The following is a 144,179-nucleotide window of genomic DNA, read 5'->3' as shown; positions in this document are numbered from 1 at the left end:
GAGGATGGCCAGGATGGGGTAGTCGCATCTGCTCGAGATACACATCACCTACATTGACTACCTTATATGCATATTTTACATAATTATTGTGTTTTATTTGTTCTATTTTGCTATGCAGGTGATGCCCAAGTAAGCACAAACCGTTGATGGAGCGGCGGGGAAATTCTCAGGCAAAGGGCGTATTTTAACAGTTAAATATTATAGAAGTAGTCAATTTTGTTGCACACATCTTTTGTTAAAAATTTTCAACATTTTCCAATAAATTTCTAGAAGTTTCCAACATTAAGAATTTACACATATCCAATGTGGGGACTACAAAATTTGTAATATACATATTTTAAATTTTCAATTAATTCACTAATATAAATATTAGGTATATAAAATATGTTAAAGAACCAGATAGTGTGGGCATCTTTTGTTAAAAAATTTCAACATTTTCCTATAAATTTCTAGAATTTTTCAGCATTAAAAATTTACACTTACCCAATGTGGAGACTGCAAAATTAGTAATATACATGTTTTCAACATAGTTAATATTTAATTGTATAATTTCCAACAAAGTGTGGGCATTAATTGTAGAATTTTCAACATTTACCAAAAAGTTTCTTCATTTTATCAGGTATTTAGTGGTGGATAGGTAAACATCTTCCACATACATGCTATAACTTTAATAAAATAATTTCAAGAAAAATATTTTAGATATTCCTTAGTCCCCATAAAAACATATAGGTTACACGCTGCATGATTAAGAATCAAAATAAATTATTTATAGGGGCTTGATGAATAAATTTTGATTTTTGTATAGTTCTCCCACTCAAATTTGGACAATATAAAGTCATAGGGGCATTTCTATAGTAATGTCACATGTAGCATCCGTTTGCGCGTGCAACATTATAGAAGGCTTTATATGAAAAATGGCTGGACCGACTTTAAACCATAAAAATTTTAGAAATCTAACATACAGGATTGCAACGGATTCGGAAAAAAAAAATCTGGATATCAGTTACCGATCTCTGGATATCGAAACTGATATATGGACGTCAAAACCGATATCCGGTATCCAAAATTCGTCTCGTCCCTAGGTCACCGGTATCTGTCCACACATCAAATACGAATATCGACCGATATCCAATATCCGATATCAGGCACCGTCCCGTTTTTATTCCTGATATCCGATATCGGTTGTCTGATATCAAATATCGGATGGATATCTGTTAGGCGAACACTAGACTCACCGGCGAAGAAGGAAGTTGCCTTCGCCAAAGATCCATCGGACTACTTTGTGGAAGAAAAAACCGTAGTTCTTTTTTCTCCCTAGTGTGGATGCCATCTGTCTCCCACATGGAGATCAAGATCTGTACGTGGTAACATATAAGAGTGAAAACTATTTCACCATTTCACCATCATTCGCTCAAATCGTCATTGGGAAAATTGGGCTAGTGTTCCCGTCCATCGAAGGGTGGAATCCTCTTCATTGGCATTACATCTTGTTTTGCTATTTCACAAACGATTCCGTTGCGTGTTGCTTTTGAGGCTTGTCTGTCATCACCGATAAATGTATTAGTCGACTTTGGAATATGGTGGGGACCACAACAGCCATGATCTCTCTGCTGGCGGAAACTGGTCGGGACACTCACCTGCGACGACCAGTGCAAAAGGACCCCCAGTCTATTTATTTTTGAAATATGTCCCTGTGTAATGGACTTATCACCCTCTTCCTTCCGCCAATCGCTCATCCCTTCTATTTGAACACTTGGAGCCTTTTTTTTTAGAATTACAATAAAGTTTTAGTTTATGTTCTTGGTGTTCTTCCCCTCATCCTCTACTTGGCTATCCTCCACCTCCTTCTACTTGGGTTAACATCCCTGAGAACCTCTTCTTCCCCTCGTGCTCTCGCAAGCTCCAGCATCGTCCACCTTGGCCTCTTCTTACTCGTCGGGCCTATATATGTAAAAGAGAATGATGCCCACTCGAGTACAAGTGTACGAACATCAGAAAGCCTTAACTCCAACATGACGCGCAAGCTTCCAGAAGATCGTACGAATGCCATCAGCAACGTTAAAGCACTCTCATGTCAGCCGCTGACACTACGCTCCTCAGGAGCTATCGCAGTGTCCCAAGATGACAGAAGGCAACGACGTTGACCTGGCGGCTGTACTGACACAGGTCATCATAACAGACAGCATGGCCTCTGGCGCAGTGACTGATGCAACATTTAATGTACTACCGCCAACAACTGCCTATAAATACTTGGACACTCCGTTCATTTGTTTTATGGGATTTTCTCCTTATCCCTTTCTTCTTCTCTCTTGACTTTCTCTCTCTCTTTGCAAGTCCTTCTACTTTCAACATGGTATCAGAGCTTCAAGATGTCGCGAGTGCTTCCTCTGATGATCTTCCAAGGCCCTTGGCTATGCCAGTTCCTCCTTCGCCTCCTACTGCAGGCGATCTTCAAGCTCGGGTTCCCATTGTCTCCACGGCACCTACTGCTACGCTCAAGCTCACAAAAATGAACTATCTGCTATGGAAGATTCAGATTGTGCCTATTATAAGGGCACAGGGGCTTGGGAAACATCTCACTCATCCTATGCCACCCTAGGAGGAGGATACTGACGATGAAAATACTCCGTGGAAGCACAGCGACCAACAGATATTGTCTAGGATTATCTCCTCTTTGTCTACGGAGCTTCTCCCCATTGTCTCTGGCTGTCTCACGGCACGAGCTGCATGGGAGAAGCTTGCCACCGAACTTTCTTCCACATCAGAGTCGCGGATAATGGAGTTGACCTCACGATTTCACTCCATTAAAAAGAGCACCAAGTCCCTTGATGAGTATATCTCCGAGTTTCACCATCTTTTGGCCGAAATAATCAATGCCGACAAATTTGTTGCTGATAGAACGGTGAAATTTGTGTTTCTCTGTGGACTTGGATCTAAGTTTCGATCCTTCTGCACCGGAGTCACCACTCGCAATGAGAATCTCTCCTTTGATGATCTACTTGCCTCTCTTCGAGCGGAGGTCTCCCTGGACAACTTCGAAAGCGATGATGAAGCCTTCGAGACTCCGATTGCACCAATGGCAAATCAAATACAAGTGCATCACTCTCAACAAGCTAGCTCACAACACGACAAGAATCCACGTAATGGCCAAAGAAGTGGCGACAACCGTGGTCGAGGAGAGCGTAATGGCAGATTCATTCCAAGATGTCAACTATGTTTAAAACAAGGCCATCGAGCTCCAGACTGCTGGTCTCTCAGGAGCCATCCACCTCCTACAATGGCGATTCAACCAGCTCCAACGTTTGGACGACTTCCACAGGCGTACACTGTTTCATATGCTGGATCAACGGCCCCATCACGACCACACCCATACCAACAAACATGGTACCCGGATAGTGGAGCTACTCATCATGTTATGACACACACTCACAACCTGACCAATGTCGTCCCCCACGTCGGATCAGAACAACTCTACGTGGGCGACGGATCAGGTTTGTCAATCAAATCTCTCAGACATTCTTACTTATCTTCAGCACATGACTATCGCCCACTACTTCTCAAGAACTGCCTTCATGTCCCACAAATCTCAAAAAATCTCTTATCCATCCATAAATTAACTACTGACAATCATGTTTTTGTTGAATTTCATCCCAATGCCTGCGATGTAAAGGATCGAACGACGAGGGAGCTGCTCCTCACTAGCACAGTGTGTGATGGGCTCTAGTGCATTACCCCTTTACAAGTAGCAGCATTTTTGGGCAAGAAACAACCACCAGATATTTGGCATTTACACCTTGGTCATCCGGCCTTTAATGTTTTGAAACAGACTATCTCACGTTTTGGGTTACCATTGTCTCAAACAATTTCGTCATTTATATGTTCTTCTTGTTGCATAGCTAAATCTCACGGGTTGCCATTTCAAGCGACCACATCCAGGGCGACACTCCCTCTCCAAGTTGTACATTCTGATCTGTGGTGTCTGGCTCTGGAAAAATCCCTTCTTGGTTATTCTTACTATGTAACCTTTATTGATGAATATAGCAGGTACACTTGGCTGTACCCACTGAAGGCTAAGAGCGACGTCCAGTCTACGTTCATCCATTTTCAACGGATGGTTGAAAACCAATTCTCCACAAAAATTCAGCACTTTCAATCTGACTGGGGAGGTGAGTATCAATCATTATCTAAACACTTTCTAACTTGTGGAATAAAACATCAGGTCTCCTATCCTCACACTCCGGAGCATAATGGAACTGCTGAACGCAAGCATCGTCACATAGTGGAAAAGCTCTCAGCATGCTCTACCAAGCCTCGCTTCCACTTAAGTACTGGGATGAAGCTGTGGTCATGGCATCCTATTTGATCAACCGAATGATCTCACCAGTACTGAAGAATAAGTCTCCCTATGAACTCTTATTTTCAAAAATACCTGATTATTCCTTCTTAAAGGCTTTTGGTTGTCTATGTTTTCCCAATCTACGTCCTTATAGTAAAAATAAATTCTCACCTCGATCGGAATGGTGTATCTTCCTCAGTTACTCTTCTCTACATAAAGGATATCGCTGCTTAGCCTTATCCACCAATCGACTATATATCTCTCGTGATGTAATCTTTAACGAAATTGTCTTCCCTTTTTCTGCATCATTTAGTCAACAACCATCCACTGATGGAATCCTAGGAGCAGGACCTCCAGATGAGGTAAGTTATCATGTTATCTCACCATCCTATTTGGCAGACACTGCTCCCAAATCAGCAAGCATCGAACAATCAAGACCTCTACCATTGGATGATGACTAGACACCAGAACAACATATAGACACCACACAAGAAACCACTCAGAGTACAGAACATCATACAGACATTTCACCCACTCTGACCAAGACACCTGGTACACTCTCCTCCACTCCACCTATTCGAACTCGCCGAATTTATAATCTCCTTAATCTTCCTCACTCCTCAAATGAACGAGCACAAATTGTTCGTAAAGCCAACGCTCTCCAAGTCCAGGTACACCCGAGAACGACACCATCTAACTCTTCATTTACTGAACCTAAAACTATCACTCAGGCACTCTCCTCACCACTCTGGAAGCAGGCCATGGAAGCAGAAATGTCTGCTCTCCATTTAAATAACACCTGGACACTTGTTACACCTCCTCTTGGAATCAATATTATTGGTTCCAAGTGGATTTTTAAACGCAAGCTACGAGCGGATGGGTCCTTAGAAAGATATAAGGCCCGATTGGTAGCCCAAGGATTCAACCAAATGGAGGGCATTGACTATCAAGAGATCTTTAGCCCGGTAGTCAAAATGACCACTATTCGGCTTCTTTTAAGCATTGCACTTAACCATAACTGGATCATCAAGCAACTTGACATATCCAATGCTTTTTTGCATGGTGATCTGAATGAAACCATTTATATGCGTCAACCACCTAGATTTGTGAATCCTTCTTACCCAAATCATGTATGTCTGCTCAAGAAGTCACTGTATGGACTTAAACTAGCTCCACGAATGTGGCATAAAAGACTCTCTGATTTTCTCACTCTTCAGGGTTTTAACAGCTCCAAAACAAACACCTCCTTATTCTTTAAAAACACTTCTTCCTCTAAATTATTTCTCCTTGTTTATATCGATGATATTCTTGTTATTGGTTCTAATACCTCTATTGTTACAGACACAATTGCCACTCTTCAAAACACTTTCCCTGTTCAGGACCTTGGCCCTGCTAAGTACTTCTTGCGCATTGAACTTGTTCCGCACTCTCACGGTATCTCTCTCTCTCAGTCCAGATATTTGGCCAAAATTTTGCAAACGGCCAACATGGGTGCATGTAAACCCACGAGTACGCCGTGTACTGTTTCTGAACATTCATCAGTAAAATCGGATGAACGTCCAGATCCCACAATTTATCGCAAAATTGTTGGGAGTCTGCAATATTTAACTATTACACGGCCAGATATTGCCTATGTTGTAAATAAAGCATGCCAACATATACATGATCCACATGCCAAACATAGGGTTGCTGTAAATACTTGGACACTCCGTTCATTTGTTTTATGGGATTTTCTCCTTATCCCTTTCTTCTTCTCTCTTGACTTTCTCTCTCTCTTCGCAAGTCCTTCAACTTTCAACAATATACATTACTAAGCCAGAGCCCACTACGAAGTCTTCGCAAGCTGCAGAGAATTTGCCCTGGTCTGCCCTCGTCGTCGTCTTCGCAAGCTGCATTTTGGGACCTCTCACCGGACACCCCTTGTCGCTGCCGCTCCTCCCAGGTCTGTCTCCTCTCCTCTACTCCTGGCACTTAAATACTTTATTTAATATGCTCACTTTTGCCATTGCCACGGGGAATTTCAATTGTTTGGTGTATTAGAGTAGTGGATTGTGCAATTCGTGCCCAAGTTAAACCTGGGCACGAATTTGGTCGGGGAGCTACTCAAGTTAAACCTGCCCAATACAACATTGATAGACGGAGGTTGGGGCCCTCCGCATCGCTAAATTACAAAAGTTCCACAATTTTCTTGATACACAATCTGCTCCCTTTAGTAACTCGTCTCTCGTATAGTAGTCCTGCATCAGAATATCTCCTCTTCAACAACGATTGGTAACTGCCATTAACCGTGGAGGCTACTCCTCTGTGGTGATATTGTCGTCGTATTTTGGTGAATCCTGCGACTGCGCCACAGACGACTGAAGAATCAACACCGTCCACCTCTTGGATTAGATTGTTTTGGTTGTCGTGCTGCTGGACAACCGCAAATTTTCAACTTCGAGCGGTGACTGCTCTTCTGCTTCGCCCTGGGATCTCCATTGGACACACCGCTGGTTGATCGCAGATTACCGACCGTCCTCCTCAATCCAGGGATCTAGATCGAAATACCTGACTGTGGGCTCCTTCCGCACGAAGCCACGCCACCTGGTTACTGATACCTCTTCTGGGGTTCTGCGATTAGTTTCATACTGATTGGGATTTCGGTGCCTCCTAGAGTCGACTGAAGGGGATTTTGGACGTCCGCATCTACACAGTCGGCAGTGTCGTGAGTCCCAACTTCTGTGTCCTGTTGAACTCATTGTGGTCCGGCCTTGGACCACGAGGCTTCTTCTTCGATCGAACGATACCATCATCAGCGACTTGCTCACATCCATGTCTTCGCTTACAGGTCACATCGTCCTTGTGACCCCTTTTAAATTAAAGCTTACTTACATATTTCACTGCCAAATTCAACGTTCCTCCACCGTCTAGATTATTAGGATTATCCACCACGATTGTTGAGAGTAGGGGATTATTCATTCTTGGTGTTGGATTAGAGTCGTCGTTATCGACGAAGGCTGGAACACTTTCGGACAGTGATTGCATACCCTTCTTCGTTGGTATTCGCGCAGATCCATCGGGTCATCGGGAGCTTTGTCCGGACTCAGACTTCTCGTGTCACCCTTCTGACCATAGTCCTAAATGGGCAAGAATTGAACTATCTTTTGTTATTTAAAACTTGCGTCATTCAATCCCGACATCACATTCATCTATTTACTGTGTTGCAAAACCAATTCGACGACACCGTCGCATTGTTTTACAACACCCAGTCTTGTGCTGCTAAAAGTCAGCTCTTGCCCCCACATCTCCCTGTACACCAGTGATCCCTGCTGACTTACTTCATTCCTTGACCTATTCAAATCATCATCTCACTGAAGCAAGATTAACCATCCAACACCGTGCACTCTCCCCCCTGGTGATCTGTATTAGTTCGTCAGTATTTTCCAGAATATTTTTCCTTTGCTGTTGGACTTAGTAAAAATGGTTAGTGAGATAGCTTGGCGTGTTCTCTTGATTGTCCAATCTTGATTTTGAACTTTGAGCTTTATTTTCACCGCCGCGGTTCTAAGTTAGTAGTCTTGAGTCATTCGACAACCGGCGACGAGAGTTTATTCTACTACGATGATAACCTCAGGTATTGTTTCGGCGTTTAGAAAGGTTCAGGTGTTCTTTGAGCGAGGGGAGATGCGGCAGCGGAGGGGGTTTTTCATGACGACGGTGAACTCGGGCTTCTCGGACAGGTCGACGGGGCGATGGTCGACGGGCTCCCAGACGAACTCGCGGACGAGGTTGGCGACGAAGAACTCGAGATGGAGCAGGGCGAGGGCCATGCCGGGGCATATCCTCCGCCCCGCGCCGAACGGCATCATGTCGATCTTCCTGTTCCCCGTGATATCCGCGTCGTGGCCGTCGCCCCCGGGAAGAAACCTCTCCGGCCTAAACTCCAGCGGGTCGGCCCACACCCCCGCGTCGCGCCCCATCTTCCCCACGGCGAAGTTGATGGCCGCGCCCTTGGGAATGGCGTACCCCCCTCGCACGACAACCTCCTCCGTGACTGCGTGCGGCAGCACGAAGTGCCCCGGCGGGTGCCGTCTCAGCCCTCCAAGATCACCGCTTTCAGATACGGCTTTCTCTCGAGCTCCTCCTCCGACGCGCCGCTCCCCTCTCCCCCCACTTCCCCGGCGACCCTCTCCTGCACGTCCGGGTTCGCGGCGATGTTGGCCATGATCCACTCCAGCGCCGTGGAGGTCGTGTCCGTCCCGGCGTTCAGGAACTCGGAGCAGAGGGAGAGGATCTCCTCGTCGTCGAGCTTTCTCCCTCTTGTTTTCGTTGCTGCTCCGCCGTCCCGCTCGGGCATCTCGAGGTCGAGGACGGAGTCCAAGTAGCAGAAGTCGAGGCTCTTCTTCTCTTCTTCTTCTTCTTCGGCGGAATTCCCGGCGCTCTTCTTCTTCTGTCGCCGCGACCTGATCAGAGGCAGAAAAATCTCCCTCTGGCGCTGCCGGAGCTGGAGAAGACGCCTCCACCGCCCCCAGAACAGGTACCTGAGAATGAATGAAGCGAGCAGCCGGATTATGTTATAAATAACCGGAGAAGATTTAAACTATAAGAAGGGGTGCCTTGCCTGGTTATTCTCGGGGCGTATTCGAAGACGGCGAGCTTCTGGAAGAAGAGGAGCAGGTCCCGCTGGGCCTTCTCGATGGCCCTCACCGTTTTCTCGTCCAGCCTCTCCCCGAAGCACAAGAAGACCAGCAAGCAGAACATGGCGTACTGAATGGCCTCCTTGGGAGCCACCACCGCCCCGGCCGAGCCGCGGAGCTCGTCCAGGAGCGCGCCGAGGGCCCAGCCGCGGGCGCCCGCGCTCTGCCTGGCGCGAGCCATCTCCGACACGAGGTTGCGCCGGAGAAGCCGCCACCGCGGCCCGTACTCGGCGGCGGAGACCTGGCAGCGGTCCGCGGTGAGGAGCCGCAAGGCCGGCGACTGGGGCGGCCGGTCGGCGAAGACGGCGCCATTCTGGACGAGCATCTCGTGGGCCACGTCGCGGTCGGCCACGACGATGGTGGGAAGCGCGCGCCGATAGACGGAGATAATCGGACCGTACTCGGAGAAGAGCTTCTCCAGCACCGACGCGAAGTCGCCGCCCGAGCGGAGGAAGAGGAGGAGGTTGCCGATGACCGGCAGCGGCGGCGGCCCCGGCGGCAGGCGCCGGGGCCGTGCCGCCCGCCGGCGGAGGAGGAACGACGCAGAAACGAAGCAGAGCAACGCCGAGACGACGGCCACCGCCCACGCCTCCATCTCTCAACGGACGGATGAGCGAGAGAAGCCGTGACGATAAATCTCAACGTGACTCGTCGTCGCTTCAAAATTATCGATTGGTGAAAGAGATGGATAACCAGAAAATAATTCTTTTTTAAGATGCCGTCTCCATCGGGTTTATGGACATAGACGGGGAGCCGAACCAAAAGTTAATAAGACATGCAAGAAAATATTACAATATATGTTAGGACCCCAGTAAAAGAAAATAATTATGGAAATAGAGAGAATTTGGTTGGTCTGAACTGCTCCATCTTGTTTATGGAGAGAAGGTAGGCAGCCGAACCACAAGAAAATAAGTCATGCAAGAAAATATTACAATCCATGTTAGGATCCAGAAAAAGGAAATAATTATCGAAATAGAGAGAATTTGGTTGGTCTGAATTGCTCTGACGTCAACCCTTCTGAGATCAATCCCCGGATGCAGGCTGGCTTGTGGCTCATTTGATTTTTTTCGCACAGTTCACTTGGTGAACGGGGGAATTAATAGATATTTAGATACATGAATCGTCGGAAAGGGACAGGTTCAGACTACTTCAGCTTGAGGTATGTAGGGTTGGTTGAAGGGTCGGGGTCTTAAGAAATTAATACCCCGTTGACCAAAAATGCAGGAAAGGATGTTGAGTGAGAGAGGCATGTTTAACGTATTACGGCGATTCTGCTTGTTTCCTTGGCCCATTTGTATTCAAACGTTAAACATTCTTTAATTATAATCGAATGAGATTTAACTGGCGTCACTTGTTATGTCAAATGGTAATCGTAAATGCCTTTTTTAATGAATCCATCACATTCCATTTGTGTTGATTGCACATTGTTGATTTTTTTATGAATTACATTTACTTTTCGATAGCATCGGCTCTCGATTATTTTATTTTATACGCAATTCGTACATTTTTGGAATCAGATCGAGAGTGAAGGAGAATGATAGATAGATCGATAGATAGATACACATAGAGAGAGAGAGGGAGATTCATTGATAGATAGACAGAGAGATAGAGATTCATAGATAGAGAGAGAGAGAGAGAGAGATTCATAGATAGATAGACACAGAGAGAGGGAGATTCATAGATAGATAGAGAGAGGGAGATTCATAGATAGATAGACACAGAGAGAGGGAGATTCATAGATAGATAGAGAGAGAGGGAGATTCATAGATAGATAGACAGAGAGACAGATTCATAGATAGATAGACAGAGAGGGAGATTCATAGATAGATAGACAGAGAGACAGATTCATAGATAGATATACAGAGAGAGAGATTCGTAGATAGAGAGAGAGGGAGATTCATAGATAGATAGACAGAAAGGGAGAGAGGGAGAAGCATAGACAGATAGAGAGGGAGAATGATAGACAGATATATAGAGAGAGAGAATGATAGACAGATATTTAGAGAGAGAGAATGATAGACAGATAGAGAGAAAGAGAGAGGGAGAAGCATAGACAGATAGTGAGGGAGAATGATAGACAGATATATATAGAGCGAGAATGATAGACAGATAGAGAGAGAATGATAGGGAGCATGATAGCTAGATAGATAGAGAGAGAGAGAGAGATGGAGAGGAGAATCCTAGAGAGAGAGAAAGAGGGAGATTGATAGACAGATAAGAGAGAGCGAAAGAGAAAAACGATACTTGGCACGGCACCTCTCTCAGAGATCGAGAGACAGAGAGCAAGAGTAGGGGAAAGGAGATGAACCAAATCTTCGTTAGAGAGAGAGAGAGTCTGTGGTAAACGACAGGGAAATCTACACAAGGACGCGATGCGAGAGAAAGAAAGGGGATTTAATCTTTGGCAAAGTATCTGTCCTCGCGTCCATTGTAAACTCCCTGAGCCAGTGGTTGTGGAAGCGCTCGTCGTTGTCGGTGGGAGAATAGTCCACGTAATTATAACGATTATTCGAAGTTATTCATGGAGGAAATTTCCCAAAAATGGTGAAGTTAGGAAATTAAAATAACGGTAATAGATAGATTCATGATGATCAAAATTTTCTGGGAAAAGAGGCATGCTTGAAGAATAGTATAGCGAATGATGTGCAATCCATCCGTGGCTATGCAAGGCGCATATGCCTGTAAAGATTGAACATCTTGAAGGAAGAAGAAGAAATAATAGAGAGGAGGGAGAAGGTAGAGACAGGCAAGAAGAGCAGTTGAATTAGGTCATAGTCGAACAATCGGGTTATTACATGTAGATTCTATAAACATTAATATATATAGCTCTGATATCATGTAAAGGTCGAAGATCCTGAAGGAAGATTAAGAAAGAACAGGTAGAGAGAGGAGACACGCTGCATTTGATCGTATCTACGTTCCAATCCTAGCCATCTATCTTTGATCCTAACTGGCGGCTAATCTCTAACGAGTATAAGGGTACATGTTCAATTACTACTAGCTACTCTTAAATTATATCATATTGGCTGAGAGTGTTGCTGACACGGCTGCCAAGTCAGCAACACTCTACATGATTTTGTCCTGGCATGAAATATCCGAGTAGTTCCAAGGTGGTAGCTCTGATATTATCACACCAGAGTATTGGAGCTAACTTGAAGTTCATGGAGAAGAGATTTAACCCATATGACATATGAGTTCAGACACGGTAGTCACCCATGCCTTTTATTCGGTACCAGATCATGCCACAGACGGCTGTTTCTTTGAACTTCATGAGATAGGGTTCTTACCAAGGTATACAGGTGAAACAAAAATTAGGGTTAAATATGTCATTTAAGGCTTCTGGGTGATGCAATAATTTTTCTAGCTTTTCTTACAAGCACACTACAAGCATGGGTTGGATCCACATCGACCAAGTAGCGAATTAGTGAATTTTAGCTTTAAAATCTATTTTTTGCATTTTTATATTTATTTCAGGAATTAAGTCTAATTTAATAAAATCAAACTAGTCAAAACTTATTAAAAAGAGTATTAAATTAGTGATATAATATTTATCCTAATGACCTAGTTCATTCGAATTTGAAAGATTAACTTTGGAATTTTAATAGAAGTTTATAATTAATTCTAATTAAAATACCCAATGCGCTTCAGCGGCACTAGGTGATGGTTGAGTGAGGTGGACATGAGTGCAGTGGAGCATATGAAAGAGATTAAACTTCTGATTGTGACAGAAATGATGCCAGATATGTGTTAATGAGCAGTGGACCAGAGCGACTACAGACAACTTTGCCATCACCTCATTGACAAAGATGGAGTTGGATACATATCGATGAATGGCACAGTTGGTAGTGGTGGTCTTGTTAGTGGAAACTTAGGTATCGGTGACGATAACCTAGGAAAAAGGGTGAACATATGAATAAAAAAATGTCAAAAATTGCATTTACAGTGTGGTCATGTGCCCAACAAGCGGATTAGTATTGTTCCTTCAGGAGTCTTGATCGGACGTCACTCCTTCACTCCTTCAGTTGTGCAATTTAAGAACATACCCGAATGATATTTTTAATGATCAAAGTAATCAGCTAATCATAATTAGGAACAAGATCCAAGGGTATCTTTTTACAAGAATGGGCTGCTCTATTTATAGATACAAGATGGTAGATGGGGATAAGAAGTAAAGATGTAGCTGCCCTCAAAATCTCAGCTCGAAACTCCTCCTAGATTATTGTTTGAAATTGGAGCACTCTTGAGTCATCCAATTTTGTCTCTCCTCTGGTTTGTGTGAGAAATTGAAAGTGTCGCATGCAATTAGAGGAGTATAAAATTTAACAAAATCATTTAAAATATTTAACTTGATTCAAAATTATATTTTCTTATTTATAAAAGTCCACAAAATACCAGAAAATCCAGAAAAACCATAATATCATTCTAAAAATATAACAAGGCCCTAACATATTTAATATAATATAAATAAAAACTTTCTGAATTTTATAATTATTTTTTCACCAAATTAATGTCGTAAATTATGTTAAATACCATAAAAATCAATAACAATCAGAAATTCATTCTAAAGTGCAATAAACCATTGATTGAGAAATGTGAATAAAAAAAATTAAAAAACCATGATTGGATCTATGCTTTCTAATTGGCATAATTGGATATATGCTTCTTTATGTTTCTTATGGATGGCAAAGTCTATGCCGGGTTGAGATAGTGTGACATACTAAAGAGATCCCACAATGCTTCTAAATTTTGTTTCAGTAATTAGTTCACTGATTTTGGTCAATCATTGAGCCGAGTGGGCACGGAACAGCTTGCTATGTTGCATTTTTGTGCGTTTTAACATGGAAGATATGTGTTTAGACTGTGATAGAGTATAAATATTAGCTTCGGGAATCAGCTCAAGATCTAAGAAATATCAATGTTGAATATCAATGTTCTACTTTAGATGGTGTGACAGATGCTCAACATAATTATTTTGAGAAATAAATATGATATAAGGAACATAGATAAATTAGAAAACAGGTTATCAAAATGTGGCTTAAATGAATGAAGACATGTCTGTTTTGGATCCAATGAAGCGAATTTGTTGTATGTATCTCGTAAATTTTTGAAACCAGACATTGGGAGTTTTTTTTAGCCAAAAATTGATTTCTTTACATAACATGCATGGGCAAGAAAAGTCAGACTGTTGAGACCAAGGGGTTGCTCCATGATATGTTTTCAGTAATATTTCCATGGAGAAATGCATTGGAAACATCTAGTTGATGGAATTTTCATCTAGCACTAAGGGAATTTGTAGAAGCAATCAAAGTGTTTTATGTTCAAATACAGGGCTAAAGGTTTCTTAGAACTCAAAAAAAGGGAACACACAAAACATAGCAAAAATATGAACTGGATTTTAAAACAAAAATCCAATTTTAAAACCTGACATATAATGTATGCCATGTGTAGAGTCTCAAATATGGTTAATGATGGAAATATATGTTGCCAGCAAGCCAACACATTCTATATCTCATTCCATGTTCGTTCATATAGTGTATTCATCATAGTGCATGTGTGATGCTCATTATGAAGCCCATTAAAACATGATCAGAGTCAACAAATTACAAGGATAGAGTAATAATCACTAGTCTTTAAACATATGTTCAAAACATTCCTTTTTTAAGGATACTCAAAAAGGACATCGAGGTATCCATATAGAAAAGCACTATCTAGCGTCACTTATATGATGATTATTGTGAGTTTGGTAGTCACTCGTCTTGACATAATAAGGATAGATCGTGGTGCTCTTTAGTGGAAAGAATTCATTAAATTGATTCATACAAATTCCCTGAATGGTATTCCACCAAAATGTTAATCATGATTGATTTACGTCATAGTTGTGTAAGTGGTTCTTAGACTTGGGACACCAAACACATCTTGTGGATGGATGGTTATACTTTTACTATGACCTATGAGTTTCTAATCATAGAATATAAACAATATTATGAATTTTATGAAGATGATTGAGTATTCAAGCATAAAGCGTAAGGCAAATTTTATGGATGAGGGACTATACGTACACGATAACCGATGGTTGACATGTTCCAAGAGTGACTGGATACATACTCCTTTGTATCTTCTAGAGCACAAGATGTAGCTTGGCAGCCACATGCTGGAGACTCAACCTATTAATTGGGTTAAATTGATATGGCATTAATTAATCTATATAATGATATTTTAATTAATTTGGAAGGCCAATAAAGGTTATTGGGCAACTAGAGTCAATAACTAGATTAATACATGGGCCTATAAGGTCATGCACAGTTAGTCTTTTGGACGTCGTAATATATACTTAAAAGTTTGAGGTTTTATGATAAGTACTCACTTATTGTAAATAGGGTAATGCTCCAAAAAAAATTCACCCAGGCAAGAGTTGTAATAGCCTTCTCCTTCTTTTCCCTTCTCTCCACAGCTCATCTCCATTCCCAATGTGATCGGAATGGTGTAACGACGATGATGGAGTGTGAACGGAGTTCATTTAGGTGAAGGAAGAGATTCAACATGACTAGGATTGTGTGAGTATGTCTAGAGGCTGCACATATGAATAGTAGGACACGAATGACTAGAGGATCGAAGAAATCATAGATGTGTTTCGTTCCTAGATGATTATATTCAATGTTTTTAATGATGTTATTATGACTTCATTTTAAGCCTTCTGTTGTGGATTGTTCTAAGATTTTATCTATATCAAGGCCTTAGAATCCAAAAGTTAAAGTAAACATCCATCTAAAATAAAACGAGTAAACATGCAACTCTATACAACACCTCATATGGTGATTTATTCTAAAGGGTAGGGGTTATCATTCGAGTTGCTTCGACATTGAATCAATCATACGACACTTAATAAGCTACCAATAAAATAATGGACACATTACCTGAATGATACTTCAAAATTTATAAAATCTCCCATTAAATGTGGACATGTAGGCAAAAAAATAAAGTGAGAATCTCACAAGAAATCGTTATGACAAGGGGCTGAACAAATCCATCTATAAATAATTATTCAACTATACAAATCTTGAGTGCTTTTTGAACATGATCGGCTCTTCTATCTTTTATGTAAATTATTTTTTCATCTCTACATCTATTATTCTATATCCACAATTTTAAGCCTCATCTAGAATGGTGACGTATTCACTTATTGCGAACCACTTTCAAATCTCCCCCACATGATATGCCAACATTGGTGCCTTTTCTGCCTCAACCTTTATTCCCAAATGACAATGCCATGCAATGCACCAATGCCCGCAGCTGGGCCTGTTTGTCATTTTCAACAACCTTTGCACTTTGAAGACTAGCTAAAGTGATGGACTTTTTGTACTGAGGAAGCCATTCAGTAATCCATGGTATGCTTTATTATCTACCTTTGCTTTGATGTCTTCCATGTTACATCAAAGAAATAACTAGGTAAACACTATTTATTTATTTATAAATTATTTATTTATTTCATATTTTTGCAGTTTTAATTTTTATTTAAACTATTTTTATAGTTTAATTTTTTATTTTTCATTCTTTTATATTTTATTATATTATTTTTTATTATTATTATTTAAAGTGATTTTTATTATTTATTTATTTGTTTCTTTTTCCAATTGTTAGATTTTATTTTTATTCTTTCTTCTATTTAATTATCATTTGATTTTATTTTTATTCTTTCTTCTATTCAATTATCATTTGATTTTTATTTTTATTATTTCTTCTATTCAATCATTATTTTTTGTTTTATATTAATTTAACGTCTTATATTATTTTTTATTTTTATATAAAATTTTACTTATTATGCATTTTTATTGCTTTTTTAGCTAGGTATTGTTCTGCCAGCACTTAAGTTATCTTGTATGGTTTGGATGGATGAAAAGAGAGATCTATCTACCTCTCTTCAGGTGTCACACAGTCAAATCCTGAGCTAACAACAATGCTCAGATTGAAGCTCACTGGCCTCAATGCATGGGCATGGAAGTCTCTTTGGAATGATTGAGATTTCTTTGAGACTAAGGAGGTAGGGCTAGGTATTTAACAGAACACTAGGACATTTTATTACCGCATGAGGAAAGATACATTGGTGGTCATAGTTATTACATGAGGTAAAATGCCTAGTTATTTGGTAGTGGTGTGCCAATGCCTAGTTGCTAGAAACCTCTCATGCACACCTGCAAGCACTGCAATTCCAAGCATGCCCCCCGGCCCACAACCCTGCATTCATGCCTACGAGCATTGCTCCTCCAGCAAGTGTTCAAACTTCCATAAGTCAGAGGAACGCTCTGACATATCAAATATTCATGCATGTATTTTTTAATTTTTTAGGTAAAATCGTGCCTAAAAAGTTGAATCATGATGCATATATCTTTGTGTTTAAATGATAATTCATTTTCATGCATTGATTCACATTTTATAAATGCTTTCATATTGTTTTGGATTTGGCATGATTTGAGCAAAAATAAGACAAGAAATACAACCTAGACATTTTAAGTACATTTCAATGTTTGAACTTTCCTTGCAATAACAAAAAAAATATTTTCCATATTATGAGAACATGCTAAGTAGAAGATGCTGCCACAAGTGAATGAAGATCCCTACTGGCCGCAGTCGCACACATAGGCATTAATGTAGGTCTATAGGCTGCCTCAACCAAGGGCGGTAGAGGAGCATTGCCAGGCTGCTGCCACCAAAGGAGAGATACAATGCATGCCAGGCCAAGGTGAATATTAAAAGCTAACCAAGGACCATGGGCTACCTTGTGAACAAACCCACAAAGAAATTGAATGGGCTTATCATTAACACGGCTTGAAGCTCATGTCAAAATGAGATTTAATTAAAATATGTGTTTTAAGAGTGACTGTCAATCATCTTAAAGATTATTAAACTGTAAATATCAATCCTGCCATTAACTATGTTTTTTCATTGTTCAAGGATGTGAATGGCCCACAGGATACTTATTGTTCTATGCTGAAGTGGGTAGAGGATCACTGCCACTTATGAGGGTCCATGGCTGTGATTTAGACAACTGTTAAACCCTTCTAAATTTAAATCTGATGACCAAGGGAAATCTCATATATTTTCATTCTTGGGTATCACCTTTGTTGCTAGCAAACAATTTTCGATGATGGAGATGGACGAAACAGGTGCCTGGATGTTGGAAAACCACAGGGAATGAATCCATAATGCTCTTTTACAATCCAATAACATTCTTGCCCCTTAAAATTTGATTGGTGCACCCCAAGGAGATAGTGATGTCACGCCCATAGATAGTAGACCACATCAGTCATCTCCTTGTTGTGCACAAAGTATTGCTTCTCCATGTACTTAAGGTTACAAGGGCATTTTTGGTCATTTTGAAAATATGTAAAATGATTATAGGAAGACGATTTTAGGTGAGAGATGAGAGATTGTGGAAAGAAGAGAGAATGTAAGATAATATGGAGATCGAACTATTATATAACTAGGTATAACAGGTTGGGTTTTAAGGGTTTTTGGAGTGAGTTTGGTTATAGAAATGAGGAATCAAGTTTGAACCATTGGGAGAAGAGATATGAGAGTCACTGTTGGATTTTTTGTTATAAGATGATTAAATTGAACTAAACCAAAAGGAAATAAAATCTAATTCAATAATAGAATCGATTACAAGAATGGAATAGTGTTTGACTCCTCACATATATCATATCACATGCCCGTCCTAGGCCGGGTGATGCTAGACTAGCTATGACCACGTTCCTCGTTTGAATCTTGCTTCCCCGTCACTCCGAAGCATCAAAAAATGGTGGGAATAGGCCTTTGAACTCTCCTTTATCTTTCGGTGGCCTCATCTTTCAAGATGGAGCATTTTGGGTTGTTTGATCATATTTTGAAGTAACGGGTGATAATTGCCTCTTTCTTTGAACCAATGGGGTGCACTCTATTATCCATTGGACAATTCCATATACCTTGCATGCTTTGTTGTGCTCTCTATTATTCATTGGATAATGCCATATACCTTCTGATGGTGCACACAACCTTGCACTATCATCGAACGTGACACTACTACCGTACAAGACGTCCCGTGTCATGACACGTCTCTAACGTCAACTTCAGAACAGGAGTCCGAGCGTTGTTTAAAATTAGATTTGAATTTTATTTATAGTTATTTCATGTTTTCTCTTTCCTCCAAGGCCTATACATAGGCCGATGCTGTAATGGACTACTTGGTGAATTTTCTTTTGGAATTGAAGTTTTCTTCTAAGAGAATTTTGCCCTAGTCTCCTCTCTGCTGCCGACTTCGCCGCTACTAGTCGCCACTGTCACTACCGTTGTCGAGAGGAGGCCTTCCTACCAGTATCGTCAGCGCACACATAACCACCGAGCACAGCCGCCCGTCCATGCGACCATCATGTCGTGCGCAGCTGCCCCCCACGCCGCGGCAGCGCACAGCCACCTGCCCACGCAGCCACCATGCACAGTCGCCTGCCCACGCGGCCCCCGCATTCTGTATCCAAAGGCTTCAGACCCTCATTTTGCAAGTGCACGCCCCATGTACCGTTTAGGTTTTGCGGCGCTGCCCCAAACCCCACAAGGGGGCGACTTCCCCCTTGACCCCCCCCCCCCAACTGACCGCACAATTGGATCCGCGACACCCTGATGAAGTGGACGTCACTCGCCCTGCCAACAATGCGTCAAGAATTTCCTAGATTGCCTCTTCGCATTACTCTTGTGCCAAAGGTCCATTCTTCCCTCTTTGGTGTCGGTGTTTCTTGTCTGGTGTTTCTCGTCTATTTTTCCACCACCGTTGAACTTAGTTGAATAGGTTTGAATCTTCTCATGATCGACCATTCGAGATATTGGATTTGGAGCTTTAGTTTCACCGTGGTGGTTGTAAGAAAGTCCTCCTACCCTTGATCAAGGAAAGGGGCTGCACCATCAACATTTCATCGTATTTAAATGTTCAAAGTCAATCGTGTTGATTTGTGGTCTGTTTTATCCATCCCTACTTGAGTTAGCATTTTCTACCCATGTCAGTCCTAATCATTCTGCATCACCTTCCATATCTTGTGGCGCACTCTATTATCCATTAGATAATGCCATGTGCCTTCCATACTTTGTGTTGTATTCTATTATCCATTATATAATGCAATGTACCATCTGTTCATGTAAATTTTGCTATAAAAATTTGGAAAATTGCATAAAATCCCATGAAAAACTAAATATTCATATCCCTCACATTTCAAGTCCTTTGACTCCAAATTTGCTTCATTAGAGTAAGAATTCAATCATCTATACTCCTAAAACCCCAAATATCTAAAGCTATGAAGAGAAATAGCGGCTTAAACAGGTTGAACCCAACCTATACACGGAGTAGACTTAGATATTGGCGCAATTCCTAAATGCATGTATCATCCTAAATAGAGACCGATGATACTTTATCTTTGGCTCTTGCCCTTGTCATGATGATAAGCCTATAAATGGTGTGATTAAATGCAAGTTTACGTGTGTCGTTTGGATTTAAGCTTATGCTATAAATTTATTAATTTCCTTTTTCAAAATATAGAAAGTATAGAATGAGAAAGGGGTTGATCCACAAGGAGGCAACTGTCCTTAAAATCTGAATCTATTTTATGGTTCTAGGAGCTAGAAATTGTATGAACTAATAGAATGCCTAATAATTAGAGAGATGATGCTAAATGAGAGAAGGGGATCAAGGTATTTGAACCTTGTCATGAAGATTTAGATCACCTGAATGAATGGTGAGAATGATTGTAGTGTTTAGGGGTTGATCCTCTTGAGAGGATCAATACCTAAGTGAAGAAATGGATGGAAAGAAATCCTACCCCTTCTTGATATTGATTCTCCCGTGAGGGAATCAAGATCTTGGAGGGAAACTGAATATAAGTACTAAACAATATATAATTACTAATAGATTCAATCTAAATTAGATCCTTGATATGGTAGATGACATATCTAATTTGTTTTTGATTTTAGATTTCACTCTTAAACTAAGGTGATGCTCTCCCCTCAATAACTCCTCCTAAAGCATGAATATTTTGTCCATGGTTGGTGTTTTGGCAACAAACAAGAGGAAGAAAAGAGGGAAAAATAAACTCACCAGATTAACTCAAGAACTGCAGAAAAATTTGACTCCAAAAGCTTGTTGTGTCCTTCTTGGCCAACTAGGTTAGGGCAAGTTCAAAGTGGGTTTTCCCTCCCAACATTGTTTTACAGAAATCCCTCCAGTATATTGAAAGAACATGAAAAAAAACAACCCTCAAAATTTCATGTTGATCTGACAGTCGAATCTCAAGATATCAAGGTTTCAATTTTCTTGAATCATGACAAATGAATTCTCTCTCCTCTAGCTGTCGCCATCTCATCTTGCCTTCCACGTGAAGGATGGAATCTCTCTGCAAATATTTAAAAAATGTGAGAAAATATGGGAAAAAGTCTAGAAATATTAAGAAACATCATTAGCAATTATAAATTTGCCATCTAAAATTAATTTCTTTATGAATCTAAAGTCAAATAAATCTGTACAAATTCCAGAATATTTTGAAAATTCATAAATTCACATTAAAGGTAATTTTAATCAGTTTAAAGCATGTTAAAATTAGAATATGGACATTTAGATGCAGGTATTTATGATTATGCATGATATTTATACAATAGTTTGCACGTTATCAAATGGCTCTTGTTGTACGACTTAACCTTTCTCTTCAGACCAAGGGATGGCTGAGCCCAAAGATCATTCACTATGCTCAGGGTTTCCACCGCCCCATTTCTCCAACTTCTCCTTTCATTTCTCAGTATTATTGGTGTAGAGGTCAATGAGGCCCTCCATAACCTTGTAGGTAAACTGCAATTTTTGGTAGTGCCTCCTCTCCATCTCAGTCTGGGCATAGAGGGGGAGTCCCCTAACGAAGTGATAGAGCTTGTCCTCATTCGGCATGCCAGTGATCCTCAGGAGTAGAGAGGAAAATCTCCTCACATAATCCCTTAGAACTCCCATCATCTTGACGTTGTTCAGCTCATCTCAAAGATCAAGAAGAGTTGAACATCCTGAAAATCTCCTTAAGATCTTGTGCGAACTCCTCAAATGTGGTCAGATGCTGGTCTTCGTCTATCAAACATTGGCACTAGCAGATCTTGGCATCTCAACTAAGTAAGAAGCTGGTCATCAAGACCTTCCTCTCCTCCGAGGTGCCCATCAGTTCAAAATGTCCTTGCAAATCACAAAGGAAGTCAGAAACATCCTCCTACCTCTAAGCGGTACTGAATGGTTTTGGGGGTGGAACAGCCCACCGGTCCTCTCCACCATGGGGGCTTGCGGTGGGTGCCTCTGTCCTCCATTGATTTGCCATCTCCATCTTCAAATACAACATGATCTTTGTGATTTCTATTATAACGTAGTGCAAGCGGTGAGTTGCATGTTTGGTTCTCTTGAGTCTAGTCTCTAGTTAAGACATCCTCAAGCTCACCTCTTCCGCTTCTTCCATTCTGGCCTTGATATCATGCTGGTCAAAGCCAATTGCACCTAGTTCTTGCTTCAAGTGCAGCCCTTTGGCATTTCCTTTATCATAGCAGATCTAAGTCTCCTCCAAACTCTATTTTCTCTTTCAAAGAAATTGGTACAATAGTGTTGGAAGAGGATTCCAACCTAGCTCTGATACCAATTGCCGTGTGGTCAAATTTAGAACTAAAAACAATGCTCAGATTGGATGTGCATCGACAGTAACACGTGGACATGAAAATTGAATAGCCTTCCCTTTGGCATCTTAAGTCTCTTTGGAATGCTTGAAATTTCTTTAGGTATGAGGTATGTATAGGCCCTTAGCAGAATATCAGGCGTTTTGTTAGCACAAGAGTATATATACATCGGTGGTCGTAGACATTACATTAGGCACAAGGCCCACACAGGAATGTAGAGACAAGGCTTAGTATGCACTGTTGGGTAGTGGCAACCTAGTGCCTTGAGGCCCACACCTGTGCACGTGCACATGTGGGCATTGCCACTCCAAGCATCCCTAGAGCTGGGCATTGTATGCCCATGGGCTGCGACCCTTGGACCATCCCTTGGTCAATTGTACCACATATCTTGTCTTATGTTTATAACACTGCTGTGCTCGAAGCCCAGATTTGCTCTCTAATAAATATCATGTAGACGTAAAGCAAAATCACACCACCATGTTTTATTTAAATTCATTGAATAAAATATTAAAATAATTTTATTAAAGTGTGAAGTTTATAATGAAATCAATGAATATGTGCAATGACCTAGTGAATTATGATGAGATCATAATAGAATGATTGTTAGTCTTTAAACATGTATTTTGAATATACCTATTCAATGGATAGTGAAGAGGGACTTCAAGTTATTCTAATAGAACACCATTATATGATCCTACTTATACAATAAATATGATTGATCCTATGGCTATTAGTGTGGAAACACTAATGATAGATAGTGGGTGCTCTTTGGAGACACAGTTCACTAAATTGATCAAAAAAATCCCCGAATCGTATTATACCTAAATGTCAATTATGTTGTGTCATGGCACGGTTGTACAAGTGATCCTTTGACCTGAGACACTAAAGTCTCTAACCACAAGATTCAAACAATTTATAGCTCAAATGTAGGAAGAAGTCCATGAAGATGATTGAGCGGTCAAAGCGGGATCACATTATAAGAGGAGATTGACTCAAGGAAGACAATGCAGCTAAATTCCTTACAAGGATTGTGAAGATATTGGAGAAAGTATTTCAATGATCCCCTTTACACCTCAGTACTAATCGAATGACAGATTAGTGTTTGACGATTAACATTACACTAAGTCATTTGAGAGACTAACATATATGAAGGATTATACATATACGGACACAAAGTCTGGAAAAGTATCTATAACTTCTCCCCCCAACCGACAATGGTAAAGGTTCCACATGAGATTTCAAACACTACTCGATATCTTCTATAGCATTAGGTGTAGCTTGGCACCCCACGGGCTAGAAACTTAACCTACTGATTGGGTTAAAATGATCCTTTGTCAAATAATCTATAAGTTGATTTAGTTAATTATTAAGGTTGCCTAATAATTGTTATTGGGCCATTAAGGTTATTAACTATAATGATACATAAACCTAGAGAGTGTTGGCTTCTAGTGGCCTTGACATGGATGAACAAATCAAAACATTCCGCTGCGGAAGACTTGAACATAATCAAATGACATTATTAAAACCATTAAATGAAGTACCTTTACACATATCACATCCATGATTTCTTGGATCCTGAAGTGAGACGATTCAAGCTGCTCAAGTGTGCAGCCAGTAGACATATCCATGCAATCATCGGCATGTTGAATCTCCTCCTTCTCATTGACGAGTCCCATTTTACCTCCATCATCGTCGTTATGCCGTTCCGATCGCACCAGGCATGGAGAGGGGTATTAGGAGAGGGAAGAAGAAGGGAAAGGCCGCTAAACAATTCTGGCCTGGGTGAATCTCATTCAAGGCCTTCCCCTATTTATGTTAAGTGGGTATTTTTCTAACGTCCAAAAGACCATTTGTGTGTGACCCTCTAGGCCCATGTATCAATAAAATTAATGACTCCAGCAGCCCAATAACCTTTATTGGCCTTCCAAATTAATTAACTACATCATCATCTAAATTAATTAATGTCAGATCGATTTAACCCAATCGATAAGTCGAGTCTCCAACACGTGGGGGGCCAAGCTACACCTCGTGTTCTAGAAGATACAAATGAGTGTGTATTGACTCACTTCATGGAACCTGTTCATCATCGGTTACCATGTAAGTATAGTCCCTCATCCACTTGATGCTCCTTGGACGACTTAGTGTATGATCAACTGTTAAACCCTAATAGGTCATCCGAGTTAGTACTGATGCATTTGGAAATCATCGGAGAACTCTTCTCTGATATTTCACTTCCTTGGCCAAAGACTTCATCGCATTGTCATCCTTGAGCTGTCATCTCTAATACCGAGGGTGGACGATCCCATCTTGACCACTCAATCCTCGTCGTAAACTTCTTGATGTGCCCGAACTAAGACCGTTTAGAATCTCATGATTAGAGACCCGTTGGCCATAGTCAAAGTACAGCTGTCGATCCATAAGACGTCTTTAGTGTCTCAGGTCTAAGGACCACTTACACAATTGACCTGATTGACAGTTCAGTATAATACCATTCAGGGATTTGTACAGATCAATTCAGTGAACTATTTCCACTAAAGAGCATCCACTGTCTAACCTTAGTGACTCCACACTAATGGCTACGACACCTGCCATACTCATCATATGAGTGAGGCTAAATAATGTTATTCTATCCAGATACTTTAATGTCCTTCTCGTGTATCCTTCAAATAGGAATGTTTAGAACACATGCTTAAAGGCTAGTGATCTACGTATTACAATCTCATCGTAATTAACTAAGTCTGTTCATGTATTCATGGACTTCATTATAAGCATCACACGTGCACTATAATGAATATGTTCTATTAATGAACATGGGACGAGATGTGGAACGTGTGCTAAGGTTATTAAATATAATGATACGTAAACCTAGAGGGTCACACACATAAGATCATAAGAGTATTGGTGAATATATGTAAAATAGAAATAGGGGAAGGGGCACCCATTTTAGGCACCCATGCCAGCAAGATCTTGGCACCCCACTTGTATTCATTGTCATCAATTATCCACTCAACCAAGGAGAGAGTCTTCATGGTGAGAAGATCTTCAAGATTTTCAAGAAGAGTCGGAGAAGTGATGTAACACAATGGCCGGGATCGAGCTACTCGTGTCACACCAAAAGGGGCAGATGAAGAAGCGTGATGCAACGAATCCAAATGATGCATATAATTTAGTAGAAGTATCGAGGAGTACAAGACTCTACAGTGTTTTGGACATAAGCACAATAGACGACACAAGAGGGGTTATCACACGATCATACTCCCAATGATCCACGTGATCAGCTCAAGGGTCGACGAAGAGGGGGACATTCTTAGTCCAAGAGTGTCTGCACCGTCGACGTGGATGATCAGATTCGACATCGTCAAGGAACTTTCCTAACACCTGACGATGACTAATCCTATAACACGAATAAATTCTCTCAGAGCATAGGAGCAGTCGAAGAAGTTCAGCATTGAAGGACACAATTAAACTACAATATAAAGGAGGAGATGTGGAAGGAGGAGCAGAACCTATGGGCCTACATGACCAGGGCTCGATCTGACCGGATTTGTGTCATTGTAGTCTCCATACATCAACCCAATGAACTGGTCTAAACAGTCGATAGCGGAAAACAGCGTACAACAGCCAATGCTGACAATACCGGATTTGAGCAGGCTTGATCAGGACACCTTGTTGGCATTATGGGAGATGAATAGGGTGGGAGAATCTTATTCAAAGTCTTGGCTAAACCACCGGGAAGGGCGTGGCATCTCCACTAACGAAGAAGAAATTCACACAATGGCACAACACGTGGCCACAGTCATGTCGGTGAGACTTCTCCAGCGCTGGCGACTGTCCACTGGATTTTTAATTGTCTCACGAGACAGCAAGGGGGATCGTGTCGCAAGACGCTTCGTCAAATGTTACAGTTGCCGGCTCAATCGACTAGCAACTTCCACGGGCGGTGATTGAACATCTCTTCAAGTTCTCTATGGCATGAAGATCCAAAAGAAAAATTCGATCGTCAAACAATCCAAAAGGGTTCGGTTGCCGGTATTGGCTTCGTGGACCGTCAAATAAAATATGAATGTCTTGAGAGAATAGGGGTTTGCAATCGGGAACTCAATGAATGATTGCCTTCGCGGACCTTCAAAAAAACTTTGGTCATTCCGTTAAGTAGAAGAAAACACAAATACATCGCCGTTAGGCCAGATGATCGATGGACCTTCCAGAGAAGAAACTGCCAATGATCACGATAGATGATCTCAGATCGAGCGAAAAATGGACGGGTTGAAAGAGTGTCGATTCGATGGAGTGATGAAGAATTTTAACGTTGATGAAATTTTGACCAATAATTTCACACAAAAGACAATCCGCAATCCAAATACCCGGGGATGAGAATAACCAGAGTCCTGAGTCAACCATAGTGACTGAATCTTTGATGCAAACAAGTTTATTGGTCATGGGGTCATCAAGAAGAACCAGGCAGGCTGATCGCGACCGGTGGACTAGAAAGGATACTCCACCAAGACAATGATGAAGACTCCTTTTCTCTTTCAGAACAAAAACTCCCAACACGATTTTCAGATGTGGTTTCAAGACAACAAAACATGCCTCCAAGTTCATCCCCCTCCATTCTTCTTATAGGAAGAAGGGGGCAGTCTAACACGGACTTCCCCCTCCATAAAGAGTCAAACTAAACATTATGCAAACATGACATACAAAAAGGGGAGGGGTGGGCGGTACTCACGCAGGAGGGGCCTCCCGACAATCCAAAGACGATGAAAGAAAGAAAAGAACACAAAGATGATACAACATGCTCCAAGACGATGTGAATGTTGCTTCTCAAACCTGATAGTGGAAATGTGGGTTCTTCACGTTGGCATGGGCTCCGCTAAGGGGTTGGTGACGAGTCTGGACGTGATTAATTGGATGGTCCTCCATTAAGAAGAAGTGGATATCCAAGACCAACGTAATCATATGGATACTTCTAAAGGTCAGCCACATGAACAGCTTCAGAACAATCTCAACGTGAGCAAGTCAAGGGTGGAACAAGTTCCCCATAAGGTACATGTGATGTACTTATTTCGAAGATTGATTCTCAATAGATGAATCACTTCCATTGCATATAAAACCTATGTTTATGATAGAACCAAGTCAGTAGAACCCAACACTCTCCATGTGCCTCTAGCACCTGTGGGGACACCTCTACTTCTTTGGAACAAATTACTGCAAATGTGCTCGGCCCCCCAAGCCTTGCACTTGCATGTCGCAGCACCAACTGTAGGGACATGCCAAGTTCCACACAACCGCCTAAGTGTTTCGACCACCGTGGCTATCAACTGCGATGTTTGCATGTCGTATCCCATTAGACAACTGCGACTTATCAACTGTGACGTACGCCCTGCCCCCTAGGGGAGTACCCACAGATCATGACACAAGCATCGGTGGCCCTTGCGTTTGGCCTACCCAAATCCACCATGTATGTGTGCGAACATGCACGAGCACTATTTGGGCATTGACTTTTAATATCAGGGATGAGTGTCACCGCGCATGGTGCGTGTGTGGTGTCCACGTGATGAACTTGGCTTCCTATCTTGAGTCCAAGTATGTGGGTTTCCCCTCGACCATGTGTGCCAGCACACTCTAAACAAGAGTATCACATACTTTGGGGGGCTTACATCAGGTTATAGTGACATAAAATTAGGTTTAAGAATTCTGAAAGGAAAAGCCTCATATTCCACTTCTTAGGCTCATACTTAGACCCCATATATGCTAAGATAATTCTCAATAATGCGGAGGTCCTTTCTCCCCTATAAAGAGATTGAGAGAGGGAGAGAGTATGACTTTGAGAGTGAGGGAGTGTGAGTGTGAGAGAGTGAGAATAATGGACTGCGATAAAATGAGAAAGCTAGAGAGAAAGAAATAAAGTAAGAAGAGCGAGAACATATGAGAGGGACAAAGTGTGATAATGAGAGAGGGAGAGAGAGAGAGAGAGTGAAAGTAGGAGAGAGAGAAGGAATGAAAGAGTGCGCGAGGGAGAGAGAAAGTGAGAGAGGGAGAGATAAATAGATTGTTATAGAATGAGAGAAAGATGCACAGCCAGAGAAAGGAAAGGATAAAGAGACATAAATTGATATAGAGAGAGGAGGACAGAGGGAGAAGCGGCATAGTTTGATATAGAGAGAGGGGGAAGACAGATCATAAAGGAGAGTAAGGAGGGAGAAAAAGAGATAGATCAACAAAGATAGGCAGACATGGGAAGAAAGAAAGACAAATCAACATAGAGATAGAGAGAGAGAGAGAAGACTGAGGAAAAGGAGAGAGATGTTGACAGAATGAGATAATTTGGATTGTGGGGCTATGGTTTTGTTTCTTGAAACTTATTTTCAGCAGCAAAAGCATTAGATCCTTTCATAAATGATCTCTGAAACATGTAATGCATTAAGTCCCTTATGGGGAAATTTTTCCACCCTTGACTTACTTCCTAGGAGAGCTTCTTCAAGCTGATCAATTGCTGAAACTCTAATGATATCCACACGACAAGAAGGTTGTTGGATCTCCTCACCTTGTTCACCACTCCTTCAAGATCTTGTGATTCTTCTCACCATCAAAATGACTTTTGGATGAGTGGATAAGGTAGATAACGAAGAAAGGGGGCACTCAGATCTTGCTTGTTTGGGCACCTAAAATGGGTGCTCCAATTTATTTATACTCATTGAGGACTTTTCACAAAAATCCTCAAAATTATAATTCTAATGTTCTTTTAATCTTGTGTGTGTGACTCTATAAGCCCATATATCATTCTAGTTAATAACTTTAAGTTCCAATCATATTTATTTACAACTTTATTAATTAACTATATCAACATATAGATTAATTAATCGAAGATTAATTTAACCCAATTTATAGGTTACATTTCCAACCTATGAGGTGTCAAGCTATGCCTCGTGCTCCATAAAATATAGATTAGTATTTAAACTCTTTTATAGAACCTTGTCCATCATTTGTTATCGTATATGTATAATCTTATGTCTACATGATACTCCCATATGACTTAGGGTATGGTTAACCATCAAATCCTAATCCATTATTTGGTTAGTACTGATGCATGACGAGAAGCATTGGAGAACATCTTCTCCAATATCCTCATCATCCTAATCAGGGATTTGTATGCATCATCTTCCTTGATTCAATCTCCTCTTATGATGAGGTAGATGATCCTGTCTTGACCATACAATCGTCTCTGTGGACTTCTTACTGTATCTGAGCTAAAACTTGGTTGAATCCCATGGTTAGAAACTCGTAAGCCATAGCCAAAATATAGTTATCCATCTACGAGAAGCCCTTGGTATCTCAGTTCAATTGATCACTTATACAACCATGACTTGAATCAACCTGATTGATGTTTAGGTATAATACCATTCAGGGTTCATACATATCAATTCGATGAACTCTTTCACCAAAGAGCACCCACCATTTGTCCTTAGAGTCTCCACACTAATGGCCACATGATCAACATACTTATCCTATAAGTAGGATAAAATAGTATTATTCTATCTGGATAATTAAATATCCATCTTGACTATCCATTGAATAGAAATACTTAGAATACATGTTTGTAGACTAGAAATCATTTGATTATGATCTCATTATAATTCACCCCTTCAATGCACATATTCATGGACTTCATTATAAACATCACACAAGAATAATGTGTCAATATTGTATTCAGTGAACTTAAATAAAACATCGTTGTTTGATTTAGTTTGACGGCTACCCATTGTATTGGTCTGGTCAATAACTCTAATACCCAATAACCTTTAATAAAAATATGGTGGTCTGATTTGGTTTCAGGCACACATAATATCAATCGAGAGAGGGGAAGATGGAGGGTGAAGGAGAGACAAATGAAAGGAGAGAGAGGAAGACAAAGGGACAAAGGGAGATAGGTCAACCTATGGAGACATCAGAAATTGAAGAGAAAAAGGGAGATAGATCAACAGATGGAGAGGAAAATGGAGGGAGAAAGAGAGATAGGTCAACAACAGGAGAAAAGAAGATGAAGGGAGAAAGAGGGATAGATCAATAGAACGAGTAAGTGATGGGGACTATCTAGCATAGAAGACCCAGTGTCTACCAGCACGAGGAGCCAGCGCGGAGATGAAAGACCCAACCTTCAAGTATTCGGCCAAGTCAACAGGCCCCGGATGTTGATTTTATCCTAGTTCACCTTTTCAGCATGTCTTTTCATCTTGGGGGCCTTCGTGTTCCGGTCCATGCCTTATGTCAGGACTTGGGGAGGTGGATCCCAAGCATGGGCCCTTTAAAGGCCCCTTATCGCCTCTATTAGAGAGAATAAAGAGAAAAAAGACTACTTAATTTAATTTTGGATTGAAATTTTTGTTTTCCATTTATTTACAATTTTGCCACTCTGAATTTGAAAATCTTGGAAAATCCTAATTCGACCATCGGCATTGTCGCCACCGTCGCCGCCGCTGTTGCCCGCTTGCCAACCCAGCCGCCTGCTTGGCCACCTAGGCAACCTGCCCGATCACCCAAGTGACCTGTTAATTGGAGTTTTATTTGAAGTACAGGACTTAAGGTGAATTAAATAGTGAATTTTGGACGCACACAGTGGGAAAATAGAAGCCCAATCCACTTTGTGGATCAGAACAAGAAACTCATTCCATGTCTAAGATCATAAAAAGAGGCCCAATACTTAAAGAACTTCATTCTTCAAGCCCATTTAAGCCATTTGTAAGAACTGGGCCAAATAAAGGCAGGAAATGGTGGAACAAACAAAAAATTGATATTTGAAATTATTATTTTAAAATATGGGATGAAAGGCAAGTGGATCAAGTATATAAATCAATAAATATTAGCCCTCCAAAGCCTAAGAATTAAATCGTAATGCTGAGAGTTAGGAGACTTCTATTTAAACTCTTCACCCCTCGCTTTGTATCTTATATTGAATTTCTTCTCCTAACTTGTTTTTTTGGCAGCCTAGATCATCATAATGTTTATTTGATACATTTTTTATTATACACGAGTGCTAGAGATAGGCTTCAAGTTAGGTAGAGATTCTTGGAGAAAATGCATCAATTAGCCTTTGAAGGAAAGTGACAACAATGTTTGTGAGATAGGCATAATTTAATTTTCTCAACCCACTAGATGATATGCTAGTGGATATCATAGACTAAAACTTTCTCATGCATTAAACCACGTTAAAAAGTTCCTCTTCTAGCAAAAGTTGCAAAAAGAAATTTATACTACCTACTAGTGCAACCACCTGTAAAATTCAGCTCAGGAGCGCTCACGGAAGGTATTTGAACTTATTTGAATGATTTTTAACGGTTAAAATCCCCCAAAGGTATTTAAAATTTTATGAACTTAGCGTTAGTTATTATAAATAAATTAAATATTTATTTCATGTATTTAAAATCCAAAAATACTAAAACACCTCTAAAAATATTTTAAATATATGTATGTATTATATATTGGCAGTAATTTATTCTTTCATAAGCTTCTCCTTGTGGATTCGACCCTTACTTACCTTGTGATAATTAATGAAAATTTTATAATTATAGAGAGAAGAAGAAGAAGAAGAAGAGAGGGAAATAGGCCCAAGATGGACTGGAGCGTAGAGGGATGGGGGGGGAGAGGAATGACAAGGGACTTTGATGAGTTCTTTCTATAATAATATTAAGCATCAATAATACCAACAGTAATATTAATTATTTGTATTATCATCTGTCCTCGGTCCGGTTTGACATGCGAATTAAAAACAGGTAGCACGTTTCTCTCTCTCTCTCTCTCTCTCTCTCTCTCTCTCTCTCTCTCTCTCTCTCTCTCTCTCTCTCTCTCTCTCTCTCTCTCTCTCTCTCTCTCTCTCTCTCTCTCTCTCTCTCTCTCTCTCTCTCTCTCTCTCTCTCTCTCTCTCTCTCCCTCTCTCTCTCTCTCTCTCTCTCTCTCTCTCTCTCTCTCTCTCTCTCTCTCTCTCTCTCTCTCTCTCTCTCTCTCTCTCTCTCTCTCTCTCTCTCTCTCTCTCTCTCTCTCTCTCATCCCCTTCATACAATTCGAACAAATTTATATTTCTCTCTTAACGTGGTGCAAATATTCATGCGTTATTGCTAGGCAAGAGGTCTATAATTGAAGCGGACGGATTCATATGAGACCCAACAAAAAAACATGGTAGTGGGAAAACGACTTGACCGAAGAGTCAACGCGGGATGGTTGATCACGAGCAGCAGAGATGACGGGAAGAAGATTTCTGACCAACCGACTCTATATTTCTACTACCCTCTTCTAATCTCTTCTCATCCTTCTCCTCCGAGAACTCCTCTCTCTCTCTTCCTTCTTCGCCCGCAAGAACACCTTTTTCTCTCTCTTCTCCTGCAAGAACACCTCTCTCTCTCTTCCTTCTTCACCGGCAAGAACACCTCTTTCTCTCTCTTCTCTTGCAAGAACACCTCTCTCTCTCTTCCTTCTTCACCGGCAAGAACAACTCCTTCTCTCTCTTCTCCTGCAAGAACACCTCTCTCTCTCTTCTCCGGCAAGAACACCTCTCTCTCTCTCCCTTCTCTCCTGCAAGAACACCTCTCTCTCTCTCTCTCTTCTCCGGCAAGAACACCTGTCTCTCTCTCTTCTCCGGCAAGAGCATCTCTCGCGCTATCTCTTCTCCGGTAAGAACATCTCTCTCTCACTCATCCCTCATCTCCGGTAAGAACATCTCTCTCTCTCTTATACCTCTTCTCCGGCGAGAACATCTATCTCTATCCCTCTTCTCCGGTAAGAGTATTTCTCTCTCTTTCATCCCATTTCTCCGGCAAGCCCATCTCTCTCTCTCTCTCATCACTCTTCACCGGTAAGAACATCTCTCTCTCTCCCTTTCATCTCTCTTCTCGGCAAGAACATCTCTCTTTCTCTCTCATCCCTCTTCTCCGGCAAGAACACCTCTCTCTCTCTCATCCCGCTACGGCAAGAATACCACTCTCTCATCCCACTACTCTGGCAATAACAGTTCTCTCTCTATCATCCATTTCTCTCTCATCACACTTCTCCGGCAATTGCACCTCTCCCTCATCCATCTCTCTGTCATCTCGTTTCTCCGGCAATAACACCTCTCTCTCTCTCATCACACTTCTCCGGCAATTACACCTCTGTATCGTTCATCTATCTCTCATCCCACTTCTCCGGCAATAACACCTCTCTCTCTCTCTAGTCTCTAGCATCCATCTCTCTCTCATCCCACCTCCAGCAACAACAGCTCTCTCACTCTCATCCATCTCTCCCTCATCCTACTTCTCCGGCAATAACTCCTCTCTCTCTCTCTAGCATCCATCTCTCTCTCTTTATCTATCTATCTATCTATCTTTCTATCTATCTGTCTATCTTTCTATATATCTATTTATCTCTCTATCTATCTATATATCTATCTATCTATCTCTCTATCGATAGCATGAGGTGCATCTTCGGGTTTATAAGGAAGAAGAAGATTCGAGAGATGGGGTCGCCGGGGCCGACCGGTCATCTCTCCGATCTGTACGAGTTGAAGGCCGGCAATCTCCGCGCCTTCGATCTCGCCGATCTCCGCCACGCCACCAACGATTTCAGCCGCCTTCTCAAGATCGGCGAAGGCGGATTCGGCGCGGTCTATAAAGCCTTCCTCCGCCCCGCCGGCGAATCCCGACGAATCACCGTCGCCGTCAAGCGCCTCAACTCCACCAGCCTTCAGGTATTCGATTTCGCTTTTTTATGTTTTGAACATCAGATGATTTCTGATTTCGTGCCAAAACAGATGGCGAATGACGATCGTTTAAGAATTTTCTGGCAAACCGACTTCTTGTGCAGTAGTGTGCTAAATTTTAGGCCTAATCAGATTATTTTAGGTTGTTGTTGTTGAGCTAGCTAGCATTGTTCCGATGGAATGATTTTCGCTAAAATTTTGAGAGCAAACTGATTACTCGTGCAAGAGTAGTGTACAAAACTTTAGGCCGAATCAGATGATTTTAGATTGTTGTTGTGCTAGCTAAGATTGATCCGATGGGATGATTTTCTCTTTATTTTTTAGAGCAAACTGATTACTCGTGCAAGAGTAGTGTACAAAACTTTAGCCCGAATGAGATGATTTTAGATTGTTGTTGTGCTTACTAAGATTGATCCGACGGGATGATTTTCGTAAAGCTTTTAGAGCAACTGTTTACTCGTGCAAGAGTATTGTACACAATTTCAGGCCGAATCAGATGATTTTAGATTGTTGTTGAGCTAGCTAGAATGGTGTACAAATTTTCAGGTCGAATCAGAAGAATACAGATGTTTGTTGATCGAGCAAAGAATGATCCAATAGGATGATTTTCGCGAAAATTTTAGAGCAAACTAATTACTCATGGAGTGGTGTACAAAATTTCAGGCCGAACCAGATGATTACAGATTTTTGTTGAGCTCGCTAAGATAGATCCAATGTGAAATTTTTCGCTAAAAAATTTTAGGGCAAACTAATTACTCATACACGAGTAGTGTATAAAATTCAAGGCCGAATCAGATTATTTTAGATTATTGTTGAGCTCCCCAAGTTAGATCCGATGGGAAGTTTTCGTAAAATTGTTAGGGCAAACTGATTTCTCAAACACGAGTAGTGTACAAAAATTTATGCTGAATCAGATGATTTTTTAATATTGTTGAGGTCGCTAAGATTGACCCAGTGGGATGATTTTTGTATGATTTGGATTAGGGGCACAAGCAATGGCTGACGGAGGTGTTGTGTCTCGGCGTGGTGGATCATCCCAATTTGGTGAAGCTCATCGGCTACTGCGCCGTGGACGGCCATGATGATATCCAGAGGCTGCTCGTCTACGAGTTCATGCCGAACAAGAGCCTCGAGGAGCATCTCTTTAATATCGCCTTCCCCGCCCTTTCGTGGGAGAGGAGGTTGAAGATTGCCAGAGGCGTGGCCGAGGGGCTCAGATACTTGCATGAAGGCCTCGAAGTCCAGGTCTTCATCATCATCATCATCACCATCGTCGTCGTCGTCGTCGTCGTCATCATCATCATCATTATCCTCATCATAGTCATCATCATCATCTTCGTCTCTTTCTCCAATTTATCCGTTCATCATCCTAAGAACACTGTCGAAATTGTTTCCAAAGTTGGTGATTTACAAAGATTTCAAGACGCCAAAATTATTCTTCTAGGCAGAGATTTCAACGCCAAACTTTCTGATTTTCAATTCATCTCCATCTCATCATCCCAAGAACAATGTCAAAATTGTTTCCGAAGTTGGCGATTTACAGAGATTTCAAGACGCCAAGTTCTTTTGGGCAAAGATTTCAACGCCAAGTTTTCTGATTTCCAATTCATCTTCATCTCTATCTCCAATTCACCATTTCCCCATCTCAAGAACATTGTCAAAATTGTTTCCCAAGCAGGTGATTTACAGAGATTTCAAGCCATCCAACATCCTTCTGGACAAAGATTTCAACCCTAAGCTCTCTGATTTTGGGCTGGCCAGGCAGGGGCCTCTCGACGGGCGCAGCCACGTCACCACAGCGGTAATAACCAAATTCTTAAAAATCCTTCCACAAATTCAACAAACAGAATTCCAACTCCTTGTTCTTCTTCTCCTTCTTCCTCTTCAGATCGTGGGGACGAGAGGGTACGCGGCCCCAGATTACATCAGATCAGGGCATCTGACGGTGAAGAGCGATGTTTGGAGCTTCGGGGTGGTTTTGTATGAAATTCTCACTGGGAGAAGAGCAATGGAGAAGAAGAGGGAGAAATCAGAGCAGAAACTTCTGGATTGGGTGAAGAAATTTCCGTTGGAGAGCTCCAAATTTCGGGCGATTATGGATCCAAGGTTGGGAGATCAGTTCCCAATTTCTGGGGCGAGATTGATCGCGACATTGGCCAATAGTTGCTTATCCAAGAACCCAAGAGATCGACCCAGTATGTGTGAAGTAGTTGAAGCTCTGGATCAAGCCATTCTTGTCTCAGCAGAAGATGGTTATTCTCTGAGGTAGACACAAGTTTGCTTCTATTTTTTTCCTTGGAAATGTCTAATTCGGTCGTCCATGAATGTGCACATCTTGCAAATTTATACCACATAATATTTGTGATTGGAAACGCCTGATACTTATTCTTTCTAATTTGGAGGTATGAATTTTATCAGGGTTTTGTAAAAGGATTTTCTTCCGAAGATGAGGAAAAACTAGAGATCAATGTGCCGCTTTTTTCTTTTTCTGGTTTAAGAGACTGGAAAAATAAATTAGGGCTTGAGATAGGAGATCAATTTTTCTCTAAGATCAGGTGTATAAGAAAATCATATCCGTACTTTGGTTTACTTAAGACAACTAAGAGTTATGATATATGAGACAGACGCTCTTCAAAGAACAAAAACAAAGACTTTTAAGTCATATTGAATTGGATAAGAACAGGTTTCTGAGAAAGGAGACATTCCCTTATCTACTAAATCCTAAGTTTAATAGGCATCTTAGCTACTAATTGAATTGGATATTGAACTCTTTTGCATATTTAGGATATCGCCTAGTCCTGACCTGGGTTCTCTTTTTCTATAGGAGCCACGCTCAAATCAAAATGTTTGGGCCATATATGACTTTGGATATGATAATAGACAAATTTGACACAAATTTAACATTGAAAACAACATTCATTATTGACAAATTTGACACAAAGTAAACGACACAAACTGAATTGAATAGGTTTATAGTTTTCTTGAAGTAATTATTGAATTTCATTATAATTGTTGAGATTTGTAGAGCAAATGATTGTCATTGACTTGCGGTAAGCTACTAGAACTATCGTCTGGCTATGAATGGCCTGATGCATAAAAGTAAAAAAAGGATCAACGAAGTATATCTTAAGTTCAGTAAAAAAAAAAAAACTTAACTCAGGAGATTTGCGCCACGGCGAAGGAGCCAGGACTCGACGACCTATCTTGACAGATGGAGTCTATGGTGATATAAACCAAAGCTTCAAGGAACAAGCAGATTCTCTGATCTGGCACAAATGGCTCAGCATTGAGAAAAGAATATCTGGCCCAGTTCAATATATTGAGAGTAGCAGCATCCAAGCATAATGGCAATTGACTGAGCCTCTCCTCCCACATCACCACCCTCTCAGCCAGCCCTTGCCTGCACAACTGAGACAGAAGAGTATTAACTGTGACTACATTGGGGAAGAAGGGCATCTTAATAAGCTTTCCAGTGATTATCAGCACACGATCCTGGATAAGTTTACAGTGCCAGATCTCTGTGCAAATCCCATTTATCAAAGTATTGTAGGTGACTGTGTTAGGAGAAATGCCCTTTGAAACAAGATCATCGACCACTCTCAATGCTTGGTTCATCTTAAAAGTGGTAGAAAGCCCATGGATCCATATATTGTATGTTGTGATATCTGGGTCACAACCTTCTAATGTCATGTTGGAGATGATATTTATCGCGCAGCTCAGGTCTTGTTCTTTGAAGTACGCGCCTGCCAGCGTATTGTAGGTGACGACGTCGGGCGCCGGGCCGATGGCGTTCATGCTGAGGAACACATCATTAGCTTTTTCCATTCTCTTCTCTGTGCAAAATCCCTTGATGATGATGTTCTTTGTGAAGACATCGGGTGTAAGCCCACATTCAATCATCTTCTTCTCCAGATTCCACACATTTGTCCAGTTCCCATCTCTCACAAACCCATTCATGAGGGAGTTGTAAACAAAGTTATTGGGCACGAGTTTGATACTGTGCATATCAAGGAAAGCTTCATAAGCGTCGTCTGTGAAGCCTGCTAGACAGAGGCCGTTTATATAGGCAGAGAAGGCAATGACATCAGGAAATACCCTTAAAGCCCTCATGCTGGCCCATACCCTGCTTGCTCCTTCAACATCCCCAATTCTGAAATAACCGTCCAGAAGAAGAGTAAAAGTGGATTTATTAATCCGGAATCCCTTCTCCACCATCCTCTCAAGCAGCTGTCCAGCTTCTTTAACTCTTCCACTGTCGCACAAACACATGATCAGAGAGTTGCAGGTGAATGCTGAAGGTGCAAGGCCGAATTTCCTCATGAGTTGGTAGAAATTAAAGGCTTCTTTTTCATGACCCGCCTTGCTGTAAGCCGCAAGGATGGCGTTGAAAGCCATAATCGTAGGCATAATGCCCTCCTCTAACGCATTATTAAGAAGCTCCCTGGCCTTGTTTATCTCCCCATCCCAGCAGAACTTAGAAATCATGATATCTAACATAGAATCCGGGGGAAAGTTCTCGACCTTCAATACCCGGCTGATCATTCCATCTCTTTCTCCAGCGTTGAATTTAAGTTCACCGGCGGTGAGTATGTTAAAAGTGTAGCAGTCAGGAGACAAACCTGCTTGCAGCATCTGCTCATAGACTGCGAAAGCCCTCTCTAATTTCCCAGCCTTGACATACCCATCCATCAAAACGTTGAAGGTTATCCTGCTACAGCCGCAGCCAAGCGTAATCATTTCGTCGAACAGCCGCTGAGCATCAGACGTTCTTCCTTCTCTAGACAAGGCATTGATCAGGATGTTGAAGGTGACGACATCGGGAGAACGCCGAGTCTCGCGCATCTCTCTGAGAAGTAGAAACCCATCCGAAGATCTGCCGAACATGCAATGAGCCTTGATCACAGTGTTGAAGCAACGGACGGTGGGATGAACATGGAACTTCGGCATGATCATCAGAAGGCTCTCGGCGATGCGGATATCTCCCCTTCGGCAAAACCCCAGCAAAATCTCGTTGAAGAATCGAATGCTTGGTCTTGGCCCGAGCCGTAGCGTCCCCTTGAACACCTTCCAAACGTCCACGATAAGGCATTTTTGAAACAAAATCTTGATGAAAGAGCTCAAAGCGCCGAGACTGGGGCGATGGCCTTTGCCTCGGATCTTCCCCATCGTCTCCACTGCTTCAACAGCCATGCCGGCCTTCACAAACGCCCTGAGGAACAGATCGAGAATAGAGTACTCTGGGAAGGCCTGCGCGTCATCCGCCAACGCGAGATCCATCAACGGAACGTGATGAACGGTCCCGATCGCGCAGGAGAGAACCTCGTCGGCGAGCTGCTTCTGGCCATTGTCGGCGAGGAGGATCCGGACGAGAGACCAGCAAGCATCTGCGGTGCAGGAATTCTTGTTGCGTAACGTGTAGCTGAAGAAGGCTACAGCGGAGTCGCGATCGTCGAAGGAGCTCAAGATCCTTGCAAGATGGAAAGGATGAAAGCCGCAATTGAAGCTGTCTAGCGCAGGAATCAGATCTTTGGACGTCTTCAGAGATTTTCCGAGACCGAAGAGGAGATTTCGCCGCTGGTGATTCGAAATCCGCGGCTGATCTGCAAGTTCTTCGGATGAATGGACGAATTGGTCGAGGAGGGGATCGAAATTCCATGATTTGGGGGTTTTTTGGTCGCCGATTGACCTCCGAAACTGTAGATTGTGAGGAATTGCAGGGAGAAGACGATTGAAGGAAAAAGATTGGCGCATTGAAGGCCGCTGCCGTCGGCATTGGCGTCGCTCAAGAGCACTTCTCCTCCGCCATGCTCGCTTCGTTCTTCTAGGGCTTGGCGGGGAAGCGTTTGAGCAGGGATTATATAGGGGAGTTTCGTAAGTGGAATATATTTGTATAATTGTATTTTTTATGAGAATGAAGAGTTCTTTATGTATTGGAATTTTAATGAGAGTGGAATGATTTTTTGTATTAAATAAGATTATTAACCATTTATAAAATGCATAACAGGAGAAAAATGAGGTTTATGAATTAGAATTTTGAAGAGAGCGGAGAGATTTTGTATTAAAGCAAATTATATTTATTTATAAAATGTTAAGCAGGAGAAATTGGAGTTTTCTGATAATGAAGAGGTTTTATGTATTCCAAGAGAATAGAGAGGTTTTTTGTATTATAGAAGTTTATAGGCATTTACCAAATGCTTAGTCAGAGAACTTTGGATTTTTATGAGAATGAAGAGTTTTATGTATTCCAATTTTCAAGTGAGTGGAGAGATTTTCGCATTAAGGTAGTACTCATTTATAAAATGCATTGCAGGAGGATGGGATTTTAAGAGGATGAAGAGTTTTTATGTATAATAAGAGCGGAGAGATTTTTTGTATTAAAGAATATTATAGTCAAGCATAAAAAATCACAGCAGGAGAATAATTGGGTTTTTTTTAGAACAAAGAGTTCTTTTATGTATACTATTTTTCAAAATAGTGGAGATATTTTTGTACTAAAGAAGATTATACTCATTTATAAAATTCTAGGCAGGAGAAAACTTTGATTTTTATGAGAATGAAAGAGTTTTTTTCTATTAAGCAATGGGGCATGCACCTCCTCTTTGAACTGTATTGGAATTTTCTAAAGGGTGGATAGTTTTTTTTGTATTAAAGAAGTTTATAGGCATTTGCAAAATTCTTAGAGCAAGAAATTTTGTGTTTTTATGAGAATGAGGAGTTTTATTGATGTAGCCCAGAAGCCTATTTTTTGAGGCCCATTGGAAACTTGTGGCCCAAGAAGGCAATTCTTCTAGAACTGACAAGATATGTAGAAAATTACCTAAAGCCCCTCAAAATTATACGATAGGATTTTCTCCGACAAGATCTTATGATAGGATTTTCTCTGATAAGATCTTCTGACAAGATTTTCTCTAACAATATCTTCTGACAGGATTTTCTCTAACAAGATCTTCTGACAGGATTTTCTTTGATAAGATCTTCTAACAGGATTTTCTCTAGCAGGATCTTCTGACAAAATCCTCCAACAGATATTTTTCTCCCAAGATCTCTGCTCTAACTTGTCATAGCTGCATTTATTCTGTTTTGTCCCATCACGATCTTCTTGAGCCACACAAATATCTCCTGACAGCTTGTACACGCTCCAGAATTTACATGATATCTCTGTTCAGGCCTGTCATGCTGCTTATCCCCTGTTTTAACTTGTCAGAATTATTTTTCTCAATGTTTTGACTTGTCTTGTCATGGACGATGCTTCACTTGTTGTTGCTTATATAAGGTCCCCACGTACCCCTAAATGATTATTATTGAAATCAATTGTCTTGTTGAAACTGTTGTTTCTCCCCTCTGAGTGTTCTCTTTGCTAGAGAATGCTTAGCTGCTTGTGGATTCAGGAAAACCCCTTATGGACTCAAGTGTTGGAGAAGCTAGTTTTGTGGATTCAGGACTTGGCTCCTTCCAGTAGTGCAAGGCTTGTGGATTCAGATCCTGTTCCTACACCGTTCATGTACTAAGGCTACGTCATTTATCTTTCAAGCCAAGGGAGCTGGAACTCATCTTTGGACTGTATTATAATTTTCAAGGGAGTAAAGAGTTCTTTTGTATTTAAGAAGTTTATAGTCATTTATCAAATGGTTAGCAAGAGAAAAATCGACTTGCCTGGCCTGCAATCTGGGCGATATAGGTTATAGAAAGTTGAATATGTTTTTTTTAACTAAAGGGTAGTTTTGGTGTATTAAGAGGCTAAATTTTAATGGTAAAATATTTACAAGATGAAAACTGGAGGACCAGGCCCCTAATCTGAGCTTGGCTTTCACTGATATAAAATGCGGAGCATATTCTATACTAGTGAGAGAACGAGGAATATTTTATACCTTTTGTTTCATAGGAGAAAATTGTAGGGCTGGGATCCCAAATTTGAGCTTTATCCAACATAGAATATGAAGTACACCTGAAGTATCGAGACAATGGATACTTTTTAGACATTAAAGAAGGTTACTTTCTTTACAAAACTCTATGTAGGAGAAAACTGAAGGGCATGGGCTCCCAATTTGGGGTTCAAAGCATGAGGTATATCTGACATAGTCTGTAGTGTATGGCAGAAAAAATAGCATATTTTAAAGAAAAAGAGGGTTTTTTAATTTAAAGAAACTTGTTTCCAACATAGAATACGGAGGGCTGGGATCCCAAATTTGAGCTTTATCCAACATAGAATATGAAGTACACCTGAAGTATCGAGACAATGGATACTTTTTAGACATTAAAGAAGGCTACTTTCTTTACAAAACTCTATGTAGGAGAAAACTGAAGGGCATGGGCTCCCAATTTGGGGTTCAAAGCATGAGGTATATCTGACATAGTCTGTAGTGTATGGCAGAAAAAATAGCATATTTTAAAGAAAAAGAGGGTTTTTTAATTTAAAGAAACTTGTTTCCAACATAGAATACGGAGGGCTGGGATCCCAAATTTGAGCTTTATCCAACATAGAATATGAAGTACACCTGAAGTATCGAGACAATGGATACTTTTAGACATTAAAGAAGGCTACTTTCTTTACAAAACTCTATGTAGGAGAAAACTGAAGGGCATGGGCTCCCAATTTGGGGTTCAAAGCATGAGGTATATCTGACATAGTCTGTAGTGTATGGCAGAAAAATAGCATATTTTAAAGAAAAGAGGGTTTTTTAATTTAAAGAAACTTGTTTCCAACATAGAATACGGAGGGCTGGGATCCCAAATTTGAGCTTTATCCAACATAGAATATGAAGTACACCTGAAGTATCGAGACAATGGATACTTTTTAGACATTAAAGAAGGCTACTTTCTTTACAAAACTCTATGTAGGAGAAAACTGAAGGGCATGGGCTCCCAATTTGGGGTTCAAAGCATGAGGTATATCTGACATAGTCTGTAGTGTATGGCAGAAAAAATAGCATATTTTAAAGAAAAAGAGGGGTTTTTAATTTAAAGAAACTTGTTTCCAACATAGAATACGGAGGGCTGGGATCCCAAATTTGAGCTTTATCCAACATAGAATATGAAGTACACCTGAAGTATCGAGACAATGGATACTTTTAGACATTAAAGAAGGCTACTTTCTTTACAAAACTCTATGTAGGAGAAAACTGAAGGGCATGGGCTCCCAATTTGGGGTTCAAAGCATGAGGTATATCTGACATAGTCTGTAGTGTATGGCAGAAAAAATAGCATATTTTAAAGAAAAAGAGGGTTTTTTAATTTAAAGAAACTTGTTTCCAACATAGAATACGGAGGGCTGGGATCCCAAATTTGAGCTTTATCCAACATAGAATATGAAGTACACCTGAAGTATCGAGACAATGGATACTTTTTAGACATTAAAGAAGGCTACTTTCTTTACAAAACTCTATGTAGGAGAAAACTGAAGGGCATGGGCTCCCAATTTGGGGTTCAAAGCATGAGGTATATCTGACATAGTCTGTAGTGTATGGCAGAAAAATAGCATATTTTAAAGAAAAAGAGGGTTTTTAATTTAAAGAAACTTGTTTCCAACATAGAATACGGAGGGCTGGGATCCCAAATTTGAGCTTTATCCAACATAGAATATGAAGTACACCTGAAGTATCGAGACAATGGATACTTTTTAGACATTAAAGAAGGCTACTTTCTTTACAAAACTCTATGTAGGAGAAAACTGAAGGGCATGGGCTCCCAATTTGGGGTTCAAAGCATGAGGTATATCTGACATAGTCTGTAGTGTATGGCAGAAAAAATAGCATATTTTAAAGAAAAAGAGGGTTTTTTAATTTAAAGAAACTTGTTTCCAACATAGAATACGGAGGGCTGGGATCCCAAATTTGAGCTTTATCCAACATAGAATATGAAGTACACCTGAAGTATCGAGACAATGGATACTTTTTAGACATTAAAGAAGGCTACTTTCTTTACAAAACTCTATGTAGGAGAAAACTGAAGGGCATGGGCTCCCAATTTGGGGTTCAAAGCATGAGGTATATCTGACATAGTCTGTAGTGTATGGCAGAAAAATAGCATATTTTAAAGAAAAGAGGGTTTTTTAATTTAAAGAAACTTGTTTCCAACATAGAATACGGAGGGCTGGGATCCCAAATTTGAGCTTTATCCAACATAGAATATGAAGTACACCTGAAGTATCGAGACAATGGATACTTTTTAGACATTAAAGAAGGCTACTTTCTTTACAAAACTCTATGTAGGAGAAAACTGAAGGGCATGGGCTCCCAATTTGGGGTTCAAAGCATGAGGTATATCTGACATAGTCTGTAGTGTATGGCAGAAAAAATAGCATATTTTAAAGAAAAAGAGGGTTTTTTAATTTAAAGAAACTTGTTTCCAACATAGAATACGGAGGGCTGGGATCCCAAATTTGAGCTTTATCCAACATAGAATATGAAGTACACCTGAAGTATCGAGACAATGGATACTTTTTAGACATTAAAGAAGGCTACTTTCTTTACAAAACTCTATGTAGGAGAAAACTGAAGGGCATGGGCTCCCAATTTGGGGTTCAAAGCATGAGGTATATCTGACATAGTCTGTAGTGTATGGCAGAAAAAATAGCATATTTTAAAGAAAAGAGGGTTTTTAATTTAAAGAAACTTGTTTCCAACATAGAATACGGAGGGCTGGGATCCCAAATTTGAGCTTTATCCAACATAGAATATGAAGTACACCTGAAGTATCGAGACAATGGATACTTTTAGACATTAAAGAAGGCTACTTTCTTTACAAAACTCTATGTAGGAGAAAACTGAAGGGCATGGGCTCCCCATTTGGTTCAAAGCAAGCATATATATATGACATAGTATGTAAAATGTATGAAAAAAAAAATTTAAAGAAAAAGAAAGTTTTTTTTTTTTATAAAACTGTTTTCCAACATAGAATACGGAGGAGGGGGGATAAATTTGAATTTTTATATCCAACAGATATGAAAGTACACCTGAAGTATCGAGACAACTATGTAGGAGAAAACTGAAGGGCATGGGCTCCCAATTTGGGGTTCAAAGCATGAGGTATATCTGACATAGTCTGTAGTGTATGGCAGAAAAATAGCATATTTTAAAGAAAAAGAGGGTTTTTTAATTTAAAGAAACTTGTTTCCAACATAGAATACGGAGGGCTGGGATCCCAAATTTGAGCTTTATCCAACATAGAATATGAAGTACACCTGAAGTATCGAGACAATGGATACTTTTTAGACATTAAAGAAGGCTACTTTCTTTACAAAACTCTATGTAGGAGAAAACTGAAGGGCATGGGCTCCCAATTTGGGGTTCAAAGCATGAGGTATATCTGACATAGTCTGTAGTGTATGGCAGAAAAATAGCATATTTTAAAGAAAAGAGGGTTTTTAATTTAAAGAAACTTGTTTCCAACATAGAATACGGAGGGCTGGGATCCCAAATTTGAGCTTTATCCAACATAGAATATGAAGTACACCTGAAGTATCGAGACAATGGATACTTTTAGACATTAAAGAAGGCTACTTTCTTTACAAAACTCTATGTAGGAGAAAACTGAAGGGCATGGGCTCCCAATTTGGGGTTCAAAGCATGAGGTATATCTGACATAGTCTGTAGTGTATGGCAGAAAAATAGCATATTTTAAAGAAAAAGAGGGTTTTTAATTTAAAGAAACTTGTTTCCAACATAGAATACGGAGGCTGGGATCCCAAATTTGAGCTTTATCCAACATAGAATATGAAGTACACCTGAAGTATCGAGACAATGGATACTTTTAGACATTAAAGAAGGCTACTTTCTTTACAAAACTCTATGTAGGAGAAAACTGAAGGGCATGGGCTCCCAATTTGGGGTTCAAAGCATGAGGTATATCTGACATAGTCTGTAGTGTATGGCAGAAAAATAGCATATTTTAAAGAAAAAGAGGGTTTTTAATTTAAAGAAACTTGTTTCCAACATAGAATACGGGCTGGGATCCCAAATTTGAGCTTTATCCAATGGATACTTTTAGACATTAAAGAGGGGTTCAAGCATGAGGTATATCTGACATATAGTGCAGTGTATGGCAGAAAAAATAGCATATTGAGGGTTTTTAATTTAAAGAAACTTGTTTCCAACATAGAATACGGAGGGCTGGGATCCCAAATTTGAGCTTTATCCAACATAGAATATGAAGTACACCTGAAGTATCGAGACAATGGATACTTTTAGACATTAAAGAAGGTTACTTTCTTTACAAAACTCTATGTAGGAGAAAACTGAAGGGCATGGGCTCCCAATTTGGGGTTCAAAGCATGAGGTATATCTGACATAGTCTGTAGTGTATGGCAGAAAAAATAGCATATTTTAAAGAAAAAGAGGGTTTTTTAATTTAAAGAAACTTGTTTCCAACATAGAATACGGAGGGCTGGGATCCCAAATTTGAGCTTTATCCAACATAGAATATGAAGTACACCTGAAGTATCGAGACAATGGATACTTTTTAGACATTAAAGAAGGTTACTTTCTTTACAAAACTCTATGTAGGAGAAAACTGAAGGGCATGGGCTCCCAATTTGGGGTTCAAAGCATGAGGTATATCTGACATAGTCTGTAGTGTATGGCAGAAAAAATAGCATATTTTAAAGAAAAAGAGGGTTTTTTAATTTAAAGAAACTTGTTTCTAGTTATTAAACAATAAGTAGAAGAAACATGGAGGCTTGGACTCCCCAATTTGAGCTTTATCTGACATATAATGTGTGCTATTGAGAGAATTTAGAGTTTTTTATGCACCAAAGAATTTTATTTTAATTCATAAAAGACTTAGTTGGAGTAAAAGGTAGGGAGGGAGGAGGCTTTATAGGACACAAAAGTACTTCAAAGATGTAAAGAGAATAAGTTATTTTAATGAATTAAATTAGCTTAGGTTAATCATAAAACACTAAGCAGGAGAATATTAGAGGGCCAGGAACCCAGTTCTAGCATTATTCTGTCATGCTATTTTATATTCTCAAGAATACGAGGAATATGTATATATTAAAGAAAACATACTTTCATTAGTAAAATTAGAGTGCCCAGGCCCCAAATTTGAGCTTTATCTAACATAGAATCTGGGCCAGCCCAAAACGAATCCGGGCCCATTAACTGATTTCGTACTATATAACTACGGAGGCCCGCTTCATTTAGACAGAGGAAGAAGATGGAGAAGAAGCTGACATTGTTGCAGACTGTGTTCACTGCGGGGGTCTTCTCGGCCGTTTCTTGCTGGTCGAGTCCGTAAACCATCCCATCTCCGGCGATTTCTGAAGATTTTTATGCTCAGATCTGTTCGTAATCGCGCTCACTCGCTCGGAGTTGCGTTGCAGGTACGGATTCATGTTCGGAAGAGAGTCTGCTCGTAAAGAATTGGAAGGATTGATTGAGGAGCTTCGTCGTGATGGAAACCCCAGTGGGATTGAAAGGGATCCTCATTCTGAACGCTGATCCTGTTCCTGATGGCGAGGTGTGTGCGAAAATGCTGTGGATTTAGTTTTCGCTGTGAATTTTTTTACAGATTTGCTAATCGAGGGTTTCGTGGTGTGGAAATCACCCGGATAATTAACGTAAATAGTTATCGTTGGACATGGTACGCGGAATTCGGGTTTCATTTCGTCGACAATGCAGTTCTTTTAGTTGAAGTGGGGAAGAATATAATCGTTCAGTTTTCTTAAATGGTGTTATACTGTGCATCAAGTCCTTAATATGGGTTCTTACTGTGCATCAAGTCCTTTAGATGGGTTCTTAATATAATGAATTATGCTTTCTAATTTGAGTTTGTTGACCCAGAGCATAACTTTTTTATTTCAAAGCTCACCCCAAGATCCAAAAACTTCTTAAAACATGTCAGAATCAGTCGGACAAGAATTGGCCAACTACCTTACATGAACATTGTAATCGAAAATTACAGGATTGGGGAATTAACAATAAAACTCCCCCACGATCATATTCATCTGCTTGGTTTGCCAGATTGGATATCAGGAGAAGGGAACGCCAAAGTTAAGCATGCTGCAGTAGGCGCCATCTGGGATGATGGAAGGACAAGAAGCTACTCCAAGATCAAGGCATATTTGCTGGGGGCCTCATCAGCTACAATGTAAGCATTGGCTTGGCACTCAACTGAGCACTTAGGAGGAGACCCAAAGCATGACACTGCAAGGGGCAGGGTTCATTACAACTATTAATCAAATGCCAGATTAAAGAGGGGGGATGGGGGGTAACACACTTAATCATCCTGTCCATCTTGTATGTATTAAGCATGCTGCCAGCGTTCATCCTGAGCCAGGATCGAACTCTACATAAGATTCATAGTTTTATTTCTTGTAGCTTCTTTGTTCAAAGCTGATTTGGAATTACTTCTCATTCCAAGGCATAACTTGTATCCATGCGCTTCATATTAGCCTGGAGTTTGCTCCCAGCAATATAGCTATCACTACCTTATCACGTCAATCCCACAATCCTGATTCTCGTTGATTCTAATTGATATTGCAGGTTATAATTCGCCGATCCCTAAAAACATTCTAGCAAAAAATGGTGCCACAGCACCCTTGGATGCAGACTTCTTCTTTCATTGTTGACAAGAGAACTATTTCAGAAAAAAATGTTAACTAGAGAACTTTTATCCTTTCAAGCTTAGTGAAACGAGTGTAGTCTGTCATTGACGATGGACATGGATTCTGGTACTGTGATCTATAAAATAAGATATTCTATTGACCCATGGTTAGTTGACTAGTACAATTGAAATGAAGCTGACATCTTTCATTAGTTCCAACATTGTTATTACTGAAGAATTCATTGTGTATGAAATCTGAGTATATGAGTATTACTTAGGGATCATCGTTTTCAGCTTTAGCCTTTTTTAAGAAACCTAAATCCTAAACCTAAGACCATACCCTGCCCATCTTCAAACGTAGACCCTGATCTTGGGTCCTATAAATATGGTCCCCGGGACGAAAAAACCGTCCCGTCCAAGGGTTTAGACGAATTTCTGGACGAAAATTCGTCCCGGGGACCATCGGACAGGATGGTTTTCGTCCCGTGGGACAAAAGAACCGTCCGTCCGGAGGTCTCAGACGATGGACGGACGAATCTGGACGAAAAACTGGCGGATTCACATCTGACAGGTTGAGATGTAGCCATGTGGCCTCGCTATGACAATTTGCATCAAAGTTCCTATATTTTTATGCGCGTGCAAACTGATGCCGCACAGAAATAATTGTACATATGTCCCTTTGGATTCTCTCTCCTCCATATTTCCTTAAAAACTTATAAAAATATATATTAATATATTAAAAATATAAAACGGGTTTTTTTTCATCCGGGACGAGGGACGAGACATTTTTTCCCTGGACGGGACGACAATGCGTCCCGTGAGGACTGGATGGGATGATTTTCGTACCGTCAGACGAAAAATTTGTCCCGTCCTTCATCCCTGCACTGAATCCAGACGCTGGACGGGACGAATTTTCTAAATATTTGCAAGCTCAGGTCCAGGACGATCCGGAACTATAATACCAAGCTCTCCCCCCCCAACCCCATGAAGGGGATCTTTTTTGTGGGGGGAGGGGAGGGGAGGGTAATGTCTATATATTCTATTTTCCTGTTTTTGGAACTGCTGCATTTTTGTATTTGAAACAAGGAATCCACATTTTATTTTTTTATTGTATATTTTGTTATTTAGTTTTATGAATTTGTCTCCATATTCCTAAAATTCAACAAATTTGCTATTCTTTCACTATGTGTTGCTAAAGTTGTTCCTTTTTGGAATGGACAATCTTGATTTATTGAGTTTCAAGACTTCAAGACTTCAAGACTGTATTGATTGTTTACAAAATCATACTATTTTAGGAAGTAGAAACATTTTCATTTCTATTTTACTAAACGCCTTCCTATTCTTCTTTACAAAAGTAAAAACTTACTTTTCCTACAAAATGAAACATAATGAAAAGTAAAGTATAAGTTCAAACCAAAAACATACAAAACTAAACATAATGAAACGCAGAGTAAAAGTTCGAGCCAACAACCTAACTAATGAAACATAATGAGAAGCTTGATCATTAGTAAACTTTATTGACAAGTAAGTCAATAAATATTAACCTTACTTTTCCTCTTAATTTTATACATGAATATTGGTTCCATATCATCTTCTAGAGACCTACAGTTAAAATATCATCAGAGTCATAATCATTTCAGGATTTGGTCCTGCCTTCTTGTAGGTGATAAACCCTCTTTGGGTAGAAAACAGGTGCTTTAAGAAGCATGTGTCTCATACGTCTTGGCAGTTTTGTTAACACAGTAAGAAAGGGGTTTTTACCATCTCCAATTTTGTGCTGCACATTCAATTGTATCAATTTTACCAATATTGACAACGGATTCATCTACCTGTGAAATTTTATTCATCTTCAATAAGTCTTGGGGTTTAGAAAGTACATATTTCATTCTAGAGGTTTTTTTTTTCATTGAACTTGAGGTAGATAAGGTACGGTTTTTTTCATGATTTAGGCTTATGTAAGATGGTATTGCGCCCATAAACTTAAGCACTCATTAAATACAAAACATTATCAACAAAAGGTATGCCACTTGATCAGAATTTTGGGGTTCAATTTTGATCACAAAATGGGTTTTTTTTCACGGATTACTTACAGTTTATGTAACTTCTCCGATATTTCCACTACTGTGGCCAGGGATTTTTTTATATTTCCTTTCTTGACTTGATCTCCTCTAATATCTAGAGTAGATAATACCATATTGATCACACAATCACCTTCATGGGCTTTTCGCTGCATCCAAGCTTGGATGGTTTGGATTCACATGAATAGAGACTCATAGGTCATTATTTGAAGGATACTTGAGATGCATATTAAAATATTTTGATATAATAATACTAACTAGTCTCACTCATATCAATGCGTACAGATAATAAGTGTGTTATCAAACCAGGTACCCCCTCGTATCATAGGTAGGTAAGAACAGTTATGTAAGAACAGTTATGTAAGAACAAAACAGCCCATAGAACCATGATTTTAGACATACTGATAACGACTATCTAAAATCAGCTATTTATACGAAGAAATTAGCCTTTTATTCTAAAATGGTGTATAGGAGTTAGAGTTACAGGTAATAAGTTTAAATATATTATATTAGAAAAGTTTAAATTATAAATGAGAGAGCAAGGATTGGCAGTGAGGCTTCGCCGATTGAGAAATCCTAAGCTCAGTGCTTAGAGGCTTCGCCGATTGAGAACTCCTCAGCTCAGTCCAAGGAGGCTTCGCCGATTGAGAACACCTGAGGCAACAGGCAATGGAGGTTTCGCCGATTGAGAACACCTTAGAGGCTTCACCGATTGAGAACACCTAGAGGCATCGCCGATTGAGATCACCTTAGGCTTTAGAGGCTTTGTCGATTGAGAACACCTCGTCTACTCGTTACAAGGGCAAGTTTCGGACGTTTACTCATGGTTAAGCAAAACCCTGATTCATGTCACAATAATATAAGTAGTCCTTATACATGAGATACTAAAGACATATTGTGGATGGATGACTATATTTTGACTACTACTTACGAGTTCCTAATTATAGGGTTGAAGTAAGTCTTAACTTGTATATAGAAATAAGTGCTCGAAGGTGATTGAGGGATCAAGATAGGATTATTCACCCTCAATATAGGACAAGATTGACTCTAGGGATAAGATGAATTAAATCCTTGGATAAGGAGGTGGAAATATCAGAGAAGGTGTTCTCTAATGATTTTTTTCACGCATCATTACAACCTAGAATGACTGATTAAGTTTGATGGTAAACTATACCCTAAATCATTTGGATGTCTCGTAAGAATGAATGATTATACATACACGATAACCGTTTACGATTACGTATTTTTAAAGCACATGATGTAGCTTGACACCCCACACAACATAAACTTAACCCATCAATTAGGTTAAACCAAACCTTGATTGATTAGTATATGTGTAGATATACTTAATTAATAAGGTTGCCAATTAATATTATTAACTCATTAAAAGTTATTAAATAGACGTATACATGGGCCCAGAGGGTCATACACAAAAGATCTATGAGCCATGGTGGATATACTTAAACTTTTAAGGACTCTTATGAAAATATCTAGAATAAATATAAATAAGGGACACCCGTTTTAGGTGCCATGCGAGGCAGACCTGGGTACTCTTTGTCATATTTCCTTAGTGGATCATGGCGGTGAGAAGATATACAATATCTTGAAGGATAATTGACGAAGGAAAAGAGGAGATCCATCATCATACTAACTGCATGCATAATTCTAGAGGTGGGGCACATAAGGGCTGACAAAAATTATTCTAGGGAGCAAGTCAAGAGGGAAAACATCATCACATAAAGCGTCTATGTATTCCAATATTTTACAGATCAATTATGAATTCATCTCCATCTATTTCTGCATGAAATCTGATTTTAAGAAATCAATCAAAGCCATAAAACCCAACAACCCTGAGGGAAGTGTCCTAATACGTGGGGTAAGGGCACATCTGAGACCCGAGGGCTATCATTTTGAAAGAATTTGAAAATAATACTAAATTAGTATATAAAATATGACACAAATATACATATTTTAATAATTTTATCTTCAAAATAATATTCTTTCAAATTTGACATCACATGTATGTTCAAAACATTATTTGAGCTTTCAGATATATGCATCATCTAATATTTTTTAAAGATCACTTGTATCATTTTATTAGAAACTAGATTTTAATATACTTCCTATTTTAACAGAATATTCAAATTTTATGAGAAACACTGACAAACAGATGAAATGATATTCTGACTGTTTTCCCTGGAGATAACAGGTTTATCTCTTTCCCGATATTGTTTTTAAAGCTTAAGGTTTGAAAAATGATTTAATAAAAAAAATTTGTTTGGTATAATGGGAAATAACCTAATTCGGGATAAAATTTGAATTCAATATTGTTAGATTGTGGATCATCAATCTGACCCAAACACAACCATGTTTGCATCCTGCTCCCAAGTTCCATATGGACCAATCACCTACCTATCCCCATACAGAGTGGCCATTCCAAACATGATTCCAATTCAAGACGGCAATCACAACAAATAATATGCACACCTTTTTTTTTGCTTTTTTTCCACGAGGAACCGTGTTTCTACAACACGAAATCCAATATCCCGATATCAACATCTGATATCAGGATAATTGATCTCGGTACAGGTATCGGATTCCAATATCCAGATATTTGATTCCAAATATCTAATATCCATCTGATATCCAATTTCGCCACCTCAAACTTATTTTATTTTCCCAGATGTCGATATCAAGATGTATATACAAAGGCAAACACTACCATGAACATGACTATGCAGATCACTGGATTAGGCCTCGCCACATTGTCTGGGACTGTCATGGCCCCTAACTTGGAGACGTCTCACCTACACACCAGTTGAAGAGGAAAGAGACAGTGGTAAACTCTTCAGGAATTTACATAAGTACATGTGAGAAAAAGGGGGGTCAATCTTGGGAAAAGTATCTCTCCTCGGCGTCAAGGTTGGACTCCCTGAGCCAATGGTCATCGAGACGCTCGTCGTTGTCGATGCGGGAATAGTCAAGATACTCGCCATCCTCCCCGGCCAAGAACTTGTGCTGCATAATCTGCGTGAACTGCTCCATCTGCTCCCTCAGCTCCACTGCCGGAACATCACTCCTCGCCTCCTGCATTTAATCCCGACCCGCCATTCAGAAAATCAAAATACTGCACAAATTTAAGCAATTCATGGACCCGCCAAAGCAGATTAAAGGGGAACATTGGAGGTTATACAAGAATGAAATTATATAATTGAGAAGAATTGATGATAATCGCCATGTCCGCAAGCTTGAATGATAATGGCAGATACAATCACCCCCACCAGGCAAAGGACTGATAAAATCTTCAACATCTCTACATAAGAGGATAGCGGTGACGATCCGACCGGCAAATAATGACAAACTCCTCCTTGTTTCTTCATTCCTCTTAGTGAGATTAACAAAGGGACAATGGGCAATTTTGTGCTGTCATCGTCGCCCTGTCGATGATGAGTTTATCACCGTCATCATCCCACAGACAAATGACGATGACAAACTTGCCATTTGTCTGCAGGAGGATGTAAATTTTCATCCAAAAGACAAACGTATCATTTGTCAGCCTGTTGAGGGCAAAAAACGATGAGAAGTTCACCATCATCAGCCTGGAGGACAGGGATGATGACCATTTTTCTTCGTCATCAGTGACAACAAACACGATAAGACTGTACCTCAGATTCTCCCTCCATCTCTGTTGTGCTCACACACACTTCTTCTTTGTCCTCCTCTTCCTCTTCTTCCTCTTCCTCTTCGGTCTCAACCTCTTCTTCCTGATACTCATTGCCGACCCAGTCCTTCCTGGCGACGCCAAGCCTCTGCTGCTCAGCCCTGATCTTGGCCATGATAATCGTCTCTTCTGAGCGCCGCATGAGCGTCTCCGACCACCGCTTACCCGGCCGCGACGTCTCCCTCCCACCCAGATCTTGAAACCTTCCAATGTACTCATGGTGCAAGTATGGCTCCCTCTCCCTCATCGCCTCCTCCGAGAAGTACACCCCGCCTTTGACAAGCCGCTCGAGGTACGCCCGCCGCCGATTCTTCACCGCCGTGGATCGGGTACGAAGCTCCTCGTCCGTAGGCCTCCGCATTGCCCGGATCTGATTCAGGTGCCAGCTCACCTCATAGTCCTGCTTCAGCACCTCAAATTTGGCCAATTCCTCCTCTGAGAGCTCTCCACCGTAGCGTTCTTCAACCAGAAAGGGTCGTTGTTGGATCAAGCACGGTTCGGATAATGGTCAGCAGTTGGGCCGGACAGAACGGGGCCGAACGGAATTCCGTTCAGTCATCCATCACAGGATTTGGCATTTCGTTCCGTCCCGTCCAAGGGGTTGACGGAAGGGACGGGCATGAAGGCTTTCATTCCATTTCTGTTCCAAGTGAATGACTGAACGGATGACGGTTCGTCATCCATCCACAAGCCTTAGGAGACAAGTACGGGAAAGACGACGGACGACGATTTGTGACGGATTTTCATGCCTTCCGTACAGTCATCCGTCACAGGGTCTGGCAATTCGACCCGTTTTTGTCTGAGGGGTTGACGCAAGGGACGGGCGACAATTGTAAATCTAGAGTAAATATGGGCGTTGACGGATGACGGTAATCAACGTAACGTGACGGGAGGTATAAAGCCTTTCGTTCCATTTCCGTCCCAAGTCAGGGACTGAACGGACACCGTATCGTCATCCGTTCACGATGACGACTGATGACGATTTGGGGACTACGGAAAGGCACTGAACGGCGTTCCGTTCCCGCCCATACGGATGACGGACTACGACGGACGGAACGGGACGTGATGGCACTTGAGTCAGTCACCGTCACAGAGTCCGCAGACCGCAGTCCCGTTCCGTATCCGTCCGAGGAGCTGAACGGAACGGCTCGTAACGGAACGGAAGGCACGAAGGCTTTCGTTCCGTCTTCCATTGCAGTCTGATGGCGGAACGGGACGTAAAGAGGAAACGGGAATCCGTTCCCTTCCCGATCCCGCTCCCGCTCCGTTCAGCAAGTCATCCTTCCACGGGGCTCCGTAGAAGGAGAGGAAGCTCTGGCTATGGCGGATTGGAAGAGGAAGAGTTAGGGTATTGTTACCGAGGAAGAGAGGGGCGTCGCGGGAGAGGAGATCAAGGAGAGCGGATTTCCTTGCGGAGACGGGGATCGGAGCTTCGTCGAGGAAGGCGGAGCGGGGGAAGTAGAGATCTTCCACTGTGGAGAGACGCTCGCTGATCACCTCCATGGCTCCTCGCTCCATCGCCACGCTCTTCGTTCAACTCAGCCGAGAAGACGACGATTTGGGGGTTTTTATTTATTTATAGGAATCAGGAAGGCGGCAACGGTTTTATTTATTTATAGGAATTATCCAATAATAATAATAAGTGCAGCAGTGTTTAGTTATTTGAGGTTTAGAAAAAAAAATTTTAAAGCAAAAAATGTGGGGTACCTTTTTATATTAGGGGTGGTGGGGTTTGAATTGGACTGCGCTGTTTGGTTTTTGATTGGATGATTTCTTCAATCAGAAGTTAGTTCGATCCTTGAGTTACTAACAATATCCGTATCCGATGTCCGTTATCTGGAAAAGTCCAAAATGTGCCCGATAACGATAACGGATGTCGATCATGGATGCCATTCCTGAAAATACTGTCGTCTAAATTCTCATTGGGAGTATCTATGCTAAATATGTGACTGATATTTTTAACATTTCATACACGTCTTCTTTTGTTACAAGGTGTATAAAGAACTTAACAAGATCATTATGGGCATCACTAAGGGACTAGAAATGATTAAGCTAGGGGGTATTTCATAATCAAATATAACATGCTAATTTTGATACTAATTTCATGTATTTTTGTATTTATTTTTAATGAAATGATCATAAGTATATGTTATCAGGGTTTAAAATAATTGATTACATTTTAGGATTAACTTCAGGTGTTTCTCAATTTTGTGCCACTTTAACAGAATTTTATTATATTAATCTCATATATAAAATATTTTATCATTCATAAAATATTTATCTAGATGAATTAAATATTTGTAAGTGTTTTTTATCCTTTCATCATCTCGATTTTCTCAAATATCTATCATTTTAATAATATTTTTATTTTAAATTCATAAATAATCTTAAGCGTTAGAAAAAATATATTTATATTTATTTAAAAACATTTTAGGGGTTTATTATATTTTTAGAATTTACATTTTTATTTCTTTATTTTATCGCATTTTATGGAATTTTATAAAAATTAATTTTTAGAAGTCATAAACTATTAAGGAGTTTTTCACTTTCTTTGGTCTGTCTAAATTTCATGCAACAATCCACCACAGATAGAGAAAATATGTGGATAGAGAAATAGAGGGGATATATTTGGATGGTTCAAATGGTTCCAACTTCAAATGAAGATATCCAACGATCAAGACAATGTTTTCAGCTGAAATTTCAAGTGAAGTTCTATCTTTAACTCTTCTATTTGTCTAACTTGATGCAAACTATGTGGCCATCAACCCAATCACACCACTATGTTTCATTTAAGTTCATTGAAGTACATTTTTATTCATTATTATTCTCTTTTATGTTCATAATCAGTACCATGTGATAACATGCAAATAGGAGCTAAATAAGTGCTAATTTCATCATATTTTTGGGCTTTTAATGTATAAAAACATGGATTTTTAACGCATGTTATCATCATTTTAGGTTAAAATAATAAATTCCTTGAATTTCAAGTTAAATAATAGTTTTAATCAATATTGTGGTCAAATTTTACACTTTGAATGTTTTTAAAATGAATTTTAAATGAAATTAAATTATTAATTGACCTATTTCTATAAATAAAAATAAAATAAAAAAATTAAACGAATTCTAGAAATTAATAAAATCATTTTAGGCATTAGTAAACATTTTTTTTAGGATTTATTCCAGTTATTTTATAGTACAAAACATTTTTTTATTTAAACTGGTCCTTATTGGGCCAGTTTTGGCGCTCACGCGGGTGCTACATCGCGCAGGGCGTACGAGACCACCGTGGACCAATCAACGTGCGGATTGGTGTCTTCGGTGCACGACACGCACATACGCAGCTCCGTGCGTGTCGCGCACCACAGGCGACCGCATGCTGACCAATCGCATGCGGCTTAACTTGCTGCGTGCGACGCAGCGAGTTAAGCGCATGTGCAGCGCTGGGCGGGTACTCTACTGCAAAGCACGTGCACCTACTGCGGTGCGTATGGAGAAAAACCGGTACACGGAACCAGAACGGCGGATGGCGATGTGTTGTACGCATGGCGGAAAACGCGAAAAACAGAGAAAAATAACGGAATCGGAAGAACTTGGTCTTCCGATACCGCGGCGATAGAAGGAAAAAAATTGAAAGATTAAGGGGAGTTCTTGATCTGAAAAAGTGAGAGGAGAAGTCCCGAGCCCCCTCTCTGACTCAAGAACAGCCTGGAGTGCTTTTGGAGTTAAATTGGGCCAAGAATTTCGTCGATCCGGGGCCGCATTCTCCTGCAAAATAGAGCATCTAATTGGTGGAAATCGGACAGCTCGTTGCGCAAAATTCATCCCAATCGACTGGAAATCATCCCTGGCACTTCTCGGTCTAATTTGAATTCAATCTGCAATTACTTTCGTGTTCAAATCTTCAAAAACCATAGTTCATTTCCGTTCGCCGTTTTTCCTTAATTTCCGATTTTAGTCGTCTTAATTTGTAGATTTTAGTTCGTTTTAAAATCATTTAGTATTAATTGATTATAAATTCCTATTTCGAATCCTATATGTCCCTTGAATCAAATAAAAATCGTGAATCATATTCACGATTTCATACTTCTTAAATTAGCAAATCGTGAATCATATTCACGATTTGCTCTTATAGGGCATTTTACAATTTCGAATTAATTGGGATAAAACAAAAATATAAAAAAATTCTCTTAAAATTAGCATAAAAATTAGTTTTCTGATTCTGTAAAAATGGTAAACCATCCTCTGATAAATAAAACAATTTAAATAAATAAAAAAGAAACTTAGAGTTAAATCCATTTTATAAATAGATTTCAAATCCATTAAAAAGAACGTGACAAGAAATATATTTAATTCAAAAAAATTAAAGATTTTAAATCAAATAAAAAGATAAATTTAAGTGATTTTATATCTCTGTTATTAAATAACAGAGAATCATTAAAGTCATTTAAGTTCAAAAGGATAGAATGTTAGTTGAATTTACAAGTATTAGCATTTAAATAAGTAATTAAAACATCATTTCATTTAGGTTTCGAATTCTAAATCCTAATTAGAGAGAAAGTGAATATTTCCTATCGCCTCCCTAGGGTTCGACCCCTTACTCAAGCATTAAGGGATATATAAATCTAGTGATTAAGTTCGAAAAACCCCCTAAATAACGACATATAAACACGTATTTTCGAGCTTATCACCATGAATACTAGTCTTCAAACATGTATTCCAAGAATTCCTATTCAACAGATTGTTGAGAATGACATCAAAATTTTCTGATGGAATAACACTATCTAATCCTACTAATACAATAAGTATGGATGATTCTTTGGCCATTAGTGACAGAGTTTTCAACCCATCAATCAAAGCACCAAACCCAACATAGCTCAGATATATAAATAGAAAGCCATCCTTGCGAAAAGGGCCCCTTAGATTTTGTTCATAATTGGGATAGCAGAATGATTTTCTCATTCAAGGTCTCATTTTGGTCAAGACACGTGAAGCAGCACCATTGGGCTTGTTGGGCACTTGATGTCGAGCTTAGGGTGATCTGTCTTTTTTTGAACTTGTCTTTGTCCTTTTCACTATGTTACGGCTGTGGATATCCTAGGTTTTCTCCATGGACATGCTACAACCAACTTCGTCCCTTGTTGGAATGAATCCACCTCAACTCCATTCCACCGGTGATAATAAATCTTCTTGATTTATCTCCACTTTTCCGCTTGCCACTGCATATCTCTAACCATCCATGTCACAACCAGCATATATATGTTATTCATCTGCTCCACTCCATTTGCACTACCACTATCAACCATAACCCAGTGTTGCGAAGTTCCATCTAAGTATATTATTAGACCCAATAGTATTTCTTATTATTTTTCCAAAAAATATTCTCAAAATAAATAGGTTAACTAGGAAAAAATTTTCAGTGCTTTTTAGAATTGTATTGAATTAATTTTACGATTTTGTTTTCATTAAATATTATTTAATTCCTAAACTATATAAAAATCATAAAATAAAACTTAAGATAAAAATTCACTCATTCAATACTTGCTCCTTGTGGATTCGACTGTTACTCACTCTACAATTTCAAGAACATAATTAATATCTTTGCATAAATCAAAAGCTTAAATGACATTATTTAACCCCAAGTTCTAATAATCGTACACGGAACTGGGCCTATATCAGCCAAAGTCTGTCTGTCCCTAGTGCAACGCTTCTAAGTATAGAATCAGACCCGTCTCAGCCAACGGCCCACTTCTTGTGCAAAAATAAATAAGAATCATAAAAATAAAAAAATCATTTATTCAATACTCACTCCTTGTGGATTTGACCACAACAATATAATTTTGAGGAAATTGACAAAATTATTGCATAAATAAAAAACTTTAATGGCATTCTTTAACCCCAATTTATAGTTAATCATCCATAATTGCACGTGGGTCGATGACTGAGATGGGTCTTTTTCTATGTGTGGAAGCATAGTGGTAGGGCAAGACATTGGCTGAGATAGGCCCAGCTTCAAGGAGGCCCCATCTATTGGGCTTTGTGCTGCAGGCTGCTAGTTGTGAAATATTTTTCCCATTAAGTTTGTAAAGTGTGACAAGTAGCCGTCTTTAGAGGCAGTTCAACCTTTTTTTACTCTTCTTCTTCTTTTTTATTATTATTCTTCTTCTTTATGCTCTAGCATGTAATAACTGAAACATTAAACATACTGTACATTTGGTTCTACATGTTCTTTGCAACTCAAAATTTTTAAAAAAGCTACTAATACACGTGACCAGAAAAGTCAAGTATATGATGGAAACAAAAATAAAAGAATAATTCATGGATGAGGATTCTTGCACAATTATTTGTGTGATGTCTTAAATTGACATCTAAGGCCGTAAAATAAACATAAATGCATGCATAGAATAGAGTTGGTCAGAGAGATAGATAAAGCAATTTCACAGTGTCTTTTGGGACTATGATTTGACCTCTGTGGAGTCTAATAATGACAGATGAAAAAGGTCTTTCAAAAGGAGATTTCTTGACTTTTGCAAAGAGCATATACTTTGCGGTGAAAGAAAGAAAATTGAGAGAGTTTATAATTTAAAAGATAATCAAAGCTAATCGAAATATCATATTAGTATGTGTATACGTCGGGCGGTTACCGATCTTTTCAGGTGACTATCTTTTTGTTTTTTTTAAAAATTATATTAGTACATGTGAACTGCAAGTAGGACCTCGAATAACTGAAACATCATCATTAAAGCCAGAACCATAAAACACGAATCATATCTAGATTTTCTTTGCACATGTGAACTATAATAATGAGTCATCATAGTGAGCAGCCCATCAGCAACTCCAAGTGTCGTATGGACCAATAGGATTTAAAATCAAGATTAGCTGGTAAAAATTAACATGTACCCCTATACTTGTTATGTACCCCTATACTTGTACTTGGAGACTTTGCCGACTGAGAACTCCTCACCTCAGTCCTTGGAGGCTTCGTCGATTGAGAACACCTTGGAGGCTTCGCCGATTGAGAACACCTTAGTCCTTAGAGGCTTAGCGGATTGAGACTTCAGAACCTTCTCGAGCTTCTCTTTCTTCCGTTAAGGAAGAATTGGGAAAAGATGAAATAGGAAGACGTGTTTCCAGAACGAACAAGATATGGGTTGAGAAGGGGGAGTTAGCAAAGTGCAGCTAGGATTCAATACAAATTTAAAGAGAGTAAATATCCAAGATAGACAGCGAGAATTACATTTAGACCGGAGATAATACAATGGCTCGGATTATTTCTTGATATAGCCATTATAATTACTTATAACTGCTAGGATTAAGTTACAGAACGACAACTATATACTAATATAAAGACAAGTCAATGTTATGAAAATTACGTGTGGGAAATACAACGATCCTTCTAACCTTCAAACCGTCTCTTCTCTCTCTCCCTCTCCTCTCATCTCTTCTTGATCTTGAGCGAGACCGATTCTTTACAAACTACGCAACAAAAACGTCGACGTCTGCCCTCGTCGTAGATGAAGCTCTAGTTATTTCAGACGCTTCTCTCGCTCATCCGTCCGTTGAGAGATGGAGGCGTGGGCGGTGGCCGTCGTCTCGGCGTTGCTCTGCTTCGTTTCTGCGTCGTTCCTCCTCCGCCGGCGGGCGGCACGGCCCCGGCGCCTGCCGCCGGGGCCGCCGCCGCTGCCGGTCATCGGCAACCTCCTCCTCTTCCTCCGCTCGGGCGGCGACTTCGCGTCGGTGCTGGAGAAGCTCTTCTCCGAGTACGGTCCGATTATCTCCGTCTATCGGCGCGCGCTTCCCACCATCGTCGTGGCCGACCGCGACGTGGCCCACGAGATGCTCGTCCAGAATGGCGCCGTCTTCGCCGACCGGCCGCCCCAGTCGCCGGCCTTGCGGCTCCTCACCGCGGACCGCTGCCAGGTCTCCGCCGCCGAGTACGGGCCGCGGTGGCGGCTTCTCCGGCGCAACCTCGTGTCGGAGATGGCTCGCGCCAGGCAGAGCGCGGGCGCCCGCGGCTGGGCCCTCGGCGCGCTCCTGGACGAGCTCCGCGGCTCGGCCGGGGCGGTGGTGGCTCCCAAGGAGGCCATTCAGTACGCCATGTTCTGCTTGCTGGTCTTCTTGTGCTTCGGGGAGAGGCTGGACGAGAAAACGGTGAGGGCCATCGAGAAGGCCCAGCGGGACCTGCTCCTCTTCTTCCAGAAGCTCGCCGTCTTCGAATACGCCCCGAGAATAACCAGGCAAGGCACCCCTTCTTATAGTTTAAATCTTCTCCGGTTATTTATAACATAATCCGGCTGCTCGCTTCATTCATCCTCAGGTACTTGTTCTGGGGGCGGTGGAGGCGCCTTCTCCGGCCCCGGCAGCGCCAGAGGGAGATTTTTCTGCCTCTGATCAGGTCGCGGCGACAGAAGAAGAAGAGCGCCGGGAATTCCGCCGAAGAAGAAGAAGAAGAGAAGAAGAGCCTCGACTTCTGCTACTTGGACTCCGTCCTCGACCTCGAGATGCCCGAGCGGGACGGCGGAGCAGCAACGAAAACAAGAGGGAGAAAGCTCGACGACGAGGAGATCCTCTCCCTCTGCTCCGAGTTCCTGAACGCCGGGACGGACACGACCTCCACGGCGCTGGAGTGGATCATGGCCAACATCGCCGCGAACCCGGACGTGCAGGAGAGGGTCGCCGGGGAAGTGGGGGGAGAGGGGAGCGGCGCGTCGGAGGAGGAGCTCGAGAGAAAGCCGTATCTGAAAGCGGTGATCTTGGAGGGGCTGAGACGGCACCCGCCGGGGCACTTCGTGCTGCCGCACGCAGTCACGGAGGAGGTTGTCGTGCGAGGGGGGTACGCCATTCCCAAGGGCGCGGCCATCAACTTCGCCGTGGGGAAGATGGGGCGCGACGCGGGGGTGTGGGCCGACCCGCTGGAGTTTAGGCCGGAGAGGTTTCTTCCCGGGGGCGACGGCCACGACGCGGATATCACGGGGAACAGGAAGATCGACATGATGCCGTTCGGCGCGGGGCGGAGGATATGCCCCGGCATGGCCCTCGCCCTGCTCCATCTCGAGTTCTTCGTCGCCAACCTCGTCCGCGAGTTCGTCTGGGAGCCCGTCGACCATCGCCCCGTCGACCTGTCCGAGAAGCCCGAGTTCACCGTCGTCATGAAAAACCCCCTCCGCTGCCGCATCTCCCCTCGCTCAAAGAACACCTGAACCTTTCTACACGTTCTCTCTACTGCGCTCACTCAAACAGTACCTGATCGAAACAATACCTCTCTGTTGCTCGCCAGTTACCACCTCTTATCGTAGGAGAATAAACTGTGGCACGAATTTTGGGTGCTTGCACTGATAGCAAAGCATGCATGTTTCGATTAAAAAGGAAATGGAGCAGGAAAAAAAATCGCAGAATATCATTTTAGGTGATGGAAAGGTTCAGTCGTACTGATTATTTTGCTTAAGCATTTTAATTTTCTGTCGAGCATAAACTTTGGTGTTGTTCGTTACGTTGTTTCGGCACTGCGTCTGTATGAGCACTGGATAAGTTTTGACAAAAAGGTTTCCATGAAGACTGTGAGAGAATAAATGATGAAGAGTTGTAGGAAATGGTGAAGGGACGAGAATATCAGTACGGATTGATATTTATTTAATAATAAGAATATATATAGCGTTTTTTGGTTAGACCATGGTGAATGATTAATAGATGATGCGATGTAATGAAATATATGTAGATGAGATGGATAAAATGGATCTGGACGTATGAGATGGATGGATCTTATTGAATGGGTGTGTGTTTAGAAGAGTATACATATATAACAGTAACGGACTCACCTTAGATCCTTATATTCTACCAGAGTTAAGGCAATTTGCTACTGCAGGATCAGCTTCTTTACTTTTCCTTTGTCTTCTAATTTAAATCATTGATTTACACCAAGAAACTTGACGAAAATCAACCTCAGTTTGTTTTTACTGGGAATACGAATGTAGGAAAAAAATAAATATGATTTTCAGAAATTTTGGGGCATTCCCTTATACATTAGACGGCATGATTAGTTTCTAAATTAGATCATTTCTTTCCAGCTCCCACGTCACCCTGGCTCTACAACCAAGGAGATTTTTAGTCCATCATTGGCCTATTATGGCATCATGAACACTGATCTGCACAAATTAGGCCCAATTATTTGTCTAGATCTGTGTGAATCAAATTGTGACACTTGGCGGGCCAGATCTTCTCAATATTAAGTCTCATAAAATTCATAAAAGCCTTCAAATAATTCCCAAGTAAGATATATTCTGAGATAGAAAATTAATATGTCAGTGAATCCAATGGTAAAAAAAACCACAAAATACCCCAAAATCCATGAAACTAGAGTGTCATTTAAAAATGTATTCAGTTATTGTAAGTCTGATAATGTTCATCAAACATCATTATAGTGCAAATGAATAGGTGAAATTAATGATATCATACTAATAAATAGCATGCCTTTAGTTGGGATAAAGAGCTAGATGTGACTTGACCATATAGAGGATTTAGTGATATTTACATGCTTGTAAATGAACTATTGAAGATAAATCGAATGATACAACCAATTTAGACTAGATTTAGGGCACCAATCAAGGAGAAGATGACACCAACCAAGCAGTGGCACCCAAGCCAACTGGGAAAATCTGTAATCAAGGATGAGGGCACCCACATTTGAAAATGTACAGGGATTTTTAGTTATATTTTTGGCATCCATGTCCAATAATCTATCATCCTCATACAAGTTCTCCATCAATGGGTGACATACTAAAACCTTAAGTCTTGTTTGATCTTAAAATTTGAAGGGAATTTTTTTATATTCTCAGTTTCTTGAAAGACATTTTTTTAACCCAGTAGTGGGCTATATAGTCCTACGTTTACCACATTGACTTAAAGTTGAGGATTATATATCTTATTCATTTGATCTTATCTTAAATAAAACATATAGGTTCAGCTAGTACTTAGTGTTTGTCATTAATGAATTCCCACCATCCATACTCCATATGTATCAGTATCAAAATAAAATATAGGCTATTTTTGGTTTATCTTCTCTTCTACCTAAATATATTGATTCCATAATCTCTATCTACATCCTCCTTTTCTTCATCCCAGATCCAAATAATCTAAACCATTCCTCGAGGATTGACCTGTCTCATTGAATATAATAAATTCTCAACGACCAAAGAAAGTTATATTATTTTTACGGAGACACATTACACCATGTCTTGATTAGTAAAAATGCAATTTTATCTTAAAACATTTTTTTTCCACAATAAATTTGAATTACTTATGTCTTCAACTTAAAATATTCAAGTATAGTAAGTAATATTTTTTAGGCTGAACTGTTATTGAGTTGATATCCAAAGATATGGACAAGGATTTTATTCAAATTCTTTTTGGTATTTGGGAATCCATTATCAATGCTAGACATCCATTATTGGATAATTTGCATTTGCTGTAACTCACGATCGGGTCCATAATCCATCAGTGCTTCATATTTTGATTGTTTTTCGTGTTTTGGTATCTGATCAGAAATGGATATCAAAAAAATATAATTTTCAGTCCGTTAATATTGGATATTTTCTCAATTCTTTATACATTTTTTATGTCAAATCAACATTCAATATATTAAGAAATGAAATCGAGCTACTTTGTATTAATGTATCCTAGCCCTAGGTTAAAAACAACAGTAGGAGTGATCTGGTGGCAGCAACATTGTCCCCGCAGCATGAGGTGAGTGACAATGATGCAAATCATGTAGCAAGATCTGAGCACGTGGAACATCATGAGTCAAGTAGAAAAAAATCAATTTTGAGGAGAAACATGTGGCAAGATCTAAGCCAGGCGAAGGATGGAGCGAGTGACGAGCAGTGTAAGGAAAGAGGAATATGCTTGAGTCAAGCACTGAGTGGTCAATAGAAGAGGTTTTCCTTGCGAAATGGAATCTATTTCCTCATTCTTTGTATAGTACCATATCGATAGGAATTTTTAATTCATTTTGAGTCTGAAAATGTTTATGAGAAAACACAGATACAAATGGCACATTATGTATACACACTCTTTGGAAATGGTTTGCAAACACACAATCCATTTGCAAACAAGATTCAGGAGCTTGTAAATTATTTCTCCTTTTCTAATTTTTCTTGTAACCTGTTTTTTCCACTTTTTTACTCCCTTACCATTCTCTTCTTTTCTATGTTTGACTTTAATCCTTTTTTTGTTTGTCCTCTTTCTCTGCACTCTCTCCCTTTCATCTCTCTATTTTCTTGTTATCTTGAATCTTTCTCTTCTCTTTGATCTCCTCTGATTTATATCACAACAAAATCATAGATATATTAAAATACTCACTTTTATGTTGAGAGAAAATTATTATTTAAATACACTTTTTAACCGTTTTTACTATTCATGTTGTGCCATGTACATTATCATTTACTCAAAATTTTGTTCTAAAAAGCAGCTATGATGTGTAATTTTCTTCTTTGGAAATTGAGTGATGATTGATATTTTGATGGCATTAGATAAAGCCTTTTTATTCCATGATGTGTGTTCCATGCTATTTCTGTATTTGTACACTTATCCTCTAACATATTTAAGTTTCAATTATTTACAGTTGCGGGATTTTTGATAATTATAAGTAGAGTTTGTTCATGACTCTACAGATTTTCATATATATCATGGAGAGCACAATAGACCAATTATTGGATCAGTTAATAGATGAGGAATTGATAGGACATGTTGTTGGTGACATGTTGGAGCTGCATGGACAAGCCAAATAGTCCTAGACACTAAATTACTTGCACTTGTCATAGATTTTTCATATGAATGTGATAATTTTCAGGCCATGAATTAACAAATACCATCTAAAATAAGTGACCAGTAGAAAATTAATACCCGCATCTTTTGGTGCCGCTTCAAATTTGTTCATCCTTAACAACATGATGAATAGAAGGGCACATTAGTTGGGAGTGCTCTATGGATGATGGGAGCACTAGTTGGCTGCCCAAGTTAGAAGCACTAGTTGACCTTAGTAAGGTGTCTTTGGTGGAAGCTAAAACTTGAAGGGTAAATGAAAAACATCATTAGCCTACTTGTTTGCCACACTAACTTGTCATAGCATTGGGTTGACATTCATGCATGGAAGAAAACCTGGTAATATGACACACATACTGAGGTGGAACCTCCTAGTGAATGGGGTAATCAAGACTTGGATGATGACATTGTTAGACAGGATGAAGGTGGAGATCAAGCTGATAATAACCAATGTTGAGAGAGTATCCAAAATAAGAGACACATGGAGAATACAAAGGGTTGTGACAAATTTGACATAACAGTGCACTAGATCAATGTGTGTTGGATGTATCATGAGCATATCCTTACCAATTTTGTAGCTCTAAGGAAAGCAGAGCGAAGAATTGATGAATGGGATCCTTGTAACGTGATGGAGGAATTAGAGTGGAGGTTAAGGGTTAATATTTTGCTTGTTTGTAATGTAATTGTCACTTGATTTAAACATATTTAACATGATTTCCAAACCATGTTAAATGATTAAGAAACAAAAAAATGATGTCCATAGATGGAAGAAAATTACTTGACAAAAACATGAGATCTAGCTCTAGGTGATGCATTTAATCATTTCCACAAATAATTAAGTTTTCATCCTAGTGGCATTGAAGAGTTTTCTATCCTTCCTATGGCACCCATAGCAGAGGAAAAGGACAATGTCATGATAACTGCCACCCTTTATGAGAGTGAATCTCAGCTGGAGAAAGGATTGAAAAACATTTACGCTAGTTCTCTAGGCAGTGCGCTAGTTCTCTAGGCAAGGCAGAGACTTAAGTCAGAACATTTGTTTGATACATTAGATGATTAATAAGAACATAGCTTTATTATGTAGATCTGTGTAGGACGCATAAATAAACATTGAAATGACTTTAGCTTGGCTATCTAATGCAGTAAAAGAGACATGACCCTGATAAGATCCCAAATGTATGCTTGTGTTGGGGAGGAGAAAAGATGAGAGGGAGAAGAAGTTCCCAGGGTAGAGAGGAAAAATGGGAAGGATTTGAGGAACAGTCGAATAGATGAGGCAGGGATCGACTGGGGATGAGCCATTTGACGATGTGCTGAGGTAGATACAATCATGAGGACGGGGATCGTAGAGGGAGACGGAGCTTGCACATAAGAGGTGAGGAGGGAAACAAGTAGTCACATAATATCACTTCTAGTTTGCCCTCCTAAAATGAGGGCTGAGCTATTTAAATGAAACATGGGAGGGGAGGGGCCTGGATGGCCTTAATGGTCAAAAGATGAGACTGCCCCCAACGATAGCCAGGGATCCTATCAGCCCCCTTTCTTTAACCAAAATAGAAAATCATAATGCAAGAAATCACTCAAGGAGTACACAAAAAACCATGTGACCAATTAATAGAGTCCCTCGTAGGAGATGTCCTCCTTGTGCAGGCACTAATGCACCATGTGGATGATGTCATGATGCATCCCGTTGAATCCACATTTCATAAGGAGGAGGCTGCCTCAAGATGCGCAAGCATCCTTGATGCCTGCTTGCATCACCTTGAAAAAGGTAGTGCTTTTGTTCTATTGGTGCAAAACTTGAACAATATGTGAGGTATCGCTCAAATTTCGAACCACACATCAAACACTCTGCAGGGAAACAACACCACACATCACACAACAGATAGTGTAGAAGTTCCCTTTTCTCTTATCATTACATCTGGCATCTCAAATCTGTAGAAGTTCCCTTTACTCTTATCATTACCTCCCTCACCATTGGCTAAGCAGCCACACATCTTCTTCCTCACCCTCTTAAGTCTTCACCTCCGTCAAAGGCTTTGTAGTAATATCACTTGCATTATTAATATATTAGTTTTTACCTCAAGATTTATCTCAATTACCATGTGACAATGTATGACTAAACCCATCACCTTGGTTGAATCGGCTGATCTATTGGTTATTGATCAAATTGGCGGTCTCAATCTGAGTTATTGATCAAAGACATTTGATGGATTGACATTCTCCATATAATCTTGATCCAACATATTTCATTGGATAGTTTTGGAGAAGAAAAATATGGTGGTAGAGAGGACAGAGCTCCATCCGTATTTCACCAGAGGACGTTGAGACTTCCCTGCAACTACCAAGTCTCATTCATCTACATATTTTATTTGGATTCATTAAATTCACTCACAAATTTTATGTCATTTTTTCCTTCTCTGATATACCTTTTACGATACCTTCATCCACACTTTTGACTTCTCATTTTTCTCATGTCTTCTCCTGTTTTCAAGCCACGTTGTTTTTTATATTTATTTCCAGAATTCCAAATTTTCAAAGTTGACAATGGGTAAAATTATTTCATTTTCACTATCTCCCTCCTCTCTCTAACAGACATACAATCACCTTCTATGTTCTCTCTCTTTCTCTTTCCCTCTAACTTCTCTTTAAATCTCTTATCCCTTGACTCTCACTAACCCTTTCTTTTATTTCTCAATAAAGTCATCCCTTGTTGTTCCTCACCTGAATGATGAGAATGATTTTGCTTTGCCATCATCATCATCTCTTTATTAACATTGGTCTGATGGATTCTGGTTGAGACTTTTTTCATCATGTGCAAAACACTAGTTCCCCCTAGTCAGGCATTACATGCCACAGGATGAATTAAAAAAATTACTCAAAAAAACACTACAAAGTTTATCCTTGTGGAATGTAAATCCCTTTGTGTTCCGAAATTGTAAATCTAAATTAGAAAATTCTATGGAAGCTAAAATTTTTCTCTTCAATTTCCTGTTTCTTGTTTATTTTATAAAAAAATGACAAATTAACTGGATGGTGAAAATATCATTCTGCTAAGAAAATATTCATTAGCGGTACTCTTGTATTGGTATAAGGTACTTCATCAAAACTTTGTTGAATGTAACTGATCAAAAAGTTTTTCATTCATTTCTTGGAAGTCCACTTCAGTTATTTAATTTTAAAAATCAATCACCATCTTTAAAAAAAATCATTGGAGTTCTCATTTATTTCACATATCAGAAGTCTTAAAAAACATAAACTGACCCTAGTTTATAGTTTGTAGTAATCCATTATCATTTATGTTATAAATATGATACTCATTATGATTATCCCCTAAATGATTGTCCTGTTCACTATAATTATGATGCATCTCATGTCAGTTATCTACCTAAAAAACATTATATGATATCATTTTTTTATCTGATGTAAATATCAGATCTGATACCAGCAACGTCCTTTTTCTTAGGATAGCAGATATCACAATATGCAAGATTTATATGAGATAAATGTAATCTTAGTAGCACCCTAATTTCACAAATTCTAACTTAATAAATTTTAAATATTTTCCACTTTCATACCATGGTGTATAAATGTAACCAAAGTGACATTAAAAATATAATATATAATGTTAAAGTTCTGAGCTTCTACAAAATGGTGACTTTCTAAAGAGCTTATTTACATCACATGTAATTAAAAATGAGGGGAATCTATTGAATTATTTAATTTATTGAGCTTATTTGCATCATATATGTATTGGGCTATAGGTAATTTTATTTGTACACCATAAATCAATGAATTTATTAATTAAATCATTAAAACTCATCTAAAAATCACTTCATAACTATACTAGTTCAATTAATTTTAGTTTTTTCAAATCAATGATTTATAACTGAAAGCTTTTATTTTCAAGCATGATTTTTTAAAAATTTCAATTTGATTAAAATAACCCATTCATTGATCGTCAGCACACCCAAGACAAGGCTTTGAACAGAAATATATAATTATAAAGGCTTCTTAACTGATATTACAGTACTACATGTGATATTTTTAATCAATGCAAATATTCAAATCATCATCATCATCATATATTTATAGATGCTTTAAAGGTCTCTTCATGTCTCATGGATATTAATTACATATAATGTGCTTGTTGTAGAGGTATGTGTAAGAGGCATAAATTCCAATCTCAAAACTTGTAGAGTGAAAAAAAATCTTGAAGGTCCAATATTTATTATTGTAATTCAAGTTTTAAATGACAGGTATTAAAAAACAAATATGTCTAGAATTTGAAAAAAAATTCTAAGCAATTCTTAATCAATGAGGTTTGATGAGTTAGAAAATATCTTAGCATTGATGCCTTCTAATATTATTCATTTATTACGATTTTTTACTTAATAAGGTCAAACAAGAAGTATGAAACAACTATAAATAAGATAACGGAAACTGGTGTGATTTTAGCAAATTCCAATTTCAAATCATAGACTTTTGATATGATCTAAGAGATTTGATTTTTGGGTGCCTATAAAAATTTTCAGTCCTTAAGATTCTTAACTTGAGAAAATCAAATTTTGAAAAAAACAATACTAAACATTATAGTATTGTTTTGTGTTGTTTACAATCATATAGTGAATATAAATGTACTGAAAAATATTTTGAATTCATGGAGATTAGTTTACTTCAAAATCAAGTCTCACTAATTCCAGTGTTTTTATTTTATTTTTGGAAAAACAATTCCTCCCTTTGTGCCACATATGTCACTAACCTCCGATATATAACATGGTTTCAATGAAGAAACTTATCAATAATTTTTTAAAATAAATAAAGTATGCATGTGATGATAAGCATGAATAATATCAAAAGAAATGTATTTTAGTTTAAATTTATAGGAGTTACTTTAAATTCTAGACAAAACCAATGTATTTTACTTCGTTAAGCAGTTAGTTAAAATATTTTATCGGCACACGTTTAAATAAAGAAGTAATGTTTTATGATTATACAATAAATATCAAATATCAGTGAGATGTATAAACATGGGTAGCTCAGGTGAAAGAATTTAAAATTTATAGTACACATTTTTTACACTACACATAGACACTCTAATGTATTTAAAAACACATAATTTTGAGGATCATTAAACAATACATGATTTTGTGTCTAGTTTCAGAGAAAAAAATGGTTTGGCATAGAACTAATGAGTCATATATTCTATCATATGCATCGAAAAACAATTTTTCATATATACTGCGGCATAGAATCTATGATACGGTGATGTTTATGCCAAACAACACAGTTTTTCTATATAGTGTGTAAGTATAAGACTTGATGATTCCTATATTTTACAATGCTACTGTAGATCCTGAAATGTACCTCAGTCAAACAAAAAAAGGTAGAGTTTTAGACGAATAAAATTTCAACCACAACTTGAAAGGTCAACAAAATACTTTTACAGTTTTTTAACTTGAGAAGGTAGAGCCAAGATTCTCTGCTATCAACATCAATACAAAAAATTTAGTATTTGTGACCAAAGTTAGATGGAATCAGTATAGTAGCTCAAAGACTGGTATGAATATTTTCAATTTTTTTTGTGGATGTGTTCCAGAAATATCAAGTAGAAGTTAATGCCTTTATGAAACCTTAAAAAATTCAAAAACTTTAGAATACCATTATGAGTTGTTAGGAGATTAAATTCTTAATGATCTTGTAGAGAATTTTGAGGGATTTCTGAGATGATGATCCACATGCGTAGAGATTTTGGTTCTCCAAAATGGGCAATATGCATTAAAGAAGTTCTTTCATGGTAGTAAACTCCCTCTCTTACTGAGCCCTTCAGAAGATGGAGATGGTTCAGATAGTCCTTCATAATTAAGATATTACATGAAATTCCAAATAAAAATTAATATATGAAGTAAACCTTTCAAAGGACAATAAATTTCTGATAATTTGTGAAACTCAAACAATGTTACACGAATATAGTGTTTTTATACTAAAACAAATATAGATTGATCCAGTAAGTGAAATAACTAAACAAGAGCTGTCTCAAAGACATAGGTGATCAGTACTAGTTTCTCCCATGGCATCAGTCAGATAGTTTGTGTGCCATAAGGTGATGAGTTGCTCCACTATCTGTAAACCAGGTAGTTGGCTGCTGCCATTACATTGTAGACTTTAGGCTGGACTTGTTCAAGTTGAGCTTAATTATTTTGATGCCTATAAGCATAGATTCAGTAAGCTCATGGCTATGATACCAAAATTTCAAGCAGATTTAGGAACACAATGATTTCAGACATCAACATTCTTATTCACGACCAAATTATTTTACAACCTTGACAAACTGGTTGTGGAGAAAATTGCTGATTGATATGAAATTGTTTAAATTTTTATTAGGTCAACAATAGGTGTTACCTCAACTTTATCTTGTTTTAGATGATTTCTTTGGACAAATTTTACATACAAGTTAGTGTAGGGTTAGCTTTGTCTTAATGAAATGCATGAATGGCTTCATTCACAGAGAGATGTTTTATTACATCTTAAAACACAATCCTGTCCTTATAAGCGGTCATATTGTAGGATTTATTTGTGATCAGCAAGTTGCTAATCAATGGATTATTATCTGAATTTCCTATATTTTTTTGCACTACAATGATTATATGTGTGTGTCATCAAGCCTAAAATGATTTAATATACTCTTTTGACATCATATTCATGAAGAAAATAATGTTCTAAAATGGAATATATTGTCTACGGGTGAATAATTTTAGATGAAGTGAACAGATTAAAATATTTGACATACTTTTTACAGCAAATGACCCTCATACATAGAGCTGCATCCTCAGGATCTGATCCAACCGTCTCTTTATAACATTAATCGAGGAAACAGACACCTAGAATCAAAGGATACTGATGCTTATTTAGCTTTACAATTAAATAGTATATCTGTATACTTAACCCTAAACACTTTGTGGAGGGGAATATAAAAGACAAAAAGTTAGTCAATGTTGATTCTATATAATTGCTTATAACCCAACTTATGTCCACCATCTTGAACATTTCTTTTGTTCCAAAAAAGAAGCCCAGATGACTGGATGGAACAGATCACTTCAATGCTTTGTCAGGTCTTTTTTTAATTCACTGGGTGACACTTTATAATTTTCATGGCGCTACAAGTCCAATATCACTTAAATAATGCAATTAATCTACATTAGCTTATGAAGCGAATAACATCTGATTTATGCTCAAATATGATAGCATACAAAAAACACCGAGATTGAAATAATTTATGTGAATGGCTAAATCTTCTAATAATGTATTCTTTAACTTGTAATAAACAAACACACTGCTGGAAATATATCAAGCTTAAGAAATTCAAATATTCATCTTCAAGACTTTTCGTTCAAATTGGACCAAAGTGATGCACAAGTAACACAAATATGGCTTAAATCGTGTGTCTAATAATACCCAAACCAATGTGAAAAAAGTATCACAGAAGGAAAAATACAGTGTCAACTAATACCTAAATTTTATGTAACATTTCCAAATTATTAACCTTAATCGATGCACAAGATAGGTGACCACGTTAATAATGTCAATCCTCCATTTCATGTTAATCAATTGCTTAAATTTTGGGAAGAATTTACCTCATAGTCTCCTAGTAGATCCCGAGAAAAAACTCAAGTGTTGTCTCCTATCCAGCAGATGAGATTTATTTTGCTTCGTACTTACTGAAAATGATCAATCTTTTATGATCGAGAGGACTCTCCAAGCCAGCTTTTCATCCTCCTTTGTCCAGCTGCAGCAAAAGTAAGCTCTAGGTTCTTCTGGGTCAGCAAGCTTTCCAACTCTATGACAGCATTTGTCCTTCAAACAACGATAAATCTTGAAAGAACCTATACTCAGATGATCTGAACCCATGACCACACTAGTGGAATGGATATTTTCTTTCAGTTTCATAAATAATAAGACTAGCCACTGCTCATCTAGTTCCATTCCAGCCAACGTACCAGCAGATAATTCCTTTGTTGCCATCTGCTCCAAGCTTTGAACCTTTACAGGACAACAATAGGCAAAATGAACCTTGTTCTCCTCCAAAGATAAACTTGCCAAAAGCTCATCTTTGTGAACAGCCTTGGCCTTTTTGCCTTTCTCCATCATAATAAAACCTTCAACCACTGTTTCCCCTTGTGTAGGTAATAACATGTTTTGGGTAGAAAAGTCATGGAGATTTGAATTATTATGGCTGTTAAGTAAAGCATTAGATGCTTCGATTTTGACCCACTGGGCCGTTGGAATGATAACTGTTTCTCCATTTGCAGGGAACCAGCAAGGGATACTCAGTTCTGACTCAATCCTTCCTTTTAAGGCAGCCATCTTGGGCTTCTCTCCATGCACAAGGATTACATGCTTAGGTGAGAGGTACCCAACCATATCCATTATTCCTTTGGCGTCTGTGTGAGGGCTGAAGGACAGTTGATGAATCTATCGGAAAACACAATTACAAAGAGGAAAAAAAACTTATACGATGACATACGAAAAATAATGGCAATGTAAATCAATGATAAGATTAAAGCAAAAATAACACAATTATGCATCAGATGTTAGAAGAGAAATATGAGTCCGCTGTCCTAATTAATTTAATACAGTGACTCCAATATGTTTAGAATATTAAGGGGGGGTTGTTGCAGGCAACATGATTTGTCCCATGGTTTCAAATGTACACATCAGAAACCCTCTAAGTAGCATGTCTATGATTATTTTTTAATGATTTCTTACTAAATGATCAGATATTGACTACAATAAAACTCTTCCTATTGTGGTTCAAGTACTGAGTGTAAGAACAATTATACAAGTTTTGAAGGCGAGAAGAAATTTGTTTTCCACGAAAATATCAATAATAAGTCTGCATCTGGAACTAGATCTGTCATTAATCCTTCAGAATAAAGCAGTGAACTGTGAACAATTAATGTTCCTTGATAGCTTATTAGAAGACAGTGAGGTCCCTAGGGATGGTTACAATGAGACAGAAAATTGATGATGATCGTTGTAGCTGTTTCCCATGGTGGACCGATCTTCTTTGATGACACGGGAGAAAACCATCTGATGTTGGGAAGTTTTTGAAAAAGGAATTTATTCTTCATTTACGAAGCTTGACATAATATGTAGGGTTTGAAAATTTTCCCTCTCGTATGGTTATTACATGGAAACCATACAGGGTTATATGTCTAATTCTAGGAAAGATAAGGATAGAAAATAAAAGGCATGAAAAGTAACATGTCGAGGTTGACACCTCCTCAGGTTGGTAGGCATATGCTCTGGCACCCCAACTTGTCTCTTATGAAATGTTAGTTGATCTCCACATGTTTCGTCTGGTCAAGTTGCACAGGGTTGTGCAAAATATCTTTTGCACATCTATTTCCCCATTATATAGTCGCTGGACAATCTGGTACAATTTTGAGCTCTTTTAGTATTCCCCAGATCCACAGAAATTCACATATCCCTCTAGCCACTGCCCTGAACTCAGCTTCTGCAGTTGATCTCACCATCACTTTTTGTTTCTTGCTCTGCCATGCAACAAATGTTTCCCCCAAGGAGTGAACATAATCCAATTGTTGAACATCGCTCAACTACTGAAGCACCATAGTCTGTATCAGGGTATATAGCTCTAGCCCAATGATGTGGCCCCTTTTGAACAATAATCCATGGCCTACCATACCCGTGAGACAAGCTAGCACCTTGTATAATGATTGCATGTGCCATGACCTGGGGCTGTGCATAAACTGACTCAGCAGCCAAACTTTAAATGTGATATCTGACCTTGTGTGACACAAATAGGTGAGGCCCGTCACCAGTTGCTGATTCTGCTATTTATTCATAAGTTCTGCATACTTGCACATCCCAAATTAAATCGGGATCCACTGGAGTCATAGATGGTTTGAAATCTGCCATTCCAGTCTCCTAGAATAAATCCAAGATGTACTTATCATGGGATATAAAATGTATTGCCTTCTATATGCAATTTCAAGGCCCAGGTAAAGATCAACACAAAGAGATGTGATTTTAAATTCAGTAGATAGTTGGTTACCCAATCCTTGGACTTTCTGCCTCATCATCTCCTGTTATAATAATATCATCAGTTTAGAACCAGAATTGATCACTCACTAAGTGTAGCACATTTGATGAGACAGTGCATGATTTCTACTACATTGCTTGTATCCCATAGTTTTCATGGTTTGAAAGAACTTCCCAAACCATGCATATGAATACTATTTAGCCCGTAAAGTGCCTTCTTAAACTTTCATGCATATAAATATCATCTACCAAGTCTCAATGGAGATGAATATTCTTGACATCATTTTTTAAAATCACTATTTGTATGGTATTCAGTTTTCACTTAGGGAAAAGGTATCCTCATAGTCTAACCCTATGACTTGGTACAGTCTTTGACATCAGCTTTGCCTTCTACCTCTCCAGGCTTTCATCAGAACCGTACTTCAATTTATAGACTCATCTACATCTCACTGCTTTCTTTACTGGGGCAAGCCTACAAGATCTCAAGTCTTGTTTCTTGTAAGGACAACCATTTCTATGTCAATTCCCTGTTTCCAGGAAATATTTCCCAGAGTATCTTCTACTGTCTACGGGTTCTCCATGATGCCTAGCTCTGTCATAAAATCCTGAAAATCTGGAGCCAAGTTTTTATAGGTAACCAAGTTAGACATTACATACCTAAGGTTCTGCATGGATGCATGTTTCCCTTACGCAGGAAATTGGTCACCGAGAGGAAATGTCTTCGGGAAATATGACTAATTCAGCAGTTGGGACAACTGGTGCATCTATGCCTTGAACACTCTGATCTCTGTGACCAAGGTGTGTCCTTCTGGTGTGGTTCAAGTCACCAAGATTTCATCAGAGAATCCAGCATCAGGTCAACAGCAGGCCCTGAACGATTTGGAGACAATATCAACCATTAAGGGGTCTGATTGTCTGTTGCATGAGGCACTCTATCTGTCAGCAGACTTCCAATGTCTTCATAGAGATTCCATCTATCATGGAAAGTCACATCTGTCGAAATAAAGAAGTTCCATATCTCAGAATGATAATATGTGTACCATTTCTTTGTGATGGAGTAACCCACAAATGCACATTTAATCACCTTAGCCTCCTGCTTGTCCTTTGGATGTTGCACATGGACATGTTGTGCACCTGAATACTCTAGAAACTAACCTTGTTCTTAGATGTGCTCCTGGGAAAATTGAGACAATAGGCTGAGTGGACAATCATACCCAAGAGATTTGGATGGAAGCCAGCTGATTATGTGCACAGCTGTCAACATGGACTTCCCCCGAAAAATATTTGGGCATACTTCTGTGCAGTATCATGGTACTGGTGATCTCCACCACGTGTTCAATCTATATCTCAGCTACCTTTTTTGTTGAGGGGTATTGACACATGAAGATTCTAGGAATTCCTTATTTTTAAAAATATGTGGTCAGACGACAGTTAAGTAATCTCATTCATCATCTAACCTTAGTGGTCTGATTTTGACCCCAAACTCCTTTTGAATCATACTACAAAAATCTCAAATTATCTTAGTTATCTCTGATTTTCTCTAGAGTAGGTAGGTCCATGTCATCCTGGTACAATCATTAATTAGAACCATACACCAGAATCTGATCAACAAGTTGACTGGGCAAGGGCCCCATATGTCACTATAAATGAGCATAAATGGGCTTTTTGATAAGAGGACCTTGAGGACCGTGATATGCTCTCAACCAAATCAAGAACAGAATTCTTGGAAAATAAATACTCACAAAGGAATTCATAGCAATGCTGATCTCTAGACAGAAGTAGAATTCCAGGTCCAAACATGACCCTCTAAGCCCTTCGGCCAAATGCAGCCACCAGCTCCTCAGACTCCTCCCGGATGGCAACTCCAGCCAAATGTCAATGCCCCTTTTTCCAGCTGGGAGCCTCCCCATATAGAATCAAGAAGTCTTGGGATCATGAGAGACCGATTGTGCTTTCCAAGTTGACAAACATTCCAAACTAACTCAGACATATTAATGTTCCTTGTAATGTTTGGAAACAACTTTGCCAAAATATCAAATGTCGACGTCCAAGACGAGAGTGAAGTAATGTTGCAAGGTCTCCAGCCTGGGCTTGGTCACCTCCTTCACAACAGGTACGAGTCACTATCAGTTCTGTACCACCAGCATCTTCAAGATACAACAAGCTGTTCTGCTCCTTAAGGAGACCAATTCTCTGCTCTAGGGCCTTGTTCTACACAAAGCAGACAGTGAAGTCCAGAATTATGGCACAGTAAATATCTATCACCAGTTTTGAGGAGACATCAGTAGGCTTCAGAAATATCTTTCTAATAATTCCCACTCATTAAATTCAACGTGCCAATACCAGTGAGGGGAGAATTTATTTTCTTGCCTTTGACACATTTCTGCTGCCAACATATGATGCATAAGTATAAATTTTGGATCTGTGTGGAGCCATGTGGTCCATGTCCCTCAAATCCACTATCCAGTCTGTCTGCAGGTGAGATAGATAGGTCCAAAGATATCTAGAAGACTCCCTCACTTTGGCCATAGCTGTGTTTCTCACCTGGACTTCAGCTTCTCCACTTCCTCCCTGAAGGAATTGTGATGGCGCAGAGCAGCCCGAGCCCCAAGGGACGTCTTCAGAGACGCCGTCACCATCAACAACATCACCGCCGGCTCGTGTTCAGCCCGACCGGCAAGCCAAGGCGACCGCACGGACACCCGGATTCAGGTATTCTGGGTGAAGGTGCACCGTATTCGTTTTCCCGTCGTTTTTGTCCGTGTCTCTTGAATTCGTGTTTTTGCCCGCGTTTCTTTCATTTTCCCGTTGTCAAAGTCCGTCAGTGACGCGGAGAGAAACTTTGAAATTTGCCTCCTCTTTCTCTTCCCCTCCTGCCCCTCACATCCCATTCTCTCCTTTCCTTTTCTTTTTTCCCTTTTCCTTGCGTTGTAATGGGGGGAAGTCCTTATAGAATGGACTTCCATGGGCCTTAATCCCCCTCACGCCCCTGTTATGGTACTGCTAGGGGCCCATTCACGTCTCCCTTACAAGGGAAAGGATGGGCGCCCTAGCCCACTTGGACTTGCTTCATTCTGAAATTTGCATTGTTGAAGAAGAGTGCAAGTCCCACCATCAAGAAGAAGAAGAAGGGAAGATTGAGGGAAGATTGAGGGAAGGTTTGCTTGTGGAAGAGAGAGCTCTTAGGAGGGGAAGGAAGGCCACGATGGCCCCGATCCACCGATTTCTCCTCCCGACGGTCCTTCCCCAGTGGGTGCATCGCGGTGCGATTCCCCCCCCCCCCCCCTCAGGCATCGGGCATGGGATAGCTCCTGGAATGGGCATGCGATAGCTCCTGGAAGCGTCCCTCACCAGATATGTGGGTCCCCTGCCGATTCGAGCGGGGTTAATCTTCTCTCGAGCCACGACCGAGCTCTTGTCCCTGCCGGTACTCTCCCTCGGCCGTGGTTGAGGAATCCGGTCGAGCATCACCGACCGTGTCCGTTAATGGGTCAAAGTCCCTCCGATTGCGGACGAGACGACTGACCCCGATCGACACTGTCGGCTTGGAGCGTTGACCTGTCGCCGCCCATTCGACTCCACGACGTCGGGCGCCTGTTCAACCAGGCCTTTCCCCCGCTGACCGACCAGACAAGCCCGGCAACGCTTTGACATGGCACCCGACCGATTCCCCACTCCCTGGACGCTGGAGCAACCCCTCCGCTCGCATCCTGGGAGTCCTCGGTTCCCGTCTACCCGGCTGGCCAGTGCTGAAACCGACATAGGGCCGTCCATCCCGGTGCTGCTCTGGAGATTTTCCCTTGGACGATCCCCCTCGCTGCTGGCCAAACCATTGGAGCCTGCAGCAGGCCTCACTCATCAGTTCTATCTTGCTCGGTCTTCCAGCACGGACTATTTGGTCCCTCAGGTGCCAACCAAAGCACCTCGGACCCTCGGTGTGCTACCTTACCGCTGACCCTCCCTCAGTTGATACCTGACTGTTCGCTCCAGCCAAGGCTGTCATACCTCGCCGGGTCCTTCTCCGGCAACTCCCATCATTGCCATCGCTTCTCGACCGTGCGCCCCCCCCGCCCGGACGCATAAGTGCAGAAGAATCCTGGCACATAGACACCGCCAAGGTACGTCATCTTGCTGCCCGCCCGTCTCTTATTTTCTGCAGTATATTTTCTGATTGCCTCCACCGCGCTCGGATTAGATATAGGTGAGAGAGAGGTTGAGCGTGACTATCTTGAGCGTTTCACTGGTACGAGTTGGGCCTGCCCGTCACGTGTGGCGCCGTAGTCGTCCTCATCCCTTCCGACGAGACTCAAGGGGTCACCCTTTCCATTACTGGGAGACTCCGTTGGATTCAGAATTTGGCCCCCTCTTGTTCGTCGGCACTTGCACGTACGAAATCTAGTCGCATCTCGCCTTGCATCGTAGTTACATTAACCACTTAAGGTTTCATCTTCGGACGACGACACTGTCGACGTTCGATACCATCATCTCTTATCGGTACCGAGCCATCATACTCGGTGCCGACCGGATGACGTCCTAGACGAAGTCCTACATCAAATTGAAGTCTTTTTAGGGACCAGATGACGATCTTGTTCCCCTGTCCCTTTATGATCAGCCTCCTGGGTACTAGCTACATGACTTGAACAGATTGTCTCCTATGTAAGAATCAGCACTTCTCCATAGTACTATTTATCCTCTTGCAGTTAGCACGATACTGGTTGGCTTTGGATTGGAATTCTCCACCTTTGTGGACTTCTGTTCATTTTTCCACGCAGCTTGTTTCCCTGTCCTCGTAGCTGCTACTGGGATCAACTTATGTCATCTTTCCTCCTTTTCAACAATTTATACAGTTTGTTCAAGGTCTGGAACCTTCTCATGGTTCAGGATCTGGCTTCTCAAAGCTCCATACTCTATCCTGAGTCCCATAAGGAGTGTGTAGAATCTATCTTTCATGGCCTACCGTTGCCACTCTTTGGAGTTAGGTATCAGCCTGTAATGATCCAGCTAACTCCATATTACTTGAAGATCACTAGCATAATCCATCACAGCTTTCTCGCCTTGGGGCAAATCTCTCTCCCTGGCAACCAGGTCAAAGGTGTTGCACTCATTGTTCTTCTCAGAACAGCTCTTGTGCACTTTATCCCAGATTCCTTTCGCTGTCTTGAGGCCTGTATTCATTTTGAACCAGTCACCAGCAGTGCTGCCAAGTCATCTTGTTTCCACTTGTATTTCACGTGTTGGGTTGATCACCTTAGAGAAGTGTTCTTTTAAGTCCTCGTCCTTCCAAGATCGGCTCCACATATTTGCTCCAGTGTTTGAGGTTGTTTCAGTCATACCTGAGAGACTCTGGTACAGATGGAAACAATGAATGTGCTAAGTATCTCCTTATCTTGAGGCCATCTTAAATGCTACCTCAAGAGGTCGACCACATCATGTTGCTCCCATGTCATGAACAGGTGAGTCTTGATCACTGTTTGATGTCAGCTCTGCTCCAAGTAAGCTAGCCGAGTTTTTGTTTTCCTTGTCGTGATTACTCGACTGGTATGGGACTTTGAAAAAACACTTTGAACTCAGGAAATCATGAGGAATGCACAAGCATAGAAAGATCCTCTATGGATCTGATACTATGATGATGATATTCATAGCTTTTCCTTTGGCTCACAGATATTATTTGACGACCCTAGAGAAATCCAGTCGTTCGCGGGAAGTTTTTGAAAAAGAAATCGATTCTTCATTTAGGTCACTTGACCAAGTATATAGGGATTTACATTTTTTCCTCTGATTCAAGGAAACATAAGGACAGAAAACAAAAAGGCATGAAAAAAAACAAGTCTAAGCTGACAAAAATATACACAGACGGAAACAAAAAAGGGACAGAGTATTGGCCTGGGCCCCAATAATCTGGTCCCATCAACTGAATTAGTAAAACTACTAACTCTTTGTAGAGAAAAATATTGGCCTCAGGAGACCATATTTTTACCCAAACATGCATATAATGACAAAAAGAAAGGCAGAAGGATAACTTTGAATGGAGCTGATGAAACAACTTTTTGATTGCTCATCATTAAACAAACATCAAAAGTATCATATCATCAGAACATAACTATTCTAACATCCATATGTTCCAAAAAAAGGAAATCATTAATATCAATTCATCAAAATGAGCTGTAAAAAGGCACCTGACATCGCACGTCTATCCGGGTGTCCTTATCCAAGTCAACGGTAGTAGCTTTCCCAGACATTAATTTGTGGCCCAGTGTTCCAGCAAGACAGTAACTAAAAAAAGTAATTATTTCATGAAATCAGGATTTCACTAGTGCCTTTGCATTAGAATGCTTGAACATATTAACACAATTATTCTTTACAACATAACAACACCGCAAGGCTAAGGACATAAATGCCCAAAAAATTCAAGATGATCTTTAGGGCGGGGGTGTTGGAAGGGCTTTTGGTAATACCATAGATCCGAACCTTGAGTTTATATTCCTTAGATGCATGTTCTATGGGAAAAAAACATGAGTGTGCACAAAATGAGAAGAACCATTTAGAGAGGGAAAATTCTGACGTTGACTAAGTGAAGAAGAATATGAAGTGTAGTTTTTACCTTAATTTTGTGTCAAAAAGAAGGATTCAAGTATGAAACCACGTTGAGTAAGTGAAGAAGAACATAGTTTTATAGAAACAGACAGTCCTGCAAAAAAAATTTCTTACCTGAATTTTAAAGGATAATTAAGATTCATTATTTCAAATGCTTGTCTGAAATGATGAGAAACTAAACAGAGCTGATGGTTTTGTATTTTGATTAAAAGAAGCTTTAGTAAGAAAGGATTTAATATTTTTTTCAAGTTTTTAAGAGAAATCGATAGAATTTGTTAGAGACCATTTTTATTTAAGACAGTCAATATAAGAATAATTAGGCATTTCTGCAGATAAAAAAATACTTTCACCAGGTGAAAAATCTCACCCAGGTAACGTGACAAGGTTCTTTTCAGATGGAGCCCAATGTTTGAACACTTCAACAGAAAAGCCACCGGTGAGCATTCCAGGAGTGGCAAAAAGAACACATGGACCAGGATCATGAATCATCGACGGCTTGAATGAGCATACTGGTAACATCATATCAAATACTTCTTTCAGAAAAAAATCATATCAAACAGTTTGGATATGAAGTAAACGAGGATCTTTTGACATTATTGCATTACTTCAATCTGATACTTAACATTTATTCCAACCACAATGAAGAGAGTAAAGAGCATGTGAACAGCTGTGTTATGTGTTGAACTCCATGGACCCGTTGTTTTATATGTTAACGGGTATACTTGTTTTGGAATAGAAAACAAAATAGCACTTTTCCGAAATAGCGTCTTATTTACAACAATGGGCCCTACCCCTTTTTATAGGGTTTTGGTATCCCGAAATTACATGAGGGTTCTAGAATTAGAACATTCTAGATAATGGGCTTAACTCGTACAGGCCCACTATAGATTAACAATAGAAAGAAATATAAGAGAGAGAGAGAGAGAGACGTCAGCTGACACCCCCCCTCAAACTGGTGCATGAAGATTCTGAATGCCCAGTTTGTTGCTGAGTCTTCGTAATGTTGCTCCTGTGACTTCTTTAGTCAGCATATCAGCTCTCTGCTCTGAAGATGGTACATAGTCCAGACTGATAATTTTCTTATCTATTTTCTTTCTGATGTAGTGTCGATTAATTCCCAAGTGTTTTGTCCCATCATGATGAATAGGATTCAGACATATAGCAATGGCTGACTTGCTATCACACTTCATCTCGGCAGGTTCTGCACTTGGAAATCCAATCTCTATCAATAAGTTTCTCAACCATACTGCCTCACAAATTCCCTTCAATAGAGCTCTGAATTCTGCTTCTGCACTGGATAGGGCGACGTCTGACTGCTTCTTACTTTTCCATGTCACCAGGTTTCCTCCCAGGAATGAACAATAAGCCGAGGTTGAACTTCTGTCCACCATTGATCCTCCGAAGTCTGCATCAGTAAATACTTCTAGCTTTAGTCCATTTCTCCTAAACAGTAACCCATGTCCAAGAGTGCCCTTCAAATATGCTAACACTCTATATGCTGCTTGCCAGTGGGACTCTCTTGGATCCTTCATGAATTGACTGAGGATTCCAACCACATATGCAATATCTTGCCTGGTGGATTCAAATATATCAGTTTCCCCATGAGTTTTTGATAATAACCTTTGTCCACAGGTGAGTTTTTCTCATCTATCTTAAGTTTGGAGTTTGGGTCGACTGGAACTACTGATGGCTTACAGTCACTCATGCCCGTTTCCTTCAAAAGGTCCATTATATATTTATGTTGTGAGATAAATATGCCTGTCTTGGAGTAGGCTACCTCAATTCCCAAGAAGTATCTCAACCTTCCTAATGATTTAACCTCAAATAGCTGAGCCAACTTTCGACTTAAATGCAGATTCACTTCCTTGTCATCTCCTGTAATAATGATGTCATCTACATATACCAGAAGAATTGATGCCTTCCCTGAAGATCCCCTTTTTATAAACAGAGCATGATCATTGTAGCACTGATAGTATCCCAGATTCCTCAAGCTTCCAGAGAATTTGTCAAACCATGCCTTCGGAGACTGCTTCAGTCCATAAATAGATTTCTTCATCTTACACACATTCATATCTTCATCTTTGTAATATCCTGGTGGTAGCTTCATATACACTTCTTCTTCCAAATCCCCATTCAGAAATGCATTTTTCACATCACATTGTAAATCTCCCAATTAAAGTTGGCTGCTAAAGCAATTAATACCCCGACAGTGTTCATTTTAGCTACTGGTGCAAACGTTTCTTCACAATCAATCCCATACTCTTGTGTATATCCTTTTGCAACGAGTCGTGCTTTCTATCTCTCTCCTGATCCATTTGATTTATACTTTGCCATGAAAACCCATTTGCACCCTACTGGCTTCTTGTCCTTTGGGAGTGTCACAATTTCGCACGTACCGTTTTTGAGTAAAGCATCCATTTCTTCATCCATTGCTTTTTTCCATTTCTCATCCTGTATCGCCCGTTGCCATGTTCTCGGAACATCTACCATCTCAATGGACATTAAGAATGCTTTGTAATCCTTACTGACACCTTGATAGTTTACATAATTCGACAATGAGTATTCCCTTTTCTGAGTACACGTATGTTCCCTTTCCTTAGAGCAACGGGCCAACCAAGATCATTGTTGTTTTGCGTTCTTGAATCTGTCAGTTCGTTTCTTCCTTCTTGAGGGATATTTTCCTGATCCATTTCCAGCTCCTGTGGTTCCTCATTTTCTTCCTGCCTGCATGTGCTGTCCACTTCTATTCCTTGGTTTTCTTCTCCTTCGGCTCCCCCCCTTAACTCATCACTCTCTTGTTATTGTTCTTCTTCTTCTGGTTCTATCAAGTCTTCTTCAATTGGCTCCATGTCATATACGCTTCCCCAATTATCTTCTACAGGTGCATGTCTCTTTTCACTTCCTTGGCTTGAGACTCCTGCATGCGCCTCTTCCATGAAATATACTTCATCCTCATGAAAGGTAACACTTGCTGAAACAAAAAAATTTCGGCTAGGAGGATGGTAACATCTATAGCCTTTTTGAGTTGAGGAATATCCAACAAACACACACTTCACCGCCCGAGGACTAAATTTATCTTTTGGGTTGTCCTCATGAACAAAGGCTGTACATCCAAAGATTGTTGGTGTAAGTCCTAATTTTAGAGGTAAGGATGGAAATTTCTCACACATTAAATCCAAGGGGCTCTTGTTCTATAGCACCTTTGAGGGTATTAGATGCACTGCTGTAAGTACTGCTTCACTCCATAAGTAGCTCGGAACCTTGGTGTGAATCATTAAAGCTCTAGCCATCTGAACTACATATCCAATCTTCCTTTCTGCCACACCATTTTGTTCTGGTGTATTTACACACGATGACTGATGAATTACACCCTTTGTTTTGAAGAATGCAGATAATGTCTCGTTGAAAAAATCCCTTGCATTATCAGATCTACAACATTTAATTCTGGTATCAAATTATTTTTCAACCATTTGGAAAAATTCTTTCACTTTATAGGATACTTCTCCTTTGGTCTTCAAGGGATAGACCCAGGTTGCCCTGGTGCAATCATCTACAAGGATTAAGAACCATCTGTCTCCGGTAATCGAAGGGTTTTTAGAGGGTCCCCATATGTCCCTGCGTATTAATTGAAAGGGGTTTTCTTTCATTCCACTTACTCCACTAAAGGATGCTCTTTTATGCTTTGCAAGTTGACATGTTTCACATTTGAACTGGTTTCTCAAGGTTTCAGAATTGAAGTTTGGAAACAGTTTTGTCAGAAACTCAAACGACGGGTGACCCAGCCTACAATGCCATCTTCAAAGTTCTTCAGATCTTCTACCTTTTTCCATTGATGTGTCCCATACTCCTGCAGTCATAGCACTTCTGTCTTCGTCTTCCAGATACAGCAGCCCACCTCTTTCTTCAGAAGCCAAAATCTTCTGTCTCGTTCCCTTTTCAACCAAACAACACCCTTTGTCAGTTATATTAACATCTATATCTAGATCCTTAACCAATTTTTGGGGAGAGATTAGCTGGCACATTAAACTTGGAACATGAAGAACATTCTTCATAAATCCCAGATTTCTAAACTTGATAGTACCAATTCCAGCCACAGGAAGAATTTCCCCCCCTGCAGTGAATACCCTTTTTCTTCCCGGGCATGGGACATATTTCTCAAATTTCTTGCGATTCAGAGTCATGTGGTCTGTAGCCCCAGTATCCACAACCCAATCACTCCTAACAAAAGAAAGATAAGCAGAAGACTCACCTGAAGCGGCCAAGGACGAGAAACTGATTTGGCCTCTTAGTTCATCCAGGATTTCTTTCTTGAGAGCTTTAATTATGTGGCTGTTTCCCTTCTCTTTTTCCTCTCCTTCTTCCTTCTTGGACTTTCAACCTTCTTCCTGGCAGTTGTCGGCTTGCACATTGTATACTTTGTCTCCCTTCTCAGGCTTGCCATGCTTTGCCCAGCAAGAGTCTTCTACATGCCCCCTTTTTCTACAATAATTACATTCTATATTAGGTCTTCTTGGTCCTCTCCAATCGCTTCTGTCACCTTGTCCCTGGTTTTTCTTGTAGGCAAATCCTTTTTCTCTTTGATTTCGATCCTTCAGTCCCCTTGACCTAGTTAAGAGACGGGCTCCTTCCTCTGTTTTCCCTTCGGGATTAAGACCTCTAAGAAACTCTTCATCAAGCACAATATAGAGAGCTTCCTCCAGGCTAGGAACCTTCTCCCGATTCAAAACTTGGCTTCTAAGTGTATTGTACTCCCGCTTCAGACCCAAGAGAAACTTAAACAATCTATCTTTGTTGTATTCCCACACATTCTCATCTTTCACTGGCCTTAGATGATCCAACTCTGCCCACAAAGCTTTAAGTTCCTCATAGTATTCAGATACTGGTCTTTCTCCTTGTTGAGTAGTCCAGATCCGATGCATTAATCCACAACTCCTATATGTTGTGCTCTTCTTGGGAGCACTCTTCTTTAAATAGGACCAGACTTGACAAGCAGTCTTCATGTATTTCACCTTGGGAAGTTGGTCATTTTTCATGCTTGTCTTCATGTAAATTAGGGCAAGCATGTCGTCCTTCTTCCACTTTTGATATCCAGGACCTGAGGAATTCATTTCCTTCTCTAAATGATCCTCCAGGCCCTTTAAGCTGAGGGCCAACTCCACAATTTGACCCCATTCTTCAAAGTTTCTTCCATTCAACTTGAGGGATTCCGGTACAGGATGAATCATTGAGGAATTGACATAGGATTACTCACTGCTTTCATTTGTGCTTTTAACCCCCTTCATACTCAATATCTCCCTTTCAACAGACATAGTTTTAGTTAAGGAGCAAACACACCTGGATTCTCCAGCAGCAAATCAACCTCTTCGCCGATGCCCCTGACCGACGGTATTTCCTCTCGCCGACAATGCCTCTGCTCGCCGACGGTAGGTCTGATTTCTCGCCAGCGATGTTTTCTCCTCGTCACCGACAATGCCTTCCAACTTGAACTCCAACTTAAATGATTCTTGAAATCACAAACTTAAGCTAGGGTTTTCTCTAACCCGAGCTCTGATACCATGTTTTACAACAATGGGCCCTACCCCTTTTTATAAGGTTTTGGTATCACGAAATTACATGAGGGTTCTAGAATTAGAACTTTCTAGATAATGGGCTTAACTCGTACAGGCCCACTATAGATTAACAATAGAGAGAAATATAAGAAAAAGAGAGAGAGAGAGAGAGAGACGTCAGCTGACAGTACTATGTGGTACATAGCTCTACGCAGAGACTAGCCGTTATGTAGCTGTTGTATTATCTCTAGCCCCTAAACATTGTATATAGCCTTAATCCTACATGAAATACTTCCAGTTTTTTTGTTTGTCTTGATTCCTCTTTCTTTACTCCATATTCACCCACAGAGAAAATCTCACAGGGTATCAGAGCTCTCAAAGGATCTGCAAGGAGGAAGAACTACCGATACTGTAGGCTGAGGAGATTTGACGGAGCTTAATTTCTGTCGTTGACTATTGTGACTATTTCCTACTCACATCTGAGAACGCCTGCAACACCATCGGTGTATGACAACACTGACGCTGCTTCCACTCGACTCTGAGAATGCAGACACTGCTTCAGCTTGATGCTCTCTTCCTGTAGCTCAAGTTCCAGCTTGGTTGGTCGTTGGAAACTTAGATGAAGCCTGTGGTCGTTGGTCTCTCAGCTGATATCATTTGCCCCTATTCCAAGTCTATTTATTATGTACAACTGTTTTCCCAAATAAATGGGATTTGATATGGAGGCTAACTTCTACATTGCTTTATACATATGTGATCATTCCAAATTTCTTTAGTCTACATCTCATAACTACCTCTATGATTTTCTATTCCTTATGGCTAAAAACGAGAATACATCTGCCCCTGATAGCGATGTTAGCCTTCCAACTTTGGGTGAAAAATGGTACGTGAAACTTCCTCAAGTTGCTACATGACAGTAGTTCACTGGTCACAATCTGAACTGGTGGACTAAATTCAGTCAGTGGACGCTGAGATCCAGAGGGCAACTTCACCACTTGACTGAGTAACCACCTCAGCCAAGTGACTCGACATGCCTCGTGCAGTGATGCAAAGAGGATGTCCTCTTGATAAGATCCCACTTGGGATGTATCGTCTCCAATGTAATTTGACGAGAAAGAGAGTTCCCAGGATGAAGAGGAGACGGGAATGGTCGAGAAGAGGCCAAGCAGAGGGATAGGGATCGGCCGAGGATGAGCCGCCTGAAGACACAGCGAAGAAGAAAACAGTTATGAAGGACGGGGATCACAGGGGGAGGGATGATGTTCAAACGTAGAGGGGAGGAAGGAAGGATACTTCCAATAGCAAACACTTCTCTAGCTGCCGTCCTACAGGGAGGGCACCCTATTTGAAGGGAAACATGCACAAGGGAAAAGATATGACTGCCCCTACGAGGGATTAGGATATTTGGGATATGTTTCCAGAAATCAGTGAATCCTACAATGACTATGATATGATCCCAAAGCCCATAACCCCCTCTTGTGGGGTAACCGTATCTTTTAACTTATGCATGTTTCCCTTTAAATAGGATGCCCTCCCTTTAGGAGGGCAGGCAGAAACGTATTTGCAATTAGCAGTACCTGTCCTTTCTCCCCTCTGCATCCAAGGTTTTCCTCTTCCCCACCGATCCCCTTACCTCATGATTGTTCTCCTCTTCACTGCGCCTTCAGGCGGCTCATCCTCGGCCGATCCCTACACATCTGATCGGTCTCTTCCCCAACATTCCTGGTCTCTTCTTCATCCCAGGAACTCTCTTTATCATCAAAAGAGATATCTTATCCAACGATGTGATTCCATGCAGGCGGATGAATCCAACATAGCCAACCTTGTTGACCATTCAGTGGCGCGACTTCAAGAAAATCACACTGCACTGGAATATGCCAATGAGTTCTGAGCTATATGGAAGGAAACAGATTTTTATCATTCTCCTTCTGCGGACTATGTTGATAGACAGTATGTCCTTCGTGACAGGGTTTATAGGTACCTTAAAGGACTCCAGCCCAAATTCAAAATCGTCAGAGCACAACTGTTGAACCGTGTAAGTTCACTTTGAAGAGACTTTTCTACAAGGTAGGAAGGAGGAAACTCGTCTCGGGTTTTTAGTTGATCACTCTGCTATAAACATGATTCAAAATTTGGCATTCATTGTCCACGTTCCGCAAACTACTAGAATTTCTCGTCCTACTACACTAACTCCTCAACATCAACCTCCTTCTGCAAAACAAGGGCCAAAGAAGACAACCAAAGGGACCTCTTGGTGATAACAAAGACCAACTGTGGTGTAGCCACCTCTGGAAATACCGGCACACTAAAGACTCGTGCTGAAAAATTCATGGATGACCTGCAAGTCGTCTATGAAGTAGGTCATGTATTATAAGTGGAAAATGTATATTGTTTCATGTATAGTAAGTGGGTCACATCCTTTAAGTCATTTATTCTGTGTGGAATTAAGGACTTAGGTGGCCTACATGACTTTTCACATGGAGAATAAGCGACTTAAACTTAGCGGAACTTAACCCATTAGACTGTGTAATGGTAGTATGTAAACCGGCCCTAGCTCAAAATCAGTTAGTGTGATGTTATTTTTCAAACCCTAATCATCCTTAGTGGTGTAGTGGCACTGGAAAATGACTCTTCACCACCACCTAGGGTGGTTCCTGACATGGTAACTCGAGCAAGCTCTTGTGGCTTGACCTGCTAGGTGTTTTTCTCCTTTTCCATAAATGGACATCATTTATCCCATGATTCTGTGGAAGATATCATCTGCATAGAGTAAGAGGAGCCCATGGAGCACAATATGAGGGTTCAGTAGGAATTACCAGTCACTGAGAGCTTAAAGAACCATGAGAGGGTCACCATTGCCCTCCCTAGTATTAAGATCAAGTTTGATGGCATGAATGGCTATCAGTGCTGTAAGTTAGTGGAGCTATCATTGGATGTCTGGAGTGTAATAGATCACTTTGTGGAGAAACCTCCATTGCTAGGGTATTCATACTATAGTATCTAGACGCCTAATAAATCAATGATTCACCAATGTATCCTTGGGACCATGGTGCCTGAAATGGTGGATACCTTTCGTTGTGTGGACTAAATCAGACACATGCATAAGGAGAGCACCAAGAACTGTACAGAGTAACAAAATGAAAGGGGCATATGAGAGTTGAAAGCAAATTGAAGCTATTTTTATTTCCTTGTCAGGTGGTCCAAGCCAGGCAAAGTGAAGCTGCTGTTATGGCCTTCTCAGGCAAGTTGAAAGCAATTTGGAGAGAGATTGACTATTACTGGCCAATGGAGAATCCTAACTCCAAGGAGAGGCTGTATACTCTGAAGCAGAGGTTGTTTACCTCACACATGGGTTTAAACCCTGAAGACAAGAACCTGAGTCGTCCAATTCTCCACATAGATAAACTGCCTGATCTGGATGAAGCTATTGGAATGGTGGTGGAGGAGGAGAAAATAATGGAATTGTTCCAGAAGCATCCAAAGGAAATGTTGCCACAAGAAGACAGCCAGCTCCAAATCAGTCTGGGGTGAGATCACACTGTGTGACAAGATGGTTGTGCCAGTAGACAAATTCAGTATTGTCCTGAAGAATGAGCAAAGAAGTGTGCATCTTGTTATGATCCTGGTAGGATTTATGGTTAAACAATAAGTGGAACCAAGAGCTACTGGATCAGAACGCCCTTTGTGCAATGCCGAGAGGGTCTCCTGCTGTCACCCAGTGAAGTCACATCCTTTTCTGACCAAGAAATAACTTGATGTAGAGGTCACAGGATAGGCATAAAAATAGTAAATAGTGTAGTTAAAAAATCGATAAACATTACCATGTTTGAAGTCAAAAGCATTTTTAATGGCAGAACTGTCCTTTATCTTCTGGCTGGTCCATCCGATGAAGGTCTTATAATACATATTTGATTGAATAGTCAAACCTGAGAAATACAACACAGGAGCGATCGTGAAACTCAAAAATCAAAAAAACGGAGGGAATCAGAACTGGTGGTAAACTGTTTGAACACCGTATAATAAGGAGGTACGTAGTGGAAGGAAGAGAAAGAAAGAGAGATAAAAAGGTAGGTAGAGAAAAGAACAAGGTGCCAGGAGGAATCCTACTGCTCTGGAAGTCGGGCAGTCTGATAAAGATAAAACCAAACTTCATTAACTGGAGTGTTTCCTATGTTTATATAGCCATAGTGTAAGAACAGGGAAGACATGCAGTCATATTGACACATTGTTTATCTGCAATTAGAAGGTTTTCTCTTTCTTTCTACCCTATCCCAGGAGGGCACGTGGTGCGGCAGGAGAGGGAAGGCGATTATCATTTAACAAATATGAATAGCAATAAAGAGAAACTAAAAAAATAAACCCACTTCTTACATCTAGGGATCGCCCGTCCCGATACCAGTATCGGATTATGGTATCGTGACGGACGCTGTACGGGGTACCGAAAATCAAATTTTCCGTATCCGTTTTTTCTGATATCTCGATATCGTACAACACTATTGGATATCCGTTGCTACAGTACCAATATCCGATATCAGTATCTGTCTCGATGTCGTCATCCGCCTCCGTCTCTCGGGGAGGATGCCGATATAGGATATCGGAGTTGGATATCGGATTTCGATATCCAACTTAGAATGTTGTATAAAAATATAATTAAATCATAGTGCCCCGGTTGGAGAAGGTTCGCGTGGGCCAGCAGGTAAGCAGAGAGCTTTCTAATTTATAATATGGCTTGTTTAATATATACAATGCAAACTTCTTTTTTCTTCCATATGGGATTACAGGATTCGGAGTTTAACATTAAACGCCGAATCCTTCTGTCCCATATGGAAGAAATTAGAAATTTTGAACTGTATTTATTGAATGAGTAAACTATAGGTTAAATATATATATTTAATAAAATATATTACGCATATTACTGGATAATAATAAATTAATTATTTATTATAATATTATTAGATCATTTAACATATATCCTACTTCGTTTAACATATACAGCTCACAATTTCTGTTTTCTTCCATATGGGACAATAGGATTCGGAGTTAATGTTAAACTCCGAATGCTGTTATCCCATATGAAAAAAAATCAAAAGTTTAAGCTCTATATATTAAACGAGGTACAATACATGTTAAAAATACATGACGAAGTTAGCATAAAGTATCTAAAATGATGATAGATATTGATTTTTCTGTTGATACCGGATATCGATCCAGATACCGGTTCCGATATCCATCTCGTCCCTACCCATTCGATATCCATCTCCGATATCCGTCTTCACCTATTGGATGGATATCGTCCGATAACCAATATCCGATATCAGACACCGTCCCGTTTTTTTCCGGATGTCGGATATCCAATGTCCGATACCGGATATCTGACGGACAATCCCTACTTACATCATCGTATATGAAATTAATTAAAACTACAGAAATAATAAGTATTCTGGTCCCTAAGAAATTAATTAACATAGGAGTTGTCAGATATGCATGAAATGCTTTTGATAGTATAAAATGATGACACTACCAGCAGAAAAGTATATTGGAACCTTCAGGTTCATGCGCTCCCAATAATCATCCAATAAGATGCAAAGTTCCTAGCTCAAGAAAGAAAATCACAAACATTAAACACAAGTCAATCAGAACATGATTATAATCAATACACTCAAATAAAAGAGCAATATCTACTCGGAAACAATTCTTAGGAACCCACAGAAGGTGATCGGATCTTCAAAAAAGAATAAATTCTACACCATACGAATCAAAATATGGCTAGAAGGATTATTTTTAGAAAAAAAAGATATCTTTTATTAACTTACTAACTTCGGGGCCGAAAAATAAAAATTGAAGTTTTCACAATTGAAATATCCTGTTAAGTAGAAAAAGGCCCTGCATATTTGGTGTCCACGTACAGCTTAATAAATTCAATATCACCATCCTTCAATAAATGATATATTATCTTTTATTTTTCCTTTACCTTTTTGAAGAATATGGGAATGAACCATGATTGGTTTTGTCATAAGCTATCTGTAGCTTTGACTTTGAGGAAAGTGGAAAAGCCTTGTGGAAAAGTCTGAGTATGTCACGTGATGGTTGGGTGTGGCAGGAGACATCTTTTTCGGTAAAGGATATCGATATGAAGATCAGAGGGGAAGTGAAGGAGGATTCGACAATCAGTACCACATGCTTCATGTTGATGAAAGAAAAAGCCCCTCTCAAGGTGAGGCTCTTCAGCTGGTTGTTGAGGCGGCAATGACTGGTTACACAAGTCTTCCACAAAAGATGAGTCCCAACAGCTTCCACATAGTGTCCTATGTGCGCCAGGGATGATGAAGACTGCTCCCACTTCTTCACATATCACTTTGCCCTTGAATATGGACATCGCAGCAGATGTCAGGGGTGAATGTGTCCTCTGACGAGGCATTTTGGGTCTCAGTTAGTGATGGTAGTTTCAAGAGCAAGCTGGACTGGGGGAGACTCCTCACAGTGCTCTGAGCGATATGGCTGCATCGTAACGAGGTGGTATTCAAGGGGAGAACAGTTTCCGTGGAGAATGTCATTCAAGACATTCAAGCACTAATATTTTTTTGGTTTGGAGGAAGGTGAACGGAAGACCCTTTTGGACATTTTGTAAATGGATTGTACGCGTCTTAATATTTTAATAGCATTAGGCGACTGATACGGTCCCCATAACAACATATTAAAGGAGAAAGAGGAATGGGCAGAAAGTTAGTGGGCCAGCTGGCACTGAGCTGGCCAACTAACTAACTGTTTCTTGAAAGTTAGCTTAGAAAGGAATAAAGGGAAGGGGGTTATAAATAAAGATGAAGAGGATGGGGAAGGACACAGAGGTTTTTGAGCTTGTCTGGAGCAGGTATTCTGGGGGAAGCTGGGAGCTGCATTCGACTAGGGTTTCTTCCCAGGGTCGTGGCTGGAGGGAAGCTTGGAGACGACGTCGGTTGTTCGTGCAAGGCGAGGAGCATAAGCAAGGACCGTGGTAAGTTAATTTACCAATTTCTTGTACCAATTCCATATAGAACATATCAGCAACCACCGTTCCAGGTGGTCTTCCTTATTTTCTTAAAACAAATCATCCAATTTCTTGTACCAATTCCAATAAAAGTAGTAAATAAAGTGGGCTAGAAACTGACTCCAAATTTAAATCAGGGTAATTCAATTTTTTTTACCTGGGCACGGCCTAAAGCAAATGCTGGTATGAGGACCTTCCCCCCACGATAAATACATTTATGAACCTGAAAATCAGTTATGATTACAATGGTTTTGGACTAAAATAATTATTGAAAAAGAACAAGCAGAGACGTTATGCACATTAAGGAAGCATACAACAAGAATATTCACTTTTATCCAAGGAGTAATATGAGGCATGGTATTCAAAGGACGTTCCCACATATTTTGACTAAGTATGATGCTATGAAGCAAAGTGAAAATCAAGGAAATGTGTTAGACAGCAGAATTTCGATTTTTATGTTTTAAACCATACAAGCCATGCAGTTGTTTCTATATCCACTATAATGGTTTTTTTACAGTTGTAACTGGTTTCGGAAATTACTATCGGAACCTGCTAAGTTTGTATAAAGGCTGTTTGCCCTAACGAGTAAGTGAGAAGGATTTTTTCCACGTTTTGACATTTTTCTCTGGTTACTTCTCCTCTCTGCTCTCAGTGCCCTGGCGCAGCTTCATGTTGGATGTGCTGGAGCTGACCAAGAGCTGGTGTTTAGAAACTCCATCACAATGATATGGTAATTTTGAGAAAAATGATATTTCCAGTTTGCATTATACAGTGTGGAAATTTTTTTACGAAAAATAAATAAGTCACCTGTCCTGACAGTACAATGCAAACTAGAAACACCAATCCAGACATATTATTAGGGAATTTATTTGACATTTTCCCTGCCTTATTATCACTTTTCTTATTCCTTTAATTATTTTACCATACCCTTGCTTCCATAACAAATAATACAGAAAAAAATTTAACCAGATATGACAACTTTGTCAAGAGATCTTTTCCTAAATAAACCGAAGTTCATATATACGGACGAGCTCCTTCAAAATATTATTTTCGATGGTAAGACCATACAACTTTCAAGAACTCCCTCTCTCGGGCATATTTTGAATCTCGTACTGTTGTTGCATATGTTGATCTACAAAACGAAAGTCAAGACACTTGAAGTCAGTTATTTTTTCATGTCAGAACCTAAATCCTTATAAAATAAGTATTAGGGGTCCGCATGAATGGAAAAAATAAACACAATTTGAAAATTACTGTCAGAAACACAATTTAGGGTTAATAAAAATTTGAAATTTTCATTGAATGTTTTCTTAGAAGCAAGAGCCTTCAGATTAATTTCATCACAATTTTCTGAATTCAAATACTAATCCTTCAATGCCTCCAAAATTGCAACGAATTTTGAATAAAAACTTCTTAGTCGTGCAATAATTTATCACACATCTCTAGTTTAGACCTGTTCATAATTCCCATTAATTGTGACGCATTGGTGTAACATTCCTTTTCAGGGTCTAGTAACTGTATATAAAAAAGTGGGAACCAAGTTTTGTGACACAATGATTTTTCAAGAATAGTACATTATTCTTGATTTATTATCTCATTCAGTATGTGCCTAAAGTCAATGTAGTTAGGCTTTAAACGTTGACACATAGCTGAAAATTTTCAATAAAATGAGATAAGGCAGAATAGGAACTCCATCTTCCTAAATCTTAGTAGACTAAAATGTGACCAGGTGACTAAATTTTCACAGAGGAAAGTCCGGCAGTTATTAGTTGACCTTCAGACAACAGGTGAACCTGCATAATTACAATAGGCATAAATTTCAATAACAATGTATTACTGTTGAAAAATCATTAACACGTCCATACTGAGCTTACCTTGCCACTGAAAGATCAAATCAACTAAATTTTAAAAAAAAAAATAGGGAAGATCACATGAGAATGGTGATCGACCTGGTACTATTGAAAAATATGGACATGCGTTTTTGGCACTAAACAGCACTTAAATCAGAGAGATCACCTGAGAATGCTGATCACAGAGAAATCAAGATGGCTTTGATATTGAATCAAAAGTAAAAACCTGAGTAATTTACCCTCACAGAATAATGGCATCTTACTCAGTTATGAGGAGGTCAAGGGCTAAATGGTTAATCTGAGCAGCACCCAGGTGTCTGTCAGGAGTCATGTTATAATCTCCAGTATAGACCATTGAGGCATCCCCCACTTTCACATGAAACATTGCTGCACCAAGAACCTGTCAACAATGAAAAATGCCATAATAGCTGCACATAACCTCTAACTGGAGGATACAATCCACAAGCTGATTAAGAACTATTCTAACATCATAAATTTCAGAAAGAAATTATTAGTTTCAGTACCCATTTTAGTACATAACCTGGCTTCAAATTTGTCAAGTATCACACAGATATCTAAACAGCACTAGAAGAACAGAAAAATGAAGGCAAAACAAAGAGTTATATTGATATAAAAAGACCATAGCAATAATGTGAATCAAAATCAAACAGGCCAGCCGAAGAAGGAACAGGGCCACAAGGAGAGGATCGCATAGAGATCACATAGTGCAAAGTAAACCCTTTATGTGGAAGAAACATAAAAGAGCATCATTGGCATCGGGGCGTCGGAGGAGGATCGTCGGAGGAAACCCTAGGTCGTCGGAGGAGAGCTCGTAGGCGCTCCTGCGCTGTGGAGATCGCGCAGAAGAGGGTGGTGCAGAGCCCGCAGGGAACCCTAGTTCTGCGCAAGGAAGATTTCGCAATGCAAGATAGACATGCCGGGGCAAGAGAAGGGGTGGACGGTGGTGAGGAAGCGCGGGGGAAGACTGTCAGGATGGGAGGAGCATGGAGGTGGCCATGGATAGCCATGGCGAAGGAGGAATGAGGCAGTGGAGGAGGGGAGACGAGAGACGAGGAATGAATGCTTCAGGTGTCTGGGGTGGGGGCATCATGCACGTGATTGTCGAAATTCGCTCATTTGCAGGCGTTGTCGGGGGTGGGTCATCAACAAGCGCGATGTCCAGACGCAGCCTCCGACCATAGAAAGGCAAAGGATTTACTGATTGCGAGGAGAGTAAGTCTTACCCAGGCCGCGTGCATTGTTGGGGAGATCGAAGCAGGTGAAGTGAGAGAGGAGGAAGTACAAGAGGCATTGGTGAGGAAATTCCCGGAGCTGGGGGTTCGGAGGTGAAGAGACTGGAGACGGAGAGGTTTTGGTGCGACAAGTTCCTGCGACTGAATGCATCGCAGTGTGTGGGTGGTGGCAAGTGATTGGTGAAGCAAGAATTAAATGGCAGCGCATCATCTGGACCGATAAGGTCAGGGATAGAGTGATGAGGCCGGTTAATATTGAAGTCAGGGGGGTACCAGCCGTGTATCGATCCACCCGGAACATGGAGGCATTAGTCCGATCTTTTGGGAGGTTGCAAGGGGTCGTTACGTCGGGCCTAGAGTCGGGTGACCCAGATCTGTCAGTGTTGGATGTGGAGATGAAGAAGGACGCGGTGGCATCGTCACGGTCCTGCTTCAGGGTCGTAAGGGCACGTATACTGTACGAGTAATGGAGCGCCAACCACCAGCCCCACCAGCTGCAGAAGATCATGAGCCCCTTATTGAGACTTTCGGAGGCGGGAGGCGAGAGAGGTTGCCTGCAAGGGAAGGGGAGGCGGCGCTGGATGCGAAGATCAGTGGAGGTGTGGTGGAAGAGACGGAGGCAGGGACCAGGACGGTGGCGGCAAAAGGGACTAATGAAGAGGAGAGCTCGCGGGTATCAGAGGATGTGAATGCAACTGATGGCATGATGGAATCACATAGCTAGGGAGCGACCGAGCAGAAAGGGGCCAGGAGAAAGGGCACCCTGCGGTTGCCAAGAGGGAGGCGATTATTTAAGGGAGACTTATTGGGTCATTGTATTGGTTATGAGAGGCAGCAACTCTATATCAAGAATGTCGACGGAGTGAAGATATGGTTGGAGGTTGGGAAAGGAGGGAGGATGCATTTCCCCCGTGACTGGATGGTAGTAAGAGTAGGAAAGACAAGGCGCGACAAGACAGAGAGGAAATCAAACAAATCAAGAAGCAGGACAAGGGAGGAGATAGAGAAGGAGGATTCACTCGAGCCGGAGAGGGAGGCGGTGGCGAATGAGGATGACGATGCGACACGAGACACAATCATGGGTGTGCTCGGAGGCTTCGCGGAGACTCAAAAGGACGGGAGGGGGTTGTGCCAGGTTCCATGAGATGCATATCATGGAATGTGCGGGGGCTCCGGGATGCCAAGCGGAGAGGGATCGTGGGCAAATACTTGCGGGAGTGGGGTGCCACGGTGGTGTGTTTACAGGAGATGATGTTGGAGGAATGTGGAGTAGGGGACTGGCATGTGGTTGGAGGGAAGTTTGCTGGAGGGTTTTATTTCGGTGAACGCAAATGGGCTGTCAGGAGGGGTGTTGATTGCTTGGAACGAGGCGATCTTTAGGAAGGAGGAGGCATGGCGTGGTCAATTTTCGGCGGCAGTGAGGTTGACAAGGAGTGATGGTCTGGGGGTGGTCGTATCTTCAGTTTATGGACCCGTGAACGCCAGCCTGAGGGAGGGGCTATGGTTGGAGCTGGCGGAACTTGTGGATAAGTTTCGAGGGATGCCATTGTTGTTTGGTGGGGATTTGATATGATACCGGGCCGTTGTTATGCCAGACGGGGGCCCGGTAAGTCATCCAAGCCATTCTTCCGGCCCAATTAGGCCCAAACCGTTGGGCCTCCTCCCGGTATGTATATATACATACGGGAAAAAAAGAAAGAAGGCATCAAGAAAATTCCATCGTAAGCCACTCTCTTTCCCTGAGTTCTCTCTTACCTTTTTCTCCCTGCTCTCTCTCGTTCTGACCCTACCTCTTCTTGTTTTCCATCCTCTCACATCTCTCCCATCGCATCGCAGTTCTGTCCCGCGGAATCAAAGCAGATACGTCAAAGGGAAGGCGATCAACCACGCCAGAGTTGCGAGCTCTTATCTCTCTCTCATCCCATCTTTCAATCCTATCATATCGAACATTTCTTGGAGGCAGTTACATTTTCAAGAAGTGTCAAAGAAACGTTCAAGAACAATCTTTCATTTGGTTAACTTGCATAGATACGTTCAAGAACGTATCAAGATTTCAATGTGACGTTGGAGACCAATGATAGGCCCAATGGAGCGGGGGGGCGTGATCAGAGGTCGGAGGAGTTCTGGGCTTTCTTGGCGTCAGCGGGTTGCACGAGATGGGGCCCAATGACTGTTGCTACACATGGCGAAGTTCGGAGAGAGCGGCTTATAAGTCGCGGCTGGATAGGTTCTTATGCTCAATGGAGTTGATGGAGAGGTCCCCGGGGGCAGATGTGCGCGCGCTGTCCAGACCGATATCGGACCATACCCCGATCATTTGGCAGACTCATGAGGGCCATGGGCGGACTACGTATTTAAAATTGACAAGTCATGGCTACGAGAAGGGGGGTTCAGAGAGGAGGTAAAGGATATACGGCGGACACAATCGGAGCAGGTGTCAGGGGCTAATAGAATGGCAAATCGCATAGATGGGCTGAGAGAACATTTGAAGAGCTACAGGAGGATAAGGGAGGCGAATTGTAGAGTGAGGATCGAGACCCTCACAAAGATTAGAGAACTGGACGTTGTGAAGGACTGGTTGGTGAGACTCAGGAACGAAAGAGGTGGAGAAGTGTAGTGGCAGAGGAAGATAGGAAGGAGGATATGGATTGGAGACAAAGGTCCAGGCAGCTCTGGCTAAAGGAGGGTGACGCCAACACGAGGTTTTTCCACCTTGTAGCAAATGGACGACGGAGAGTGAATCAGATTCTATCATTGAAGGTCGGATCATAGAGGTATACCGGCACGCAGGCATTGGGTCGAGCAATGGCGGAGCATTTTCGTTCGATGCCACGGCGGGGGGCCCCGAACAGATGGCGGTGGACAGGCCAGTGGGCGCCACAATTAACCCAAGACCAGAGAGATGATCTAGCGCGGCCTTTTGATATGGGGGATGTTCTGGCAGCTATGGCAGGATTGAATGGCGAAGGCGCCCCAGGACCGGGCGGCATACCAGTGTTTTTCTATATGGAGTTCTGGAATGAGGTCAAAGAGGATGTGATGGCCACAATGGGGGAGCTGAGAAACCCTCAAGCAAACATGGAAAAGATTAATAAATCTTTCCTATTTTTACTACCAAAGCGGCAAAGGGCAAAAAGTGTAGGCGACTACCTGCCCATATCGCTATCCAACTCCATATATCTTATAGTTGCAAAGGTATTGGCCAATCGACTACAAGGGGTGCTTGGGGATTTGGTTGGTCCATTTCAATCTGCCTATGTTCCGGGTAGACAGCTAGTCGAAAGTGCCATCTTGGAGGGGGAGATTATTGCTTCGTGGAAGGATAATGGGACCACGGGGTTCATGTGGAAGGTAGATTTTGCGAAGGCATATGACTCTTTGGATTGGCCATTCTTATGGGCATCCTTACGAAGGAGGGGTTTCCCAGAGGAATGGATCAAATGGGTGAAGCGATGCGTGACCTCTCAGTCCTTTGCGGTGCTGGTAAATGGATGCCCAGAAGGGGGGTGGATTACACCGCAGAGAGGGATTAGGCAAGGGTGTCCTTTAACACCAATGCTTTTTGTTCTGGCAGCTGATGTCTTAGCCATCAGTATATCCTTGGTATGTGGGAGGGACTGTATTAGAGGGTTCCAGACGCCGAGCCATCCCTTGGGCATCCCTTTGTTACAATATGCCGATGATACACTGTTCTTCGTCGAGGGATCGGTGGAGGAGGCCAAGAATTTGACGGCACTCCTTCGGGTGTTCACAGATTGCTCGGGACTGCACATCAATAGAGGAAAATCAGAATTTGTGGGCTTTGGTCTATCGCCGAAGGAGGAGACCCAGTGTTCTAGTGCGCTTAGAACACCAGTGGGATCATTGCCTATGCGATACCTGGGGCTACCCCTATCCGCCGGTAAATTACATAATGCAGATTGGCAACCCATGGTGGAGAAGGTGGAGAGACGCTTGGAGGGATGGAGACAGAGAGTTTTATCGCGAGGGGGGAGACTAGTGCTATTGCGGTCAGTACTATCAGCAATACCAACCTTTTATTTATACATGTTTAAACTTCCGGTGGGTGTTGAGAAACGCCTAAGCGGGCTCATGCAGAGATTCTTTTGGAAGGGGTTCAATGCAGGGGAGGGGCGTGGCATGGCGTTGGTTTCATGGGAAGACATTTGCACGCCAACTAAACAGGGTGGACTTGGAGTATCTCACCTAGATACACTGAATATGGCTCTACTGACGAAATGGGTTAGACGGATCGTGGGACCGGAGGATGACCTGATTAATGATGTCTTGAGGGACAGATACAGCTCTAATTTGGACTGGGAGAATTTGATGGATAAGGTGAAGGGGGAAGTCGGCCTTTTGGAGAGGGATGAGGAAGGTGTTCCCCTTGGTTAGGGAATTCGTCCGGGCTCAAGTGGGGAATGGCGCCGGCTTTAGGTTTTGGATGGACGATTGGACATCGTGTGGACGCTTTCGAGACCTTTTCCCTCGCATGTATGCCCTAGCCCGTCATCAGCAAGCATTGGTGGAAGAGTGTTGGGATGGTGTGTGGTGTCCAACTTTTGCGGCCATCTTGTCTAATCAGCGGGTGGAGGATTTCTTAAGCCTTCATCAAACACTGGGCAACTAGCGGCCAATGGAGGGGATGGTAGATGGGTGGATATGGGCATTGGACCCGTTCTCCAGTCGAGGAGTATACCAGAGGTTGAGAACACACCACAATGAGGACCCGATCATCTTATGGGCATGTCGCTCAATTTGGAGGCAAAAGATACCTCTGAAAGTTATGGTGTTTGCCTGGATGCTCGCCAGAAAGCGAACAATGACCCACGTGAGACGTCGAAGGTTTTTCCCGGCAGAATCATCATTGTGCCTTCTGTGTACAGAGGAGGAAGAGGAGTGCGAGCATCTTTTTTTCCAATGTCGGCTTGCCCGTGCGATATGGGCGAGCCAGGGGCTAGCAGAGATTACGTCGAGTTCGGTCTTATGGGCCACACTGCCGCGGCGTCAACGTGGGTTTGAGAAGGAGCGGGGGCTGAGATTCGCGGTGCTTTGGGCGATATGGTCCCACCGCAACGAGGTCTTATTCAAGGGGAAGGCAATGTCGGTGGATAGGGCTATAAATGAAATGGAGAGACTTGTGTTTTGTTGGCTTGGTCCTGGCTGAGGTGGAGGGTATGGGGGGCACGATGGGCCATTGTATTGGCCTAGATACCCCCCCCTGTCCACGTGTACGAAGGTTCACCAAACTGGGTGATCTTCTTTATTGTTAAAAAAAAAAAACCTTTGTGTGTGCCGGTAAAAGGAGAGAGAAAATAAATGGGAAGTAAATAGAAGTAAAAGAACTAAAATGGGACAGAGCCAATTCTGCAGTTCAACACTCCCCCTCAAGCTGGTGAACAGATATTCTCTAATCTCAGCGCGAAACACAAAATATGAGAATTCAAAAGTGGAGGCCTTGATGTGAAGTCCTGCACCTAGTGAAGTTACTGCAGGAAGATCTGTACCAAGCACCAAAAAGTGACCGATACATTTTTCCTCCCCCGTCTCATCTAATGTCTATACCAATAGAAAGGCGCAATTTGAAAGAAGGATAATATGATGGCAAGAGAAATTTGAAGAATTTCGGTGATCTCAAGAATCAGAGATATAAATAATACCCAAAACGTGATCAGAAAGCAATACTTCTTGGTTGTGAAGGAAACAGAATCATAACCACGAGAGAAACAAAAATAAGTGAAGGAAACATAAGCTAGGGATTCTACGAATGAACAAGATGCACCCTCAGTATTTATACTAAAGTTCTATATTGGAATGAGCCCATAAACACATGTAGTGAAATATAAAATAAGCATAATCAATATGATAGAACTCAATCATTGATGGAAGATGAGAATTCACAAATATGAGAATTGTGATAATGGAGAAAAGAGAAAACAGTAAAAGGCTGGAAATCCTAAGAAGGAATGGCATGACCGTGGACTAAAAAAAAATTCATGATCTGAAAAATAACACGATCACAAGAAAGCATAGATGAGGATTATAAGGCACTAAGTCTGATTGTGAAGACCAAAAATAGATAGGAAGGAAAATAATTATCATGAATGAAAGGAAAGAAGCTCATGAAACAGCGAAAAGAGATTGTGTAGGAAGAGGTTCTTAAACTTGAAGAGAGAGAGGAAAGACAATCGTGGAAACACAAAGTAGAATCAATTTCCTTGAAAGTTTGGTCTTCAGAGAGATCGTGAAGGGAATATGAGATTCATAGAAGTGATTGAAATCATGATTGCGAAAGAAGAGAACCAAGATCAGGTGTGCACTCAAGCTGAACTGTATCGTGGGATAAAATATCACATTTTTTGTCGTAGAGAAGCCAAATCTCTAATACAATCCCGATCGGGATCATATCAAGAATGTGGTTAACCCTGGCGGGATGGACGAAGCCGAGGGAACAAGAGCGGGGAGGAAGCTGCGGAGTGGTGTCGCCGGAGTGGTGGGCTTGATGGAGTGGAAGTCGTCCAGAGAGGAGAGACTACTGGAAGGGAAATAACAACTAACAACTCATGTCCTGCCCTCCAACGAGGAGGGCTACATATTTGAAGGGAAACGCCAGGGAAATGCAAAAGACGATAATGCCCCTAGTGGGCTTAATGGATCGTAACAATCTCATAGATCCATAGACTTTGCACGTTCATGTATATATATATATTGAACAATATATTGAAACTCTCCTTCAGCAACAAAGTGAATGGTTGGCCGATGGAATGATTAGAAGAGACTTTCTTCTCATTTTATCATATAGAATATTGTACGTACCTCATGTACCAATGAATATGACCACAAGTTTGTGCATAAGAGTACCCTGTATCTTCATTATTCTATTATATGGAAGAATTCATGGAGACTAAGGTCATACAGAAGATTTCCCAACGGCCCTTACTTTTGGTCTTGTTCAATGAAATCATCAGGACGTATGATCAAGAAATTCAAATCTATATTGCATCAATGTCTAGGCTATGTTTCTCGTTTCAATGAAAACCTACCGCTTTAATCAACGAGATTGCACTTCAACCTCTCTCAGCCATAATTGGTGGCACTGCAGTTGGTCACTCATGGATGCTGATGAAGATGAAGCACGTACTGTAGTTCTATCAAAATTCTTTCATGGTGCTTAAGTCGCAGTAGACTCAGATTGTCTTCTCTCTAAGGTAACCAGTTGACTGAGAGGTGGTTCTCTAAAAAGAACAGATGACAGGATCAGAAATCACCAAGCCTTCAAGGGCAGACAAATTAATGTGACTTCAAAACAAATTTCCAGTTTAAGCCCCTTCCGATATGCGTTTTCCACGATATCTGTGAATAAATCTGATGCATAGGCTGATAATCATTTGACTTCTTTCCAATAATCCACCATGGATCGAACTTGTTGCCAATATATTAGTTTCTGGTAAAGATTATCAGGCAGAAATAATCCAAACCTCATGAAACTGTTTCCAGAAATCAGGAACAATCAAAAGATGGAAATATGAACTATAAGTACAAGAACCAAAGTACAGCAGGAGGACAAAGCATTTGTAAGGGCCATGTTCTTGCTCCAGCCTTGCCTCCCTGTGAAAATAATTTTTCTGTAATCCTAGAATTTCTATATTATACTTCTCATGGTAGAATCTTCACTGCATGAACTGCCTGATTTTGACGGAAGTTCCTCCAGTTTTGAAGAAATCAATCAAGAACTTCCAAATGCAATAAGTATCATCTTCTTGTCCACCCAGATACATTTCCCAGTATCTTAAGTTCATGGCCCACTTATTACAAAGAGAGGGTATTTATACCCTTACAATTTTAAGAAACATCCTTGATGAGATTATCTTATACTAACCATATACCCAAAGCCATGTAATGTGTAATAGATTAACCTAGGGGAATAATAAAATTACTAACTCCTATAGTAGACTGCAAATGGACCCTCTGCATCCAACGGTTATTTTTATAACCGTTGGACTGGCCCTCCAACGGTCCCTTTTAAAAAGAGGACCGTTGGAAGCCTACTTGTAAAACAAGTAAGCTTACTTGTTTTACAAGTAAGCCCCCTAACTTTACTTTCTGAAGGACTTTTTTGATAAAAAAAATATATGTATAAAAAGGGGAACTCTGGTGAAGTAAAGATGATCCTTTTGGCCCCAATCTTGTGTACTCTCTCTCTCTCTACTTTCTCTCTCTACTTTCTCTCTCCTCCGAATTTCCACAGTTCTACATGGTATCAGAGCAGGTCTTCTAGCCTGTCTTTGGTGCATTTTTTCCTGGAAGCTAAAGGGCATCCCAAGGGAGGCTCCTGCAAGCATCCAGGCTTGTTCCTGCTACATTCAGTGCATTCTTTGTTGACTATTTCTGCTGTTTATTTCTGCCATTATTTCTGCTGTTTCTGCTGCTCATCCTACGGGAGGGATTTCTTGCTTGCTGATTGTGGCCTTCCCTTCAAGTTTTTTGTTCCCTTCAAGATTCTTCGAGCTTCCGCAAATTACTGACTGATCAATGGCAGCTAGCACCACTGCAGCCTCAAGCAATACTTCCGGCACCGAAGTGCCTGGCATTCAAGGGCAACCAGAGGGACGATCTTCCATCATCTCTATGGATCGATGGTTGACGTCCTTGCCTATTCTGCCCAAGGCTTGTCTGTTTAATGGGCATAACGTCATCCTTTGGTCTCAAAGGATTGAGACTGCCCTAACACCAAGAGGGCTCCTCCCGCATCTCACTGAGGATGGACCACCTCCGACATCGCCTAAATACCCAATATGGGTCATGGAAGAAGAACTGGTGTTCGGCTGGTTGCTGGACAGCTTACTTGGTGACCAATGCACCAAGTACCAGACCTATAAGACGGCTCGCAAGCTCTGGGAGGCTGTCCACCGAACGCACTCCAAGCAAGGTGACAAAGCCATCATTGTTGATCTCTTGCAGCGGTCTTTTTCAGTCCGACAGGGAGACAGGACAATCGAAGCCGTCTCCGACGAACTCCGGAACATTCACGTCGAGCTGGACCACATCTGGCCTCCGCCCACCAACCCCGTTGAGAAGGCTCGGTGGGACACTCTTCGCCTCTGCCAGCTGTTGTTCAGCGTCAACCATGACTTTGAGGTCGTCCGGAGTCAGTTCTACAACCAAGATGTAGAGCCCACCTTCGACGAAGCCGTTGCCCGGCTACTGCGAGAGGAGAGTCGCATTCTCCAGGAACGGGAGAAGGCGGCCTCCGGCATCACAAGCTCCTATGTTTTCCGGAGCTACAAGCCCCCAAATCCTGCTCAGGGGCAACCTCAGCGGTCTGCACCGGGCAGAACCGACTCTGGAAAAACACCCAGAGAAGACTGGGTGTGTACCTACTGCAAGAAGACGGGGCACCTCCGGGACAAATGCTGGAAGCTTCACTGGAAGCTCCACACCTTGCCCGGGCACACATGGCCTCCGGTGCATCAGATGACGGAAATTCTCAACAAGGGAGAGCATCTGCCTCCACTCTGCAGACGATGAAGGATTCCCAACTCGCCATGCAGCCGGAGATCCAGAACCTGAAGGCCCTCCTCAGCAACTCCAGCACCGTCATCGGATCGACATCTATGGCCAATGGTGGTAAAAACGATCCTCTCTCATTTTTTTCTTCTAATACCTGCATAGATCCTGTCTGGATATTAGATTCCGGTGCAACGGATCATATGACCAATCAGAGAACTCTGTTTTCGTCATATGAACCCATTGCCTCCGGAAAACATATCCAGACAGCCGACGGGACATTACTTCCCGTTCTTGGCTTTGGTTCACTAGACATCCAGCCCATTGGATTTGTTTCCAATGTTCTGCATGTTCCTAAGCTTCTCGTTAATCTCATTTCTGTTCAAAAACTTGCCAAAATTCAGCACTTTACCATACTCTTTGATGACATTGATGCCTATCTTTGTCACAAGGTCCACAGGTCGAGGATTGGTCTAGCTAGAGTCAAGGAGGGACTCTACTATCTTCCCGGCCAAGCTTCTACTTCTCCATCGAAGGGACTTGCAGTGACAGTCACTCAGGTGCCATCCATGGAGAAAATCATGGAAATGCATCAATGGATGGGTCATACTTCCTTCCACCTTCTCAAACATGTGTACCCCTATTTGTTTAAGGATCATAATCTTGACTTATTCATCTGTCCAGCTAGTCAATTGGGTAAGTTTAAACGGTCTACTTACCCTTTAAGTAATAATAGAGCTAAAACACTCTTCTCCCTAATCCACTGTGATCTCTGGGGGCCATCTCCACATACAGATCTATTGGGACACCGTTATTTTTTGATCTGTACAGACGATCACAGTCGGTTTAGTTGGGTATTCCTCCTTAAAAACAAATCTGAGACGACTGGTTGTATCAAGAACCTTTGTGCATTAATCGCACGTCAATTCGGAACCGCTGTTCAGGGGTTTCGAACTGACAACGCCAAGGACTTCCTCAACAACGAGTTGACGGAATTCCTTTCCTCCAGTGGAATTCGACACGAGACCTCTTGCCCCTATACTCCACAGCAAAACGGGCTTGCTGAGAGGAAGATTGGGGATGTTGTCGACAAAGCCCGAACACTCCTAATCCAGGCCTATGCCCCGAAGAATCTGTGGGGCTTCGCTGTACTTACAGCCACCCACCTTATTAACCGACTACCCTCACGGACATTGAGTTATCAAAATCCCCTGGACATCCTTGAAACTCAATATCCGACTGTACGCCTTAAGACTGGCCTACCGGTAAAAATCTTTGGATGTACCGCTTATGTACATAATCTCGTACATAAGCAAGATAAGTGGACACCTAAGGGACTGAAGTGTGTCTTCTTAGGGTATTCCACCACCCAGAAAGGTTATAAGGTATATCATCCCGTCACTCGACGGTACCTTGTATCCAAGGATGTCGTCTTTGACGAACATAGCTTTTACTACCAAACTAAACAACATGCCACACTAAGGGATCTTGAGTACCTTTCCCAGGTGGAAGAATCGCTTCCACCTGTGACAGATTCGGATCTGCCCCAGCGTCCATCCCCACTTCCGCTCCTCTTCCCTGCAGAGAACGCTTCGGATGTTCCTGCAGCATCCTCTCTGTCGGAGCCGGCAGAAGACTATGTCTCTCGGCCAGTCACTGACGTCACAGATTCCACAGTGGAATCTGCGTCTTCTGATCTAGTTCCCACCTTAGTTCCTGAAGGAACTGATGTTTCACAGCACAGAGAATTACCTACACCTGTGCTCGAACCAACGCCACCCGCACCTACTGGGGAATGGTCTATTGCCCTTCGAAAGGGCAAGAGAGCATGTGTCAAGGCCAGACCCTATGACACTGCACATCTCTCTGTCCAACATCAAATCTTCCTTACCCATATCACAGATCAGCATGTTCCCACCACGGCTCATGAGGCTCTAAAAATCCCAAAGTGGAAAGAAACCATGGATGAGGAGATGAGGGCATTATTACTCAACCAGACTTGGAATATTGTGGATTTTCCACAAGGGAAAAAACCTGTGAGTTGTCGGTGGGTATTTACGATTAAGTGTACACCGGAAATTCCCTATAAGGCCAAGGCACGGCTGGTGGCCAAAGGGTTCACTCAAACCTAAGGAATAGACTACCAAGAAACCTTTGCCCCCGTTGCCAAAATGAACACAATTCGGATCTTAATCTCCCTCGCAGTTCATTTTGATTGGCCTCTCTATCAATATGATATTAAAAATGCTTTCCTTCATGGTGATCTTAAGGAAGAAATCTATATGACTCTTCCGCCCGGCTACGGTGACTCTCTGACCGGTAAGGTCTGTCAGCTGAAGAAGGCTTTATACGGCCTAAAACAGTCCCCGAGGGCATGGTTTGGGCGCTTCTCCCAAGCCATGAAAGCTCTGGGCTATCGACAGTGTAACGGCGAACACACCCTCTTCTATAAGTGTTCTTCCTCCACCCTTCTCACCCTTCTGGTTGTGTACGTTGATGATATTATCATCACCGGCAGTGACATTGACGAAATTTGTGCCCTGGAGAATCATCTCAGTCATGAACTTCAAGTCAAGCACCTCGGACCTCTCAAATTCTTCCTTGGCATTGAATTTGCTCGATCCACCGATGGGATTCTTCTTTCACAGCAGAAATATGTTCTTGAACTCCTTGCTGAAACTGGACATACTCACTGCCGCACTAATGATACACCAATTGAATCGAATCATCGCCTCATGCTCACTGAAACCGATCCTCAGGTTGAGATAACCTCCTATCAAAAACTAATTGGTAAATTACTCTATTTGTCACACACTAGACCCGACATCTGTTATACTGTTAATTTTCTCAGTCAATTTATGCATTCGCCTCGTAATTCTCACCTTCAAGCTGCCCATAGAGTTCTCAGGTATCTCCGCGGGACAGCCGGCCTTGGCATCACCTATCGGCGCTCAGGTACTTTGGATTTAATCCTCTATACAGATTCTGACTTTGCAGGTTCCCGGGTAGACTATCGGTCCACGTCCGGCTACTGCACCTTCCTTGGCGGCAACTTGGTCACCTGGCGCAGCAAGAAGCAGAGCGTCGTGTCCAAGTCTAGCACGGAAGCTGAATTCCACGCTATGTCTAAGGGCATTGATGAAGTCATGTGGATTCGCAACACTCTTGAAGAGCTGCAAATCCCCTACCTTCGACCCATTACCATCCGCTGCGATAACAAGTCCGCCATCAGCATCGCGCATGACCCGGTCTATCATGATCGGATGAAGCACGTGAACATTGACCGTTTCTACATTCAGGATCACCTGGAAAACGGTATCCTGAAGACGGAACATGTTGTTTCCGAAGACCAGTGCGCCGACATCTTCACCAAAGGCCTTCCGGTTCAGGCTCAGCGCCGGTTTGTGTCCAAGCTTGGCGTGGTGGAACTCCATTCTAGCGCTTGAGGGGGAGTGATGAGATTATCTTATACTAACCATGGACCCAAAGCCATGTAATGTGTAATAGATTAACCTAGGGGAATAATAAAATTACTAACTCCTATAGTAGACTGCAAATGGACCCTCTGCATCCAACGGTTATTTTTATAACCGTTGGACTGGCCCTCCAACGGTCCCTTTTAAAAAGAGGACCGTTGGAAGCCTACTTGTAAAACAAGTAAGCTTACTTGTTTTACAAGTAAGCCCCCTAACTTTACTTTCTGAAGGACTTTTTTGATAAAAAAAATATATGTATAAAAAGGGGAACTCTGGTGAAGTAAAGATGATCCTTTTGGCCCCAATCTTGTGCACTCTCTCTTTCTCTACTTTCTCTCTCTACTTTCTCTCTCCTCCGAATTTCCACAGTTCTACAATCCTTAACTGATTACCATCATTAAGGCATAGGAAGGCCTTTCATCTTTCAATACAGATAGGTCATGAATGAGACCCTATCATCCACCTTCAAAAAAAACAATTACTATCATAGAACATCAACCCTCTTTTGATCTGACATAATCAGCACCAATGGTGGAAATTCAAATTTAATGCCTTGGAATAAGAACAATGGGGCCAAATTAATACTGCCTTCGAGATAATGAAATATGGAACCCACAACAAAGAAAACGAGGCATACAAGAATTATATAAGCTCGGATTCAGTAGCCCAACAGCATAATAGATATCTAAGCAAGAGTGATTGAAATACGATTAAAATTAGGCACCAATGTGCTCCAATATCACTAGATTCAGCCTCTTCTGCAGTAGAACAATGAGGATTACTTTCTCTAAGCAAGACGACAGTTCTTTCATGACAAGCGCCGCCACACTTCGGGCTTTGTGGAGAGAATCGTCCATTAACTCAATGAGATCAGTATAAATACAGGTTATGATTGATAGTGGGCCTGGCCCATTAGGGGGAATGCTTAAAATACGCCTGCTTAAAGAAATATGAAATAAAAAAGGTTTAAACAAATGTTACAGCAAAAGAGGGGAAGAAAAAAGAGAATGATGTCAAACACCTTCAATAGTACAATCTGGTTCACAATCTGATGCGATTTTGATATTGTCCTTCATGTGATGGAGAAGACCCACATCAAATGAACACAAGGTCAAGTCACACTGTGGGCAAGTCACATGAATGTGTTATTGTCATTCATGTGAAGAGAAATATAGAACACTTGTCATTCCATAACTTATGTCATCCTCAGGCAGTTACAATGGAATAAAGGGGAAGAAGTGGAAAAGGGGATTGGGAGACAACTCTTGAGGCAAATTCGGACATACGGCGACCGTTGGATTCAGCGAGGCTAACTGAGATTGGCCAAAATGGAACTCAAGGTCCACTATTGTGTTTAGGGATAGCAGGATACTGTCCTGGCATCACTCATCGCATGCAACCATGGTAGAGCCTAACACCGTGTCATACCATCATCATTAGGCAGCTCTCCAAAACATGCCACGACCTTTTTTCTTCATAACAAGCCCGGAGAATAGAATTAATAGGCTCCAGACTGAGGGATGTTAAGTACACGTAAGTGCATGTATGTAACTATAATTCATTGGATTTGTATTTTTAAAGAACATAAGTCAGCCATTAAAAAAAAGTCTCTAGTATCATTCCATCCTCATAGCACACTACCAAAAAACTCATTCCGGAAATTCCTTAAATCAGAAGCCAAATTTGAGCAAATCCCACAGTAGAACATCTAACTTTGTCAACATTTCACACACAAAATATTTGATAAAAGCATGAAAAGAAGGAAAGAAATAACTCAGTATAGAAACTCACATGGCCAGCATAGTATGCACAAATTTGGATATCCTCACCCACATGCACAGTTTGCTTTATATCCACTGTTGTAACTGTGGTACACCACAGAACGTGGCAAACGTATTAGCTATGAATCATTCACATTTCACAAATAAATTGGATCAAAAGATAAATGATGGCACAAAGCAAAGTGAAGGCATCCCATTACAAATGAGACTCAAATGAGACTCAAACGAGACTCAAATGAGACTCAAATGAGACTCAACTCGCAGCCCCAGCAACATCCCCATTCAGGAGAGATCAAAGCGTCAGCCCTGGTCTCTATCAGTTATCCTTAACATCATTTTTTTCTGTGCAAGAAGAGAGTGCTGAAGAGGAGGCATCTGTTACGGATCTCCCACGCTTCTACAAGAAATGCCCAAGGAAAGTATAACAGACAAGCTTAACTTTGGGCGGGAAAAGCGCCTATATAAATAAATGTCTTCAAAGAGAAGAGGCAGAAAAGATCTTTGGGAGAGTGGCTGGCGGGAGATTCTCCACCAGGAGCGGGAGGGAGGCCGATGCGGTTGAAGTTCCACCCTTTCATCTATTCTTTCCTTTCTCAGATCTTCTCTATCATCTCATGAATCTCTCCTGTCTTTTGTACTCCTATGGGAGACGCTTGGAATTGGTCATCAATACAATTTCTTCTTGGGTTTTCTTGACGAATTCTCTGAGATCTATATCAGCATCCCAATACAAGAAAGCCAATGAGATCAAGAGAAGAGGAAGCATGACAGAATATGTAGGAGAGAAGACCCATCAAAAGGTAGCATCCTTACTGACATAGAATCTACGGTTAGAAGTCTGATATTTATGGCATTTTTGACAAGATGAGTAACCAGAAAACAGACAACGAAGTGCAATGCAATAGAGTTTATCTTGACAAGGATAATGGTTGGCTCTGTAACAGACACCAAATTTACGATTAAGATTAGTCTTCAGGGGAACTTACGGACAGTATTAAGGGGAAATAGAGCTGATGTGATGAAGGGCAAAAGTGAAAGTGACTGATAATGTGGACTGCAATAATAGTGGCCTCACACAAAAAAATACTTGGGCGTAGTCATGTGAAGCGGGAGACTCCCTGCGGTATCAAAGATGAAATGAAATTTGCACTCAGCAACGCCATTTTGTGGAGGTATGTAAGACAGATGCATTCCACTTCCTCTTTTATTAATTTATTTCTATTTGTGCCCGTACGTTGTATTGGGGCATGAGTGAATAGGCCTATACCTGTATGCTTTATAGTCATTTAAACTTCTATTCCTTTCCCCCTCTGGTTCCACTTATGGGTAAATCCTAGTGGGCCAAGCCTGTTGTAAATGGGAGATATATCAGTCATTAACACATGATGGATCTATGGTTTTCCTTCCTAATATTAAATGTGCCCGACGGCAGCTGGTGGAATGCTATTGGAGCAATGATTAATATTGTGGAAGACCTGATTCCTCTGAGGATGTGATTCCCAAGCATGGGAAGTCTTCTCATCCCTAGGGATCCATATCTTCTGAAGGGCCAATCTCTGTCATCAGTCATCTAGGGGAAGGTGTTTCCATAGCAAGCATTCCACACAACCAGAGAGGATGAATCAGAGAGTTACACCTGTGAAGGGGATATTGGGCCACCCTTCAACAGGTGGAGAAGCATGTATGAGTGAAGATTATCCATCCGCTAAATGCTGGCGCAAAGAAAAACAAATTTTGCGGTATTAATCTCTACCAATCAGATCATTGAGGTTAGTTGGTAGACTAAAGCAATAGGGGAGATCGATCATGTAGCTATCAAGATTTTGATAGAAAATCCACAAGAAGGCCACATCCACTTATCAACGCCACTATTTCATGAGATGGGGGTTTCTATCAGTTACATGCTATCATCCATCCCTAAGTTATTTTGAAGCATTGACATTCAACAGATCTAGGTTTCCAGAAGAATTACATAAAATAATGTTGGCAGAAAATAAGTCTTTCTGTTTTTTATTGTTTACCCAACTCTATATATTTTTCGTCCATGCCCTGCTGGCATTTGACAGTTGGAACTTATCGTTACAGAATCATTACACAGCACATGGGGTCCATTGGCTGTCCATCTTCTAGGGCTATTCCAGCTGTCGTTAAATGACCATTGTAATCCATCATGGATATAGTATGGGTACAAGAAATAGAAACATGAGCAAAACCTTTTTTTCTTCTCGTCTGCTCATTTTCAATCATAAGATTTCCTCTCACTTATGACTCTCAGATCGAGTATCCATTTGATAGTAGATCCAAGGCCACCTTGTATAAGTTGAGATCATCTTCAGTAAAAAGATTTGTTGGCTTTTATGTTTTTCCCCTGTCTCCTCCCAGTACTCCAATGGTCCCCTGGCAAGCAGACTCTGCTCCATCAACAACGACTACAATGCCTGCGCTCTTCCAGGCTTGAGGCACTATGTCATCTCTTTCCTCCTTCAAAAAAAAATGCAGAACTCCATAGGCTGATCATTCTCTTAGTTGTATTCACATCTTTTGAATGTTTAATTTCACTCAGCTGATTCCTGTAAAAATTGGAGGACTCACAGTAGGACACTGGTTAAAAAAAAGAGACCAAAGAGTCTTAAGAAATGGGATTGACAAGAGTGTTTAAGTGGAAAAGCTTAGAATGACTTTAAAGAGGAAAATAATTGATCACTAACAACTCTAAGATGCCACACAAATATTTTTTAACTAATGACTGCAGACCCCTTTCGCACAAGATTAATTGCAAAAGATCCTTCATACATTCACACTGCTCAAGGAAATCAGCATTCGATGAATAGATGGGGGCAGTCTACTTTTCTCAGACGCACTTAACACATTTTGCCGAAGCTTCTGAGACCCACCTCTTCCAGCCAACCTGCCTCACCAGTCTTCGTCAAAGGAGCAGCCGACCAAAGAACCATACCTCTGGGGGAACTTTTGCATGCACAAATGGTCCTCTGTTCCTCCATTATGTGTTTGAGTCTGACCCAAAAACATCTTGGACAGAGAAGGATCTGTCAATCCACCCCAAATCGTCTTGTGTCTCTCTTAGTGTGAGTAGGTGTAATAAGGACTACTACATCCTCATACAGTCCTCCAGTCTCTGGTCATACAAGGTGTCAGCCAAGTGTGTATTACAGGCGCCATCCAAGCGCCCCGACCATAGCCTGAGGGGTCCATGTAAGGGTAAACAGCCATGGGACCTCTGCCTTTTGTGCGACCCAAGCTGACCAGCCGACCAGAAGTCAAGCCGAAAGCGGAAGGCAACTTCATCCCTTTGGTTGCTGCTGAAGAGCACAAGGACATAAGGAAAAACCTGCCTCAGCCCCTGCTAGAGAGTACACGTCACTGTGACCGGAGCCGGGCATCTCACCCACTCCCTGCTAGTTCCATAGCTGTCCTTTAGGACTCGTGTAACCATATCTGCCTCCAGTTCCATAAATCTGACCACCCACGTGGTCAGTATTATTATGTTTAAGTTTTAAATTTTCAATACTCCTAGCCACCTGCTATGAATCTTCCTAAAGTATACAAGAGAAGAAATAAATCGATTTTGATTATAAAAAATGACAGTTATGGCAGCCAACCAACTGTGGCATCTGAAGAGACAACAAACTGAGGCATCCCCTTAAGAAGAATCCAGGGGAGGTGTCCAACAGACACCACCCTTGCATATGTTTGAAGAGACAACTGAAGCAACAGTGTAACTGCCCAATTAGGATAGTATACATAGGTGTAGATATTGTTGTATAGGATAGGAAAACGACTCTCAAGAAGAAGTGGGAGAGTTTCCTAAGGCTCTTAAGATATACTTAAGAGATTGAGAGGCGAGTGATCGTCTTGTGAGATAGCTTCTGTAAACAAGGGTTTGTGTGCTTGTACCCTAGACTTTCTTGAATATATTGCTGTTTACCTACTTGTTCTAGTCTGAATTTGTATCATTCTGAGAAGACTCTATCACCACCCCAGTTTAATTGACCTACACACTACGTCCCAAGATACTAGGGTCATCCCCTTCCCTTTCTCTAACCTTGTGTTTTCTGTAGGAATCTCCTCATCTTACCTTCTAGGCGCTTCCCAACCTCAACAGTAGTTATAAGACTGGGAGGTAGAAGATGGAGATCCTTGAGAGCACATGCTGCAGTAACACCCAAGCCCCCTCTCAACAGCAGTCTGGTCTGTCATCCCTATAACTTCCATTCCATTTTCTCTAGATTTGGGAGCAAACCTATGTCACGCTTTTAACAAGGTCATACGCTAAGAAGATGAAGATCAGCAGTGCCAGAGGGAATCCCTATCTGAACTCCACGAATGAATCCATCCTCCTTCAGAGTGCCCATTCACCAGAAACAAAAAAGAGCAAGACGTAATACATTTCTTGCTCCACCCCACCCATTATGTTGGAAAGTCTTAGCGCCAGAGATGCCCTTAGGAAATCCCAGTTGAGGAAGATATAGCCCTTTGCAAAATCCAACTTCCACATAAACCCCTTGACCATCTTTATTTTCTACACCATCAAGATCTCTGTTGCTACAGTGGCACCATCCGCAAGTCGTCTTCTTAAAATAAAGGCAGATTGATAACAGATTGATATAGTCTTACCGATCTTCAATCAACTCCCTGAGCTGGTTGGCCAAGACCTTGTCTATGATAAGGTATGTGGAATCAGATATCGCAATAGGCCGAAAATACCCCACACTAGTAGCTCCTTGATACTTCAGGAGCAAAATCAGATAAGCCCGGTTAATTATTTTAATCCAAAGCTTCCACGTCGAAACCCCTCAATTGTAGCCATTAACTCTACATTAACCATCTCCCATAATGCACAATAAAATAAAATTGGAAAACTGTCCAGCCATCAGACTTGGACCCCATTTCGTTCTTTTATAGCCTCTCAAACATTTGCCTGTATGAAGTGTACCGTAGCTCTGCTTGTTGCTCAGCCAAGTTGTTTATCTGTCTTGTGCCACTAAAATATCACATTGAAATCTCCACCGAGTTGTAGTAGTAATCCCTAGAATTTTGTTACAACCCCTACCAGCTCCCACCAAAGGGATGCTCTCAGCACAATGTTTACCCACTCGTAGACTGAGTTGACCAACCAACTAAAGACATGCAATCGTCTCAATGCCCTTGGCTTGGTTTACACCTCCAGCCTAACTCCCTCATATTTTGTCACCCACGCGAGACGTTTGCCACCTGGGACGAACCACCTCCTCCTGGGCCCATGTGCCCTTTTCCATCTCTAAATAAGTGGCACAGTGTCACCTAGCAACGTTATATCCATCTGTGGTGTTAGGGCCGCGGCAGACTGTTACGCTGCTGAAGATCTTAGATGGGAGAGAACAAATATTGCACAATTACTCCAAGAAGTTATTGAACAATACGAGTATGGATACAACAACTAAGAAAATGAGTTCTTGAGAAGGAACACATTGCCGATGAAGAACAATGCAACGGACCGGATCGGTCCGTCATTCTCTGGAAAAGGAGGATCTCCACTAGCCAGCATAGCAGGAGCACAAGAATCTCTAGACTCTTCTCCAAAAAAATATGTTTTAACCTCTGATCCTTCCCTTGATTCCCCAACTTCTTTATAATGTCGACCACCCTGTTGTCAGTCATCTCTACTGTGTGGCTCTGCTTGAGCATTCTTGGTTTGTTTCTTCTGTTGCACGTAAATGCATGGAAGAGTCATATCACAGACAGCTGAGAACCAGAGCCTCATTGATGTCCTCTGCACCAAGTTCCCCAATAAGTGCCTCTGTCCTTAGGGTAACAACAGGTGATTGTGAGACACTAGCAAGTCCCAGTAATACTCCTGGTGCTCCAGAACCCCCCAATACTTCTTTCTTGTGTCATCTCTATCTCCCACCTGTCATCTCGGGGCAGCTCCACTGCTGCAATTCAGTTTTCATCCCTCTAGGCTCCTCCACATGCCGACTTGTCTGGCTCCTCCACCTTTGTTGAGCTCGCCGTCTAGCTCATGCCTACATGGGGCTCAAAACACTGACACTGATTATCGGGCTCAACCCTCCCATCGTTTTTGAGCTCATCATCAAGATCACACCAAAGTTAAGCTTCATGTCAGATAGGAAAATAATGTGCCGGCCCATTTTACTTACCCTTGTCCATGCATTTGATTATGTGATCACTTGTGAATTTCTCTTCGTCACCTCTTTGATCCTTCACTTTGCGATAATCTTCTAACATCAAAGGAGCCAACGCTTTTGTGGGATACTACAAGCATAAAGCAGAAGTTACATAGACCACCAACTCGATGTCTCATCAAAAATTAAATTGGACAATCAGAGTACACAAGAAATATACACATTAAAGAAAGGGGTAAAACACCAGTGAGATTAGAGTAAGGGAATAGATCTAAAGGAAATCTAACAAAGCGCCCATTATATGACAACGTGAGATGTTATATCAAAACTTACTGTCATAAAGATCGGCCCAGAATAACCACAAACTTCAGTGAAGTAAGGTAGCGCTCCAATGTGGTCCAGATGACTGTGATATGTTAAAGACAAATATGTTGTCAATCAGTACAGCTGAAAAGGTTTCATAAATTCTCTACTTTTTTTGCTGGTAGTTTAAATTATTCAATTTATTTTTTCATCCTGTCGTAAAAGCCTAGGAAAATGACTTGGAATAAAAACAAGACAAGTCACCTCATCGAAGATAAATCTTATTGATGGATTTATCTTTCCATCTGATTTCAGCACGCCCTCTGTAAGCGTGTTGAATGATTCCTTGATAGAATGCTATGTATCCTTCGGAGATAAATAGAAACAATCTTAGCAAACTACGCCACACACTGAATCGTCCTCGTTTAACATGCACTCTTATAATTCAGCAGAGTTATTTGATAATCCAGACTTAGCTAGCGACGTTTGGCCAAGTACAGGAAGCTAATACCCATATCAACAGATGACAACTGTGTCATCACTGCAACAAGATTTGTAAACAAATTCATTCCAGTAATGAATTACCCATCAATAAAAGTTCCAACGGAGAGCTTGAAAACTTCCCAGAAACAATTTCGACCTTGAAGTATGTAAAAATGACTGGGCAAGCATTTTTATTGCGATCTGAATGATCGTAAGGACTTTAATTCATCCGGTAAATACCACTAACCGGGAAATTAAACATGACACGATCAGTGATGAAATACTCACAAGTGCGTGATGATGACGCAGGAAATGGCGGAGTCGAAGCCTCCTTCATCAGCTCGGGTAATGAGAGAGAAGTCTGGGAAGCTGCGAGCGTCCGCGTAGCCCATATGCATGCCGCAGTCGAACATTATTCTCTTCCCCGCCACAGTTACCACTACGCAGCTCTTCCCTACCATCTGCCCTGCCCCTGAAATTCATCATCCGCCGGCCAATATTCAAAACTACGGATTCCAAAAGCCAGAAGAACTATTGCAGATGAAGGGCAATGGAGGAGAGGTAGTTTACCTAGAACAAGGCACTCGATCGCCATCGCCAGAGAGCTTGAAGACTACCTCCGCGACTCCGAGTCCAGAAGACGATCACTCCCAATTTTGGCGGGAATGAAGTACACCGCGGTGCGGATTATATAGTGCACGCACGCTGGCGGACGGGACGGTAATTTCGCCCGTGGACGAAAAAATCGTCCCGTCGCGGAGTTTGGACAAATGACGGGACGGTGGACGGGACTGTTTTTTCGTCCATGGAGGAAATAACCGTCCCGTCTGTGGCCTTGGGTGATGGACGGGACTATAGTTCTGGAACATCCAGGACGTGGACAATGAATGGGATGGGATGAAAAAAAATCATCCCATCAATTGAAGAAAAAAATCTTCCGAATCATCCCTCCAGGGATTCGTCAATTGACGAAAAAAATTGGTGGCGACGACGTCGGCACACTTTCTGCGGACACGCCGCCACCGTCTCCCGCAACGTCCCGCATCATGACTCGTCGCCAGCATCAGCTACAGAACCGGCCTGACAACGACCAAGTCAACGCACCGGCATCAGTCACGTCTCCACCTACACATGCCCCGTCATGCATCAGGACACGTCGTCAATGCCAGATCCAGAACTACCCTTTGACGTGACACTATAACACGTCATCCATTTTTATTTTATGCCATTTCTCGTATTTTCTATTTCCTCCAAGGCCTATATGTAGGCCAATGTTGTAAAAGAACACGGGGCGAATTTATTTCAAGAATTGAAGTTTCTTTCTTCATGGAGGATTTGCCCTAGCCCTCTCCCTCTCGGATCGCCGTGGCCGTTGCTGTCGCCGCCACCGCCACCGGTCGTTCGCCTAGCAAGCCCGAGAGAGCCCCACCCGCGCAGGTCGCCCACACAGGCCGCCCGCGCCGACCACCCTAGCGGGCTGCCCATGCCAACCGCCTGCGCCCGCCACCGTGCATTCGTCCGCCTGAGCCCGCAGAGTCCCCGGCCGCCAGCGCACGCCCACCGTCCCCCCGAATGCCCTTGCGACCACTGGTCACTGCGCATACCATTTAGGTGTCGGGGCACTGCCCCGCATCCCACAAGGGGGCGACTTCCCCCTTGACCCCCCGCCAACTGACCGCACAGTTGGATCCGCAACACCCTGTCGAAGCGCACGTCAATCGTCCCACCAACGAAGCTTTGAGAATTCCCCGCAACCTTGCCGCGCACTATCTAGTGCTGAGGTATTCCTAAACTCTCTGGTGTCCCGTGTTCTTCGTCCAGTATTCCTCGAGAGTTCATCCACCGCCGTCGGGTTTGCTTTGGATTTAAGATTTTCAAGCGATTAGTTGAATCAGTTTTTGAATCTTCAAACGGATGATCTTTCAAATTTATTGATTTTGGTGCTTAGCATCATCGCAGTGGATCAAGACAGTACTCCTGCCCTCGACGAGGAAAGGGGCTGCACCACCACTATTTCATCGGATTTAATTCTCGAAAGCGATAGTGTGATTTTGTATTCTGGTTTTACCCTACCCTTTCATTAGTCGCCCAACATCCTTTATCCAACGTTATCCCATCCCGTTTCCTCTAATCATCCTGCATCGAAAATCGTCCGCGTCACGATTTGCCAGATTTATCCCTTATGGAGAAAAACCATCCCGTCCTTGTCTCGGACAAAAAAAATCATGTTTTAAAATTTTAATTTAATTTTCTAAGCTTTTTTAGGGAAATATGGAGGAGAGAGAAAGAGGAGGGACATATGAACAATTACTTTTGGGAGGCGTCAATTAGTGCGCGCGAAAAAAAAGCAAGGAGTTTGATACAAAATGTCAAGGGATTGATTAAGCGATGCCAAATGGCAACATCTCAATCGTAGGAAGCAAATCCGCCAGATTTTTGTCCAGTCCTTACCGTCCATCGTTCACAACCTCCAGACGGGATGGTTTTTTCATCCGGCGATAGGAAAACCGTCCCGTTCGTCTGTTCCCGTACGAATTTCCATCCCGTCCCGGTTTTCATCCAATCTTGCAGATGGGACGACTTTTTTCGTCCTAGGGCGAAGAAACCGTCCCATCCACGTCCCTACACTATAGGCCGGATGATTTCTGCGTCCTGTGGGAGTCAAAGTATATGCATGGAGCTGAGGTTGGGCAACGCACGTGCTTGCCACCTGTCAAATTATGAGTGCCCTAATGCTCAACTACGGTTGACGTACACGCTCATTCGTCTTTGACATGGGATTAGGACCTGACGAGAGCGTCTTGGACTGGACGGTTTTCGAACAGGACGTGGACGAAAATATTTGGGACAGGACAAACTCTTGACGGGATGATTTGGACAAACTTCTAAAATTGGGACATAGGATGGGACGATCTTCGTCGGGTCCCATCCTTCGTCCCCCATCCTAGACAATTGTGTTCTATAGGTGTGGCTGTAGGCCCTTTTTATAATTCAGTTGAATTTGAATTTGGCCATATCTGTTCCCTTAGAACCTAAATTAGTTGGATATGATTTTCGTAAAGCTTGGTGAAGGGTTCGCCATTTTGGACTAGGGGTTGGACCAAACCGTCGGTCTGCCATTTCAGGGTGGACCAGCCGGTTGGTTCTTATCTAGTCCGAGGGTCAGAACAGTATTGGGTCTAACTGTCAGTCCCCCCAGGCTGAGCTGCCGGTCGCGTTACCCACTTCTCCGAGTTCGACATCCTCAATGTTGTATGATGCCTTCCTAAAAGGAACCCCTAATTATGAAAAATTGGGGGAATATGTTTTTTTAAGAAACTAACCCTGGCAATTTTCATTTTCTATTGTGGATGTAAGCTCTATTTGCACCCACTTAGCTTTCAAATAAAAAATAATTTTCTCTCACTACTTTTAAAAATAATAGTTTTTAGCCTGTTCCCAGATTCAGTACCTGTGGATAATAACAAGAGAGTGAAGAACAAATGATCCTCCAAGATGGAATCTTGGAAATATATCTCATGGAAATATATATAGACATAGTAAGTATTTAACAACCAATCAAATTTGAAACTTTTCCAACGCAAATATCAGATTGAAATCAAACTTATTAAAGTCATCTGCGAGAAGACCTCCTTGATCCGACTGGCTGAGAAATCATATCCTCAATGATTCAAATATCATCGCAAAATTTTAGTATACACTTTTTAAAAAGTCCGTTTTTTCTGGAAACGAAGTCTTTAGAGTACAACCCACATGATTTTTCCCTTGCATTAAAAATAAACAAACTGGAATCTTTTTTTCCTCCCAAAAGAAAGGGTTTGATTGAAATCAAAAACACTGATCAACTGTCAAGATCAACGGCATGAATAGCTTCATCGATCACATGGCTATGAGCGCGTCAGTAGGCGGAAAGAGGGTATGTCCTCAAGGACTTGAATATCTTCAAGAAGCAGCTCTCTCTCCAGATGCCGAGCCGTTGACTTCATCACCGCCTGTAAAGGTAAACGGAAAAATAGATTATTTACATTTATATTTAGTTTATTTATTTATTAATCTTATAATTTGTTCACAACGAGGACTCACGCTGAAGTCCATGTAAGAGGCACGCATTGTAAGCCACTGCCGATCCATCATTTTGAATGCTATGCAGTACAGGATATCAAATGCTCGCTGATCCACTGAGAAAAAATTAAACCAGTGCAAAGATTATCATAACAGACGAGATTAGTAATGTTCCATAAATGTGGAAGAACAGAGAATGAAATATGAAATAAATAAATGGAACATTATGCCACTGAATTGATTTCCGTACTAAGAACCATTAGTTTCAATTAAGGAAAATGCGGCATTGGCAATCTAATGTTCTTCAAAAAATGTTACTGAAGGGCAAAAAATGATATGCGGCTAAACGATGATGATTTCTGCAAAATCTTCATCCAACCGGTGTATTTCAGACATCAGAGAGGAGAAAAAAAAGGAAATCTAAGAAAGCTTTAAAAAGGAAAAGCCAAAAGAACATAATAAGTGGCAACGATATTCACTATTTTCTGAAAACTGAAATTTAAAAACAATAGGGATTAAACAAAAAGTTTTATTCAATCCCTACTGTTCCCTGGTTCCCTGTCATGGAATCCTAGTTTTCTACTAGAGAAATGTATTGGATACAGAAATCAGTCAAGAAAGAAATGAGAAAATTCAGTTGTTGAATGTTAAAAAATGATACAAGATCAATCAATGACGATAGTCGAGGAAAAATAAGAAAACTTTTGGGATAAAAGGCAAATGAAAATTGAAGGAAGACACAATCACAAGGGTTAGCTCAAATAGAATCAGATAAAGAAGCATTTTACACCCGATTGTGACGCACCTGAAAGTAGCCTCGAGAATAGTGCTCCAACAAGAGAGCGTGGTTTAACTGCAAAGCCAAACGACGCGCACCAAAATATTAATATAGTTCTATACTTTTGAAATCAGGAAAAAGGAAAGAGAAGGAATGAAATGTCTTCAAAAGAAATAAATTAAGAAAACGCAACCAGCTTGCAGATCGAGCATCTGTATGAGCATGAAGGTGATATTTACGCCTGCTATAGCAAATGGATACTCCCACGTCGAGCGATCTCCGTCTTGCTTCCAAAGAAGATCTTGAAATGACTTCTGCTCATAAAAACAGATAAATAATTAACCAAATTTGGTTTCTTAAAAAAAAACAAAAACAAATTTGAACCAAATAGTGGGAGATAAAAATTAGGACTGTACAGGAAAAGTCCTTGCGAAGAACAATAGGTTCTCCAGGGATATGAAGCCTCCTCCTCTGAAAGATTTCCCGCAGTCAACATTTATATTTTGATTATGTTAGTAAAACACAATAATAATAATTAACCTGAAGTCAGTGGATGGATCCTTCCCCTGCCAGCCCATTTCTTTCCACTGTTCGGATACCAAACCTTGTAATTCCACGTCAGGGTATGAGGCACGCCAGAGTGATCTCAATGCCTCCTAAAAGAAAACTTGAAATAGAATATTAGATAGAAATCTATAATTTTACCTTTTGTATGATCATGCAAAGAAAACTATACTTCAGTCGTTCTCAAGAAAAGAAACAAGAAATAGAAAAGTGACAGAATGAGATTTGCAAAGTTGAGTCCAAAATTACCTGGTGTTCAATATTTGTGCTGTCATACGCGACATCAATCCTGCTCTGAAGCCTCTGGAGGCATTCCTCCTAGTTTAAAGCTAATAAGTCAGAGAAAAATACGGCAGAAAATTTGAAACTATATTTCACTAACAATGAAGAAAAATTTCAAACGGCATCGAGAGTCAGTTTCCATCGACAAATTAATTATTTTCGTCTTCATTGGCGCAATGACCTTCAGATGAGCTTACACATCGGACGTTATAGTTCTGGTTTTTTAAAAAATCTTAATTGCTTACCATTTTTAAAGATTTTATTCTGTGGGAGAATGAAATATGAGGAACGCTTATTTACCTGAAACGGGGTAAAGTGGAAAGACAGACGAGCGTCATTATCTCTTCCCTGCGCACAAACACATGGAAAGCTTCTACCAATCCATGCACTTGATCCTGTCACAACTTCTGCTGTAGAAATTGCAAAAAAATCTTAAAGGTGTAAATATCAATGAAGAGAAAAAAAGCAAATTAATTCATATTATATAAATCAAGCTGGTTAAGCGAGCCAAAATGAAATGTGAAGAAATTGAAGCCGAAACAAGAGTAGATGACTCCGGGGCACGAACTGATTCTTAATTGAAATTTGAACAAAAGAGATTTTACTAGGTTGGAATCAAGATCTCAAGCAGTACAAAACTGGGAAAGAGACACATTACCCGTGGAGGGCTGGTAACTGGTGCCACGGTCGATTCCATGGGCGATTCTCCTCACGGCCAAGAAAGAACCACCGTTCTCAGTCATCTTCCCCGATCAAACATACCATTTGACTACGCATATACCGTCCTACAGCGCAAAATCAGCATCACGCGACTTCATCAAACCAAAAAACAAATTCTAGGTAAGAAAACATACGAAAAAACCCACAACGCAGCACCGCAAATACTCACAAGACAATCCCGAGAACAGAAGAAGAAATCAAGAACCAAAGCCAACTAACCTAGCGGCCTTCGCCAATCGTTGAACGGCCAGTCCACAAATCTCCAGCAGCGGCCTCGAAATTAGGAATTTCCACGGAAGATAGTTACAATCTTGGGGCTCTCCGCCGAACGCGGCCGTTCTCACCCGATTGGCCGTATTCTGCTCCTTGTAACTGCTTTTATGAAGACCTTAATCGTCCAAATCGATACGATTATCATACGAAATCAATATAATTATCGTATGATAATTATATTCCGTTAAGTTTTTACGATTAATTATACGATGATAAGCTTTTACGATTTTATCATTTATTCCGTTAATTGTAGAAATCGCTACAATTAGGATTGTAAAAGGCACTAGCCGTTGCGGTTTGTTGGCCAAATGATCGACCGCCACGTGTCGATCGTCTGAGCGTTGGCGCCGGCCGATTTTAAGTTATATGGGGATATTACGTGAGCGTGCTCGTGCGGCTGGCAGAGGGGTGACGTCATCTAAACGCGCGTCATCCGACCGTCTTAGTGAGCACGTCCCGTTCCGTTCAGTTCCGTCTTGCTTCGTGGCTTGGGTTAGTTCGAATTGTCAAACCTGCTTCAGCCGGCGGAGCATCCGACCCAAACACCGCACGGCCCACTCTCTCTCTCTACGTTTGTCTCCCTCTCGTTTCGCCTCTTTTCTTTATTGTCTCTCTCTCTCTCGTCACTCATATCTATTTGGTTCCTCATCTCTCTCTCTCATTTCTCATCTCTATCTCTCTCTTGTCGCTCATCTCTCTCTTGTACTCATCTTTCTATCTCTGTCTGTGTCAATCTCTCTCTCTTCCTCTCTCTCTCTTACTCTGTCTATCTGTCTCTCTGTTTCTCTGTCTCTCTTTCTCTCTCTGTCTCTCTCTCTCTATGTCTCTCTCTCTGTCTCTCTCACCGTGTCTGTCTCTCTCTATCTCTATGTCTCTCTCTCTGTCTCTCTCTGCCTCTATCTCTGTCTCTATGTCTCTCTCTCTATCTCTCTCTGCCTCTATCTCTGTCTCTATGTCTCTCTCTCTATCTCTCTCCGTGTCTCTATGTCTATCTCTCTATCTCTCTCTGTCTCTCTCTTTGTCTCTATGTCTCTCTCTCTATCCCTCTCTCTGTCTTTCTCTCTGGTCTCTCTCTCTGTCTTTCTCTCTGTCTCTCACTCTGTCTCTGTCTCTCTATCTCTCTCTCTCTCTCTGTCTCTCTCTGCGTCTCTCTCCCTGTCTCTCTATCTCTTTGTCTCGCTCTCTCTGTCTCTCTTCCTGTCTCTCTCTCTCTCTCTCTCTCTTTCTGTCTCTCTATCTCTTTGTCTCGCTCTCTCTGTCTCTCTTCCTGTCTCTCTCTCTTTGTCTCTCTTTCTCTCTCTCTCTCTCTCTCTCTCTCTCTCTCTCTCTCTCTCTGTCTCTCTTCCTGTCTCTCTCTCTTTGTCTCTCTCTCTCTCTCTCTCTCTCTGTCTCTCTTCCTGTCTCTCTCTCTTTGTCTCTCTCTCTCTCTGTCTCTCTTCCTGTCTCTCTCTCTTTGTCTCTCTCTCTCTCTCTCTTCCTGTCTCTCTCTCTCTCTCTCTCTCTGTCTCTCTTCCTGTCTCTCTCTCTTTGTCTCTCTCTCTCTCTCTCTGTCTCTCTCTGTCTCCCTCTCTCTCCCACTGTATGTCTGTACGTCTCTCTTTCTACAGATTTCTTATTTTTCTCTCACTCTTAGCTATCATTACTACCCCACGGTTTTAAACAGAGCAAAGTCTGGATTTCCTCCCTAGAACCCTCCTGCTTATTGTGCAATAAATTCACCGTATCTGTCCCTCCAAAAATCGTCATCTGTCATCATTTGGAGCGATGGCCTGATGACTAAATGAATTATATGCAATCACCATCATTAGTCATCTGTGTAGATGACGGGTGACAATGGTTATGAGGACCGTTAAGGATGGGATGACAATATGGACAACCATCGATGACCCTTGCCGTTAGAGATGACTAATGATGACAGCCGCCGTTAGGGACGACCATTAACAATGGGATAATTATTGTGGACATTAGAATTTTGAAGTGATCAAAGTGTTGCAGCCGAAAACATGATTTACACCCAAAAAACAAAATAAAAAGGTCAATTAGCGAAGGATGTCCTGCTTATATGACTACTCGCCGAAGTTCAGTGTTCAAGCATGGCTCATCTAAGCATGATGCAATAACCTAGAGAAGTACAGGGAGATATGAATTAAAATGTCGAACCATCGTTTAGATTATAGTTACCCTGTTCACATTCTCAAATGAAGAGACATCACTTACATCGATGGATGAGGTTGTGGCTAGCATCCAATAGTGCAACTCACATACAAGTCGATACTCGACATTTAGGAGTAATATTTTGTGTGTCACGATGTTACCCCCCATGAGAAGAGCCACTCTGCCAGTTTACTTGCTGGTGTCGTGAGGTACTCCGTCACCAACTTTGTGAGATGTGGATAACATGGCACATTGGTGTTCATCCACCATTTCAAAGGGTTTCATGATCTAGAATTAAAGACTCAGAGATGTAGGCCTTAAGCTCATGTATGGGTTCTGCTTTCAGCCTGGATTTGATTTCAACCTTGGCCTATTAGCAAGTGTTGCCTTCAGTTGAGTGTACACTTTCCTGACAATCTCTCAAATCACCCATTGTCCATGAATCCTTACATCGTCATGTGCTCTGAATCACCGTGCTTGTCGAAATCCCTCTGAGTTAACGAATGACCTTGGTAGTACATAGCAGAAGTGACCTTGGCAGAAAATAAGATATTGAATCTCATGTTTCTCTCTATTTGAAGTGACACTAGTGTAGAAGTGTTATATCGATGACAAGTTGGAAAATAGTTCTAGACAGATGATTGCGAACTCACTATTCCTTTGAGTCAATCGTGTATCTTACCTTTCTTTCTTGTGTTGCTCATCTCTTCTTATCTCTTTCCATTTTCTCTCTCTTTCATCAATCATCTCTCTGAGATCTCTCGTTTTTGTCTTCCTCTTATATTTCAACACTCCCTAGAACCGCACTGCTCACAACACTATAGTGCTTGCCATTCAATATCCATACTCTTACCGATATGGTACAATGGGATATTTCGGATGACAGTATCTGATATCAGACAAATATTAGATTTTTAATACATATTCCATATCAGCACAAATGTTCAAGGGGTCAGGACAATGGCAGATGACCATATCAGATATCGATATTCAGTATTTGGGTATCAGATACTGAACTTAATTTCACTCGTAATTAGGTCATTTTCCAGCGTATTAAACCACTCGTAGTATATTAAATAATTAATGGGATATTAGAAAAATTGATATTCGCAACTAACATATGATATCATCATCCAACCTCCACAATCATGTCAACATTCAGACAAGCAAACAATGCCAAGTGAGGGGGGCAGTTATCAATGCAATGAAATATTTTGATGACGTAACACAATAGATGACAAACTATGGGGGTTGTGTGATGAATGAAATGACGTGATGTGAATTCTTAAAAAAAATGTGAAAACCTAAGAATATCTGTAAATGTGAAATAAGAAAATTATTATTATTTATTTCAATAATATGAAGTAAGATAAATACTTAGAGAACACTAAGTTGTAAAAAGTAGCATGAAGTTTCTATAGAAGGAATTAAGTTGTCTCTTTAGAAACGATGCCCATAAAATAGTCTTTGGAACAAAGAGTCATGCCTCTAGGGATGGATGACAGATCACAAATGGTGATTAAAGATGAAAGGACAAGACTGCACAACAGTCTGTTCAGCACCTTTGGCTCATCCACATTACATCATCGTTACCATTTTCTCATCAGTGTTATTCGTAAGTAACGAAGAATGGAATGGATGGCAGAAATAACAGGAATAAATCCCACTCTTAAGCTCTTCAAATCTCTTTCAATCTCACCCTTTCCCCCTTCTCCGCCTAGGCACCCATCGGCTGATGTCATTGCCACTACCTGAGACATCCCCCTGCTAATCTTATCACCTCTTTCTTTTCTCCTCACTCACTCCCCCTACTCTCTCCCTCTCCCTCCGTTGATGACTTTCTCTGTTTCCCTCTCATGTCCACCTCGTTCTCTTTCCCTTTCATGATCCTCTTGCTCTCTCTTTCCCTCTCCATTGTCCATTTATCATTTCCTTTTTGCATCTGTCACTTTACATTATCAGTCCTATGTCATCTTAGATGGATGACAAAAGACAAATATTTTGTCCAGCCCTTCGTCCATGGCTTTTATGTATGACATATTGATGTAACACGACGAACGCCCGAATTGGTCAGCTCGTGTTACAGCACAGGGAGAATGGCGCAAATAAATGGAATGTGACAAGTATGACATATTTGGAAAATATGACAAAAGTAATGAGCAATATGTGCCAATTGCTGAATACTTCGGCAATCAATTAAGGCGTGGATAGGGCTAAATCACGACCAGGTTCTAATGAACCCATCTGACTAACTAGACGACCTAAGTGGTGAGGGACTCGAGGTGTCCAGCGGTGTCCACGACCTCTGCTGCTAGTGAACCTAAACGTTGTCTCAAGGAAATCCCTACAACTTGAGAATTGATGGATATTCCTATGATCTTGATTTAAAATTTGACAGAGGACCACACAGAAAGACGACACTGAAAGAAATAAGACTACTATGGTTAAAGAGAGGGGAGAGATTGATTGACCTGAGCGGATCGGAATCCAGGAGTCTGTGGCAAGTTTTACCAATTGTCGGCAATGCGGGATTATGAGTACATCGTCGAGATTCCTCGGATGGTGAAACTTCACGAAGTCGGCTTGGGCTAGGTGTAGGCGGTCTCACTGCAGCGTGAGCCATGAATGGGGGCGAGTGAGGGCTGAGCACGAGTATCTTGTCATTGGCCGAGCATGCAGCACGACAGAGGTTGCGTGCCACCGAGGAAAACATGTGTGTGCTGGGAGGGGTGCTTGGGTTGTCAGCCGATGAGTGCTGATGACGAATGTGGGGGCTGCTCGTCTTGAGGCGAGAGCGCGCGGGGTGGGTGAGCAAGCATACAACGTGGAGGCACGCTAACACAAGCGCACAAACGCGCAGGCATGAGGCATGTGCAGGTGCGGGCACAAAGAGCGCGCGCGGGGTGGCGTGGAATGCGCAGGCATCGGCGAGGGTCATGCGAGTGCACGGGCACAAGGCGCACAATAATGATGCAAGGGTGCACGATCTGTCCTTCTCTAATGCGAAGACACAACTCCGGCGAGATGCTGGACAGGTCCTGGCAAGATCGCCGCGCTAGGTAAAAATCTTAGCGATGCGGTGATCAACTTGGTCAGCATGGCTCAAAGAAGGGCATGGCTGAGAGAGGAGGGTTGAGATGTCCAAGATCATTGGCATTCTTGGACAGAAAACTCCAAGATAACCCAAGAAAGCTCCATGAACAGGATTTTCCTGAACAAGAACAAGATTCTCTTGGTGGCAATACAGTGGTGTGTATTGGTGGCGACGTGGTTCACGGCTATACAGTGGTGTGTATTGGTGGTGACCTGGTTCTTCCTCAGAGGCGTGGCTCGACGAAGTGAAGATGATGATGTAGTAACACGTAATCCCACATTCTTTCTCTAGAAAACTGTAAAGGAACCCCAAAAGGAGGAGGGCGGGAACCCAAGATGAAGAAAACTTCAACTTTCAAATTTCTCAGAATTGAACTCCGAAGAGGCTCCTTGGGCATGCCTTCCTTTATATAGAGTAGGCAGGATGCCCAAGTGGGCCAAAATAGGGGAAATTGTCTTGTGATGAGAGATTTCCCCTTCAACGTACAACAATTCATATAAAGGTAAAATAAGGGATGAGGCCTAAACACTATGGCCCATCTGATCGTTCAGAAATCAAAATACATGAAAAATAAAAACAACGATCACGACCCATCGTTAGGCCGTGTACTTCAAGTCTGGGTCACGGGCGTCAGCTCGAGCTTTTCGGCCGGGTTGTAGGCAACATGTTGCTCAGTTGGCGAGGTGGTCCCCCATCACACATTACAGACAACAAAAATGGATGAAAATTTATCATCTATCATCTAATACCACATACTTTAGTTTCACTTAAAAAAATTAATTTGGAGAGAAAAGATAAAATAGTCCAAGGAATTCACTACAACCTGAGGCCTGGTAAAGAAAATGACTCCAACTTACCCTAACCATTCAAGAAATAGACATGACATAACTCTCCACAATTTTGTGACAGAGAAGACAAAGGCAGAGCCAATAGAAATGAAGCCCAAAGTTACATGATGGCAAGTATTGAATGCATACAGGAAGCCATGAGACTAAAGGAAACATGTAGAGAGAGAGAGACAGATTTTGAGAAATATTTTTTAAAATAACCTAGGAATGCAAATTAAACCCTACACATTTCTAATAAGACAAATGTGATCGTTGGCACTACATGCCAGCTTACATAAGAAAGATGCAACATGATGATGGGTTTTTCCTCTCATTTGGATGATGCTATCATCACATCATTATAGTGTCTTCATCACTCCAAGTTACATCAGAACATTGCAAACCCTAAATAGTGCCTCCCGTGCTCATGGTAAATTTTTTTATTAAGAAGGCTCAAAATCTGGTTTTAACTGTATTATAGTTATTTATTACAGCTGTATAGCTGTATGGGATAGTGCATTAGAATATGGTTAATATAACTTTTAGACCATAATACTTACAACATGATTTTTTCATCTCAAGTAAACTAGGTCATTGTTAGTACATAGGAGAAGAACTTAGGCAATTCATTGTACTTCATTAATAGATTTATAAAGTTAATTAATGATCGAATGGTCAATTTTTTTCATGAATTTTTTTAAATAAATAGTGTAATAAAAATATTGAGCATGAATAAAATGAGAATTTGTGAGAAAAGATATCAATGAATAAGTATTACCTTTAAGATTTCGTGATCTTAAGCCAAATGTTTAGAAAATTTTAAAATATAGCTAAATAAAAAACTATATAATACTAAAGAAAATCAATCATCATTATTATTGTTTGGCCTCATTTTAATATCCCTAAATGTTGTTATGTATTTTAATTTTAATTCATAAATTTTAAATACATTTCTTAAACACCAAATTTGGAAAAGTATTTGTTAAAAATAAATATTTTTAATAATATATTGGTAATAAAATATTATAGTAGGGGCACTAGGCCTATTTTGGAATTATTCTACCCGCGTCAATATTCTTCATGTGCTAGTACCAGCCCTCCCAATGCACCACATAGGGCCTTCCATCGCCCAGCATGCCACCATGGGCATTGAATTTTTGGGATGTACCCCCTTTCAAGTGTCACTCATCTCACAAATTCCTGAATCCTTGATGTCTCAAGCACCTCCTCTGCCAGTTCTTCAACCAATTGTCCATCTTCCTCCTATCGAGTCAGCTTTCCCACAAATTTCTCTATCATGACTCACTTAATTGGCATCTGTCTTTGATTATTACAAATAACATGCTACTTTTCAAAGTACTTTCATGTATATTATTTGATTATTCTCATTTCAAATATCTTTAAATAACATAATTTCATTCCTTTAAATTTTAATTTATTTAAATATCTTCAATGAATTTGTTGAGATTTTATGCTTGTAAAAGTGTGTGACATGCCAGCACTTATTGGAGGATAGAGCAAATCAGAATTCCAAGATTGATCCAAATAGAAACAATGATATCTAAAAATCTAGAAGAAGTTTCGGGCTGAAATTTAGAAGATACTTCCCTCTTTTCCTTGAGTATTTCCATCCACCATTTTGGATCTATAAATAGAGCCCCTATAATTGAGCGTGCCCGAACGACATCGACGAAACACCATCGAAGCCATCTTCGCCATCATCAGTATCACCGCCGATCCGTATCCAGCCCGATCTGCATGCCAAAGCATCCGTGAAGATGCCCGGGTTTAAATACCCCGGGTAGAGCACATCCGCGCACATGTTTGTGTTTTAATTATCTGTTCCCATTCGTCTAATTTATGTTTTGTGTTCGTCGAGACGAGTGCATCCTACTCATCGTGATGCATCCATATCATCGTGTTTTATCTGTCATTTTATTTTGAATTGTTTTAAGTTTTCTCCTATGTTTTTCTCAATTTTAAGTGTTGTAAAAGGAGTCCCTTATTGGACCCCTTATGTAAACTTTGGAATTGGCCCATCATGGCCCTATATAAGGCCATGATGGGCAAGTTCATTCTCAGATCTGATTTTATCGAGTGGAAGTTATATTCAGAACCAGGTCCCACAAGAAGAAGGAAGAAGGAGAGTAGAGGAGAGGGAAGAAGAGGAAGAAGACAAAGGAACGGCCGACACTGACCATCTTGCCAGTCTGATGCCATCCTCTGCCATCTGAGAATTGCTTGCGATTACTGTGCATCACTAGTCACTGTCGAGACCTTCGACTTCGTGTTGTCAAGGAGAATCGCACAATCCCGAACACCAGGTTCCGATCTTATTCCGCAAGATTGCCTGTCTCAAAGGTACCCTAGACGTTCGTCGGGTCTATCCTTGACTATTCGTCTAATAGGTGACCCCATGCGAAGATAAACATCAGGATGTTGTCCCCTTGACGACGTAATCCACGATCCCAATCAATTATCCGCCGGCCTATCTCCGGTGTTGTTCGGCTCATTCACCAGTCAAACAGGTGATAGTCAAAGTCTTCTTTGACCAAGACACGTGCATGCATCAGCCTACCTGGTTGCCTCCCATCGATGGCGTCGCCAATCGTTCCAACGCACGAGATTGCACTAGGTTCTCCAAAGCGCTCCCCATGGTGAAGACTATCTTGTCATGGTCTGCGGTAGATATCTCTCAAGTATTTGGCCGTGGCCCTGCGTTACTCCATGGCTCAGTTAATGTGGACAATGGCCTTTCTCAATCGTCCTTGCAGACGCCCAGTTTACGAACTGTTGTGTGGACCCCACGTCATTGGTGGGCCACGACTATTGCATTCGAGCCTCCAACGGGGCTGACTGTTCTACCACCCTCCGGAAAGCCTCTGGATCTGTGTGGACAATACCCAGCGCTATTAGCGGGGGATAACTATTGTCAGTCGTGGTGACAACCACCTCCTCCAAACACCTAGGCTCTTGACGTGTTGCGCCCGTTTCGCGCCACGCCTTGCACCACTTGCCACTAGCATCATCGGCCATGCCATTGGTGACAACCCCGTCTGTAGTCATTGATAACCGCCGCCTCCATCACCGTCATTGCTCCTGCACTAACGGACATTGTTCAAGATTGATCCGGTCGCGCTGCTCCACTGATACGGACACGCCCGTCAAGTCCTAAGTGGTCGCTCGTACTACATCGACCCAGCGGCTCTCTCTCTCTCCTCGCCTATGGCGTCTGTCATCACGCTCCTGCACCGCGTCATCGCTGCCAATCAAGCCTCACAGTACCCGTTCCCAATGGCACACCCTCATCTACTTGCCGCTACGATCTCGTGCTCGATGAAGATACCGATGACGACCGACATCCCCCGGCGAGGTACACCGTTCTCTTGCTCGTCAATTACATTACGTCTTCCAAGTATAATTTTTGGCTGCACTCTACCGTGCTTGGGTTAGATTAGGTGAGAGAATTTATCGAGAAAATTAGAAATTGAGTGAATTCTTGAGTATGGGGGGTGCCCGTTCATTACGTGTGAGCGTCAACAGAATTCTTTAGTACGTGATCACCACCGTCACTCTGATGAGGGTCAGAAGGTCACTGTCACCATCATCGGCTGTCCACTCGGATCTCGGAGCCCGACGAACTACCCCACGAGTCGGGGCCTGCACGGACATCTGCCTGGATTCACGTCATCACGTAGTTACATCTCCTAGTGAATTACATGTCAATCGACGCCATCAACGTTGTCCGACATCACCCTATCCTTGTTAAAAAACACCTTTGGCTGTTGTTTGTAATTATGATAAGCAGAGTGATTTGCTTATTCAAAATCTCATTTGGGTTCATACTTGTACTCCAAGAGCAAAGGACCTAAGGGGTGATATTCATATCATAATAGGTGAAGAAAATGATAGAAATATATGTGGCAGCAAGCCAATCACACATTCCATATCTCATTCCATGTTCACTAATAGAATACATTTATTATACTACATATTTGATGATTATAATAAAGTCCATTAATGCATGATCGATGTTAGTGAATTATGTTGAGATCATAATATGGAGATCACTAGTCTTTAGGCATGTTATTCTAAATATTCATATTCAAAGGATACTTGAGAAGGTCGTTGAAGGATAATGAAGAAGGGCATTGATGTATCCAGATATAATAATAATGTCTAGCCTCACACATATGATGAGTATGCCGGTCTCCTAGCCATTAGTGTGGAGACCCTACGGATAGATAGTGGATGTTCTATATTGAAAAGAGTTCATAGAGTTGACCCGTAGGAATCCTAAATGGTATAATCCCAAACTATCAATCAGGTTGATTTAGGTCATGGTTGTGTAAGTAGTCCTTAGATCTAAGATTCTTAAGACATCTCATGGAAGGACAGTTGTACTTTGACTATAGCCTATGAGTCTCCAATCATGGGCAGTCTCGTAGCCATCGGGTTGGATACATCAAGAAGTTCACGAAGATGACTGAGTTTTCAAGATGAGACTGTTTTACCTTAGTATTAAAGGAGACTGTCCAAGGAAGATGATGTAATGAAGTTCTTGGCCAAGGGAGTGTAATATTGGAGAAGAATTCTCTGATGATTTCTGAATGCATCAGCTCTAACTCCAATGACCGATTAGGGTATTAAAGTTGAACATATCCTAAGTCGTCCTAGGAGTGTCAAGTGGATGAGGGATTATATGTACATGGTAACCGATGGCTGCCAAGTTCCATGAGTGAAATGATACACCTCCTTTGTATGTTCTAGAGCGTGAAGTATAGCTAGGCAACCCCCAGTTGGAGACTCAACCTATCGATTGTGTTAAACTAATATGAGACAAATTAATCTATGTGATGATATATTTAATTAATTTGGAAGGTCAATAAAGGTTATTGGGTTATTGGGTTCATTGACTAGACTAATACGTGGGCATAAAGGGTCACACAAATGGTATTTGGGGCGTCATAAGATATACTTAAGTTTGGGGGTTTTATGAAAAAATACCCACTTAGTATAAATAGAAGAAGGCCCTAAAAGATTCACCAAGGTCAAATTGTTTAGGAGCCAACCCCTTCTTCTCCCTTCTCAACATGTCTCCTCTCCATTCCTGATGAGATTGGGATGGAGTAAGGACAACAACAGAGGGTGAACAGAGCTCGCCAAGTTAAAGGAGGAGATTTGACGTGAAGGAGACGACTCATTCGCAGATAAAAGGAATCATGGATGTGATTTGTGCCACGGTGATTCCTTTTATAATTTTGTTATTGTCGTCATAATTTTGTTTAACTCTCCTCATTTCAAATATTGTGAGTTTTTTTCATCCACATTGAGGCCATAGAACCACTTGGCTCAATAGAAAGAGCCCCGCTTAGCACACTGGGCACATAACAATGAGGTTAGTGTCATCTTCATCTTTTTCTAACTCATATCTTTGTCCTTTTCCCGGAACTATCATCACCAAAATTCTAGGTTTTCATTATTACACATGCCATCTCCAACTCTGTCACTCTTTGTTGTGTATCCGATTCTTTCTCCATTGCACCAGCAATGTTAAAATCATCATCACTTGCCCCCTCCACCACTTGTTGGCACTTATGAGCCATCATATCTCCCGAAATCTGATAACACATATTTCAAAAGGTTAAGATGACCATACTTAAATGTTTATTTGCATTAAATTAGTTATATATGTGTGTTATCAAGCATAAAATGATGAGATCTATTTTTAGATTTGATATGTTGAATTTTATAAAAATTTCAATGTTTTTAATGGTTTTTATGACATCAACTTCTGAAAAAACATAACTTTTTTGAGTTTGAATATAATTTTTCCTGAAATTTTGTATTTTATTTAAAGGTATATCATTTTTAAAATTCAAAAATATATTTCTACTATTTTTATAAATTAGTTTCTATTTTTGGAATTATTTAATGGCTATTTGACTTTTCATGGACTTCCAAAGTTGGAGAAGAGAAAAACTGTAGGGCTGAGAATGACCCAAATTCATATTTGACGATCTAGCATGAGTTGTGTTGGGTTTGTGTGTTGATTCAATCATAGGAAATATGTTTTTTTATGAAGGGTAAGTGATAAATTGATTCAGAGTCAATCGTTAAACTCAACACATCATATGTACCTTATGGGGAACTTGTTACACCCTTGACTTGCTCACTTTGAGATTGTTTTGAAGCCATTCACATGTCTGACCTCTAAGATTATCCACGCGATCAAGCTGTTCTTGGATCTCCACTTCTTCTCCTACTCTTCTTGAAAATATAGAAGATGTTGTCACCATGAATACTCTCTGCTTGGTTGATAAGATAAGGAATCATAATGGCAAAAGGGGGGCTCCCAGTTCTGGCTGGCCTAGGTGCCTAAAATGGGTGCCCCTTACCCTATTTATATTTTAATTAAGTTTTTTTCTCAAAGACCCATCACCTAAAATATATTTACCAATGCCCTTATGATTTTACCATGTGACCCTCTAAGCCTATGTATCCTTCTAGTTAATAACATTTTTTTATTGGCAAAATACACGGTGCCGAGTACGTCCAACCTGGCAGTTGTGCCCGTAGACTGATCTAGCCGTGCCCTGGATGCTAGCCAGGGGGGATTTTATATATGAAGTGGACTATTTATCAGCGTTTATAGGCATGGAGCAAGCATAAATATCCCAATTACACTCAAATCCTACTCGTCCATGCCCATGGTGCAGTAAAAGAAAACATACATGGTTGTACCTAGTAAGCACTCAGAGAAGGTCTCTCATGTCGGTGTTGTGTAGGGTCTCTTGCAGCGGTGATGGTGCATGGAGTGTGTAGAGCTTGTCACGCCTTCAATAGGTGTTAGCCTTGAGGCGTGTGGCGTGTACATCAGTCAGGCAAGAGGGCGAGCACTCCCACCTCTAGTGCTCCATGCAATACGCAATTCGTGGGGGTTATCCTTCGATAGGTTGCGCTGCATGCGAAGAGCCAACAAGCCAAGGCACTCAACGCAGTGGCTACCACGAGCTGCCCGAGGGAGTTCTTGCTAGGAGGAGTAAAGAGTAGAAGGGGCTCGACTGCATACCGCACGGTTGGCAAGGGCATCTACAGTCTGGTTGCCCTCGTGCAATTGGTGACAAATGTTGATCAAGCGGGGGCAAAAACATGTGATGTCCTGCCATACTTGATGTAGTCGTCATAGGGAGCAGGTACCTGCACGGAGCATGTTTACTAACACATGTGAGCCTGATTCTAAGATGACATAGTGAAGGTTTCGTGCCTCGTAGAGGAGCAAACCATCACGAATTGCCATAGCCTCAACTGTTGTGTTAGTTTGGATACCATAAAAAGACAAAAAGACAAAGAGAATATGGTCGCAGAGGATAACCCCCCCCCCCATGGGCCCCATGTTCCCTTTGGTCGCTCCATCCACATTCAACTTGAGGATGCCAATTTGTGATGGGTGATAATGGGCAAGATGTAGTCGAATGGTGATGGGGGCGAGGGTCATCGAAATGCCCCAAGTGCGAAGGAGATTGCATGTGAGGGTTGAGCTATGGACGAGGGGTGGTATGAGATGGTCAATGCATCTTATCCACAGCTAGACTTGAGGCATGATATCCACTGCTCGCATGGGGGGTCCCTGTGATAGTAAGTAAGATATGGTGATGTGAAGGAATGGGCTCCACTTAGAGCGGGTAGGCGAGAGAAAAAACTTATCAAAACACTCAACGGTGTTAGAGTAGAATGTGTACATAGTAGTGGACGCCAATGATGTATAATTTGGCTATGGATGTCTCATTATGGAAGAAAAGGTACTCTATTGTTTTAGCCTGGGGAGATGTAGGGTAACAATGGGAATGAAAATTGAGGGAGTGACCAATACGAGTCACCCGATCATCAATCGGGAGGCCACGATGCATGAGTCTCCAGAGGAAGAAAGAGACGCGACTGATGATTTCCGGATGCCAGATCCGGCGACCCCAATGCTGGATGGGGGATTACTCATGAAAATGCCCCCTAGAAGATTGGCACGAAAAGGATCCATCAAGGGTAAGCGTCCAAATAAGACGGTCATGAGCAGATCCAATGATAGTACTTTGAGCCGGGCATAACGTGTCTAACGTTAGGCAATGTTTCTCCCAAAGATGGCACATGTCACCCGTGAGCAGTTGTACCATGGTCAATCACAATCGATGACATGCAAAGCGAGGTTGGTGGGCTAAAGGCTCATCGCCAAGCCATGTATCATACCATGAGCTAATCTCACCATAGTCGACATGCCAACGTGTGACGTTGGCCATTGCTAGCCAATGTCGCTGCCAAGTCTGCCATCTGCAATGGCCCCAAATATCCATCTCTTTACATGCCCATGCGTACTTGGCTGTGATGAAACTCTCCAATGGGGAGTGTGTGGTATGCATACGCCAAATGAGCTTCTTCTGAAGCATTTTTTGGATATCTTGAAGGCGTCTGATCTCCAGACCCCCCTTGTCCATCGATCGACAAGTTTTCTCCCAGAAACTCAGTGGTTGTGACTCTCTCCCTCGAGGTGATTGGACCATAAGAAACGTGTGCACAGTCGCTACACCGAGTGGAGGACCGTGGACAATAGCACGTGGACGGCGAGGTAATGTAGTGGGATGCTCATGAGGACATGTCGAGTACGCTGGATGCATCCTCAGGGGATAGAGAATCAAGTTTCCATCCATCTATTTTATTTCTCACCTTGGACAACGACACATCAAAATAATGATGCCTAGCGGGTCTGAGAAAGATAGGGCATCTGAGATAATCGAAAGGGAGGTGTCCTCATGAGTACTTAGTATAGGGTTGGATAATCTGAGAGTGCTTTATAGTGGTGGATGGACAAACCATAAAGCTACTCTTCGAGGCATTGACGAGGTGGCCAGAAGCCCGCTCGTACGTGGTGAGGACACTTATAAGTTCCTCAATGGATTTTTTAGGTCCGTTCAGGAAAAGGATGGTATCATTTGCAAATATAGAGTGCGAGAGGATCAGGCATACCCTTTTCATAAAATATGGTTAGATGAGGCGGGGGCGATCGCTCGTGTGAGCGATCGGCTAAAGATCTCCTCCATCAATATAAAAAGAGTCGGTGAGATGGGATCACCTTGTCGTAGACCTCTCATGGCTGTGAAAAAGCATGTGGAGTTTGCGTCCACCAAAAGAGAGAAGTAATTCTCTCTAATGCAGGCATCCAAAAGAGCGATGAACGCATCAGTGAACCCAAAGCGACGTAACACTTCGGTAAGGAAACTCCACTCAACTCGATCAAAAGCCTTCTCCATATCCAATTTGATGATGACATTCGAGCCCCAAATATGAGTGCCTAGTGAATGTACTGGATCTGTCGACCCTTGGCATAACCGCATTGTTCATGTGAGATAAGCCGATCAAGAAAGGTCCCAGTCGATTTGTAATGATCTTGGATTCAACTTAATGGTATAACAAATGTAAAATCATTGAAGAGAAGAAGAGGTAATAAGAAGTTGAAGAGCAAAATTAGACAGAAATGGTGATAGAGATGGGATAAAGGTGATCACATGGAAAGGGAGATAGCATGGCTTGGGAGATGGCTACCATCCATGAAAGGTTGTTTGGTTAGAGAAAATATCAAGAAAGTGGATAGGTATATGGCTCATGGTTGAACAAATGGAATGGTATATGGTATAACAAATGGAATGACATGGTGGAATGGCATGGCAAGGTAGATGGAGAATCAAGAAGAGGAAATTATGTGCTTAAAGACTTGGAGAAATGCCTATCTTCCACCCTAAAGTGAGATTGACTTA

General features: G+C 41.2%; 7 protein-coding genes and 1 pseudogene across 15 annotated transcripts; 3 read left to right on the top strand and 5 right to left on the bottom strand.

The window, feature by feature from the left end:
• Positions 1–7,901: 7,901 nt before the first annotated feature.
• LOC144708373 (cytochrome P450 89A2-like) lies at positions 7,902–9,647 on the bottom strand (annotated as a pseudogene). Its single transcript, XR_013582771.1, has 2 exons — positions 8,937–9,647; positions 7,902–8,856 (listed from the first exon to the last, which is right to left on the bottom strand). The product of XR_013582771.1 is annotated as a cytochrome P450 89A2-like (transcript).
• Positions 9,648–33,014: 23,367 nt separating this feature from the next.
• Positions 33,015–36,827, top strand: LOC144708846 (Protein kinase superfamily protein). 2 transcript variants are annotated; one of them, XM_078582291.1, is made up of 5 exons: positions 33,015–33,380; positions 34,183–34,432; positions 35,429–35,689; positions 36,123–36,245; positions 36,333–36,827. In XM_078582291.1, the coding sequence occupies exons 2-5, from the start codon at positions 34,202–34,204 to the stop codon at positions 36,711–36,713; spliced, it is 996 nt and encodes a 331-aa protein (XP_078438417.1). In that variant the 5' UTR covers positions 33,015–33,380; positions 34,183–34,201; the 3' UTR covers positions 36,714–36,827. The 2 variants fall into 2 exon arrangements, with proteins under 2 accessions (XP_078438417.1, XP_078438416.1); XM_078582290.1 differs by having other exon boundaries at positions 33,015–34,432.
• Positions 36,828–37,509: 682 nt separating this feature from the next.
• Positions 37,510–40,349, bottom strand: LOC144708845 (uncharacterized). The gene has a single exon (XM_078582289.1). It carries the CDS (start codon positions 40,193–40,195, stop codon positions 37,601–37,603), a length of 2,595 nt encoding a protein of 864 aa, XP_078438415.1. The 5' UTR covers positions 40,196–40,349; the 3' UTR covers positions 37,510–37,600.
• A 7,218-nt stretch (positions 40,350–47,567) lies between these two features.
• Positions 47,568–49,153, top strand: LOC144708485 (Putative membrane lipoprotein). 4 transcript variants are annotated; one of them, XR_013582791.1, is made up of 4 exons: positions 47,568–47,664; positions 47,763–47,899; positions 48,403–48,529; positions 48,925–49,153. XR_013582791.1 is itself a non-coding variant. In XM_078581846.1 (3 exons), exons 1-2 carry the CDS (start codon positions 47,597–47,599, stop codon positions 47,878–47,880), a joined length of 186 nt encoding a protein of 61 aa, XP_078437972.1. In that variant the 5' UTR covers positions 47,568–47,596; the 3' UTR covers positions 47,881–47,899; positions 48,403–48,758. The 4 variants fall into 4 exon arrangements, 3 of the variants coding, with proteins under 3 accessions (XP_078437972.1, XP_078437973.1, XP_078437971.1); XM_078581846.1 differs by lacking the exon at positions 48,925–49,153 and having other exon boundaries at positions 48,403–48,758; XM_078581847.1 differs by lacking the exon at positions 48,925–49,153 and having other exon boundaries at positions 48,344–48,758.
• Positions 49,154–53,763: 4,610 nt separating this feature from the next.
• On the bottom strand, positions 53,764–56,341 carry LOC144708699 (coiled-coil protein). Its single transcript, XM_078582124.1, has 3 exons — positions 56,143–56,341; positions 54,729–55,243; positions 53,764–54,150 (listed from the first exon to the last, which is right to left on the bottom strand). The coding sequence occupies exons 1-3, from the start codon at positions 56,300–56,302 to the stop codon at positions 53,950–53,952; spliced, it is 876 nt and encodes a 291-aa protein (XP_078438250.1). The 5' UTR covers positions 56,303–56,341; the 3' UTR covers positions 53,764–53,949.
• Positions 56,342–62,312: 5,971 nt separating this feature from the next.
• On the top strand, positions 62,313–64,191 carry LOC144708372 (cytochrome P450 89A2-like). Its single transcript, XM_078581638.1, has 2 exons — positions 62,313–63,018; positions 63,099–64,191. The coding sequence occupies exons 1-2, from the start codon at positions 62,348–62,350 to the stop codon at positions 63,979–63,981; spliced, it is 1,554 nt and encodes a 517-aa protein (XP_078437764.1). The 5' UTR covers positions 62,313–62,347; the 3' UTR covers positions 63,982–64,191.
• A 10,815-nt stretch (positions 64,192–75,006) lies between these two features.
• CPSF73-II (cleavage and polyadenylation specificity factor 73 kDa subunit-II) lies at positions 75,007–122,313 on the bottom strand. Its single transcript, XM_078582252.1, has 13 exons — positions 122,193–122,313; positions 121,911–122,094; positions 121,170–121,242; positions 120,852–120,966; positions 114,704–114,777; positions 98,940–99,076; positions 97,895–97,958; positions 96,984–97,049; positions 95,324–95,393; positions 93,624–93,728; positions 84,621–84,762; positions 83,836–83,932; positions 75,007–76,069 (listed from the first exon to the last, which is right to left on the bottom strand). Exons 1-13 carry the CDS (start codon positions 122,215–122,217, stop codon positions 75,326–75,328), a joined length of 1,896 nt encoding a protein of 631 aa, XP_078438378.1. The 5' UTR covers positions 122,218–122,313; the 3' UTR covers positions 75,007–75,325.
• Positions 122,314–125,269: 2,956 nt separating this feature from the next.
• Positions 125,270–128,386, bottom strand: LOC144708445 (uncharacterized). 4 transcript variants are annotated; one of them, XM_078581769.1, is made up of 10 exons: positions 128,248–128,386; positions 127,967–128,077; positions 127,609–127,718; positions 127,276–127,344; positions 127,003–127,118; positions 126,879–126,933; positions 126,656–126,776; positions 126,490–126,537; positions 125,706–125,800; positions 125,270–125,614 (listed from the first exon to the last, which is right to left on the bottom strand). In XM_078581769.1, the coding sequence occupies exons 2-10, from the start codon at positions 128,049–128,051 to the stop codon at positions 125,510–125,512; spliced, it is 804 nt and encodes a 267-aa protein (XP_078437895.1). In that variant the 5' UTR covers positions 128,052–128,077; positions 128,248–128,386; the 3' UTR covers positions 125,270–125,509. The 4 variants fall into 4 exon arrangements, with proteins under 4 accessions (XP_078437895.1, XP_078437897.1, XP_078437894.1 ...); XM_078581771.1 differs by having other exon boundaries at positions 127,609–127,715; XM_078581768.1 differs by having other exon boundaries at positions 127,967–128,093; positions 128,248–128,376.
• Positions 128,387–144,179: the final 15,793 nt, after the last annotated feature.

This window comes from Wolffia australiana, chromosome 10, assembly GCF_029677425.1.
Source record: "Wolffia australiana isolate 7733 chromosome 10, ASM2967742v1".
Lineage (NCBI taxonomy): Eukaryota > Viridiplantae > Streptophyta > Magnoliopsida > Alismatales > Araceae > Wolffia > Wolffia australiana.
The sequence above is the reverse complement of the archived record's forward strand: the minus strand, read 5'-3'. Positions and strand labels throughout refer to the sequence as shown.

Bases quoted from the DNA above. Each gene is read 5' to 3' on its own strand.
- LOC144708846 (XM_078582290.1), top strand. From the start codon at position 34,157: ATGAGGTGCATCTTCGGGTTTATAAGGAAGAAGAAGATTCGAGAGATG. The intron at 34,433-35,428 runs GTATTCGATTTC...GATTTGGATTAG, and splicing joins TCAACTCCACCAGCCTTCAG to GGGCACAAGCAATGGCTGAC. The intron at 35,690-36,122 runs GTCTTCATCATC...TTTCCCAAGCAG, and splicing joins ATGAAGGCCTCGAAGTCCAG to GTGATTTACAGAGATTTCAA.
- LOC144708845 (XM_078582289.1), bottom strand. From the start codon at position 40,195: ATGCGCCAATCTTTTTCCTTCAATCGTCTTCTCCCTGCAATTCCTCAC.
- LOC144708485 (XM_078581846.1), top strand. From the start codon at position 47,597: ATGGAGAAGAAGCTGACATTGTTGCAGACTGTGTTCACTGCGGGGGTC. The intron at 47,665-47,762 runs GTCGAGTCCGTA...GTTGCGTTGCAG, and splicing joins TTCTCGGCCGTTTCTTGCTG to GTACGGATTCATGTTCGGAA.
- LOC144708699 (XM_078582124.1), bottom strand. From the start codon at position 56,302: ATGGAGCGAGGAGCCATGGAGGTGATCAGCGAGCGTCTCTCCACAGTG. The intron at 55,244-56,142 runs GTAACAATACCC...TTCTGGTTGAAG, and splicing joins CGACGCCCCTCTCTTCCTCG to AACGCTACGGTGGAGAGCTC. The intron at 54,151-54,728 runs GTACAGTCTTAT...GATTAAATGCAG, and splicing joins AGATGGAGGGAGAATCTGAG to GAGGCGAGGAGTGATGTTCC.
- LOC144708372 (XM_078581638.1), top strand. From the start codon at position 62,348: ATGGAGGCGTGGGCGGTGGCCGTCGTCTCGGCGTTGCTCTGCTTCGTT. The intron at 63,019-63,098 runs GCAAGGCACCCC...ATTCATCCTCAG, and splicing joins TACGCCCCGAGAATAACCAG to GTACTTGTTCTGGGGGCGGT.
- CPSF73-II (XM_078582252.1), bottom strand. From the start codon at position 122,217: ATGGCGATCGAGTGCCTTGTTCTAG. The intron at 120,967-121,169 runs GTAAGTTTTGAT...TTATGCTTGTAG, and splicing joins CTGGGCCGATCTTTATGACA to TATCCCACAAAAGCGTTGGC. The intron at 93,729-95,323 runs GTAGTGTCATCA...TGTATTTCTCAG, and splicing joins TCCAATATACTTTTCTGCTG to GTTTGACTATTCAATCAAAT.
- LOC144708445 (XM_078581769.1), bottom strand. From the start codon at position 128,051: ATGACTGAGAACGGTGGTTCTTTCTTGGCCGTGAGGAGAATCGCCCAT. The intron at 127,119-127,275 runs GTAATTTTGGAC...GTTTTCTTTTAG, and splicing joins GCACAAATATTGAACACCAG to GAGGCATTGAGATCACTCTG. The intron at 126,538-126,655 runs GTTGCGTTTTCT...TTGGCTTTGCAG, and splicing joins GATGCTCGATCTGCAAGCTG to TTAAACCACGCTCTCTTGTT.